The sequence below is a fragment of the Balaenoptera musculus genome, chromosome 8 (genome assembly GCF_009873245.2).
Source record: "Balaenoptera musculus isolate JJ_BM4_2016_0621 chromosome 8, mBalMus1.pri.v3, whole genome shotgun sequence".
In the NCBI taxonomy this organism is placed as follows: domain Eukaryota; kingdom Metazoa; phylum Chordata; class Mammalia; order Artiodactyla; family Balaenopteridae; genus Balaenoptera; species Balaenoptera musculus.
In genome coordinates this window covers 14,241,361-14,355,969 of record NC_045792.1, presented here as the reverse complement: position 1 = coordinate 14,355,969, position 114,609 = coordinate 14,241,361, and the positions used below count along the sequence as shown (strand labels likewise).

The following is a 114,609-nucleotide window of genomic DNA, read 5'->3' as shown; positions in this document are numbered from 1 at the left end:
TGAGAGAAAAAGAAGAGGAGTTCTGGAGTTTAAAAAGAAGAAAAGTGAAGTTTTCAGAGACATTACTTTCTCTCTAAACTTTTCCAGAGAAAAATTCTGATTGTCATTAAAATTCGTGGCATACTAAGTTTTGAAAGCACCTCATCTGTCCCTTCCCCTACACATTCCCTAAAAATATTTCTAATGGATACTGAGACCGTGGTCAGTAGGAAACTCACTGGGGGCTCAGAAGACAAAAAGGACAACTGGCTTGTATCAATATTTGTAAAAATTGTTGTCTTAGCATCCTAGGGAAAAATGTGTTTTTTTACCACAAGATGAAAATAGCATTCTGTGAAGCAAGGAAAACAAATAATTTAGCTCTTGGGGTGGTTCAAATAAAGTATTTAGTTACTCAAAACTTTTGGTCCATATGTCTTTCTTACTAGAAAAGCTTTATGAAATTTTTGTTATATGCTAGGCTAGAAATACAAAGTAGAATAAGAAGGACTTCTTAAATTAAATAAATAAATAAATTTTTTTTAAAAAAAAAAAAAGTAGAATAAGACATTTCTGCCTGGGGGGAAGAATCAGTCTAAAGAGGATTAGGAGGTGGGGTGTGTATGTAAGCAAGTAGTTACCATATTTGTGACTTTTGAACCAGTCCTAAAAGGCTGAATAGAGAGGAGAGAAGAGAAATGGATGGGTAGAATGTGGTATCCACAGGAACCTGCAAGCAATTCCTCAAATCTAGTGCATAGGGAGGAGTGGCAGTTCAGGAGGCTGGAGAGAGGTTGGGCCCAGATATTGAGGGTCCTCATTCGCCATCTGAAGGTGTATGGACTTGATCCTGACAAATATATCCGTTGGGAGTAGCTAACATGTGACCAGAGGAGAGAATTTGGTATTTCCCAGAACCATAAAAAATAACAAGGTAAAACTGAATCACTTTGCTGTACACTTGAACATTGTAAATTAACTATACTTGAATTTTTTTTTTAATAGTTAAAAAACAAATAAGGAGGGACTTCCCTGGTGGCACAGTGGTTAAGAATCCACCTGCCAATGCAGGGAACACGGGTTCAAGCCCTGGTCTGGGAAGATCCCACATGCCGTGGAGCAGCTAAGCCCATGCACCACAACTACCGAGCCTGTGCTCTAGAGCCTGTGAGCCACAACTACTGAGCCTGCATGCCACTATTACTGAAGCCCACGCACCTAGAGCCCATGCTCTGCAACAAGAGAAGCCACCGCAATGAGAAGCCCGCGCACCGAAATGAAGAGTAGCCCCCACTCGCCGCAACTAGAGAAAGCCTGCGCACAGCAACGAAGACCCAACACAGCCAAAAATAAATAAATAAAAACAAATAAGGAGGGAAGGCCTTGAGACATCAACCACCACATACTCAACCGTCTCATAAGGCCCCTGGCCTAGGAGCCAGAATGAAAATATAAACTTATTACGTGTTTTCAGAAGACTCAGACTCCTAGCCTTCCCTAACCAACAATTCCAATCTATAGCTCCTTTTTTTTTTTTTCTAACTTCTTCTGGTTTAGAGACCTTTTCAAAGATGAGAGAGAATGTCAGAGTCCTAGATGAGTGGTGGGTTCTCAGCCCAAGGAAGAGGTGTGTTCCCTTGGATCCTCCTCCTTGCCTCAAGGTTCCTACAGATAGTCCAGGGCAAGTCTGGATCTGAGACTGAGCTCTAATGGCTTAGTAAAACCATGGGCAGGAATGTCTTCTACCTCCCCACCTCTTGGCAGCTTATATGTACACTTCTCCAGTAAAGCCTCAGACTCCTTTCTTAATTATAGAGGAGAGGCATCATAATCTTATTAAACAGCCCAAGGAAGAGACTCTGAAGTTTAACCCTTCATATTCTAAAGAGAAGTTAGATGGATTTGCACAGGGTTGGAGAGATAGGGTGTCTTTAAAGATAAACTTGAAGAGTCTCCCAGGAGGATAAAGAGACCTTGACTGAGGCATTTGTCTATCTCCCTGTTTACCATATGCATTACATCTAAATACTGGGTGAGAATTTACATTTACATAGTGCTTATTGATGAATGTGGTATCTTTTGGTTACCATGACCAATTTTCATTCTTAGGAAATTATTTCATTTCCTGAGAAAAGAAATAGCCTCTTCTTATACTTCTTTTTCTTCTTCTTCTTTTTTTTTTTTTTTTTTGGCTAGTAAATATTAGGAAGCATGAGGCATAGGAACTGGAGTCCAACGTGCTTAGATCCAAATCCAAGCTTGGCCACTTACTAGCTGTGTGACCTTGGGCAGTTATTTAATTCTCTGTGCCTCAATTATCTTACATGTAAAATGAGAATAATATCTGCCTCATAGGTCTCCCCTGGTGGCACAGTGGTTAAGAATCTACCTGCCAATGCAAGGGACACGGGTTCGAGCCCTGGTCCGGGAAGATCCCACATGCCGCGGAGCAACTAAGCCCGTGGACCACAACTACTGAGCCTGCACTCTAGAGCCTGCAAGCCACAACTACTGAGCCCACGTGCCACAACTGCTGAAGCCTGTGCGCCTAGAGCCTGTGCTCCACAACAGGAGAAGCCACGATAATGAGAAGCCCACGCAATGCAACAAAGAGTAGCTCCCGCTCACCACTAGAGAAAACCCGCGCGCAGCAACAAAGACCCAACACAGCCATAAATTAATTAATTAATTAATTAATTAATACTATCTGCCCCATAGACTTAGTATAAGAATCAAGTGAAATGCTGTATTTAAGTAAAGCTCTATGTGCAGTGCCCATAGAAAACGCTCAGTAAATTTATTTGTTTGTGGTTATACTTAGTTAACATATTGAAAACTGTTCCCATGACCACTGGGAAAAGGTCTAGCAGTTTCTTGTAAAGCTAAGTTTCATATAAAGCTAACCACCTTAGCAATTTCACTCCTAGGTATTTATCCAAGAGAAATGAAGTTATATATCCACAAAATTACTTGTATGAGACTATTTGGAGAAGCTTTATTCATAGTACCCCAAATTGGAAACAGCCCAGGGGTCCATCAACAGAAAAATAGATAAACACTCCATAGAATACTCATACGATGGTTTACTACTCAGGAATAAAAAGGAACAAACTACTAATACATACAACCACATGCATGAATCTCAAATATATTATGTTGAACAAAAGTAGCCAGACATAAAGTAGTACTTACTCTTTTTTTTCAACTTTTCTGAAGATTTTTATTTATTTATTTATTTATTTTTGGCTACGCTGGGTCTTCGTTGCTGCGCATGGGCTTTCTCTAGTTGCATTGAGCGGGGACTAGTCTTCGATGCGGTGCACGGGCTTCTCATTGAAGTGGCTTCTCTTGTTGTGGAGCATGGGCTCTAGGTGCGCAGGCTTCAGTAGTTGTGACACGTGGGCTCAGTAGTTGTGGCTCACAGGCTCTAGAGCTCAGGCTCAGTAGTTGTGGTGCACGGGCTTAGTTGCTCCGTGGCATGTGGGATCTTCCCAGACCAGGGATCAAACCCGTGTCCCCTTCATTGGCAGGCGGATTCTTAACCACTGCGTCACCAGGGAAGTCCCAGTACTTACTCTTTGATTCCACTTATACGAAGTTCTAGAACAGGCAAAACTAATGTTTGGTGGGAAAAAATCATAACAGTGTTTGCCCTTGGGGGAGTGAGTGGGAGAAGGAATTGACTGGAGAGGCATGAGGGAAATTTCTGGAGTGATATTAATGTTCTGCATCTTGATATGGGTTTGGGTTATAGAGGCTTAGGCATTTGCCAAGTTCTTTGAATGGTATATGCTTAAGTCTTGTGTGTTTCATTGTATGCAAATTTTATTTCAATGTACTCTTAAAAGGAATTATAAATGAATATTGAACTCTCATTAATGCTGAAGTATGCAGGAGGATGTGTCCTGATGTCTGAAACTGTAAAATGCATACAAAAAATAAGATATTAATGGATAGGAGGATAAAGGGATGAAAAGAGAAATGAATAGATATATGATATAAATCATGTATTAATATATAGTAAAATGTTAGCTGAAGAACCTAAGCAGGGAATATAGGTGTTCACTGTAAAATCCTTTCAATTTTTCTGCATGTTTGAAACTTTTCATAATAAAATGTTGGCAAAAATCTGCTTCCTCATTTACCAAGTTTCCTTAGCATTAAGTAAATGACAACACCAAACTTAGAAATAAAATGTTTGAGAGTCATTATTTTACATCATTATAGTTTAGACATCATTCCTTAGAATATTGGTCAATTTTAACAAATAAAAATTACCATTAATTTAAAAATTACCATTTATCAAGTGCCTACTATGTTCCCAGCACCACCACAGGCATGTCACAGATATTATGTCTGATCCTCATAATAGAAAGATAAGCAGAGGTCTCCGTTTTATAGATGAGGAAATTGAGGCACAAAGAGACTCATTCATTCTAATACCCATCGAGCCCTTGTGGGTGGAGAGAAAAGGGGGAAAAGGAGAATGAATGACCAGAGATGAGGCTGAAAATCTCATCAGGGGCTAGACCCTAAAGGCCCTTGATAAGGGTTAAGGAGTTTGGACTTTATCTGGAGGGCAATGGGGAGACATTGAAAACTTTCCAGCAGAAAGTGATCTGATCAGATTTGTATATTTAAAAGATCACGTGGGACTTCCCTGGTGGTCCAGTGATTAAGAATCCTCCTTCCAATGCAGGGGACACAGGTTCGATCCCTGGTCAGGAAACTAAGATCCCACATGCCACAGAGCAACTAAGCCCCCCACACCACAACGAAGAGCCTGTGCGCCGCAACGAAGACCCAGCACAGCCAAAATTTTAAAAATAAATCAATAAATAAAAAATAAAAAAATAAAAGATCATGCGACTACAATTTGGAGAGAGACAATGGAGAGGAACAAGACCAAAAGCAAGAAGCTGCTTCTGGGAACAGTAATCAACAGGCAGATGATTTGACAGGAACTGAAACAATGGCAGAGGGAATGGAGAGAAGTAGGGATTTGAGAGCTATGAAGGAGGCAGAGTGGATGGAGATTCGTACATGATTGGAAGTGGAAGTGAGGGAAAGTGTTGAAGGACAATTCTCAAATTTTTAGCATAGGTAACTTGGTGGACAGTGGCTGCCCTTCTCTGAAATGGAGAGGATGAGGAGTTGTCAAGTTTGATGTTCCTGTGGGACAGCCAAGCAGAGATGTTCAGTACAAAATGGGATAAATGGATCCGAGCTCCAAAGAGAGCTCTGGGCTAGAGATGCCAGTTTGAGGTCTCCAGCCCTTCCAGAAGGCAATTGTGGGGCCACTGTAGAGTGAGAAAGGATGCGGTCCTAGGACAGAATCTACAGGCTGAACATCACCTAAGGAACAAGAGAAAAGGAGATCTCTGAAGAGAGTGGGTAAACGCAAGGGAGAGAGAAGAAAATAACTGGAGTGGTGTCCCAAAGCTAAAGGAAGAGGGGGGTTTCCAAAAAACAAAAAAAGACAAATATACAAAATATCAAGTGCTGCTGAGAGTCAAGTAAAATAAGGACTGAAAGTATTCACTAGATCACCCAACTGGTGACCTTGGTGAAAGCACTTTCACCCGAAAGGTAGTAAAGGTGGAGGTCGTTTTGCAGTCGATGGAGGGGTAAATGGGAGTGAGGAAGTGGTTTACTTATGGTCAGAGCTTATGAAGGGGAGCAGAAGAGGCGGTAGCTGGAAGAGAATGTGGTAGAAAAAAGTTTTTTAGCTTTTGGCTCATTTGTTGGTTTTAAGAAAGGAAAGTATTAGCATGTTAAAATGCTTCCAGGAATGAGCCAGCAAACAGGAGGAAGTGTACCTCCCTCATTGTTAACAAGAGGTTAAGAATGTTCAGAGACCTCCCTGGTGGTTAAGAATCTGCCTGCCAATGCAGGGGACACGGGTTCAAGCACTGGTCTGGGAAGATCCCACATGCCTTGGAGCAACTAAGCCTGTGCACCACAACTACTGAGCCTGCTCTCTAGGGCCCATGAGCCACAACTACTGAGCCCATGTGCCACAGCTACTGAAGCCCACGTGCCTAGAGCCCGTGCTCAGCAACAGGAGAAGCCACCACAATGAGAAGCCCATGCATCACAACGAAGACTAGCCCCTGCTCGCTACAACTAGAGAAAACCTGCGCACAACAACGGAGACCCAACGCAGCCAAAAAAAAGTAAAATTAAATAAATAAATAAATATTTTTTTTAAAAATGCTCAGGGGATGCTCAGGACAGTCCTGCTTTATACTTGTTGTCCTGCTATAATGGTTAATAGTACCCTTTTCGGGGAACTTCCCTGGTGGTCCAGTGGTTAAGACTCCACGCTTCCAATGCAGGGGACGCAGTTTCGATCCCTGGGTGGGAAACTAGGATCCCACATGCCATGCAGGGTGGCCAAAAAATAAAAAATTAAAATTAAAAATTAGTACCCCTTTCACACTGTGACAGTGTGGAAGATAATTTATATGGTCAACCTAGATAAGGGGGAAGCCCAGGCTGGGCACAGACTTGGCTAACTTTGAAAGTGAAAGTGTTGGGACCAAAAATTGAAGTTTTCATCCGTGTGTGTGAGTGTGTGTGTGTGTGTGTGTGTGTGTGTTTATAAAGATTTTTTCGCCTCCTGAGAGAATTCTCATCTAGTGGTTCCTACTTCATTTGTGTACTAGGGAAGAAAGGTCACTGTCCTAGGATGAGGAAAGGAGACGGAGGAGCAGAAGTCGGAAAGGGAGAGGAGGTCTGACACAGTTGGTGACAGGAATGAGAGGAGAAATTGGCCAAAGTCAAGTAGCATTCCCAAGGTCACCTACCTAGTGACATGGTCAGAATTCAAAACCAGGCCTGCCCAGCTCTCAAGTCAACTCCAGAGCCAATTTGAACTCTTCCTATAATACCAGTCACCTCTTCTCATTACAATGTATCAAATGGGACTTCCCTGGTGGTCCAGAGGTTAGGACTCGGTGCTTCTACTGTCAGAACCCGGGTTCAATCCCTGGTTGGGGAACCAAGATCCTGCAAGCTGCACAGCAAGGCCAAAAAAAAAATAGAATGTATCAAGCTTGTCTACAGTCAGCCCTCCATTGTATGTTCAGGCTACTCTCTGACCAGTGGTGCCTTCCTTCCCTCCCCATCACTACCACTGCCACCATTCTGGAAGACTTCTGAAGCACAAGTAAATGAAATAAACATTAGGCATCCTCTTCTCTGCATCTCTCCTAAAAGAAAAGATTTGATGAGAGAATATTTGGAGATTTTGTCAAAAATGAGGTTTGGATTATGCCAAAATCTCACTATGTTGTTCCTTCCATGTCCTATTACTCATTTTTTGTGTGTGTTATTTGTTTTTTGTTTTTTAATAGTTTTGAGCAACTACCAAGTATCAGGCACTGCCCTCAAGAATTCAAGGTATGGGACTTCCCTGGTGATCCAGGGGGTGAGACTCCACGCTTCCAATGCAGGGGGCACAGGTTTGATCCCTGCTCGGGGAACTAGATGCCACATGCATGCCACAACTAAGAAGCCCGTATGCCGCAACTAAACAAGCCTCAGTGAAGATCCCACGAGCCACAACTAAGACCAGGCACAGCCAAAATAAATAAATAAATATTTTTTAAAAAAAGAATTCAAGCGTAAAAAAAAAAGATAAGATCTTAGCCCTTAAGGCATGATCAGGCCAATAAAAACCAAAAAAGTAGTCACAATACAGGTTGATATGCAATATAAAAGTGCATACCAGTCACCAATGATAACACAAGAATACTGAAAGCCTTCCCGCTACATTCAGGAACAAGACCAGGATGCCCACTCTCACCACTTCTATTCAACATAATATTGGAAGTCTTAACCACAGCAATCAGACAAGAAAAAGAAATTAAAGTTTTCCAAATTGGAAGGGAAGAGGTAAAACTGTCACTATCTGCAGATGACATGATACTCTATATAGAGAACCCTAAAATCTCTACACAAAAACTATTAGAACTAATAAATGAATTCAGCAAGGTAGCAAGATACAAGATTAATATACAGAAATCTGTTGCATTTCTATACACTAGTAATGAAATATCAGAAAGAGAAAGTTTTAAAAATCCCATTTAAAATCACATTAAAAAAAAAAAAAACTAGGAATAAACTTAACCAAGGAGGTGAAAGACTCATATGCTGAAAACTATAAAACATTGATAAAGGAAACTGAAGATGATTCAAAGAAATGAAGAGATACCCTGTGCTCCTGGACTGGAAGAATGAATATTGTTAAAATGGCCATACTACCCAAAGCAATCTACAGATTTAATGATATCCTTATCAAATTACTCATGACATTTTTCACAGAATTAGAACAAATAATCCTAAAATGTATATGGAACCATAAAAGATCCAGAATTGCCAGAGCAATCCTGAGGAAAAAGAACAAAGTAGGAGGCATAACTCTCCCAGACTTCAGACAATACTACAAAGCTACAAAATACTATGGTATTGGCACAAAAACAGACAATATAGTTCAATGAAACAGAATAGAGAGCCCAGAAATAAACCTACACACCTACAGTCAATTAATCTTTGACAAAAGAGGCAAGAATATATAATGGAGAAGAGATAGTCTCTTCAGCAAATGGTTTTGGGAAAGCTGGACAGCCTCATGTAAACCAAGGAAGTTAGAATACTCCCTCACACCATCCAGAAAAATAAACTCAAAATGGCTTAAAGACTTAAATGTAAGACATGACACCATAAAACTCCTAGAAGAGAGCATGGGCAAAACCTTCTCTGACATAAATTGTAGCAATCTTTTCTCAGATAAGTCTTCCAAGACAAAAGAAATAAAAGCAAAAATAAACAAATGGGACCTAATTAAACTTATAAGCTTTTGCACAGCAAAGGAAACCATCAACAAAACAAAAAGACAACCTATGGACTGGGAGAAAGTATTTGCAAACAATGTGACCAACAAGGGTTTAATTTCCAAAATATATTAACAGCTCATACAACTCAATATCAAATAAATAAATAAACAACCCACCCAATCAAAAAATGGGCAGAAGACCTAAATAGATATTTCTCCAAAGACATACAGATGACCAACAGGCACATGAGAAGATGCTCAACATCACTAATTATTAGAGAAACGCAAAGCAAAAGCACAATGAGGTATCACCTCACACCAGACAGAACGGCCATCATCAAAAAGTCTACAAATAACAAATGCTGGAGAGGGTGTGGAGAAAAGGGAACCCTCTTGCACTGCTGGTGGGAATGTAAATTGGTGCAGCCACTATGGAGAACAGTAGAGAGGTTCCTTAAAAAACTAAAATAGAGTTATATGATTCAGCATCCCACTCCTGGGCATATATCTGGAAAAAACAAAAACTCTAATTCACAAAGACACATGTACCCCAATGTTCATAGCAGCACTATCTACAACAGCCACTACTTCGAAGCAACCTAAGTGTCCGTCAATAGATGAATGGATAAAGATGTGGGGTATATATATATATATATATATATATATATATATATATATATATATATATATATGAATATTACTCAACTATAAAAAAGTCAACTATTGCCATTTGCATCAACGTGGATGGACCTAGAGATTATCATACTAAGTGAAGTAACTCAGAGAAAGACAAGTATCATATGATATCACTTTTATGTGGAATCTAAAAAATAATACAAATGAATCTATATACAAAACAGAAACAGACTCACAGACATAGAAAACAAATTGATGGTTACCAAATGGGACACAGAGGTGGGGAGAGACAAATTAGGAGTATGGGGTTAACAGACACAAACTACTATACATAAAATAGATAAGCAACAAGGATTTACTGTATAGAACAGGGAGTTATACCCAATATCTTAATAAGTTAATAATAACCTATAATGGAATATAATCTGCAAAAACAAAAAACAAATCACTATGCTATACACCTAAAACTAAAACAATATTGTAAATCAAATACACTTCAATTAAAAAAAAAGTTTACCTGTTCCTTGGAAAAAATGCCCTGTCTCATTGATCAGACACAGTACTTAGCACACTGTAGGTGTTCAGTAAACACTGGTGATTGAGTAAGCTGATCTCAGGTTAGCAGAAACAAGTACTTTTTTTTTTTTTATTAAATTTATTGTTCATCTTAAAGCAAATCAAATACACAGTAACATGACAATTCCAAGTTGTTCACAAAAAGTGATAACTGAGTTCTACTGAGAAATAAGTACTTATAGGATAATGGGGAAAGCATAAGTTTTGACTAAAAATTCTTTCTTCTTCATAAAACCAAAGTCAACTCAAGGTGTTCTTTCCCCAAAAAAAGTCTACCATTTTGAGTTTTTCCCCTAATCTAGTTTATTTCTTTGGTATTTTTATATGAATGATTTGTAGTAATTTGTTTGTAACAGCCAAACAGAATTTAACCATAGTACTAGTAATAAACAGCAGATTACCAAAACTTTAATATTTATTCCTCTCTATTTTATCTTGAGAAGCAAAACCTTTATGAAAGAAAATGTAATTTAGCAGAATCACTGAAAAAGAGTTCTGCCATACTAAGTTCATTCTTATTTTCCTCTCTATACCTTTCTCAAACTGTTTCTTTCCTTTAACATTCTTTCTTTACTGCTCCCCACCTATTCACAGCCTTCCTTTTCTCTTAGGGTGGGGGTGGGTGACCATATAATTTACTGTCCAAACTGGAACAGTTGGTTTTTGTTTTTGTTTTTGTTTTTCATGGAAAGACATTTTATTTTAAATATAGTAGTATGTACAAGTCAATCCCAAACTCCCAATTTATCCCTCCCCCAGCCCACCCCCCCCATAACCATAAATTCATTCTCTAAGTCTGTGAGTCTGTTTCTGTTTTGTAAATTAAGTTCATTTGTATCTTTTTTTTTTTTTAGATTCTGCATGTAAGCAATAATATCATATGATATTTGTCTTTCTCTGACTTAGTTCACTGCAAACTGGAACTGTTTTGAGAGTGAAAGTGGCATTATTGATATTTACACTGGAAAAATAAAACAGGGCTTTCCCAGGGACACTGGGATGTAGGGTCACCCTACTTTAAACTCTCGGGTCCTCAGTTTCCACACTAATAAAGTGAGGGGGTTGGACCAACTGACTTCGAAGGACCCTTCTAGTCGTAACCATCGAAGATTTAACGTGCTTCATCCTCAAAATTCAGTCTTACTCAGAAAACCTCAGATGCCGCAAGGCCTCAGAACCACTCTTTTTCATCACAGGTCCATTGAATGCTGAGAAGCAGCAAAGGTGCTGAGTTAGCTAAGGCATTTCAGCCTCTCTGCGCTCCCCTCCATTTCCCATCGAGGCCTGTTGCCTGCAAGGGAACAAGCAGGTTGGACTTGTCGACTCAGAAGCATTTCTGGGTGGAAAGGGCAGCCCCGCTGCTTGTCCAGGCAAACAGGATGTGAGTCTTCCCTGGTGAGTCAGAGCCAGAGAGAGAAAGCACGCCTGCCCAGCCCCCCGGGGGTTCCCCTCCCCCTCCCCAGCTTCCAGCTTCTGAAAGGGGAAGACAGGGAAAAATTCTCGGCAACGTTGCTGTTTTCTTCCAGCCTGCCCCCGTGTTATACGCCCTCTGAGTGTCAGTGTCTGCTGGGCTACACTAGCAGTAAGCAGAGGAAATGAGGCTTTCAAAGACAGAGCAAAAAATGATCATTTAAAGCTGTCACCCTGAGTGCAAGCTCTTACTCTAATGATGCTGACATTATTCCAAACGTTTCTAGAAGGACTCTTCTGGAACTGCCTTAACAGCTTGAACTACAATTTTTTTTTTTTTTTTGAGATCCTTAACGATGACAAATCTTCACGCTTTTGAGAGCTAGTTTGATTCTCCAACACATCTAAAAGTCACATAGATCAAATCTGAAAAGTTGAGAAAGCGAGTAACCAAACGCCACTGATTATAAAATCAGGAGAATGAAGATCTTGTGTAGTGTGTACGTGCTCCCTGAGGAGCCTTTCAAAGACAAAAAACTAAAGAATTCTTTTGTGCGTAACTGTGTTGAGAGGATAATCCCTCCTAGAGCTTAAGATCGCTCCTGTGGTTACTCAGCTGGATGTAGACACGAACAGGGGAGCTTCCCTGCAGGTCCAGTGGTTAAGGCTCCACCCTTTAAATGCAGGGGGTGTGGGTTTGATGCCTGATCTGGGAACTAGGATCCCACATGCCGAGTGGCACGACCAAAAGAAAGAAGAAAACAAAAAACACTCAGAGGTTCTTCTCTTTTCATGGAATAAGGCCCTTCATGATCCGGCCCCACCAACTATCCAGCCCCACTTCCACGTTTTCCAGGCTCCTTGAAACTCACTCTTGGCCATGCCAAACGAACCACGTGTGTGTTCTTACCTTCACGTATATATCTGTACACGCTATTCTGTCTACTTTGTCCATCTGATGAATTCTTATTTGCCTTTCAAAATTAAGCTCACATTCTATGAAGGGTTCCCTGAGCCCTGGAGCCAGAGTTAATAGTTCCTTACACCTTGTAACACCTTTATTATGGCCCTTGCTGCACTATGCCATCATTACTTGTTTACACGTCTGTCTCCACTCTAGACTGGGTCCTTTGAGGGCAGGGTCCAGGTCTTTTCATCTCTGTATCCTCAGCACCTAAACGTGCTAGGCACACAGTAGAGGCTCAATGTACATTTGCTAAAGGAGTGACTGCATACCTACCAGATAGGCTCCTGTGGGCTCCATGCTGGGCTCCCACCTCAGCGAAGCCACGAGGTATGGAGCGCCCTCTGGTGGAACCCAAAAAAACTCCAAGGGTGAAGACCTAAAACCAAGTCCCAGCTTTAACTTTGCTTATTTTTATATCTCAGGAAAGATCCTCTCCATAACTGAAAAATCTACACTGAACAAGAGTTTTCCACCTTCCACTGTTTTCAGCCTAGTAGCCATCATGAAAGGAGGGGAGCAAATATAATCTATAATATATATAATAGATTCTATTTGAATATGTATAATGTAATGTATTAAATCATAATGGTCAGGATGTGTCTCCTACTTTTATTCATTTATTCTAGGTCTTAATTACTGAATGGATGATTCAACCTAGAGGTCTGAAACCTAGAATTTGGAATGTACTCATCCATTCATTAATTTAATAAATAATGATTTGATTGAATAAGAAAACTGAGGCTAGGGCTTCCCTGGTGGCGCAGTGGTTGAGAGTCTGCCTGCCAGTGCAGGGGACACGGGTTCGAGCCCTGGTCTGGGAAGATCCCACATGCCGTGGAGCAACTGGGCCCGTGAGCCACAATTGCTGAGCCTGCGTGTCTGGAGCCTGTGCTCCGCAACAGGAGAGGCCACGATAGTGAGAAGCCCACGCACCGCGATGAAGAGTGGCCCCCACTTGCCGCAGAGAAAGCCCTCGCACAGAGGCGAGGACCCAACACAGCCATAAATAAATAAATAAATAAATAAATAAATAAATAAATAAATAAATAAATAAATAAAATTTTAAAAAAAATCTGAGGCTAAACACTTAAGGAGCAACTGATATATGCCCCACACTGTGCTGAAGAAATATTAGAAGATGCCATACTGGGCTTTAAGGAATTCACAGATACTTGATACTAGAAGCTTCTATCTGCAAAGCTCTTTGCAAAGCATTTGAAGACATTAGATCCTTTAATTATGACTATTCTTTTTTACAGATGAAGGAAATGAGGATGATGTGAAGCGATTTGCCCAGCTATCCAGCTCACTCCCACTACAAAATAAATGGAAGAACTAGGGCCCATTCTGGGGAGTCTGTATTTAAAACCAAAGCTCTTCCCATGGGTTCTCACAAAGCCCCACAAAGTCAAAGGCAATTTTTTTTTTTTACCATTTTACTGTAGAGAATTTCAAACATATACAAAAGTATACAAAATGGTATTATGACCCCTAGGTACCTATCACTCAGCCCCGATTATCAGCAACTCACGGTCAACTTTTTTCCACTTATACCTTCACCTATCCATCCAACCTTATTTTGAACAAATGGAAAAAAATCATTTCACCCATAAATATAACTTCAATGCCATTGTCACACCTAACAAGAATTAACATTTCCTAAATATCAAATATACAGTGTTAAAATTTCCACTTATCTCATAAATGTTATTTTTTTACAGTAATATTTGTGTTTTATTATTGTTTTATTTTTTTAATTGGAGTAAAGTTGCTTTACAATGTTGTGTTAGTTTTTGCTGTACAATGAAGTGAATCAGCTATATGTATACCTATATCCCCTCCCTCTTGGACCTCCCTCCCACCCCCCCATCCCACCCATCTAGGTCATCACAGAGTACCGAGCTGAGCTCCCTGTGCTATACAGTAGGTTCCCCCTAGCTATGTATTTTACACATGGTAGTGTATTTATGTCAAACCTAATCTCCCAGTTCATCCCACCCTCCTCTTCCCTCCCTGTGCCCACATGTCCGTTCTCTACGTCTACGTCTCTATTCCTGCCCTACAAATAGGTTCATCTGTACCATTTTCCTAGATTCCACGTATATGTGTTAATATACGATATTTGTTTTTCTCTTTCTGGCTTACTTCACTCTGTGTGACAGACTCTAGGTGCATCCACATCTCTACAAATGACCCAATTTCATTCCTTTTTTATGGCTGAGTAATATTCTGGTGTATATATGTACCACATTTTCTCTATCCATTCATCTATTGTTGGACATTTAGGTTGTTTCCATGTCCTGGCTATTGTAAATAGTGCTGCAGTGCACATTGGGGTACATGTGTCCTGAGAAAACCGTAATTCAAAAGGATACAATTTACATATTTGAATTAGGGTCCAAATAAGGTGCAAAATTTGCAATTGGTCCGTATGTTTCCCAAGTCTCTTTTAATCTATAGCTTCCTCTTCATCACTTTTTCATTTCCTTGCAATTTACATTTAAAGAAACTGAGTCATTTGTCTCTGGATTTTTCCACAGTCTGGACTTTTTGCCTACATTATCATGTCATGTAATATGTTCCTCTGTATTTCCTATAAATTGGATTTAGAGCAGTGGTTCTCAATCTTTAGTGGTCATCAGAGTCTCTTCTGAATGGTTTATTGAAACAGATTGCAGGGCCCGACCTTCAGAGTTTCTGTTTCTGGTCCAAGGCAAGTCCTGAAATTTTGTATTTCTAACAAGTTGTCAGGTGATGATTGACCACACCTGAGAGTCATGCTGTAGACTTGACTGAGCCTCAGTCAGAATCAGAGTTGATTTTTTTGTGAGACTACCTCACATGTGGTATTGTATTCTTCCTTCAAGAGGTACATAATGTCATCTTTTTTGGTTCTGTTAGCAGTCTTCAATGCTCAGTGCCTAGAACCATTCATTAGGCATTATAAAACTATGATGTTCTAATTCTATCATTCCTGCTTCATTTACTAGCTAGGCTACTTCTAGGAAGAGAAACTTCCTCATCTGCTAAATGGTTACCCAGTGGGATAGTTTATACAGGAAAGACTAGTTTTGAACACAACAACCTGGTTCCCTAGTATCGTCCAATTGTTACCATTTAAAGATTTTTTTGTATGTTTGTTTGTTTGTAGTGTCATTATAAACTCATGGCATTAAACATATTTGATGCATTGCAAACATTACAGATATTATACTTATTGATTCTCAAATTATCCCATCATTAGCTGACGGGAGCCTCTTCAGATTGGCTCTTGAATCCTTGTAAGGTGTGTTTGCTATGTTATTTAGGAATATTCAGGTCTGGGAATTCCCTGGTGGCCCAGTGGTTAGGACTCGGTGCTTTCACTGTCTCACTGCCGGGGCCCAGCCGGGGTTCAATCCCTGATCGGAGAACTAAGCTTCTGCAAGCTGCACGGTGCGGCCAAAAAAAAGAAAAAAGAATAGTCAGGTCTGCTATGGAAAATAAGAGAAGGAAATAAATAAGGAGGATAGAAGAAATTAAGTGTAGAAGTGAGTAGTTTGTGAGGTAGAGCAGGCCTTAATGAATAAAGCAGATACCTGTTGATATAGGAAGCAATGGACAGACTAAGTAGGTGAATACTAATCTACACGAGGCACATGAAACACCAGATATTTCTGAGACACTCAATATTTGTAAAATCTTAATTCAGTCATTTGCTGTGACACCTGTTGTGGCACTCTGTGTACTCTGCCTGACACACGCAGGTAAAACCCATAACTGCCTATCACAGTAATTGACAAGCTACAGCTGTAGCCTGGAATTGTTGCCCTTGTGTTCCTACAACAGAGTACAGGAGAGGGGAAAGTTTTCCTTTACCTTCTTAGGGTCCCTGGCTGGGTCTGAAAATTAAACTGACAAAGAAAGATTAACAGGAGGAAAACCTACACATTGATTTAATGTAATTTTGCAGGACATGGGAGATTTCATAAGGAAATGAAGACTCAAAGAAACACACCTGAGTATTTTATGCTGGGTTTGCTGAAGAGTGGACCATGGTGGTGGAATAATAGTTTGAGGAGTATGAGGTCATTGTACTACACTGGGGGAAATTTAACAAGGACAGATTCTTCTCCGAGTTCCTCTGTCTTTGGAGATAAGAATGTTCCTTTCCTCCAGGCATAGGTAGGGCACCTATCACATGAGGATTTATGACCTACATGTTTCAGGGTAGAAGGGCAAGGGGGGAAGGAGAGAGTGAGCTTCCTGCTGCTGCTGTTTTCTCAAAGTCCTTCAGCTTAAAATATTCAATATGCCAAGGTGCCATCTTTTGGGGTAGTATGTCCTGAGCCCCTTGATGGGAGCAAGAGTGTTTGCAATCCAGCTACCATCATCTGCAGAGCCTCCCTGTTCATCCACACTCCCAGTCCTTGCAGCAGAGAGAAAGGTAGGGCTGATGAACATTATGTACACAGGATTCACATCCAGTGGGTCTTCCACCGGTTTATACCCTACCCCAGAGGGATTAACCTTCCACATCTCTTTCCCATTGCTACTCACTAAATGTTTTTAATTGATTTAATAAACCAAATGAATCAAGGGTATTAATTTTGTCTGTGAACCATTCTCCTCTGTGATCTCTGGGATTGTTTGTTATGTAGTATATTAAGAGGCCATCATAACATCAAGGTAATTTCTCACATGACAGTCTTTTTGACACATGTGACAAGATGTTGCAACCTCATCTTGTCTACTTCTTGCCCCAGATCTGAAATCATCCACAATCCTTCAGGTATCCATGATTACTTTTTTTTTTAATAAATTTATTTTTTTTTTATTTTTATTTTGGGCTGCGTTGGGTCTTTGTTGATGTGTGCAGGCTTTCTCTGGTTGCGGCGAGCGGGGACTACTCTTCATTGCGGTGCACGGACTTCTCATTGCGGTGGCTTCTCTTGTTGCGGAGCACAGGCTCTAGGCGTGCGGGCTTCAGCAGTTGTGGCACGCTGGCCCAGTAGTTGTGGCACGCAAACTCTAGAGCGCAGGCTCAGTAGTTGTGGCACATGGGCTTAGTTGCTCCACGTCATGTGGGATCTTCCTGGGCCAGGACTCGAACCCATATCCCCTGCATTGGCAAGTGGATTCTTAACCACTGAGCCACCAGGGAAGCCCTCCTTGATTACTTTTAATGGGAAATAGTATTTGAGGCCTACTTATCTGGGCTTTGGGGGTGCTCATTGCTACTGAATTGGTAAATTATTTTTTTAACTATGTACTGTTTTATGTTATATAGGCTTCTTAGTTCTTCCATTAAAATGAATAATTTAAAGTTAATATGCAAGCTCAGATCTGAATCTACTCTTTATACAATCAACTCTCAATTAGTCCAACTTTACAGATAAATGCATAAGTGGGAAAAGAAATAGAGATACCAGATTTGTTATGAAAAACTGAACACACACATGTTATTTATCCCCTTTCACTCCTGAAACCCTACTAAAATGGCACATACCCATAAAAGACAAGGAGAATGTGAAGATAACAGCAGATAGGAAATAGAACAAAAGTTTAGAAGCTGAAAAACCAGTGAATGAGTGGCAAATGAAATGAAAAAAAAAGTTAAATTCTTCCAGAGTATTGAAGAAATAAAATACTACTTAACTCATTCATTGAGGTCAGCATAACGCCAATGCAAAAATCAAAGATACTGTAACAAAGAAATTTCAAGCCTATTTCACTAATGAAAATAGGGGAAAAAATCAGAAAGAAAGAAAGGAAGGAAGCAAGCAAGGAAAGAAGGAAGGAAGGAAGGAAGAAAGAAAATACGGAGGGAGGGAGGATGGAAGGGACCACTACCAAACAGGATTTATCCAGTTGTATGGTCAGGCCATTCAAGATGGTTGTTCTCTTGCTCTCTGTACATCTCCTGCTCAACCAGTCGCTGCTTCACTCACATTACTATCCAATTAATCATAGGGCTTAATTAATCCCTGATAACTAGCCCAACTGACATCAATTCCCACCACCACGCCCCCCAGAGCAAAAGCCGCTATGTCCTTCCAGGCCATCTGCCACACACGGTGGGGTGTCGCTCCAGGACACTTTGTGGAAGATCCCCTGTCCAATATACCATTGATGTCTCTGTCCCTGTCTCCAGGCTCTTTCTTCGGTCACTAACTGGGCAACTACAAAGTGTGCAAGCCTGCAGGGTGCAGCCCAACACCAGTTATACAACAATGGTTTAATATTAGAAAATCTACAAATGTAATTTACCACATAAACAGATTCAGAGAAAAACTACGTGAGCAACTCAATAGAAGCAGAAAAAGTATTGAATAAAATCCCATGCCTATTCAGGATAAAAATTCTTTGTAAATTGGAACTAGAAGGGAATTCTTTAACCTGATAAACAGTAACTATTAAAATCCTTCAGCAAATATTATCCTAAATGGGGAAATAGCAGATTCATTTCCAAATTAAGAATTGAGAAGAGCGCCCAATGTCCCCACTTCTATTCCATGTTGTATCAGACAGAGCCCTGTCCAGTGCAGTACAATAAGGAAAACAAATTAGAGGATTACAGAACAAAAAAAGAGGAACTAAAGCTGTAATTGTTGGCAGATGACATGATTTTTCACAATACCATAACAAAAGAATATAAACAAATGATTAGGAATAATAGGAGAATTTAGCAATGAAACATATAAGATTAATATACATAATATTAATAAACATTTGTATCCCCAACAATTAACTAAAAACATAGCTTAAAAAAGACTTTAAATAGAGTATAATCTATAAAAATATTGAATTACTATGTTGTACACCTGAAGCTAACATATTACTGAAAATCAACTATACCTCAATTTAAAAAAAGATACCACCTAACATAGTATCAGAGTATATTCAACAAAAATCTAACCCCAATAAAATGTGACCTATATAGAGGAAATTATAAAACACTGAGACATTTAAAAATAAATAAATGGAGAGCTGGGACTTCCCTGGTGGTCCAGTGGGTAAGAGTCCATGTTCCCAATGCAGGGGGCCTGGGTTGGATCCCTGATCGGGGAACTAGATCCCACATGCATGCCGCAACTAAGAGTCCAGATGCCACAACTAAAGATCCCGCATGCCACAACTAAGACCTGGCTCAGCCAAAATAAATAAATATTTTTTTAAAAAAGGAATTCAAGAGACTATAGCCAATATTTTATTTTTTCTTTGTAAATTTATTTATTTATTTATTTATTTATTTATTTATTTATTTATTTATTTATTTTTGGCTGAGTTGGGTCTTTGTTGCGCGTGGGCTTTCTCTAGTTGCAGCAAACGGGGGCTACTCTTTGTTGCGGTGTGCAGGTTTCTCACTGTGGTGGCTTCTCTTGTTGCGAAGCACAGGCTCTAGGTGCGTGGGCTTCAGTAGTTGTGGCATGCAGGCTTCAGTAGTTGTGGAATATGGGCTTAGTTGCTCCGCAGCATATGAGATCTTCCCAGACCAGGGCTCGAACCCGTTTCCCCTGCATTGGCAGGTGGATTCTTAACCACTGCGCCACCAAGGAAGCCCTAGCCAATATTTTATAATAACTATAAATGGAGTATAATCTTTAAAAATTGTGAATCACTATGTTGCACACCTGAAATTTATATAATATTGTAAATCAACTATACTTCAATTTTTAAAAAGAGAGAAAAAAATAAAGATGATGTGGCATTGATGTAGGGATGGAAAAATTAACTGGTGAAACAATCATACCCCATTAGTTAGACGTTTACACATATGAAACTTTGGTATATAATACAGGGGGCATGTCAGAAGAGTGAGGAAAGGAAAGACTATTAAAAATGTGGAGCTTGGAAAAAATGTCATATAGAAAAGTGAAATTGAATCTCTTGTTTACATCATACACAAAACCTCAAAAGAAGAGGGGGAGAAAGCCAGAGGAGTGGACCTAGGAACTGGCAGTTTATTGGGGAATCGATCCTATCAAGCCAAAATGAGGGAGCTAGGGGAGTAAGAGAGGGAAGGAGAGAGCCAGTGAAGAGTGCAGTGTTAAGTTGAGTAACTGCTCTGGGCACCTGGGTCAATCTCTTTGGAGGCCCTCTGAGGAACCATGTAGAATGCATTTCAGAAATGAATCCTCTGACTGAAAGGCTGGGCCATGATCCACTAACTCCTCTCCCACTAGTAGAGGGTTGCCTCTGGGAGCATTCACTCCCTACCCTCTCCTACCCATTCAAAGTTGTTCCCACCTGCAAACTGAGGCAGAAAAGGCTGCAGGTGTCATAGCAGCAGGCTTTTGATGTGGGATGGCATCAATGTGCATCAGAAGTGACCACACAGCTGCAGCTGAAGCCATAGATGGACCAAGGGGATGTGACATAAGATGACAACAGCATCTCCACAAAGGTTTCGTGCAGGAGAGTGGAAACATAACAGGCTGGAAAAGGCAGTGAGGAACAAGGAAAATATTCAAACTTTCTCCCTCTCTCTTTTTTTTAAATTATTTATTTATTTATTTGGCTGTGCCGGCTCTTAGTTGCAGCACATGGGATATTTAGTTGCGGCATGCAGGGTCTTTAGTTGCAGCATGTGCAATCTAGTTCCCTGAGCAGGGGTTGAACCAGGTCCCCTGCACTGGGAGCGTGGAGTCTTAGCCAATGGACCACAGGGAAGTCCCTCAAATTTTTTCTCTTGATTCTTGTCCTATAAGGGGGTAGGGGCATTTGAAGAAAGAGCAAGAAAAGCAGTGTCTTGAGAAGGGAGGGAGAAGAGGAGCCAAGTTTCCTGTGTGAGGAGGTAGAGGATTTCAGGCAATCTCTTTACATTGGAATTTCAAATGGCACAAGAGAAAGGGCGAGAGAGGAACCACGGGGGTAGGGCAGAAGGTAGAGCAGTTATGGGATAAGAGCATGAGGCCAGCTAAGTGGCCTAAGGAAAACTATAGAGCTAAGACTCTCGGACAGAATTGACAGGTCTCAAGGTTCCCAGTTTAGGCATAAACTTACTTTGGGGCCAGAAATGTGATAAGCCCAGTCCCCTACAAGTGGTACTTTGTCATGAGTGGAATAAAATCTTCACCTCGGGGTGTGTCCAATGGTGAGAAGAAAGCAGCATCCAGCCTCCAGTTTGACTAATGTAACCAAGCAGGACCCAGGGGGGCCCTCCCAGGACAGAGCCTTCCATGTCCTCCACCCGCTTCTTGTTTGTAGAAAAACTTTAACCTCCCAGGCCTTCCCCAAGTTCCAAAGAATAAAATTAACTGGAGAAGTCAGAATATTTAGAAATAAAGGAAAATAGGAGATTGGTTCAAGATGTCAGAGTAGAAGGACGTGCGCTCACTCCCTCTTGTGAGAGCACCAGAATCACAACTAACTGCTGAACAATCATCGACAGGAAGACACTGGAACTCACCAAAAAAGATACCCTACATCCGAAGACAAAGGAGAAGCCACAATGAGACTGTAGGAGGGGCACAATCACAATAAAATCAAATCCCATAACTGCTGGGTGGGTGACTCACAAACTGGAGAACACTTATACCACAGAAGTCCACCCACTGGAGTGAAGGTTCTGAGCCCCACGTTAGGCTTCCCAACCTAGGGGTCTGGCAACGGAAGGAGGAATTCCCAGAGAATCAGACTTTGAAGGCTAGCAGGATGTGATTGCAGGACTTCAGCAGGACCTGGGGAAACAGAAACTCCACTTTTTTTTTTTGAATACATTTTTTTTAATTTTATTTATTTTTTTATATATCAGGCTCTTATTAGTTATCTATTTTATACATATTAGTGTATATATGTCAATCCCAATCTCCCAATTCATCCCACCACCACCCTCCCCCCCCCCCACTTTCCCCCCTTGGTGTCCATACGTTTGTTCTCTACATCTGTGTCTCTATTTCTGCGCTGCAAACCTGTTCATCTGTACCATTTTTCTAGGTTCCACATATATGCATTAATATACGATATTTGTTTTTCTCTTTCCGACTTACTTCACTCTGTATGACAGTGTCTAGATCCATCCACACAGAGACTCCACTCTTGGAGAGCACACACAAAGTAGTGTGCACATCGAGACCCAGGGGAAGGAGCAGTGACCCCATAGGAGACTGAACCAGACCTACGTGCTAGTATTGGATGGTCTCCTGCAGAGGCGGGGGGTGGCTGTGCCTCACTGTGGGGACAAGGACACTGGCAGCAGAAGTTCTGGGAAGTACTCCTTGGCGTGAGCCCTCCCAGAGTCTGCTATTAGCCCCACCAAAGAGCTGGGTAGGGCTTCCCTGGTGGCGCAGTGGTTGAGAATCTGCCTGCTAATGCAGGGGACACGGGTTCGAGCCCTGGTCTGGGAAGATCCCACATGCCGCGGAGTAGCTGGGCCCGTGAGCCACAACTACTGAGCCTGCGCGTCTGGAGCCTGTGCCCTGCAACGGGAGGGGCCGCGATAGTGAAAGGCCCGCGCACCGCGATGAAGAGCGGTCCCCGCACCGCGATGAAGAGTGGCCCCCACTTGCCGCAACTAGAGAAAGCCCTCGCACGAACCAAAGACCCAGCATAGCCAAAAATAAATAAATAAATAAAAATAAAAGTAGCTATAAAATTTAAAAAAAAAAAAAAAAGAAGCAACCATCACTCATATTGGCTGGGAGAGGGGGATGGCTGGTATTTTAAAAAAAAAAAAAAAAAAAAAAAGAGCTGGGTAGGCTCCAGTGCTGGGTCGCCTCAGGCCAAACAACCAACAGGGAGGGAACCCAGCCCCACCCATCAGCAGACAAGTGGATTAAAGTTTTACTGAGCTCTGCCCACCAGAGCAACAGCCAGCTCTACCCACCACCAGTCCCTCCCATCAGGAAGCATGCACAAGCCTCTTAGATAGCCCCATCCATCAGAGGGCAGACAGCAGAAGCAAGAAGAACTACAATCCTGCAGCCTGTGGAAGGAAAACCACATTCACAGAAAGACAGAGAAAATGAAAAGACAGAGGACTTTGCACCAGATCAAGGAACAAGATAAAACCCCAGAAAAACAACGAAATGAGGTGGAGATAGGGAACCTTCCAGAAAAAGAATTCAGAATAATGATAGTGAAGTTGAGCCAAGGCCTTGGAAAAAGAAAGGAGGCAAAGATCGAGAAGATGCAAGAAATGTTAACAAAGACCTAGAAGAATTAAGGAACAAACACCTAGAAGAATTAAAGAAAAAACAAACAGAGGTGAACAATGGAATAACTGAATGAAAAATACCCTAGAAGGAATCAGTAGCAGAATAACTGTGGCAGAAGAACGGATAAGTGACCTGGAAGACAGAAGGTGGAAATCACTGCCATGGAACAGAATAAAGAAAAGATGAAAATAAACGAAGACACCCCAAGAGTCCTCTGGACAACATTAAACGCAACAACATTCGCATTATAGGGGTCCCAGAAGGAGAAAGAGAGAGAGAAAGGACCCGAGAATATATTTGAAGAGATTATGGTCAAAAACTTCCCTAGCATGGGAAAGAAATAGCCACCCAAGTCCAGAAGCACAGAGTGTCCCAGGCAGGATAAACCAAAGGAGAAAAATGACAAGACACATAGTAATCAAATTGACAAAATTAACGACAAAGAAAAATGATTGAAAGCAGCAAGGGAAAAATGACAAATAACATACAAGGGAACTCCCATAAGGATAACAACTGATTTCTCAGCAGAAAATCTACAAGCCAGAAGGAAGTGGCATGATAAATTTAAAGTGATGAAAGGGAAGAACCTACAACCAAGAGTACTCCACCCTGCAAAGAGCTCATTCAGATTTGATGGAGAAATCAAAAGCCTTACAGACAAGCAAAAGCTAAGAGAATTCAGCACCACCGAGATCTACACCAAATGCTAAAGGAACTTCTCTAAGTGGGAAACACAAGAGAAGAAAAGGACCCACCAAGACAAACCCATAACAATTAAGAAAATAGTAGTAGGAACATACATATCGATAATTACCTTAAACGTGAATGCACTAAATGTTCCAACCAAAAGACACAGGCTCGCTGAATGGATACAAAAACAAGACCCATATATATGCTGTCTACAAGAGATCCATTTCAGACCTAGGGACACATACAGACTGAAAGTGAGGCGATGGAAAAATATATTCTATGCAAATGAAAATCAAAAGAAAGCTGGAGTAGCAATACTCATATCAGATAAAATAGACTTTAAAATAAAGAATGTTACAAGAGACAAGGAAAGACACTACATAATGGTCAGGGGATCAATCCAAGAAGAAGATATAACAATTATAAATATATATGTACCCAAAATAGGAGCACCTCAATGTATAAGGCAACTGCTAACAGCTATAAAAGAGGAAATCGACAGTAACACAATAATAGCGGGGGACTTTAACAGCTCACTTACACCAGTGGAGATCAGCCAGACAGAAAGTTAATAAGGAAACACAAGCTTTAAATGACACAATAGACCAGATAGAGTTAATTGATATTTCTAGGACATTCCATCCAAAAACAGCAGATTACACGTTCTTCTCAACTGCACACGGAACATTCTCCAGGATAGATCACATCTTGGGTCACAGATAAAGCCTCAGTAAATTTAAGAAAACTGAAATCATATCAAGCAGCTGTTCCGACCACAATGCTATGAGATTAGAAATCAATTACACGGAAAAAACCGTAAAAAACACAAACACATGGAGGCTAAACAATACGTTACTAAATAACCAAGAGATCACTGAAGAAATCAAAGAGGAATCAAAAACTGCCTAGAGACAAACGACAACAAAAACACGATGATCCAAAACCTATGGGATGCAGCAAAAGGAGTTCTAAGAGGGAAGTTTATAGCAATACAAGCCTACCTCAAGAAACAAGAAAAATCTCAAATAAACAATCTAACCTTACACCTAGAGGAACTAGAGAAAGAAGAACAAACCCAAAGTTAGTAGAAGGAAAGAAATCATAAAGATCAGAGCAGAAATAAATGAAATAGAAACAAAGAAAACGAAAGCAAGATCAATAAAACTAAAAGCTGGTTCTTTGAGAAGATAAGCAAAATGATCAACCTTTAGCCAGACTCCAGAAAAAGAGGAGAGGACGCAAATCAACAAATTAGAAGTGAAAAAGCAGAAGTTACACAGGACACCACAGGAATACAAAGCATCCTAAGAGACTACTACAAGCAACTCTAGGCCAATCAAATGGACAATCTGGAAGAAATGGACAAATTCTTAGAAAGGGATAACCTTCTAAGACTGAACCAGGAAGAAATAGAAAATATGAACAAACCTATCACAAGCAATGAAATTGAAACTGTGATTAAAAATCTTCCACCAAACAAAAGTCCAGAATCAGATGGCATCACAGGTGAATTCTATCAAACATTTAGAGAAGAGCTAACACCCCAACCTTCTCAAATTCTTCAAACAATTGCAAGGGGAAGGAACACTCTCAAACTCATTCTATGAGGCCACCATCACCCTGATACCAAAACCAGACAAAGATACTACAAAAAAAGAAAATTACAGACCAATATCACTGATGAATATATATGCAAAAATCCTCAACAAAATACTAGCAAACAGAATCCAACAACACATTAAAAGGATCATACACCATGATCAAGTGGGATTTATCCCAGGGATGCAAGGATTCTTCAATATACACAAATCAATCAATGTGATACACCATATTAACAAATTGAAGAAGAAAAACCATATGATCATCTCAATAGATACAGAAAAAGCTTTTGACAAAATTCAACACCCATTTATGATAAAAACTCTCTAGAACGTGGGCATAGAGGGAACCTACCTCAACATAATAAAGGCCATATATGACAAACCCACAGCAAATATCATTCTCAATGGTGAAAACCTGAAAACATTTCCTCTAAGATCAGGAACAAGACAAGGATGTCCAATCTCGCCACTATTTTTCAACATAGTTTTGGAAGTCCTAGCCACAGCAATCAGAGAAGAAAAAGAAATAAGAGGAATACAAATTGGAAAAGAAGAAGTAAAACTGTCAGTGTTTGCAGATGACATGATACTATACATAGAGAATCCTAAAGATGCCACCAGAAAACTACTAGAGCTAATCAATGAATTTGTAAAGTAGCAGGATACAAATTAAGCACAGAAATCTCTTGCATTCCTATACACTAACAACAAAAGATCAGAAAGAGAAATTAAGGAAACAATCCCATTCACCACTGCAACAAAAAGAATAAAATACCTAGGAATAAACCTACCTAAGGAGGTAAAAGACCTGTACTCAGAAAACTATAAGATGCTGATGAAAGAAATCAAAGATGACACAAACAGATGGAGAGATATACCACGTTCTTGGATTGGTAGAATCAGTATTGTGAAAATGACTATACTACCCAAAGCAATCTACAGATTCAATGCAATCCCTATGAAATTACCAGTGGCATTTTTCACAGAACTAGAACAAAAAATCTTAAAATTTCTATGGAGACACAAAAGACTCTGAATAGCAAAAGCAGGCTTGAGGGGAAAAAACGGAGCTGGAGGAATCAAACTCCCTGACTTCAGACTATACTACAAAGCTACAGTAATCAAGACAATATGATACTGGCACAAAAACAGAAATACAGATCAATGGAACAGGATAGAAAACCCAGAGATAAACCCACACACCTATGGTCAACTAATCTATGACAAAGGAGGCAAGGATATACAATGGAGAAAAGACAGTCTCTTCAATAAGTGGTGCTGGGAAAACTGGATAGCTACATGTAAAAGAATGAAATTAGAACACTCCCTAACACCATACACAAAAATAAACTCAAAATGGATTAGAGACCTAAATGTAAGACCAGACACTATAAAACTCTTAGAGGAAAACATAGGAAGAACAGTCTTTGACATAAGTCACAGCAAGATTTTTTTTGACCCACCTCCTAGAGAAATGGAAATAAAAACAAAAATAAACAAATGAGACCTAATGAAACTTAAAAGCTTTTGCAAAGCCAAGGAAACTACAAAGAAGACGAAAAGACAACCCTCAGAGTGGGAGAAAATATTTGCAAATGAATCAACAGACAAAGGATTAATCTCCAAAATATATAAACAGCTCATGCAGCTCAATATTAAAAAAACAAACAACCCAATCAAAAAATGGGCAGAAGACCTAAATAGACGTTTCTCCAAAGAGGACATACAGATGGCCAAGAAGCACGTGAAAAGCTGCTCAACATCACTAATTATTAGAGAAATGCAAATCAAAACTCCAATGAGGTATCACCTCACACCAGTTAGAATGGGCATCATCAGAAAATCTACAATCAACAAATGCTGGAGAGGGTGTGGAGAAAAGGGAACCCTCTTGCACTGTTGGTGGGAATGTAAATTGATACAGCCACTATGGAGAACAGTAAGGAGGTTCCTTAAAAAACTAAAAATAGAATTACCATATGACCCAGCAATCCCACTATTGGGCATATACCCAGAGAAAACCATAATTCAAAAAGACACATGCACCCCAATGTTCAGTGCAGCACTATTTACAATAGCCAGGTCATGGAAGCAACCTAAATGACCATCGACAGATGAATAGATAAAGAAGATGTGGTACATATATACAATGGAATATTACTCAGCCATAAAAAGGAACGAAATTGGGTCATTTGTAGAGACGTGGATGGATCTAGATACTGTCATACAGAGTGAAGTAAGTCAGAAAGAGAAAAACAAATATTGTATATTAATGCATACATGTGGAACCTAGAAAAATTGTAGAGATGAACCAGTTTGCAGGGCAGAAATAGAGACACAGATGTAGAGAACAAACATATGGACACCAAGGGGGGAAATTGGTGGTGGTGGGGGCATGGTGGTGGTGTGATGAATTGGGAGATTGGAATTGACATATATACACTAATATATATAAAATGGATAACTAATAAGAACCTGCTGTATAAAAAATAAATAAAATAAAATTCAAAATAAAATAAAATTCAAAAATTCAAAAAAAAAGGAAACAAAGGAAAATAGTCAAGCAAGACAAAATAGTAATAGTTTAGCCATTAAACCATGTCAAGGGCTTTTAGTTCCTCCTCAAGGGCTATAGATAATATTCTGAGCCATGTCCTTTGAGCTGTTTTGCAGATACTGAAACCCCCACCAGGTGGAAGAAGTTAACCGTATGCCACCCACAGCACATAGACCACAGACTGGTTGAAACCAAAAGGTTGATGATGTTGACTCCTGCTTACCTCACCACCAGCTAACCAGAAGAATATCCACGAGCTTATCACATACCCCACAATCTCCCTCCCTCACCCTGTCTTTTAAAACCTTTCCGTGAAAGCCATCAGGGAGTTCAGGTCTTTTAAGCACTAGCTGCCTGGATTCCTTGCTTGGTTCCATGCAATGAACACTGCACTTTCTTGCACCACAACCCAGTGTCAGTAGATTGGCTTTACTGTGCATGGGCGAGTAGACCCAAGTTTGGTTCAGTAACACTAAGACCTTTGTTATACACAGCCACCTACGTATTCCTTCAGCCAAGTGTTGGACGGAGAAACAATATTTTACAGGACACAGTGATCTAGATGGGGGAATACAAGTAAATGGCAGTTATAACAAGTTCTGTGTGGAGGAGTATTGCCTAACTTAACTTTTTGTTTGGGGTTTAGGGCAGGCTTCCCAGAGGCTGATACATCTAGTTAAAACCTGAAGCCTTAGTATGAGTTGACTAGATGAGGGTGAATCTTCTAGGCAGAAAAACCAAGTGTTTCTTAGAAGTAAGAAAAAGAAAAAGCATGAAGTGGTTAGCCAACTACTAATAATTTAGTATAGCAGAAGCATGGGAGAGGGGGAGGAAGGAATATAAGGCTAGATAAATCTGGAAAGAGAATCAGGGACAAGACTCCTTCCCCACCCCCACCACCATCCCTGGGCTTTATAATCATCCTGAGGATGATGTGTGAGTGTTTTAAGCTTCAAGCAGTAGAGTGACAAAATCACATTTTTGGTGTGTTTTAAGTTCACTCTCACTGTCTTATGGAGAATGGATTGGTGGGACCAAGCATGGAGGTGAAAAGACCACCACTGCAATAGCTAAGTGTGACTCAAAGGATTAATCCAATCCTCCTCCTCCTCCTCCTCCTCTTCCTCCTCCTCCTCCTCTTCCTCCTTCTCCTCCTCCTCCTCCTCTTCCACAGCCTGAAGGGTTCTCTAGGCTGGCAATAAAATGGGACCACTGCATGACACCAAAAGCATAGGTAATAAAAGTAAAAAATAGATAAACTGGACTACATCAAAATTTAAAGCTGTGCATCAAGTTTCACAATCAACAGCATGAAAAGGTAACCTATGAAATGGGAGAAAATATTTGCAAATCATATATCTGATAAGGGGTTAATACCTGGAATATATAAAGTATGACAGCTTTAAAAAAAAAAAGCCCAATTAAAAAATGAGCAAAGGACTTGAATGGACATTTCTCCCAATAAGATATAAAAGGGCCAACAAGCACATGAAAAGATACTTAACATCACTAATTATAAGGGAAATGTAAATCAAAACTACAATGAGATACCACATCACACCCATTAGGATGACTATTATCAAAAGACAGAAAAGTGTTGATAAAGATGTGGAGAAATCGGAAACTTGTGCACCGTTCGTGGGAATGTAAAATGGCGCGGCTGCTGTGGAAAATAGTGCACGAGTTCTTCAAAAAATTAAACACAGAATTACCATATGATCCAGCAATTCTACTTCCAGGTATATACACAAAAGAATTGAAGTGTATTGAAAAGATATGTGTACAACCATGTTCATAGCAGCATTATTCATAGTAGGCAAAAGGTGAAAGCAACCCAAGAGTCCATCAGCAGATGAATAGATAAACAAAATATGCTATATACATAGGATAAAATATTATTCAGTCTTAATCTTGAGGACACTATGCTAACGAAATAAGCTAGTTCCAAAAAGACAAATACCATATGATTCCACTTAAATGAAAGAGTCAAATTCATAGAAACAGAAAATAGAATGGTGGTTGCCAGGGGCTGAAGGGAGGGGGAAATGGGGAGTTGTTTTTCAATGAATATAGAGTTTCTGTTTTGCAAGATGAAAAGACTTCTGGGGATTGGCTACACAATACAAATGTATTTAACACTACTCAACTGTATACTTAAAAATGGTTAAGATGGTAAATTTTGGTATGTGTATTTTACCACAATTTTTTTTTTTAATCGATCTTCAAAAAAACAAAAAAAATGACTCCACTGCTTGGGGACTGTAAGCTTGCTAGGAACTGAGAGATGGGGACCATTTGGGAAGGCAGAGGGGAGAACATACCTAATAGACTCCCAGTGAACAGAGTGGGCTTCTGGGCTGGTCTAGTGGCTGTGGTGCAGGTTGAGTGAGGGCAAAGTTCAGAGGAGTAGAGACATTTCATACCAAGCATTTATGTGCCCATATTGCTGATTTCCTAATCAGTTGTTGCTTCCTTCTGTTCATTTTGAGAGGGAAATGGAGACTGGGTTCTATAAACCCAGGATGGAGGAAAGCTCTTGAATAGTAATTCTCAACTAAGATGGCACTGTTCTCTAGAGGGGTGTGGGGTTGTTTGTGTGGGATGCTAGAGGCCTATAGTCAACCAAATGCTGGCATCTTGCCATGCACAGAATAGGTCAGCAACACAAAAAATTATCCTACACCCCAAATGACTTTCAAATGGCCCAAGGGACATTTATGCACATAGCAGGTGGCAGAACCCTCCCTTCGCTTCCTCAACCTGTAAGAGCTGTTGTGTTAGGAAAAGCCAACAGAAGCCCTTGAAACTGTCCATGACTCCCAGCCAAGATTATAAATAAAAAATAATATGGCACCGTAAAGGGAATGGTAGAGATTAGTGTCACTTTGAAAGACTTAAAGGATGCAGGAACAATGATTCTATCATATCCCTATTTAATTCACTAATTTGGCTTTTGCAAAAAATGAGGAATCATTGTACATGAGAGTGAATTACTGAAAACCAAATAGTAACCCCAATTGCAGCAGCTGTGCCAAATGTAATACCTTTGTTAGAGCATTCACACACAGGAAACAGCCATAACAGACAAATACTTTCCTGGTCTTGCCTGGGGCTATGTTAATTTGTCCACTCTCTGTCATAACATAGTCTGAAGGGACCTGGATGATCTGGACATTCTTGAGAACATTATAGCAGTCTACTATATCAATAACATCAATGCTAGCCAAATCAAATAAGCAAGAAATGGCAAGTACTTTGAGGCTTTGGGGAATGGGAGATAAACCTTATGAAGATTCAGGGGACTGCCACCTATGTGGCCTTTTTAAGAGTCCAGGGTCTTGGGCCAGCCAGGCCATGCCTTCCAATGTAGAAGACATGTTATTGCACCTTGCACTGATCCTAACTTTAAGAAGGAAACACAGCACCTCATGCTTTGGAGGAGCATACTCCACACTTGATTATTTACCATGTGACCTGGAACTCTTCCAGGTTTGAGTGGAGCCCAGAGCAGTAAAGGGCTCTGCAGCAAGTCCAGGTTGCAGTGCAAGCAGTTCTTCAACCTGGGCCATATTTTGGCACACCTGATGGTAATTAGAAATATCTGCAGTGAGAAAAGTTGCCTTTTGGAGTTTATGGAAAGTTCTTTTTTTTTTTAATCTATTTATTTATTTTTGGCCACGTTGCATGGCATGTGGGATCTTAGTTCCCTGACCAGGGATCAAACCCACACCCACTGCAGTGGAAGCTCGGAGTCTTAACCACTGAACTGCCAGGGAAGTCCCTATGGCAAGTTCTAGTAGGAGGATCACAATGTTGACACATAGGGCTCTGGAGCAAGGCCATTCCATCTTCAGCAGAGAATTGTATACCATTGGAAAAACAGCTCCAGGCAAGCTACTAGAACAGACACACTGGTAGAGTTGAGTGACTGACTATGGGACATCAATTGGCCATTAAATCAGAACAGCCCATTATAAGTTAGGCACTTGTCAGATCCACCAAGTTGTAAAGTTGGGTGGATATAGCAACAATCCATCATAATATGTAAGGAATACAGTCTGGTTCAGGCATGAGTAGCTACAGAGGATACAAGCTGCAGGAGTACCTAGCCCACACTCCTATGTCCTCCACCACTGATAGTGGAGAATAAAGCCTGCTCTTTATTGACAGATGTCAGCTCAGCATGTGGATGCAAGCCAAAATGGACTGCTGTAGCCCTGCAGGCCACTCAGAAGTGGCCTTGAGGACTTCCCTGGTGGCGCAGTGGTTAAGAATCTGCCTGCCAATGCAGGGGACACGGGTTCAATCCCTGGTCCGGGAAGATCCCACATGCCGCAGAGCAACTAAGTCCGTGCGCCACAACTACTGAGCCCGCATGCTGCAATTACTGAAGCCCGCATGCCTAGAGCCTGTGCTCTGTAGCAAGAGAAGCCACCGCAATGAGAAGCCCGTGCATCTCAATGAAGAGTAGCCCCCACTCACTGCAACTAGAGAAAAGCCCGTGCACAGCAACGAAGACCCAACGCAGCCAAAAAAATTAAAATAAAAAGAAAAGAAGTAGCCTTGAAAGCCAGTAGTGAGGGGAGATCCTCCCAAAGGGCAGAGCTTCTGGCATCGTACCTGGTCATCCACTTTATGGATGTTTGAATATATAGAGATTCATGCACAGTGGTGGATGGCTTAATTTATTGATCAGGGGTTTTAAATAAGATTAGAAGATTGGGAGCAAGAAAGTATGGAGAAGAGGCATGTGTATGGACCAACGGGCATCATTATAAAGTGAGTAGGTCTTTGTGTCACAAGTTAACACCCACCAGAGAACATCCATCATGGAAGAGGCACTACAACACAAAGTAGAAGAAAATGACTTGGCCAGCTAACGTCAACTAGCCTCTGTCCTCAGCCATCCCAACACAGGGACAATGGGGTTATGAATGCAGTAACTATTGGTGGCAGTGATGGAGGCTATACCTGGGTACAATAGTGTGAGCTGCCACTCACCAAGGCTGATCTAGTTACTGCTGTTCCCGAAACAGAGTCCAGTGTTGAGGATGCAATTTGGGACCATCCTTGGGGGAAACCAACCAGCCACTTCCTGGCAAGATGATTACATCGGACCCTTCCAAACCAAACCTGGAAAGGACTCAATTCATTTGATAGGAATTGATAGATATTCTGGGTACGGGTTTGACTTTCTCGCCTGTAAGCTAGTCCTACTATCTAAGAGTTCACATACTGTCTGATCCATAAGCACTGGATCTTGCGTAACATCACAACAGACCATGGGACCCACTTTATAACAAAGGTATATAGACGTATGACAATGGGATCCACTGGGCCTATCATATACCACACCATCCTAAAGCTGCCAGCCAATGGACCAATGGAATAGCCTTTTGAAGACATAGCTAAGGTATCAACTTAAAGATGACACCCTGCAGCCTGGGGCACTATCCTTCAGGATGTGACATACATCTTAAATCAGTGACTATAATATGATACTGCATCCCCAAGACGTAGAATATATGCATCCAGGAAGCAAGGGTTGGAAGTAGGCGCATCCATATTTACCATTACTCCCAGTGAAGCATTTAGGAAATTTGTGTTTCCTGTCCCTGTAACTCTAGACTCTGAGTTTCTAGAGGCCATGGTTTCCAGAGGCAGAATGCTTCCACCATAATACACACCAAGAGTCCTATTAAACTAAACTACACCTGCTGCCTCCCCTGCCAAGAGACCAGTAGGCAAAAAAATAATTCACTGTTCCAGCAGAATGAATCTCTCCTTATCATCATGAGGAGTCAGGGCTGCAGGGAGCAGGGAGAATACAAATAGAACCCAAGGGTTCACGGCCTGAGAAGGCCATGCCGACCAGGGGCTCAGGCTCCCCAGGCTATGTCTTCTCTTAGGTCAGCAGAAGGGCTAGCTGAGGCTGGGAACGATCTAGAAGAGTAATAAAGGAAGGAGATGATGAGTATCAGATGGGACCCCCAGAAGAGCTGTAGTGGGACTATAATTTTCCTTTCACAAGCTTCTCCAGGAAAAGAGATCAACCAGAACCCTGAAAAGGCTGTTTAAAAAATGGTGTGAGGGCTTCCCTGGTGGCGCAGTGGTTAAGAATCCGCCTGCTAAGGCAGGGGACACGGGTTCGTGCCCCGGTCCGGGAAGATCCCACATGCCGCAGAGTGGCTGGGCTCGTGAGCCACAAGTACTGAGCCTGCGCGTCTGGAGCCTGTGCTCCGCAACGGGAGAGGCCGCGACAGTGAGAGGCCCGAGCACCACGATGAAGAGTGGACCCCGCTCTCCGCAACTGGAGAAAGCCCTCGCACAGAAATGAAGACCCAACACAGCCAAAAATAAATAAATAAATAAATCTATTTTTTTTAAAAAAAGAGCTTAGTGGAGAGACCTGGGTTCCGGGGCCCGCACCCCTGAATGTGGTTGTGTGACTAGACAATTTATTTAAAAAAAAAAAAAAATGGCATGAAATTATTATACAGCAAGTGGATCTGAGCAGTGCAAGGGGTGACCTGCGTGGGTACCGCCCAGGTTCCCCCTTGAGGACTGCTTACCCCCCTGGCTGCTGGGAGGGTGTCCTCTGAAAGCCCACAGCTGAGCCCTTTCACGGACATCGTTCTCAGTGGAAGCAGCTGTAACACCCAAGTTCACACCTCTCTGGAACCAGCTCATAAGCAAAACTAGATGATATACCTGTGGCCTCAATTCAGGACCACCCTGACCGGTCATCCTGTTACCGAGTCCAAGCTCATACTGCTTGCTGCACAACAGACCAATAAATAGAGAGAGGAGTTATTGGGGAAAGGAATGGCCACTTTATTCGAAAAGCCAGCAGATGGAAAAGATGGGGGACTAGTGCTCCAAAGAACCATCTTCCCAGATTCAGAATTCAGGCTTCTTTTATACTGAAAAGGGAGGGTATAAAGTCCTGGTTCCAGCCAGACTCCAGAGGGGTTGTGTTAATTTCTTCCTTCCCGCAGTCATTCACAGGTGGGCCTGGTCAGGATGGTCCCTGTGAGCTAAACAAAGGTATTTTAGCTTAACGCTCATTACCTCGGAGGCAGGGTTCCCAGAGATGGGCCATTATGTATAATTTAAGCTTATAGGTAACATCACTTCAGTGATTAACTTGTAATAGAATACAAGGTTCTTCCCTATTATAATCCTAGCCTGGGAACTCCCCGTGGGATTGGCTGAGCTCTCGTTGTAATTCCCCTTCTCCCTCTGCCAATCCCGCTTCCTTCCCTGACAGGTGCTGTTCCTGTGCTTCCCTCCATGAGCCACCTGCGCACAAATCTCCACGGCAAAGTTTGTTTCCCAGAGAACCCGAATGATGACAACGTACATTTAGAGATAAAAAGGTAACCACCAGAAAAAAAAAACAGTTTACAACGTTGAAAGTGGTTTTCTCTAGGGAGAGGAATAGGGCTGAGTCGAAGTGAGGTGAGAGGCTGTTGTATGTACCCTTCTGTGCTCTTCTTTGTTTGTAGCTTGCACGTATTACTTCCATAATTAATTTTTTCATTTAAAAATTTTAAAATGTTTAAAGAATTTGATGCTGTCATCCTCCTGTTTTAAACCCTTCCATCACTTCCCATTGCCCTTAAAATAATCCTTAGGAATCTTTAACAAGGCTTGCAAATCCCTCCCCATCTGGAACCTGCTGAGTTTCTGGTCCCATTTCTTACCTTCCTTCTCACTCTGTTACCTGCCTTTGTGGACTTCCAGTTTCTTGAATGCCTCTCTTCCTCACCTCCAGGCTCCAAACATGATGCTCCCTTTGACTGGAATACTTTACCTGCTCTCCCACCCCGCCCCGCACCTGGTTCACTCCTATTCCTCCATCAGGTTTCAGCTTAGATGTCACCCTGAGAAGGGTGAATTTCTCTACCCCCAGACTATATTAGGCCCCCCTTTATCACTCCCACAGCCCCTGTATTTCCTCTTTCTCAGCATCAATCTCCTGAAATAATCAGTTTAATGTCCACATTTCCTTTCATCCCCCACAAGGACTATCTTGTGACTGCTCTATTACTAGCACCCAGCACATACTACAGCGTAGTAGATATCAAATATTTACTAAATCAATGAATTTCGCCAAAAGGTTTTCCAGTGTCCCAGCTCTGTAATCTGTGACAACTTAAATAACCTGTCTGAACCTCAGTTTACTCAAGTATAAAATGGGGATGAAAATAATACCTACCTTAGAGGGTTGTTTTGAGGATTAAGTGAGATCTGTTGGTAAAGCCCTTAGCACGGTGCCTGGCACCCGGTAAGCATTTGATTGATGCATGCTCAAAAATTAAGAAAGGCTGTATCCGTTTGCACTCACATCAGCAGATTCTGAGACTGTCACTCTTTACACTTTCCAACATTGAATATTGTGTTTTTAAATATTTTTGCAGATATTATAGGCAAAAAAGAATGGCATCTCATGGTTTTAAGTCGACATGTCCTTTCAAGCCAACAGTTTTGCTAATAAAATGGCTGTGCCTTGCTGCCCCATGTCACATACGCCAGAAAGAAAGCAGCTCTTTGGTGCTCCGCTCTCTTCCTGTCACAGCTTGTTTGGCGGGCAGGGGTTTCTGAGAAGGGAGCCCCCGACATGGGGGTTACATTGTGCAAGGCCCAGACAACTAAACTGCAGGTATTTTTCACAGCACCTTCAGGTCTCGCTCGTCCAATGGGAGGACGTGGGGCCCAACTCTCCCCAGCCAACCCAGGTGGCTGCCTCCGCCTCGAACGTTTCCCCGTGACGTAGAACCCTGCAGGCCCAGAGGCCCCTCCACACTTCCTGTGTAGGCCTCAGAAACCCCCCTCCCCTCCCAGCCTTAGGTGCCTGCTTCGGAAAATGGTGAGTCTCCCTCTTACAAAGCCCCCTTCTTCATCCCAGCATCGGGAGCAATGGCCCCAGGGTCCTCATCTCCATCAGGGGTTTTGAAAAAGTCCTCTGGCTTCTTTTTCAGAAGTTATAAGCCAACTGGCCTCCGCCATCTTAGGTAGAGTGAGTGTCCGGTGAGGGAAGAATGCAGTCGGGGAATCTCTGGAGAGTTCTGGGACTCTGCCTCTTATCAGGTGAGTAGGATGGAATGAAAAGGGGGGTGTTTCTCCAGACCGTAGAAGGCTCACAGCCTAACCTGGTGCTGCCCGGTGGTACCAAGGAACCTCATTTACTAGAAAATATGAAGTGTTTGTGCAATGTTAGCATAGGGAACCAGGGCTGGAGGCTAGTGTGTGCCCAGGAGACCTTTTAGAGAACAGCCGAAGGAAAGCAGTTGGGATGATCATATCTACTGAAAGCAAGGCGGTCTTTGTGCCTCTGAGAACAAGCTCATTCTGTCAATGAACAACCGAGCCCTTAAGAACTAACACAGAAGAGATTAGAAGAGTTAACCTTCACTCTTTGTTGTGAGGAGACTAGACAGTTGCACCCAAACTCTGCACAGGGTATACAGCAAGCTTAGTATCTGAGACAATGAAACACCTCATAATTTTCAGTTTTCTTCAGTTGACCAAGAGCTTTCAATTACTTTAGTCCTTTTTGAAGCAAGGTGGAATATAAATTGATAAATAACCAAGAGCATTTCTATATCTCATGACAGACAAAGAAGATTCTTTTAAAGGTTTCCGTTTATTGAGTGTCAGATACCGTGTTAAAAAAATCTTTACACGTGTTAACTAATTTAATCCTTACCTCCACCTTGGAAGGTAAACGTTATATGTATCCCCTATTTTACAGATGAAGAAACTAATACTCAAAGAAGTTCAATAACTTGTTTAGAACCACACAGTTAGTAAGTGCTGAAGCTGATCTGGGAACTCAGGACTGCCTACAGGCCTGTGCTCTTAATGACAGCACGACATGAGGCCAGACAGCTCACAAGGGTTTTATTTCAGAGACCTAGAAACTGCTATCACAGCTGGGGCTCCCATCTCAGAGCTACAGCCATGGCTTCTCTACTTCCTGCTCCATCTTGGGTTTCTCAAGCTTGAATGTGCACACAAATCACGGGGGGAGCTTGTTAAATTGCAACTTCTGTTTCAGTGGGTCTGGAGTGGGACTGCGATTCTGCCTTTCTAATAAGCTCTCTGGCTTATTCGTCTGCTACTGGTCCAGGAGACACATTTGGAGTGTCAAGGGGCAGAGTGTGACTCCTTCAAGGAATTGGCTTAGAGGCCTATAGTGTAAACTATGCTCTGCAGAGTGAGAGAGAGAGAGAGAGAGAATACCAAAGACCCAAGCACCTCTAGAGATTTGGCATCATGACAATGTGCCCAGTCTGCTCTGGTTAGGCAGGTGCGGGCAGCAGGCAGTTGGGAGGGGTGTCTCACCCAATATAGAAGCTGTTGATAAAAGAGGTACACATAAAACTTTAAGGCAGGACTTCCCTGGTGGTGCAGTGGTTAAGAATCCTCCTGCCAGTGCAGGGGACATGGGTTCGATCCCTGGTCCGGGAGGATCCCACATTCAGCGGAGCAACTAAGCCCGCGAGCCACAGCTACTGAGCCTGCGTGCCACAACTACTGAAGCCTGCGTACCTAGAGCCCGTGCTCCGCAACAAGAGAAGGCACTGCAATGAGAAGCCCGCCCACCACAACAAAGGGTAGCCCCCGCTCGCCACAACTAGAGAACTCCCATGCACAGCAACGAAGACCCAACGCAGCCAAAAATAAAATTAATTAATTTTTTTAAAAAAACAAAAACTTTAAGGCAATGTTAGGGAAACTGGTTTTTATAAAGAATCCAAATTACTGCTAAGTGCGGGGACTCTGGAGGGCCCAGTGGAAATCTGATGGGACTCTTCAATGCACAGGCTCTAGTTGATAAATAATTGGTTTCAAATATTTCCATCTCTTTCTCAAGTAGGAAACAAATGGAAAAACCGAACCATCAGACAAGCAGGAGTCAGAGATGGAACAAGAATCTCAGTCTTTGTACCTAACCCAGAGCTTGTTTTTCTCCCACAGTCAGAGATTTCTTTTCAAAATTGTGGCTGGGCTGCAAACTTCTTTTGCTGTTTCTCCAATCTCCCCAGATGTACCCTCAACATTTTCTAACTTCTGTTTGCCAAGTGTTGTGTGTTCATGTTTAATGCTAGATGCTTTCTTCTTCTGTTTCATCCCAAATTGACCAGGAACCCGTGGTCAGTACGCAGCAGTCTTTGTCACTTATCTGGGGTATAGGAATAACTGTGATCCAGCAGTGAGTGGAAAGGACCTTAGATCTTCAGAGATGGGCAGACTAGGCTGTAGAACTTTTTCTGCTTGGAATCTCAGACACTCACAACATTTACTAACTCTTTTTTTCTTATTTATTTTCTAGTTGGCGCTTGGGCAGAAGAAGGTGAGATATGCTTTCTTTCCTCGTTATGAAATCAGCCCAGTGTGTTTTGTATTTATGAGTGGAGTTTTCACTAGACCTCCCACAGAGCTCCCACAGATACCAATAAAAGAGGTTTCTATCATCTTCTCCTTTGCCTTTTCTTCATAAGTCTAGAGATAGTTCTAGCCAAGAAGAGGAATGCAAAAGAGATCATAGGAAATAATGAGTCTTAACTATTCAAAAGAAAAAAATTGAGACAACTAAAAAAGTGCAAACAGTTTTCATTTGTTTGCATTTCATATCTGATGGGAGATTTTTGTAGAGGGTTTGTGGCTTGAATGCCTGCATGGAGATGCACTGAATAAGCCTCTGGGGCAGCATTTGAGTGCACATTCAGAATTACATGTCCAAATACTTTGAATGTATGTGCATATGTGTTCATGTGTGCACATACATATGAGTGTGCCTGCCCTGGACTTACTTTCTCAGTCATTGCAGAGTCAAGAATGTCCCAATATTGGAAGGCTTTCTATTCAGTCAGCTCCTCCAAATTGAGTGAACCAATTTTGTGTTTAAAGGCAGCCACTGGGCCAATCTCCATTCCATTACACTGCCTAATTTGTAGTGTCCTTTGGATACTCTTTTTAATATATCATGGAGAATGTGTTAATGTTACATTATTGACAGATGGGATATGTCAAAAGCACTGATATGCTTCAGAATAACTCACCTCTTCCACATGTTGTTGGCCATTTAGGGTTGATTTTGTTTATCATTTAATTTATGCCCAATACAGATCTTCTTCTTTCCCCAGCTTTATTGGAAGATAGTTGACATATTACATGGGGTGAGTTTAAGGCATACAATGTAATGATTTCATAAATATATTTTTTATATTTATATACCAAATATATATATTATATTCAAAATGATTACTTAGAACACTTTTTTATAAATAATTAGCTACCAGTTGTTTAATGTAGGATCCTAAACAGCTTTTCGTATACAGCCATGGGGAATTTGAATATCCATTGTTTTCTAAAGGTTGAGGGAAGAGTCCTAACCCATGGCAGCAAGATCTGATCTTAGTAGCTGATAGGAGTATTGCTAATAGTTTCTTATCATTTCCTTTTCAGATTTTCAAGAAACTGGTAAGAGGATTTTCACTCTGTACGACTTCCTTTCAAATGTGGAACAAAATGGTCATAGAAGACAATCATAGTAATAAATACTAAGAACCAGAACTATTAGAGGGAAAATACAATTATCTTTCAATGAGATGTGCCTAGGTTTGTTGCTAACTGTCAGGTCTGATTATGGCTGAGAGCGATGTGTATCCCTGAGCATCCATTCAGGAAAGAATACACATGTGGGTGTTGGAGCCACCATAAGTTTTTGTGTAAATCATGAATTCATTGAAAGCAGAGATGGCGTCTTATTTACCTGGCCCATTGCCTGGCACATAGTAGGTGCTCAACGAATATTTTTTGAATGAATAAATGATCATACACGTGAATGCATCACTAGTTCCTTCCCCTCAAGAAGCTGATGATCTTGGGAATTCCCTGGCAGTCCAGTGGTTAGGACTCCACGCTTTCACTGTGGAGGGCCCAGTTTCAATCCCTGGTTGGGGAACTAAGATCCCTCAAGACAGGTGGTATGGTCGTAAAAAAAAGCTGATGGTCTTATTTGAACGACAAATAATTGATAATATAGTGTATTGCATGTTATGGGTAGATACAGAATAAAATATAAAGAGAAGAGTGGTCAACTCTACAGAGGATGGTTGGGGAAAGCTCCCCAGAGGAGGTGATTCTTGAGCTGAGTTTTAAAGGGTGTGCTTATATTTTAAGGAAGAATATCTCAGGCAGAGGAGAAGGCCATGTAGTGTGAGGTTAAGAGTCTAACTCTGAATCTAGACAGTCATATCTGAATCCTGGCTCAACTTCTTATTTGCTGAGTGTTTTTGAATAATTTACTTAACTTCTCTGTGCCATAGCATCATTACATGCGAAGTGGAAATAATAATGATACCTAGCTTGTAGGGTTGTTATGAGGACTGAATGAGTAATTTACTTAGAACATTATCTGATGTATAGAAAGCAGGGGGTGGATTTTATCATTATATGGGAAGTATGCAGACTAATTAATATGCATTAAAGTTTATTGAGCATGTGTGTTCTATGTACTGCCCTTAATATTTTACCTGAATTTCCTCATATAGTTCTCCTAACATCCCTATTCTACAGGTAAGAAAACCAAGGCTTAGAAAATAAATATATAGTCCAATCAGAGAGAGAAATATAAATGCAGATTTAGCTGATGCTGAAGCTCATCTTTTTAATCACTATGAATGTGTATAAAATTTTTGTGAGCATAGACATCTAGGCCCTTGTATGAGAATGTGTTGGTCTGATCTCTACTACTGCATTTGTGCCAAAAGGAGTTGTGAGCAATTTCCTTTACATTGCTTTTCCAAACAAACACACCAATCAGAGTGAAACTTCTATTTACTTCTAAATTATTTTATTTATGATTTCTAGTTTAATATTTCTAAGAAATATCAGGGCTGAAAAATTATTCCCAAATCAAAATATTATAGACTATCTATTGTCATTATACTCAACTCCCAATTATTAGCAGATAGATACACCTGGAGAATGACTTGTTTACATTCCGTATGATCTCAGCTGGAGGGCTGACTGAGCAACTGGGGCAGAACTCTGTTCTGTTCTCCATTAGCAGGACCCCCAGAAGGAAAGGAAGAAAGTAACTAACACTTTTCTTGAGCATCTGCTATGAACCATCCATTTTCACCTTCATAATCCATTTAATTCTCACGAATACCCTGTGAAGTGGATGTTTTATCTCCATTTCCCAGATGAAGAAACTGAAGCTCAGAGAAGTTAAATGATTTTCCCTTGGTCACACAGCCTAAAGCAAATCTGGGATTCAAACACAGCGCTACTGACTCAGCCCAGTGCTCTGTCCCCAACAGCACACTGTAGCAAAACACCCCCAACAGAGAGAGGGCTGTCTCTGAGCACCACTCTCCACTCTTCCAGCTGTCATATACAGGCTCAAGCATAGCCTAGTGCCGCCCAGTGTCCCAGCCACAAGTTTTCCAGGAAATGAAGGTGCTCCCCAGCCCACTTCCCAGGGCAAAATTGCCTACTGTGGGGAATTTGGCTGGATCCCCAAATTATACTAGTGGATTTCAGTTGTCCACACCAATAGTTCTAACAAAAATAATTGAGAGTTGATTGCACTCAGATATAATTTAAAATAAAGTCACATTTTATTAGAATAACTATTTCCTTAAAATGTGCATAGTGCTTCACATAATTTAAGGGCAATAACAGAAAAGTGGGATGGAATAAGAAGAAAGATATTTGATCTCTGCTATGAGAGTTTCTGTTAGTTATAAGTAAGAACTTCTGAATAACGAAAAACAGGTAAGCCCAAGAATCAGTGATTCAAACATATGAAGGTCTTTAGCTCTGAGAGGACCCTTTCATATCTATCTGGAATATGATTCTTGCTAATGCAAGAGAATAAGCTTGAAGACGACTGGAATTTTTCAGCTTTAGGCTTTTAAGGCTTTCTGAGCTTTAGTGGATCTAAATCTAGAAGCACATGCTGGTATATTCTCAGTTTGATGTATCTGAGTTGTGTCTATGAGCATATCTCATAGGACAAGTACATACCTCACCTTCAAGACTTGGAGCTCCCTAAAGAACGGGCCCTCTTTGGGAATTCTTGGGGATAGTATCTAGTTCCACTTGAAATTTTTCACCTACAATTTAAACTTAAACCAAGGTTATTTTCTTACCACTCCTTCCTTTTTTCATTTTCAGATGAAGTTACACAACCACAAACACTGAAATGTAAGTTTATCAGTCTTTTATTCTGCCCTATCTGATGATGCAAGTCAGTGGTTGGGAAGAAGGAACTGATTGAGAGAGATTAACCCCAAGAACTGAGGTCCTCCCAACCTCATATTTCTAACTCCCATTTTAGAAACATTACAAATAAGGACTGCTGTAGATTTTCTTTACCTCCAAGTCCCCATGTCCATGCCTAAACTCTGAAGTCACCTTCAAAAGGTTCTCTAGGGCCCCTTCTCCTACATATCTCCTCTTTCATACCCCCTAGCCAGCAGAGTTCCCTTTTGACAAGAAAATCTAAGATCTAGGAGGTCAGAGGACTTTCCGCATTTGGTTGGTTCTTCTGCTACTAATTTGCCTTAAATATTGCTGGGTTCTCCCCTTAATTTCCCTTCTCTTTTCTCCCATTCCCCAGTATATAAAGTCTCCATCTCTGGAAACAGCGTAAAGCTGACATGCCCTGAGGATACTGTATCTGAGGAAATAACTTGGAAAAAAGATGGTATAAAAATTCCCCATTATGACAACACACTGTTACTGGAGGATTTTTCAGAAATAGAGAACAGCGGTTATTATACCTGCTCAAAGGACGAGAATCATAAGCTCTACCTGAAAGCAAGAGGTAATATAGATCTTCAGAGCAAGCACTATTAGACTCTTTAGGGAGGACCATTTCTAAAGGGCATTCTCAATATTTCCCCTAACCCAACTCACAGTCTCCTGGCATCTTTGTGCTTCTCCGACACTCAATCCGGGACTGTCTGGGGCCACACAGCATCAGTGTTTTCTGAAATATAGATTAAACACCAATATGGGGCTGTCTGGGTAACCTCAGTCAGCTCCAGATCTAAAACTACAATGTCCCAAGAGACAAGATTGGGTCCTTTGCATTATATCATGTCCAGAATTACGGGACACCAATATTAGTTTATCTGTTGCTTTATCCAGAGAGGAATTCTTCAGGATTTACAAAAAGGACTCAAAGCCACTCTACTAAAATGTCATAAACTAAGGCATAATAATAAGCAATAATGATAGCTAACAATCATTGAGTGCTTATTAAGTTTTAAGCACTATACCAAATACTTGCCAGGGCTTTTCACACAATCCTCTTAACCACCATATGGGTTGAGTGCTATCTTACTCCCATTTTATAGATGAGGAAACAGAGGTTTTGTGAGTTGAACACACATTTCACAACTTTCACAGCTAGTGAGTAGCATGGCTGGGACTTGAACCCAGGACTGTCTGACTGCAGAACCTCTACCCATACACACCACAGTTTGCTGGTTGTTATAAACGTGTTGAAAGGGGGCAGGGGGTGTCTGACCATGGCAGCCAGGTGAGTATTAAAGGGAGAACGACCTTCATTTTTTCCTTCCTCATCTCCAGTGTCCTGTGTCTTCCTTTCTGTGTGATTTCTCTTCTTCTCTCCACACTCCCTGCCCCACAGTGTGTGAGAACTGCGTGGAGGCAGATCTGATGGTGGTGGCCACAATCATCATAGTGGACGTCTGTGTCACTTTGGGCTTGCTGCTGCTGGTGTATTACTGGAGCAAGAGCAGAAAGGCCAAGGCCATGCCTGTGACGAGAGGAGCGGGTGCTGGCAGCAGGCCCAGGGGTAAGACCATGGAGGAGATTCCCGCCAAGGGGGGATGTCCAGCCCAGGCCAGGATGGGCTGGCAAGTCCAGGGCTAGGTCAAGACAGCTTCTCTAGAACATTCACCAGTGTGGCCAAAATCTTGACAGAGAGTGTCCCATTTCAGATCACTCCTGTCCTCTCCACCCTTGAAAAATGCAAAAACATTTACTACCAGGATGGGCTTCTTCAAGTACCTGTCAGTGTTCTGGAGTAATCAGACTCTACCCCTCAATCTTTGGGGAGACTTTGGGACTTTAGTTCCTGCCTTTTCCTTGCCCTCCCGACTCCAACCTGTGGGAAAGGAAACAGTGGAAGGACCTTTAGCTGAGGTCACAAATGATAAGGACAGTGTGGGGTCATTAGAGATGAAAGAAAGCAAAGAGAAAGGGCAGCTGAAATAGAAAAAAGAAGTAGAGGGGAGTTCGCTCTCCTTGATCTGGGTCTCATTCTCACAAGATTGGTGTTTCCTCATGGAAATGAGTCCTTTTCCCTTCCCTCCTCTGCAGGACAAAACAGGCAGAGGCCACCACCTGTACCCAACCCAGACTATGAGGTAACAAGGGATAAAGTGGGGGGAGGGGTCTTTCTAGGAGAGAAGGGGACAGATGGGACTGTGCATCTGGCCCATCAGACACTTCAAATCCCCTCCCTCAGGGCTCCAGGACAACCCACCACGTGCCCGCCTCTGCATCCATCATGGTAGAACGGGGCCATCTCAAAGGCTGCAGGGTTTCCACAACCACGGGTGGTGGGGGTGAGGTGCTGCTCCTATTTCTCTGGCTTATTCATTAGCTGGGCGACAGCCATGGGGAATACCATACACCCAGACTCTAGCATGATAAACTTATGACTGATGTTCCACCGGCATGCACCTACCAGTTGTTGGAATATGAAAATATTTCACTGGTGAATAGCCCCAAGCTTCCTCCATCCTCCATCCCCAGCACACACACTGCCAGACATCACAGCCCCTCCCCCACTGGACCACCTCTAGATTGGACAACTGAAGAGTTACTGCCTGGCATAGCAGAGAACCACCAGGATTGTTCTGATTGCTCGGTGTATGGGCACTACCAACTGTTGAATATTTTGAATATCACACCTGGACAAACTCAACAAATATTTATTGAGCACCAGTCAAGAGTGTGCTGTTCACTTTCGCAAGAGTGACTTCATTTAATTCTGAGAAAAGCCCTGAGAGTTGGGTCTTTAGTTTTCCATTTTTGAGATGGGAAAACTGAGGCTCACAGGAGGTGACCAGATCAAATCTCTTACCAGTTGAGCCTGCCTCCTGACCCCTGGTCTAAGGTTCTTCAGAGGCCCTTCTTTCTCAGGAGTGACCTCCTCCCACCCTGCTGACCACCCCTCTCTATTCCACCCCTAGCCCATCCGGAAAGGCCAGCGGGACCTGTATGCTGGCCTAAATCAGAGAGGCATCTGACAGCTCCTGAAGACACTGTCTCCCACTGACCCAGGTCTGGCTCCTCTCCAGGACTGCTACTCTCTGTTCCCTGGGCAAATCTTGGACACCACAGGAGAACTGTTCCTCTGCCTTGTGGGGAACTCACACCCTCAGCCTTGTCCCCAGCGGCCTCCTTCCTGCCTTCTCTCCTGGACCCCATCCAAGGATATTGCTGCCTCATTATCCTTTGAAACATCATCACTACTCACCCCTCACACCTGGCCTGCCCTCTTATCAGCATATTTATTTCTGTTCTTCACATACCCCCGTTCCTTCCTGCCCTGTTGGCTGTTACTTCTCCCTTTGGCTCCCTCCTTTTCCTGCATAGAAGTTGCCCCATCCCTAACTATTCCATCTACATTTCCTTGTTTCTAGCTCTCTTTGGCGACCCTCTGTGGGAATGGACTGGGTAAATGCTGGCAGAGGTCCTGCCCTGTTCACAGACCCTGGCCCAGATCTAGTCCTGTGCCCCTTCCCTCCCTGTCTCCACAGCAGGCCCCTAGACGGTCATTTGCAGCTCCATGAATGTGCTAGGCTCCTTTTCAGCTGAGAGAGAAAAGAAATAAAGTATATTTGGCTGAAAGAGTTGCTGTCCCTCTTTTCTGGGAGGCCCTCAGAGGCTGCCTCGTTTCCTAAGACAGTGCAGGTCCTCCCTTCCTCTGACTATATTCCCAGCTATGACCCCAAATGCCAGTACTACCTGTTTTCACAGCTGAAACAAGCATTATCTGAAGCTCTCTTTGGAAAGGGCATCAGGGAATAAATCAAAAGAGAGAGAGAGCGAAAGGGAGGGAGGGAGGGAAGGAGGGAGGAAGGAAAAGAAAGAAAGGAGAGAGAGAGAAAGAAAGAGAAAGAAAGAAATGATCGTTTGCCTAACGTCTTTTGGAGAAAAACATCAAGGATGGCAGAGAGTGCCTGATGGGTCCCTGATGGAGTGGTCAGCTCAGAAAATGGGTGAGACAGAAACAGAGGCCTTCAAAGGTAGGTGAAGGCAGCAGACAGAAGAGAGGAGGTGAAGGGGAGGCAGCAGACACACATTTCCTCGCTGCCTCGAAAAGGAAGCGCCTCCACGGAGCTGGGGCTGGGGAGGGGAGGGGAGGGGAGGAGGTGCTGCCCGGCAGGCCCCCCTCCCTCCACTGTGAGAGGCAGCAGCCTGCAGCCCGAGGCGGGCTGTGGTTTAGCGGCCAGGATGTGGGCTGCACTCTGAGCGAGGGACGGGGTGCGGCGCAGCAGAGACTCATGTTGTGGGAGGGTTTCTTTCCACTCTCCCAGGGCACACACTCAGCTTGCAGAGAGAAGACGCCAGAGCACTGAGGACCTCTCAGCCCAGCCCAAACCAGTGGGCTCTCCTTGCTCCCTCTCTGCACTCAGACCCCAGGACTACTGAAGAGTGTGACCACGACTCAGAAAAGCCCTTTGTCATTAGCAGTCTCCACATACTGGACACACTCGGCCCTGGTCTTGTGGCTACAGTTTCTATTTGTTGGTCCCTGCTGAAGCTGCTTCTCTCCCTGTAAGCACTCAGCACTCAGGCTCAAAAGGAATCTCTGTGACGTTGACCATCAATAGCTGCTGATCAGCAGGCTGGCCCAGGGGTGGCAGTTCTGTCCCAGGTATATTTGATGCTGCCCAGGCGAAGGAGGTGTGGCTCAGCGTAATGAAAGCAATAATAGCTAACACTTAGGAAGCATGTACTCTGCTCTAGAAATTGTGTTTAGCACTTTACAAGCGTTATCTCATTTCATCCTATGATGACCGACCGACAAGGTAGATGTCCTTATTTTACAGATGAGAATAGGGGGCTCAAAGAGGGGAAGTCATTCACTCAAGGTGCACAGTTAGTCAGGGACAGAGCTGGAATTAGCAGCCAAGGCTGTCCAACTCCAATGCTCTGAACAGCTACCCAATGCTGACTGTGATCATTAGAAATGCTCTCCATTTTCCTGACTTTAAAACTCTGTATTGAATTGCTTAGGTATTCCTTCCATGAGTGCTTTTCTAATCACTCGTGTGACAGACCAGCACTGTGCTAAGTACTAAAAGGATACAAACAGTTCCTGTCTTCAAGGAGCTTACAATTATATGAGTGGCCAAGTATGCAAAAAGTTAAACAGTGACAGAACCAATGTGAGTAAGCATAGAAGTGCTATAGACGGTGTTGTCAGTGTTCCCAGGAGGAACTGGAAGAGCTGAGGTGGTCGGCAAAAGCTCCATGGAGGAGGAGAGACTTGATCTGGGCCCTGAAGGGAAGGATGGAGAGAATTTGAAGACAAAGGAGAAGGCACTCCACTCACTGAAGATGAACTAGATAACCAAAATAGCCCTTTAGCTATTAAACTGAATTCAGAGTTGAAAACCTTTCCACAAAGAAAACTCCAGACCAAGATGGCTTCCCTGGTGAAATCTATCAAACATTTAAGGAAGAAATAATACCAATTCTATACAAACCCTTTCAGAAAATTGAAGAGAGAATACTTCCAACTCATTCTATGAAGACCAAACTTATCACGTGCAATGCTTAATATTATGTGTCAGATTGGCTGAGCCACAGTACTCAGATATTTGGTCAAACACATCTCATTGTGTTGTGAAGGTACTCTTTAGCTGAGATTAACATTTATATCAGTCGACTTTGAGTAAAGCAGATTACCTTCTATAATGTGGGAGAGCCTCATCCAATCAGTGAAGGCCTTAAGAAAAAGCAGACTGAGGTCCTCTGAGGAAGAGGGCGCTCTCTCTGTCTCTAGACCTTCCTTTGGGCTCAACGTGCAACATCAACTGCAACTCTGTTGCTCTGAAGAACCCTGACTAACATACCCTGATATCAAAACCAGACAAAGACATTACGAGAAAAGAAAGCTGCAGACCAATATCCCATATGAATAGATGCAGAAATGCTTCACGGGCTCCCCTGGTGGCGCAGTGGTTAAGAATCCACCTGCCAATGCAGGGGACACGGGTTCCAGCCCTGGTCCGGGAAGATCCCACATGCCGCAGAGCAACTAAGCCTGTGCGCCACAACTACTGAGCCTGCTCTCTAGAACCCGCGAGCCACAACTACTGAGCCCACGTGCCTAGAACCCGTGCTCCGCAACAAGAGAAGGCACCGCAATGAGAAGCCCGAGCACCGCAACGAAGAGCGGCCCCCACTCGCCGCAACTAGAGAAAGCCCGCGCGCAGCAACGAAGACCCATCGCAGCCAAAAAAAAAAAAGCTTCACAAAATTTTAGCAAATTTAATCTAATAATATACACACACACAAAAAATACATAATGACCAAGTACAGTTTATTTCAGGAATGCAGGATTGGTTTAACAGATCATGCCATCAATGTAATTTACCATATTAACAGACAAAAAAAGTAAAACCATATAATCATCTCAATGGATACAGAAGAAGCACTTGACAATCCTCAACAACTATTTTTGTTTAAAATTCTCAGCAAACTGGAAAGAGAAGGGAATGACCTCAACCTGTTAGAGGGCATCTAAGAAAAACGTACAGCCGACATCATATTTAATGATGAAAAACAGTGCTTTCCCCCTAAGATCACAAATAAGGCGGGACTTCCCTGGCGGTCCAGTGGTTAAGACTCCGTGCTCCCAATGCAGGGGGCCTGGGTTCAATCCCTGGTCAGGGAACTAGATCCCACATGCCGCAACTAAGAGTTCACATGCCGCAACTAAAGATCCCACGTGCTGCAACTAAGAGCCGGCACAGCAAAATAAATAAATATTTAGAATGGACCCAGAACTTAAAAACAACAAAAAAAAAAAACAAAAAACCACAAATAAGGCAAGGCTGTCCTCTCTCCACTTCTACTCAACTTTGTACTGGAGGTTCTAGCAGTGCAATGAGCCAAGAAACAGAAGTAAAACAGATCCAGATTGGAAATGGAAAAGCTGGAAATAAAAAACTGTCTTTATTCACAAACAACATGATCAAATATATGGAATATCCAATGGGATCTACAAAAAAAAAGGCTACTAGAATTAATAAATGGGTTTAGGAAGTTTTCAGGATAGAAGATCAATATATAAAAAGTAATTGTATTCCTATACAATTTCAAGGAACTACTGGAAATCAAAAATTTTTAAATAACATAAACAATCATCAAAAATATAGTAAAACACTTAGGGATAAATCTGACAAAAGACGAGTTCATGGACTGGAAAACTCAATATCATTAGGATGTCAGTTCTCTCCAAACTGATCTATAAATTCAATGCAATCCTGATCAAAATCTCAGCAGGCATTTTGTAGTAACTGAGACGGCAATTCATATGGGACTGCAAAGAACCTAGAATAGCCAGACTACTTTCTTTAAAAGTTATATCCCAGCCATTCCACTCCTGAGTATTTATCCAATAGAGATAAGAGTGTATGTCCTTGTATATGAGTGTATGACTTATATAATGATTTATGTATGAATGTTCATAGCAACTTAATTTGTAATAGCCAAAACCAGGAAACACTCAAAAGACAATCAAGGGGTGAATGGATAAACAACATGTGGTATATCCATACAATGGAGTACTACTGAACATTAGAAAGGAATGAACTGTTCATAGATGCAACAAGATGGATGAATCTCAAAACAATTATGCTAAGTGTAAGGAGCCAGACCAAAAAAGGGTACATATTATATTATTTCACTTATTTAAAACTCTAGAGAAACGGAAACTAATCTATAATGACAGAAAGCCTATCAGTGGTTGCCTAGAGGATGAGAGGATAAGGAAGAGATTGCATGCAAAGGGGCACAAGGAAACTGTTCAGGGTATTGAGTAAGTTCATACTTATCAATCTTGGTGATGTTTCACAAGTGTATATATATGCCAAAACTTATCAAATTTTACACGTTAAATATATGCAGTTTATTCGTGTCAGTTTACTTCAGTAAAGCTGTGTTTTTTTGTTTGTTTGTTTTGTTTTTTAAATTTATTTATTTATTTATGGCTGTGTTGGGTCTTCGTTTCTGTGCGAGGGCTTTTTCTAGTTGTGGCAAGCGGGGGCCACTCTTCATCGCGGTGTGTGGGCCTCTCACTATCGCGGCCTCTCTTGCTGCGGAGCACAGGTTCCAGACGCGCAGGCTCAGTAATTGTGGCTCATGGGCCCAGTTGCTCCGCGGCATGTGGGATCTTCCCAGATTGTCCGCGGCTCGAACCCGTGTCCCCTGCATTGGCAGGCAGATTCCCAACCACTGCGTCACCAGGGAAGCCCTAAAGCTGTGTTTTAAAAGCACACACAAAAAAAGAGAGAGCTGAAGGGACCCAAGTTTCCAGAAGGGCTCAGGTGAAGGTCAGTGTTTCTCATCCTTGGCTTCACATTAGAATCACCTTAGGCAGTTTGAAAAGTCCTGATGTTCCAACCCAGTATAATCAGCTCTCTGGGGGTGTCACCCAGGCATCAGTACTTTGAAAGCTCCCCAGGAGATTCCAATGTGCAGTGAATTTTGAGAACTGGTGAGCTGTAGAGGGGGACATAAGGGTATATGAGGAGCACAGGGTCAAAGGAAGTGTGCAGGGCATGGGAAGGACACAAGTATTGGTGCAATGCAAGCCGTGGAAGAGTTGCCCAAGGTGGAGGGATCCAGTGTGAAAATGGGATCTAGGGCTAGGAGGACTGCAGCAGTAGGGTATAAAGGGTAGGAATGAATCACAACCATGAATGAAGCATGTGTAAATTGGAAGTTCATTCTGTCTCTAACAAAGTTAGGGTCTGTGTGTATCTTGAGGAGATAGTGGGCAGAATCATCCAGATCTCTGGCTATGTGGTTGTTAATAATTTTCTCCTTTGGGAACCCTGGTCTAAGAAACTCCCACTCTTGGGGACTTCCCTGGTGGTCCAGTGGTTAAAATTTTGCCTTCCAATGCAGGGGGTGTGGGTTTGATCCCTGGTTGGGGAGCTAAGACCCCACATGCCTCACAGCCAAAAAACCAAAACATGAAACAGAAGCAATATTATAACAAATTCAATAAAGACTTTAAAAATGGTCCACATCAAAAAAATCTTTAAAAAGAAAACCACCCATCTCTCATTAAACTGTTCTGAAGTTTATTGAATTACTCTTATGCAGAGAAAAAAAAGAGGGATTCCCACACATGGTAGACAGGAATGGGCGTAAAGGACACAAAAGAATAAGTAGCTTTCATTGTAAGGCAATTATACTTCAATAAAGATGTTTAAAAAAAAAAAAAAAGAAAAAGTAGCTTCAATTATTCCTCTAAACCAGAGATTCTCTGAATTGAGGCTGCTTCAGAATCACCTGGGGACACAAGAGTGTCCCCAAGTGGGACCCAAGTGTGTATTTTTTAAATAAATCCCAAAGTTTCAGAACCACCACTAACCCAATGGCTAAAGATGACATCTATTGAAAATAACCTAATTCCCCACCCAGTCTCAGACTCCAGCTTTCCAAGTGGGTGGAGAAGGATAGTATGTTTTAATTGATGAAGAGTTTCTGATGTCAGTTTACTATGCAGAAGGCAGGGGTGGGGCAGGGACAGGTTCTGCAGAAAGAAAATAGAATGGTACCTTCTATACAGGGGAAAAGGGTACTGAAGGGGCCTTGGCTGAGACCTCCTTGTAGGTAGTGGCTACCACTCCACAGGGGTCATAAAGCCAAGGCCAGCCCCTTAGCAGAAATGGGACTTTGTCATACACACTCTCGGAGCCTTGATAAGAAGTGATCCTCAGGACCTTTGATGTCTCTGCCACCTCCGCTCATGATGTCATGGAAACTTCTGAGTGGCTGTGTCCCTAAACACAGCAGCCCGCCCTCCACTGTGGTGAGGAAGTCAAAGCCGTAGAAGGGTTATAATAGGGGACTGGAGCCAAGAGAGTGTGGTGGGGCCGATCCTGCACCCAGGGAGCCCACCAGGACAGAAACACCAGTGGGTCAAGATGTGGTGGGAGACTGTCCATCACATGGTCCATGTGGGGCAGAGGAGGGAACTGATGAAGGAAGGACACAGATGGGCAGGGAGAGCAAGGGCCCAGTCAAGTCAGGGCCACTCCCATGCCTTGTCCCGGAGACTTCACAAGTCCAGGCGCCTGCTGAGTGAAGGAGGACAGCTTTCTTGGCTGAGCAAGGAGAGAAGGTCCAGTCGATAACCAATGAGCCTAGAAGCCACCAGCCTCAGGTTCACTTGTTCCGAGCCCAGTTCTCACCAAGACGACTGTACTGAGCATCATTCCGATCTCGAAGGGGCTAAGAGATGAGAAGGAGAAACAGTGAGGCAGTGTCAGAACTCTCCCAGGGAGAACCCCAGCAGACCCCAGAAATGAGAGCTCATTCCTGGCCTTTCCAGACTCCCCAGTGATGAATTCCCCACTAGGACCTTCACACACATACACATTAAACCTAGTATCAGGCTCTCCATCCCCACTCACTCCTCCCCCCATTCTCATCCTTTTCCCCTCAGGGCTCACCTGATAGAGCTGGTCATTCCCCAACAAAGCTTGAGTGTCAGCAGCTAGAAGAACCAGGGAAAGAGAGTCAACAAGGGCCTAGGAGATGGGACAGTGAGACCCCATGAATGCTGCAGGGGGACTGCAGCTGGTCACACCCTTGGAAGTCTGCATGAGCCATATGGGCACCTAAGTTCTGTCAGCAACCAGTTGTAGGAGTCCTTAGGAGGTTGCAATAGTGACCCCCAGATGAGACACAACCCACCTCCAGCCCCATTCCTTAGCAGGTAGACACTCATACCCACATTCACAGCCACAACACACACATGTTCTGTCCCTTCCACTTACCCCTGGAGAGCCTTCCAGTCTCGTGTCCAGCAAAGCAGTAGACTCCCAAAGCAAGGAGCACAGTGGCAATGATGTCGGTGATGACGATGCCTGCCAGGGTGGCTGAGTCCAGCTCCACACAGTTCTGGCACACTGTGGGGGAGGGGAGGCCGAAGGAGAGGTGGAGGGTCTTCAAGATCAGGGAACCATCTCTGCCTCTTAGGGCAGCCCCAGGGTCTCTCATGCCAAGACCCAAACTAGGAAAAAGTCCTGCTGAGAGCCTTGCTACATCTACCTCTAACCTTCAACCCAAGAAATCCCTGAGGAGAGCCAAGAAGTTGTCTCAGCTTTGTAGGAACTTAAACAAGGCAGTAGGCCAACCACTCTCCCAACCAAGCCCCTACTGCTTGGGTCACAAGGTCCCTATTGTTCTTTTGCCATTAAGCTATTTCCCACTCAGGCTCCAAAATCTGGCTCATACCATTACGAGAGCAACCCAGTTTGTTGAGAGCACAGACTGGTACACCAGGGCTCCTACACCTAGAAAGTTCTCATATCCAGAGGCCCCATCCATTCCAACCCAAAGGGTTCTGGAAGCACATACTTCGATAGTATACTTGCAGAGTAGATGTTTTGCTGGTTTTTCCATCTGTCCCATTGCACACATACACTCCTCGTGGGTCCAGGTTGCGTTTTCCCAAGTCCATAGTTTTATTGCCTAAGGCCAGTTGTCCTACTGTTCCTTCTAGCCACGTGATACTGGTACTGCATCTCAAAAATACTCTGTCCTCAAGTTCCTCCACAGTGACATTTAAGGGGCTCACTAAGGGAAAAAATACCACAGTTGGAGCCAGCTCTTTGGTCTGCACCAGACTCCTTGTTCTGCTGAGGCTCATACTTAAGAAGGACCACTTTCCAAGTCTAGAATAGTGCATGGTTTCTAGTGAGAGAGACGGAAGTCACAAGAGAAGTGCTTCAATAGGCCCCCCACAAACTGCAGGGACCAAGAAGGACATGAGGATACAATCCAAACAGAGGACAGGCCCTGATGGACATGGAGCAAAAGAGGAAAACGTGGAGCTGGGTTGATCCAAGAACCTTCCTGGAAATGTGTTCAGACCACTGATTAGAAGTAGAAGGGGAGCCCAGACTGCTAAAACACCCAAGAGATATAGAAAGGCAGAAGAATGGTACTCAATTGGAGATGTCCACATTTTTTTCTCCAAGAAACCTTCTAATTCTACTTCCCAGCCGCCTGCAACACTCCCACGTCAACCTCTCATCTTCTGCCTCCTCGCCCCACCCTTGCCCCAACCACTACCAAGGGAATGGTACTACTAAAGCCTTTCCTATGGCCAGTGATGGCTGGGGGTAGGAGAGAAGCTAATATGAATTACCATCCCAGTGGTCCAAAAGGGGACCTAGGGCAAATCCCATGTAAAGATTTTTAGTTGTTCTACACTTGCTTAGGAGGAGAGGGACAGGAAAAAACTTTTTATTGAATCTGTTCTTGGGGCTCCACACAGATCAAGTCTTGTGGGGAGTTTAAGGGTTGGAGGTATGAACGGCACCTTTCTAGATCCACTGAACTGCTGTGACTGAGAGCATCTCCACAGCCCACAGAGGCACTGGAATCTATATCTCCAATCCCAGGAAAAAGTGGAATCTACATTCTTCCTGAGATTCATAGTCAGTTACCAATTTGGATAGAAGAGCATCCTCTAGAAAACCCCCTGAAGAGCCATTTCTCTTGCCTCTGTAGCAGGTCAGGAGAAAATGCATGTATTCTCAGGGAGATACATGTACATCAGATGCTCCACATCGCATAGTCATGTATTCCTTGGGGATCCGTTTCCAATGGAAATCCTGGATGTCCCAAAGAAGCTGACTACTAGGGTAACCATTCATCCCAGTTTGCCTGGGATTGAGAGAATACCTGGGACATGAGAGTATCAGTTTTAAAACCAGGCAAACGTGGATGAGTGGGTCATTCTACCAACCCAAATCTGCCCTCCCTCCTGCTCAGCCTCAATTTAACTTTTCTCTTAAAGCATTCCCCTGAGTGCTGGGCCATGGCCCCAGGTGGTGACATCATGATGGCCAAATGACCAAGAGTCCTGGATCCCAAAGGCTCTCTGCCCTAGAAGGAACAGTGCTCCCATTACCAGCCCTAGGCTAAGGCACGCACATACTGCAACACTTCCTACAGATCTCTGGCCTAAGGTCTTCAGGGAGACATTCAAGGCCAAGGTGCACCCCTAGCTGGAGTCAGTCAGAGCCAAGAGCCTGTGCTTCCCAGACCCTGTGCTACATCCCAACATGGCCCTCCTTGACAACGCTGCCTGGTGAATTGAAGCTAGCATTGAGAAGGACTTTCGAGTGGACCACATTCCAGGTGGTAATGTCCCCCTTAGGTCCCTTCTCCAAGATGCCCCCATCCACCCAGAGAAGCCTTACCTTGGGAGAGAAGGGCAGCCAGTATCAGGCCAGACAGAAAACTCCTGTGTTCCATCTTCCAGCAGAATTCATCCAGTAGACAGACCCAAGTCACAGAACTATCAGCCAAGGTGAAAGCCGCCTTCCCCCAACTGACTCATGTGTACCCGGAAAAAGTAAAGGGTAGCGGAGGCACTAGAAGACGCCTATTTCTCTGCTCTCCACTGTTGGTGATGGGAGGCTGCCAGGGTAGAGGTAGGCTGGGGGTGGGGTAGGAAGGAAGCAGGTGCAAATCGCTCTTTCTCAGAGCATGGAGGGTGGGGGAGGGGTAGAAGGGGGAAGCAGACGATATGGAAAAGGTTGCCTGGACTTCTAGGAAGTAAAAGGAGATTCAGGGTGTCCTTTCTTGAGTCACTGATGAAAAACAAGAAATTCTGAGTTCCTGTCAACAACATCACTACATTTACTCACCACCTAAAAACTGCCACCTCTCAAAACCCTTGAGACAAGCTGTGAACTCCATCCCATAAGCCATATCAGCTAGGTTCCTCCCTTTCCTGGTCTTTCTTGGGACCCTACCCGAGGTCCTCCTTGGGCCGCCTGGGACACCAGACTAAATAGCTTCTTAGCAGTGGGAGTTTGAGCTTTGGGAGGCCCCTAATGAGAGATTTACATCCTGGCTCCAATACTGTCTACCTGCTGGGTCTGAGCCAGTCACAGAATTCTTCAGAGCCTAATTCCCTCAGTATCATGAGAAGAATTCGAATGGAATGTTTCCATGGTGCCTGACACTTCATATGTTCTCAATAAGAGAGAGAGTTATTAATAACAATATGATTAACTCGCAGCACAATTGAGCCTCCCCAGGAGACAAATGGACTTTTTTCCTCTGGGCTATGGAAATCCCAAACTGTCTACACTGTTGCAGTTAGACTGTAATTTATCTGAGGGCAGAGAGCGTACATGTCTCGCTCACTTCTGTATCACCAGCACCTGGCCTGTGTGTGGCACATGACGAGAGCTCCGTACATTTTTGTCAATTCACTGGCTGACCGGCTGAGGGGCCTGAGATCTTGGGAACGCAGCTGACCCTAGTCCTTGGAAATGTATGGTCTGTCTTGGTGGAATTGTCCTACCTATTCCTTTCCAGGCAGGCACCACTTTGATGATCGCATCTCAAGAGAGCAGTGAAAAAAATCCCTGGACTGAGGTGGCTTTCTGTTCAGAGTTCCAGCCCCAAGCACCTAAGAGTTCCCACCTAAATTCACTAGTTCTAACAACAACAGCTAGCAACAGGCAACAACTGGCTGAGATCCAAGTAACAAGTGGTGGCAGAAACGTTTATCTTCCCCTCATAAAAAGAAAGGGGCCCAGGCCACCTCCTGCCCAGCACCCAAGGTGGCTTTCTGTACCAGCTGAGTCTCTGAGATGGGAATCCAGCACTCCCTCCTGCTCCCTCCCCTCCACCACCCACGCTCCTCTCCTTAACTGAAAATCCAGAGATATCTGCACCTGCAGCCCTCCTGAGCCCTGCCCCCACCCACTGCCCACACTTGAAGCAGAGGGTGGAGGCTCCGGGTTCTTGCCTTCTCACAGGGGCCCCAGCCCTAAGGATGCTGGGCGGAGCCAGGCTATATGCTAGCACAGGCTGTCTGGCTGGCTGCTAGGGGCTGCTCAGTGCTTCTGCGGGAGAAGAACAGAGGCTGCTATGGAGCAGAGGACGCGTCTGTCTGGCCTCATCCTGGCTATCACTCTTCTTCAAGGTAAGGGCCCGCTAGGGGGTCTGACAGTCTGGAGAAGGGCTCAAGGGAAGAAGCCATCACTGGGGGACAAGAATATTGGGATCCCCTAACCTCGAGCTGTCACCCTAAAGTTCAGAGAAGGAAGGGCAAAAATGAAGCTTCTTACTGCTCTCTGCTAAAGAGAAGCCGTGTTCCATGGGAAAGATGGAGTCCTTGTGTCTTAAGAAATCAAAACAGATGACTTTACTGGTTTGAGAGAGAATCCGGATGCCACCATCTTAGGTTTGAATGTAGCCCAAAGGGCACAGGCCAGGAATCTGAAGAGAAAAGGTATGTGTTCTTTAACTCAGAGCTGGGGTTAGAAGTAGACCTATGAAGCATTCGCTCACTCTGTTGGTCAGCTGGTCAACAAATATGTGTGAGATCCTATTACGTGTTAGGCTAGAAGGGTATAAAGGTGAATAAAAACCTTCTGCTCCAATTAGCTCGTAGTCTAATTGAAGAGATAAGTTTCAACGTTGCCAGATTGAGTGTAAGGTACAATATAGGTTGCCTGAACGAATATTCAGTTGGAAATACAATAGGAAGTGGATAAACTGGGCCGATGCCTGGAATCTGGACTAGAGATGATTCTCTCCACATTGAAAGTTGTTGAAATCATGCAAGAACTATGAGAGATGTGAGGAAGAGGAGGCTGAGGATAGAACTGTGAGGATACCACCTTTAAGGAATAGTTAGAGGACAAAGATGTCAGTAAAGAGATAAGGGAATGATCCAAGAGCTGAAATAATCAGACGAGTGCTATTCCATAGAAACCAAGGGAGTAGAGAGCTTCCAGACGGAGAAAATCACCATGAGTATGAAATGCTAAAGAGACGTCCACAGATATAAGAATATATTTAAAATTTTAAGTCTGTATATATACTACCAAATGTAAAATAGATAGCTAGTGGGAAGCAGCCGCATAGCACAGGGATATCAGCTCGGTGCTTTGTGACCACCTAGACGGGTGGGATAGGGAGGGTGGGAGGGAGACACAAGAGGGAGGAGATATGGGGAGTTTTGAATCAGAGTTAGAATGAGGGGACTCTTTGTTCCTCCCATGGTGATCAGGTGGATGGGGAGAAGAGCTAGTTAGAAATCTGCTTAACTCTTTGTCTTGCTTTTCTTTATCTTCATTTACTCATTTATTCACTCATACATTCATTCAAAATATATAAAGCTCCTACCATGTTCCAGGCACTGTTCCGGGTGAACTATTCATAAACAGTTCACCCCTGTATGAAGTTCTAAGACTGTTGACTCCTTCCAACTGTTTCCATCACACTTTGATCTATGCCCCCATCTCTCCCCATAACAAACTCTACCTCTAGCCAAACTACCTCTTTTGTCCTTTTCCAAGTCTGTATCTTTGTTCAGCTATTCTTTCTACCTGGAAACTCTTTCTCTGTCTGGTGAATTCTTACTCATTCTTCAAGGCAGAACCAAATGCCATCTTCTCTGTCAAGCTTTCCCTGTCCCCTCACCCTTGGTCAAAATCAATAGTTTCTACCCCTTTCCATATGCATTTATACAAATACTAAATGATAATTTATAAGTACTATTACATTTATTACATTTGTGTTTATTTTTTTTCCACTTCATTGTAAACTCTTCAGAAGCGACAACTAGTTATTTGTATCACCACCCGTTTCTTCCACACTCGTTACTCATGTCAGGCACATAATAGTGGTAAGTGTTTGGATTAAATCCAATTGAACTGAACTCCAGTGTTGGTTCTCTATAGTATGTCTACCATGCAACTCTACTACTCTGAGTTTTGAGACAGATTTGAGGGCTATTTAATAGCTAACTCCTTTGGGACGTTCAGGGTTTCCACAAAAAATGGATCACCAAGGCTGAAGATTTTAGAAGTAACTCAGCTCTGAAAGACTTTAGCTAGTGCACACCCAGTCTTTGCCAGGGCTTTAGCTGCTAAAGGAGCAGAGCATTCCACACTGTACAGGCAATACCCTTACGTATACTGCAATACAGTTCTGCAATACTAACTGTCCAGAGTTAGTGTCAGACCTCAAAGGTTAAGGGCTCACTCCCCAAAAAGACTGCCTTCACTTTAAAAGCTAGGCACAAGTTCAGGGCTCCCCAGACTACCCACACTTCTAACGAACTGCCTACAAATCAGGAGGGTTCTCAAGAACCCCCTTAGAATTTGCTAGAACAACTCACAGAACTCCGGAAAGCCCTATACTTACTACTACAGTTTTATTATAAAAAATAAAATCAGATCTAGCCAAATGAAGAGACACATAGGGTGAGGTCCTGGAGGGTCCTGAACACAGAGCTTCCATGCCCTCTCCTTCAGGAATTAAAATACATCACCCTCCTGGCACATTGATATATTCACCAACTAGGAAGTATGACTGAGTTTTTATTGGGGTTTCATTACATAAGCATGATTGATTGAATCATTAGTCATGTGACTGAACTCAATCTCCAGTCCTCCTCCCCCTCCTAGGGCTCAAAGCCCCAATTCTCCAATCACATGTTTGGTCTTGACCAGTCCCATCCTGAGTCATCTCATTAGCATAAACTCATGTGTGATCCAAGGGCCCACGAGGAATCACAAAGGCAATCCTGTCATTCATGAAATTCCAAGGGTTGAGAAACTCCCTCCCAGCAACCCAGGAGAAAGACCAGACAAACTCTTTGCTATACAACACCCTAAATTCGGTTTGGTGATTTAGGCTACAATCCAAGGAAATAGGTATAGATACTGTCACTCACATGAATTAGGCTCTCGCTCTCCATGTTGGCCTCAAATGACCGTGGAAATGATACATCAGGGGATCTGAATGACTCCATGCCCAGCTGATCCACTGTCTCTCTTCTGTCTCTACAGGTACTATGGCGCAGTTGAATGAAGGTAGGGGAAATGGCTTCTTTCTATCATCAACCTCTGAGGAAATTCATGGAAATATGGCTTCCCACAACAGTAGTCCTATAGGAGCAAGTGAAGCGCTAAGAAGGGATGGGATGATGAAGGATAGACAGCAAACCTCTCCAGTGTCAACCAAATCAGTGGCCAGTCTTGACCTCCCTGGCAACTTTCCTGTAGATAAACAATTAATTTTCTGGTTCTTGGAGGAGAAACAGGACCCTAGCAGCTAGGCACTACTCAAAGCACAACCTGTGAATCAACAGCATTGGCATCACCTGGGAGCATGTTAGAAATGCAGAATCTCAGTACCTCCCCAGAACTACTGAATAAAACCTGAAATTCTAATTAGACCCCATGTGATTCATGTGCACATTAAAGCTTAAGAAGCACTACTGTCATGGTCTTCTCCTGATGCCCTGGGACAGGGAGAATTTCAGAGGCAAGATCTTAACAGACATTTCCTTTTTCAGTAAAAGTGGATGACAATCGAGAAGATGGTTCAGTACTTCTGACTTGTGACATGAATGAAAAAGATATCAGATGGTTTAAAGATCAGGTGGAAATAAGTCCTGTAAACACAAGTAAAAAGACTTGGAATCTTGGAAGTAGTACCAAGGATCCTCGAGGGATATATTGGTGTCAAGGATCAAAGAACCGTTCAAAACCACTCCAAGTATATTATAGAAGTACGTAACCCCTTTGGTTTGCTTGTGTGAAATTAAGCAGTACTTGCTGTTCTGGTGAGCTTCTTGTCTGGGGTGAGTGTGGAAATAGATGCTAAACAGTGAAGTAAGAGCGAGTTTTCTTAATCTCAACGTACTTCTTCTTTTTTTTTTTTTTAATTTATTTATTTGGCTGCACCGGGTCTTAGTTGTGGCACGCGGGATCTTCATTGAGGCATGGGGGATCTTTAGTTGCGGCATGTGGGATCTTTTAGTTGCAGCATGCAGCATCTTTTTAGTTGCAGCATGCAGGATCTAATTCCCTGACCAGGGATCAAACTCTGGCCCCCTGCATTGGGAACGTGGAGACTTAACCACTGGACCACCAGGGAAGTCCCTCAACTTACTTCTTCTTTTTTTTTTTTTTTAACTTACTTCTTTTTCAATTTAACAAAGCAGTTCCCCCAAATTCTTGAAAAAGCATAGCCTGTGTTGTAAAGCCTGACTCACTTTCGGGTAGGCCCCACAGACTGGAGCAGTCAGCAGTTTATATAAAGTGAGTTAGAGCGGGTAAGGGAGACAGGGGAGACTACAAGGTAAGCAACAGAAATGTAGAAGGCAGTTGAGCATGGAGAATGGGATCTGGTCTTCCTTATATTTCAATAGTTGCTGGTAGTAAGACTACATGGGCTTCCCCAGGACTCCTGGGGGACAGAGGAACATCAAAAAGCATTGAGTTCTCAGTCCAAGGATCTTCCCAGGCAATTCCCTTGCCATACCACCCACAGAGAGAGCAGTCTGCTGCCCTAGACAGAGGTATTATCTCAGGAGAAAAAAATCCAGAACAACTTTCACACCTCGAAGGAGGCTTATCCTTCCCTTTCCCCACAGTGTGTCAGAACTGCATTGAGCTGAATTCAGCCACTGTGTCTGGCTTTATCTTCGCTGAAATCATCAGCATTTTCCTCCTTGCTGTTGGGGTCTACTACATTGCTGGACAGGAAGGAGTTCGCCAGTCAAGAGGTAAAAGAATGCTCTTAGATGAGAGGTGAGACCACCTGGGACCCTTAGCCTCCTTCCTACCAAAATAGAACCAATAGAAAAGACTGGGTTGGCACGTGTCACTGATGAGCATGGCTGGGTGGGGCTCTGGTTCTGTAGGCAGGAGAAAAGGACACTTGGTGTTTTCACAGCATATTTGCCTATCTCAAGATCCAACTCTCTCTGATTTGTCCTCTGTGCTTTTTAAAAAACTCTTTCTTGAAGTAAAACCTACATACAGAAAAGTGCATGAATCACATACACACAGCTCAAAAAAATTTTCTGACAAAGCAAACACACACATGAATCCAGCACCCAGTTTAAGAAAGAGAATTAACACTTGTGGTCACTTCCAGCCTCCACCTAGTCCCCAAAGCGACCACTATCCTGACTTCTAACAACATTGATTCATTTTGCCTGTTTTTGTTTCTTACGTAAATAGACTCATACAGTAAGTACTCTTGTGTGTGGCTTCTTTTACTCAACAATATGCTTGTGAGATCTATCCATAGTGTTATATGTAGATGTATTTCACTAATTCTTATTGCTATTCAGTACTCCATTGGGTGAATATATCCCAGTTTGTTATTCATTCTATCTTGTGTATATGTACATTTTGTTTATTTTTTGTGCAGCTTCAGACAAGCAGACACTGTTGTCCAATGATCAGCTCTATCAGGTAAGGGAATGTGAAATGAAAGAGACATTGCTAGTTAGTAGTGGTAAAATTTTGGAATTGGGGGACAAGTTATTTGGAAGAAACTGCTTAGGACATACCAGACGGTGGCATCGTTATCCCTTTGGGTACAATGGATGAAATAAAGAGAAGGGTTGAGAGAGACTGAGGTCAGGGTCTAGTGAGAAAAAGTTGAAGAACACACAGAGAAACTAGATACAGAGTCTCCATTCTTGTCCTCTCCCACCCCCAGGACCATAAAGAAACCACTCCAAAGCCTTGAACATAAAAAGCACTCAATAAGTATGCATCAATAGAAAACAAACTTATGGTTACCAGGGGGTAAGGGCAGGGAGGGATAAATAGGGAGATTGGGATTTGACATATACACACTACTATATATAAAATAGATAACTAATAAGAACTTGCTGTATAGCACAGGGAATTCTACTCAATACACTGTAATGATCTATACAGGAAAAGAGTCTTTAAAAAAGTTTTTTTTTAAAAAGAGTGGATATATGTATATGTATAATAGATTCACTTTGCTGTATACCTGAAACTAACACAACATTGTAAATCAACTATACTGCAATAAAAATTTTTAAAAAGTATATACATATGAAGAAAGGTGAAAAAAATAAAGACATTTAGAGTGAAAGCTAAAAATTTTTTTAATTAAAAAATAAATATGCATCAAATTAATTCATAGAGGATGATGGAAAATGATTATGACTGTACTATCCTTTTTAGCCCCTTAAGGAACGGGAAGATGACCAATACAGCCACCTTCAAGGAAACCATTTGAGGAAGAATTGAGCCCAGGACTCAGAGTAGGTGTGTCTCTCTACACCAATTCTAAGAAAGTGCCTTTGCACTACCTGCCTTCCCAACTACTGCCAAGTTTATCTCCTTTCCCCAAGCAGCTATAAGGATGGGGGGGTAGGAAGGATTGATTGATAATTCCTTGGGGGGAGGGGGATGACGCTGCTGTGCATTGTAGGATTTTTAGCAGCGTCCCTCGCCTCTGTCCACCAGATGCCAGTAGTACTCCCCAGCTGTGACAACAAAAATATCTCCAGATATTGCAAGTATCCCCACGGGAGGCAAAGTCGCCCTTAGTTAAGAATCACTGAACCTATATTAACCTTCCAATCACCCAAGCAATCAATCAGAAGTTCTAATTCAATCAACCAGAATTTTCAATCAGGAAAACAGGGCCCAAGCATTATTTGGTTTTCTGAACCAGTTGCAATTTTTCTTTTTCTAATCCAGGTGTTTTCCCTTCTATCCAGTTCTCAGAAACAAAGCAATACATTTTGGAGCAATCCTAGTAGAGATTTTCAACCCTAAATCTAGACTCAAGAGTCCCAAAGGTGACAAATGGAGAAGAAAGGCCATCAGAGCAAATTCGGGTTTTTCTCAAAAAAAAAAAAAAAAAAAAAAAGTAAAGTAAAACTTGTATGGTGTTTCAGGAGCACCACCTGTTGGAAGTAATTTTTCTGTAAAAGAAAAACGAAAAGGTCAGATAACCTCCTTTATTTGAATACCATTTTTTTAAGTTTTAATTTTTATTTACTTCCTTTATAAGTCATAATTCACATGGTTCAAATATGCAGTGAAAGGTCTCCCTCCGCCTCCCTCTGCAGCCACCCAGTTGCCTTCTACAGAGGCAAACAATAATACTAGTTTCTTATATAGCTTCACAAGATATTTAAAGTATTATATATCGGAGGTATTCTAGGCATACATAAGCAAATTCTTTTTTTTTTTATGGGTGATAAATGCATCGTGATTTTTTGTTTTGTTTGGTTTTGGCTGCGTTGGGTCTTCATTGCTGCGCGTGGGCTTTCTCTAGTTGCCGCAAGTGGGGGCTACTCTTCACTGCAATGCGTTGGCTTCTCATTGTGATAGCTTCTCTTGTTGTGAAGCATGGGCTCTAGGCGCACGGGCTTCAGTAGTTGTGGCACATGGGCTCAGCAGTTGTGGCACACAGGCTTAGTTGATCCGCTGCATGTGGAATCTTCCCAGATCAGGGATGGAACCCATGTTCCCTGCATTGGCAGGCAGATTCTTAACCACTGTGCCACCAGGGAAGTCCCCAAGCAAATTCTTAAGTACACATTTTTCTTCCTTCCCCTATTTTCCACACAAATGTTATCATACTCTACATCTTGCACTTCTCACCTAATAAAACCTGAAGATTACTTCATACCAATATATAAAGGAGCTCCTTTTTTTTTTAATGCAGCCACTTTGTACAGATCCCCTATAATTTATTTAACTAGTCCTCTATTGATGGACATTTAAGTTTGTTCTTTTGCTCTTAAAATGCCACAATGACTGTATAAATGTCATTTTTTTTAATTGTATTGAGGTATAATTTACATAAAATTCACTCATTTTAAGTGATTTCACCTGTTCTCGGTAATTTTTAGCAAATTTACCCAGTTGTACAACCATCACCATAATCCAGATTTAGAATATTTCCACCAGTCTCTTAAGATCTCTTGTGCTCTTTGCAGCCACTCCTTGTTCTCACCCTCAGCGCCAGGCAATCACTAATCTCTTTTCTATCTCTTTAGATTTGCCTTTTCTGGATAAATGGAGTCATACAATATGCTGCTCTGGACATCCTCATACAAGTCTTCGCATGGACATATGTTTTCATTTGTCTGGGTTGATATCTAGGAGTGAAGAATTGCTGGGTTGTATGGTAAATTTATGTATAACATTTTAAGAAACTGCCAGTTTGCCAAACTGGCTGTTCCATTTTACATTCCCACCAGCGATGGATGAATGAGGTTCCTGTTTCTCCACATCCTCACAAACATTTGTTACTATCTTTTTTAGTATAACCATTCTAGTAGATGTAAAATAGTATCTAATTGTGGCTTTAATTTGCATTCCCTAATGACTAACGATGTTGAACATCTTTTCATGTGCTTATTAGCTATTACTATCATATCTTTAGTGAAGCGTGTGTTCAAAACTTTTTTTTTAAATTGAGTTGTTTTTCTTCTTACTATTGAATTGTAAAAGTTCTTATATATTTTTGAATACAAGTCTTCTATCAGCTACATGATTTGCAAATATATCTACCAGTCTGTGACTTGTCTTTTCATTTTCTTAATGGTGTCTTTTGAAGTGCAAGAGTTTTTAATTTTGCTGAAGTCTGTTTTATCCTTTTTTTTTTTAATGGATTGTGCTTTTGGTGTCATGTCTAACAAATCCTTGCCAAACCCAAGGTCACAAAGATTTCTCATATGTCTTGTTTTTACAGTTTTATTTCTAACAATAAATGTCATTTTGAACATTAAGACTATTTGTAACAAATACAAATAAATGGAATTGCAGGACCATAATGTATTTGCACCTGTAATTTAATTAAATATTGCCAAATTGCACTTCATAGAGGTTGGACCGATACATAATCCTAACAAGAGTCCCTACTGTTCCATACACAATCTAACAGTGTACTATTAAATTTTTTTTAAGAAGTTTATTTATTTATTTATTTATTTATTTATTTTTATTTGGCTGTGTTGGGTCTTCGTTTCTGTGCGAGGGCTTTCTCCAGTTGCGGCGAGCGGGGACCACTCTTCATCGCAGTGCGCGAGCCTCTCTCTGTCGCGGCCTCTCTTGTTGCAGAGCACAAGATCCAGACGCGCAGGCTCAGTAATTGTGGCTCACGGGCCCAGCCGCTCCGCGGCATGTGGGATCTTCCCAGACCAGGGCTCAAACCCGTGTCCCCTGCATTGGCAGGCAGACTCTCAACCACTGCACCACCAGGGAAGCCCTTAACTTTTTTGAACTTTGCCAATCTGATAAGTTAAAAATGGCATCTCAGCTTAATTTTAATCTGCATTTTTCTAACCATTTGTTTTTCCTTCTCATGAAATACAGGCTCATATCCTTTGATTTTGTTTTGTTTTGTTTTTTTACTGTTACTCTTGATGTTTAGAATATAACCCCTTCTCTTAGTGTTATTTATTTATTGGCTGCGTTGGGTCTTCGTTGCCGCGCACGGGCTTTCTCTAGTTGCTCGAGCAGGGGCTACTCTTCGTTGCGGTGCACGGGCTTCTCATTGCAGTGGCTTCTCTTGTTGCGGAGCATAGGCTCTAGGTGCACGGGCTTCAGTAGTTGCAGCACGCGGGCTCAGTAGTTGCGGCATGTGGGCCCTAGAGCATGTGGGCTTCAGTAGTTGTGGCGAGTGGACTCCGTAGTTGTGCCGCACAGGCTCTAGGGCGCACGGGCTTCAGTAGTTGTGGTGCACAGGCTCAGTAGTTGTGGCACACGGACTTAGTTGCTCCGTGGCATGTGGGATCTTCCCAGACCAGGGATTGAACCCAGGTCCCCTGCATTGGCAGGCGGATTCTTAACCACTGTGCCACCAGGGAAGCCCCTGATCTTCTTCTTACTGACTTGCAACAACCCTTTACATATTTGGAAAAATAGATCTTTTGTTTGTGGCATTAGTTGCAAATATTTTTCCAGTGCTGTTATTTAGATTTGGACTTTACTTATGGTTGGTTTTCTATACACATTTTACAAATATTTGACTGTAGAAGAAGTCACTGTTCTTTTATGGCTTCTGGGTTGTTTCTTATTTAGAAAGGCCTTCTCCCATTCTTAGATTATTCTTTTACAAAACTTCTCCCATTAATTCTCTAGCATTTTCCTGGTTTCACTTTATATATTTAAATCTTTGATCCATCTTGAATTAATTTTAGTGTAAAGGTCTAATATCTTGACTAACGTTTAAATCCATAGCTACCCACTTATTCTGGAAGTATTTATTGAATAATCCACCTTGTGCACATTAATTTTAAATGCTACATTACCACTCCACTCTCACCAGATTGTAAGCTCCAGGAAAACTTGTATATTTTTTCCACTACTGTAGCTTCAGGAGCTAGAACAATGCTGGAACATAATAGGCACTCTAAGATTGCTCAACATTTGGTGTGTGTGTCTGTGTATGTTACAGTATACTATTCAGTGGCATTAAGTACATTCACAATGTTGTGCAACCATCACCACTCTCATTTTCAGAATTTTTTATTATCCTGAAGAAACACTCTACCCATTAAACAATAACTCCCCATTCCTCCCTCACCCCAGCCCCTGGTAACCTCTATTTTACTTTCTGTCTCTATGAATTTGCCTACTCTGGGTACCACATATAAGTGGAGTCATACAATATTTGTCCCTTTGTGTCTGGCTTATTTCACTTGGCATAATGTTCTCAAGGTTCATAGCAACTATCAAAATTTCCTTCCTTTTTAAGGCTTAATAATAATGTGTATGTATATGCCACATTTTGTTTGTCCATTTACCCGTCAATGGACATTCTGGGTTGTTTCCACCTTTCGCCTATTACAAATGATACTGTTATGAACAGTGGTGTACAAGTATCTGTTTGAGTCCCTGCTTTCAATTCTTTGGAGTATTTACCCAGAAGTGGAATTGCTGCATCATATGATAATTCCGTTTAACTTTTTGAGGAACCACCAAACTGTTTTCCCAAAGTGCTCCACTATTTTACATTCCCATCAGCAATGCACAATGGTTCCTATCTCTCCACATCCTCACCAAGACTTATCTTCTATTTTTTTTTCATAATCACCTTCCTAATGGGTATGAGGTGATATTTCATTGTGGTCTTAATTTGCACTTCCCTAATGATTAGTGACATTGAGCTTCTTTTCATGTGCTTATTGGCCATTTGTATATCTTCTATAGAGAAATGCTTATTCAAGCCCATTGTCCATTCTTTAATCAAGTTGTTTGGGTTTTTCGTTGTTGAGTTATAGGCTTTTTTATATAACTGGATATTAATTTTTTATCAGATATGTGATTTACAAATATTTTCTATCACTCTATGAATTGTCTTTTCACTTGCGTGCTTGAAAAGTATGCTGCTTCTTTTGCCTTTGTGTACCTCAAAGTAACCTTTAGGATGTACTCGTCTTCACTTTACAAATAAGAAAACTGCACTCCAATCAAAGCATATCTTAACACATTTCCGGGTACGTAATAACAGTTCACAACTTTCAGTTATTGTTAATGCTACTGTTATTGCTTCATAGATAATAATTATCTATGAAGAGTTACAGAAGCTGTTTCAAAAATGCCTAAGATCGGTGGGACAATTAGCGTTAAGTCCACAGAGGCCTTAGCAGTGCCAGGGTTCACCAAGTCATATCTGCTGCTGATACATGGGTTTCGGAGGGCCGCATAGCCCAGTGAGCTCCACCACAATCCACTCCCAACTCAACCTGACCCGCCCCCAATTCAACCCCAAATCCACTTCCGGCCACTTCCGCCCCGCCCAAGCCAGTTAGCGCATGCGCAGTGGGGATGTTTGCGCGCCCGATTCCAGCGTAGGGCGACACACCCAGCTTCCGGCGCCCAGATGAGATTCCACAAGGCCCGGCGCCTTATCATGACGTTAGCTCCGGTTGCCGTGCTGAGTCGGAAGTGGGAACCCTTCGGCCACTGAGACTCAGTCGTGTTCTCGCTGCTGGCCCTCAGGCTCTGGTAAGAGAGGATATAGCTGGAGGGGAGGGGATCGTTGAGTCTACAATGGGATTTTTTTTCTCCTAGTCGAATGCCAGTCCAAACCTCTGCTCTCTTACCTCCTCCAAATGCCTTCTCCTGTGCTTTCCTAAACACTGTCTCTCTCCTTCACGAACTTCGACCCTGTCTGCTTTGGGAACCCCTTACAGTGCTCCAGCTTCTGGCATCTCTGCCCCTCTTTGCCATTTCCCTCCTGGAAAAGGCCGAATCCTGGCCTTGCATTATCTTTGGTTTCCTTTCTCTAGAACGTGCGCCGAGTGGGTGGGTCTCCCTCCGTCCCGCAAATCCCTTATGGAACCTGGAGGGATAAAATATAAAGAGTAGACAACAAATAGCTAGGTGCCAAAGAAGAGAAAATTAAGCACGAGTCGCAGTAGTCAAACCAGCCGAATCCGTATAGCAAGGTGTTGATATTTCTTAAGGCAAGTGATCAGTTCACCACTCAAAACTCTCCTAGCACTCTGCTTCTTGCTCCCTCAGCAATTGGGTTTAGAAGACATTTCTAAAATTGAGTAACCAGAGCTCAGGAGCTTATACTTGATGGGTCTTCTCTTTGGATTCAGTTTTTCACTCCCAGAACAAGGATATGTTTAGCCTCACTGCCTTGGTCTGTTTTGGTCTCACATGGGAGCCGTCCTGAGATAAAATGGGACCCAGGAAGGAATGCTGTGTGCGTTGCGACTTGATGAGATCCTTCTAGCTTGCTGATGTGATGGAAGGATCTGTTGCCACAACAGAGGCCTGAATGTGTAACAATGAAAACATTTTTTTAATTCCTTTTTTGGTTTGATCTATGTATTACTCACCAGGAAAGAGATCTTATGGAGTATAATTTAATAAAGCTTGATTTTTAAAATAGATTTATTTCATTTTTGGCTGCATTGGGTCCTCGTTGCTGCACGTGGGCTTCCTCTAGTTGTGGCGAGTGGTGGCTACTCTTCGCTGCAGTGCGTGGGCCTCTCACTGCAGTGGCCTCGCCTGTTGTGGAGCACGGGCTCTAGGTGCACGGGCTCAGTAGTTGTGGCTCGTGGGCTCTAGAGTACAAACTCAGTAGTTGTAGCGCATGGGCTTAGTTGCTCCACGACAAGTGGGATCCTCCCAGACCAGGGCTCGAACCCGTGTCCCCTGCATTGACAGGCGGATTCTCAACCACTGCGCCACCAGGGAAACCCTAAAGCTTGATTTTGACAATCCTAGTTTTGTGAAGTATTCCAAGTATTTCTGTTTAAAAGCAATACCAAATCTGATGTTAAAACATTTATGTGCTCACCTCTTTAAAAGCTGACAGTGCCCCTTAAGGGATTAGCAGTACTCTTTATAAACAAAAGATTGAATCAGGGGAGGGTGAGAGGATTTTGTAGGACTGGAGATAGACAGCTTTTATAAATGTAGAGTCTTGCAGCATGTATATAAGAGGGAAACGTGGGCTCCCCTGGTGGCGCAGTGGTTGAGAGTCTGCCTGCCAATGCAGGGGACACGGGTTCGAGCCCTGGTCTGGGAAGATCCCACATGCCGCGGAGCAGCTGGGCCTGTGAGCCACAATTACTGAGCCTGCGTGTCTGGATCCTGTGCTCCGCAACAAGAGAGGCCGCGATAGTGAGAGGCCCGTGCACCGCGATGAAGAGTGGCCCCCGCTTGCTGCAACTAGAGAAAGCCCTCGCACAGAAACGAAGACCCAACACAGCCAGAAATAAATAAATAAACTAATAAATTTATTAAAAAAAAAAAAAAAAGAGGGAAACGTGTTTTTAAAGGGGACATATTTGAGGAATTCCCTGGCGGTCCAGTGGTTAGGACTACGGCACTTTCACTGCGGAGGGCTCAGGTTCAATCCCTGGTCGGGGAACTAAGATCCTGCAAGCCGTGCAGCCAAAAGTAAATAAATAAATAAAGAGGACGTCTTTTAAAAATCAAATCCAAAAACATCTAAGGATTGGTGGTTATATGGATTGGTTATTTGCCAAAGGCTGACAACAGGGTAGTACTTTATCTTTGTATGGCAGTTGAAAGTAGGAGATTATAAATTCCTGATGACATTGAATACTAAACAAAATATCAAGTTTCCATTTTATCAGACCTTTCTTTTGGAGTGGGTACTCTTTTTACATTTGTGTGATCATTGAACAAATCTAAACTGACATCTCCACAAAGGTTCCCATCAAGTGATCAGTCCTCCCTTTTCCTGTAAAATTTTCCTGGTTGCACAGTGTTAGCTATTTTTCTATGAAAATAGTTTTTGCACTATTACTTCAAATAGATTTGAAGTACATATGAGAAAGTTGAGCTTAGTGAGGTAGGCAAAGCCCTTTTTGTTTTTCAAAAAGACAGCATAGATGACAACAGAGATTTATTTCCATTCTCTATTCTACACGTTCTGAGATACCAAAGAGCCACAATTGTCTGGCCCAATAGTTTGACCTTCCACTGCAACCCAGGACAAACAGTAAAACCCTTACCTTGAAGTAGGATTATGGGTGCTGCTATTGATTACAAGAAGGTCAGGAGTAATTACATGTAAGATTGAATCATTCAATACATGTTTATTTGGGATTTTGTGATTACGGAATATGCCAGGTACAGAAGAAAAAAATAATCAGATATGAACCTGTATTCAAATTGCTTACCTTCTAGTAAGATAGAAGATCTACATTAGGAATACAGTGTAGAAAGTTATAAATCCTGTTAATATAGGTAAAATGTAGTGGGAAGCTAGCTTTATATACTGCAACAGTATATTATTGAAAGGAGGAAATAATGCCATTTGTGATGATAAATCCTCTTTATCTCTCTTGATAGTCTTAAGAGCCTGTGTCCTATGTTCTGATTCTTAGCTTTCAACTCACTTCCTTTCTGCATAGATGGTGCAGGTGATGCATTTCCTTTGTACTAATCTGAACTCTTTTCAGTTGTACTGGCTTCCACAATGTAGGGAAATCTACTGGCTTTTTTATAACTGAGAAGACTCTTTCCATCTCACATCTCTTTTCCTACATGTTGGCTTAGTTTTAGGCTAGGCCTTCTCTAGATGGTAGAAAGATGGCAACTCCAGTTTCCTATCTTACTAGCCTAACAACCCAAGCAGGAAAAAAGAGTCCCCTTTTCTGTAGATTTAGCCAAAGGCCTGTAGCTGGTGTTCATTGATTCTGTTAGGCCTTGCTAGGGTCTTGTGCCCACTCCTGAATCAGTCACTTTGGCCAGAGAATATTGTATTCTCTTTGGCCAGGCCAGATTCATATGCCCATTTCTAGAGCTAATGGGTAAGGTCATCCCCTTCTGTACACATGGACCGGGAATGGGTTGGATCCCCAAAGGAAAAGTGTGGGTGTCATGTTGAAAAAAAAAGGTTGATGTTTTGCAGACAGAAAAGTAACGAGAGCTCACTACACTTTTTGCATTCCTCTGGGTACCTCAGAATAGAGGTAGGGTGGTGGTCAGCTAACAGTGACACAATTCTTGGTGCCTCTACATGAATTAGGGGTAATAATTAAGCTTATGCAATGTTTAAATGGGAGGAAAGACCTCTCAAGGATTGTTAATTCCAACAGTAAATATGCTGTCTTTCTTTTCTGCATTATTAAGCTCAACTAAACTATACATAGTAAAAAGTAAAATACATAGAGCAACATCTAACAGTTCAGTTCCTTGAAGCAGTAAAGCCCAGCACCATGCTGAGATGAGACTAGACTGTCTGCCTGAGTCATTACAGCTCAGTAGCCATTAGCTCTTATGCAGAAAGCACGGCAGAGGAGCATGAAGCAACTAGTAGAGATGCCTCAAAAGTGTCAAAAAGTGTTAGTCTCTCTTCCTCCAAAAAATAAGGGGAACTTTTCCGACTTGCATTAGCTTTTGTTAATAGGATTGTGTAAGGAGTCTTAACTCAATTAATTAAAGGTAGACCGAACGTTCTTTTTTTTCTCCCACATTTGTGTCCCTGACCCCACTCCTTCTAAGGCCTCTGTCCTTGTAGCAATTCAGCATCCTTGTAAGCAGAGTATTCATACCCTTTGTCTCTTCTCACCCTTTTCAGGGTTGTATTTCTATGCTGTGGCCTTAAAATTTCAGAAAGGGGAGAAAGCCTTTCAGGGAGCTCTGCTCATCCCGTTGTGCCACTGAGTCCCCTTGGCGCTTGGATGAGGAAATGTAGTCAGAAGAGTGCAAATGCAGGCTCAGTCAGCTCCTTTAAATACCTTTGAGGTATATGTCTATTTCATATTGTACGTTAGGAATTTGTGTTTCTTCAGTATTGTAAAAAGTCAGATAAATAGGGAAAGTTAAATATAGAATTAAGCAAAGACCATTTAGTTTTTAGAGGAAAAAATATCTGTAGTCATAAGCCTAGAAGTAGAGATAGATTGCTTAATATAGATTTAAAACCCACGATATGCTGCTAATCTGATTCCTGTCCTGGTTTGCAATTCCACATCTGACATACAGACTTACATTTAGTTTCTGTGTAGCTGAGGAATTCCCAGCTCCAACTCTTAAGTCACAGAATCCTGTGCAAGCACCACCTTATGCTCATGGTGAGTGAGGACTAGTCGACCAGCCTAGGGATTTATGGGAAATCCATAGTTTTTGTCCTATTACTTTTAAGTGCCACATTGTTGTTGCAATTAGTAGCTGAGTTTCCTCTTTGACTTCAATAATTCTTTCTATGTAATCTATTTTTTAAAGGTATAGTAAATAGAAACATGTCAACAGATAAATGCATTCCAGCTGAACATTTATTAAGCTTTTTGGTTTTAGCCACCCCCAAATCAAGCCAACTTGTCCAGTTGGTAGGTTTGTAACCTTTTTGCCAAAAATTGTCTTGAATCTTGGAATAGGAGTTGGCAGGTCTTACCCAAACCCTTTTAAAATGTATTCAAGAAATGGGAGAAGAAACAACTATGATAATATTATAACTGTTGTGTTATCTGCCCTTCGGCGTCTAATACCTGTCCTTTCTATAGCCCCTCCCCCTAGGTCTGGATGGAGGATACTTTAAAGTGAAATGACAGACCAGGAGAATAACAACAACATCTCAAGTAACCCCTTTGCTGCTCTTTTTGGCTCCCTGGCTGATGCCAAGCAGTTTGCAGCAATCCAAAAAGAGCAGCTGAAGCAGCAATCTGGTAAGTGGATGAGCCAGTAGCGGCAGATGAGATGACCGAGAATGGGGTCTTCCCAAATTAAGTATTCTTTGGGTCCTTAATTGCAAATAGAATTTAAGTTTAGGGCAGAAGTGTTTTCTTTGTTCGTATTTGTTGTTTGTTTTGTTTTGGGTTCTTCTCCCTGTCCTATCCCCTGCATGAAAAAGAGACCAGATAACAGGTGGTTCCAGAGGAACAAATGCCAGTCATTATCCCAAAGCTGTCAAGCTCTTTTATTTTAAAAATCACCTAGTGAAAGATACTTAACAAAGATACTAATTTTTTTTCACATAGGAAACTGAGGTTATAGGCGTAGGTGCGGAAAGCAAGTCACATGCAGCTGTAGAAAGCAGATGTGTTGAAGGAAGAATTTTAAAAGCTTTTTGGCCTGTAGAGAAATAAATGAGATTTGTTCTTAAGCCAAGTGCTTCAGAGTCTATCTCAAGCAGAACGTTTCTTTCACTCCATAGAGTGGCCACTTTCATAACTTACTGCTTTCAGAACAGACATCTAGGAAAATCTGATCCTTAACCTTAATGTGAAGAAAATTAGGATAATATCTTACTAATCAGAACAATGATTTTCCTCATCTAGGACCAAAATTAAGATCAAGTCCAGCTCCCTCCTATAAGGTAACATATGGACTAGAAGTAGGGTGCTGTTTCTCAAATGTATTCGTCTTCTGAGGGTTTTCACGATCTTTCAAGCCAGAAATCGCTCCCCTTCTCCCTCCTCCAAAAAGGATAATAGTGTGATTGTTTTTAGGAAAGGAGAAATGTTTATATTTTCCCTTTATTTTGTTTATTTCTGAAGTATTCAGATACGTAGCTAAGTTGTGGCCTTACTCTCTGATTAGGATTGAATGAAAAGGAGGTCAGGGGACTTCCCTGGTGGCACAGTGGTTAAGAATCCACCTGCCAATGCAGGGGACGCTGGTTCAAGCCCTGGTCCAGGAAGATAACACGTGCCGCGGAGCAGCTAAGCCCGTGCGCCACAACTACTGAGCCTGTGCTCTAGAGTCCGTGAGCCACAACTACTGAGCCCGCGTGCTGCAACTACTGAAACCTGCACTCCTAGAGCCCATGCTGTGCAACAAGAGAAGCCACCACGATGAGAAGCCCACGCACCACAACGAAGAGTAGCCCCTGCTCACCACAGGTAGAGAAAGCCCACGCACAGCAACGAAGACCCAACACAGCCAAAAATAAATTTTAAAAATTTTTTAAAAAAAGAAAAAGGAGGTCAGGGGAAGACACATGAGTAGTAGACAAAGTGATGGATGAAACAAGGGAGAAAAACATGTAATGCTGACTTTTTTCATGTGATAGAAAGAGGCAGCTCTGAGTCTCCGCCTCTGAAAACTTTCCCAGATTTCTAATATATAGGATCAGAATGGGAAACCCTGGATTAAGAGATTGTAGGAGAGAATGGAGAGTGAGGAGTTAGAAAAATAAGGAAATGAGAAAATAAAGTTTTTAAGTATGTGGTTGAGGGAAATTTTGCTAATCAGCACCTATTACTCTTGGAATTCAGAAGGGAATAGAGTGGTATAGGAATAGAGTGACAGAATGTTCATCCTTCTGGCTATAAACAGACATAAGGCTGGCTAGGTTTGGGAGCACTGCAGGCACCAGGCAGTGGGGACAAGTCAGGTGCATGCCCTTCTGTTACTATTTTGGCACCTCATCGTCTTAGTTTGTTTACAGTGAGTTAGTCAGGCCAGCTGACCTAACCCGTTTTCCACCAGCAGTTAGTACTCTACCAAAACCTTTGGTCTCCTTTATTGAGCTTCACTTTTACTAAAGTCACCACAGTGAAGCAACTCTTGCTTCTTTTGTTTTTTAAGATATTTTATTTTATTTTTTATTTATTATTATTTTTTAAAAATAATTTATTTGGCTGCGTCGGGTCTTAGTTGCGGCATACAGGATCTTCATTGCGGTGTGAGGGCTTCTCTCTAGTTGTGGTACACAGGCTCCAGAGCGCGCAGACTCAGTAGTTGCAGCACACAGGCTCTCTAGTTGTGGGGCATGGGCTCTAGAGCACGGGCTTAGTTGCCCCACAGCATGTGAGATCTTAGTTCCCCAAACAGGGATCGAACCCATGTCCCCTGCATTCAAAGGAGGATTCTTTTTTTTTTTTTTTTTAATAAATTTATTTTATTTATTTATTTTTGGCTGCATTGGGTCTTCGTTGCTGCACACAGTCTTTCTCTAGTTGCGGCAAGTGGGGGCTACTCTTCATTGCGGTGCGCGGGCTTCTCATCGCAGTGGCTTCCCTTGTTGCAGAGCATGGGCTCTAGGCGCGTGAGCTTCAGTAGTTGCAGCTCAGTAGTTGTGGCTCACGGACTGTAGAGCACAGGCTCAGTAGTTGTGGAGCACGGGCTTAGTTGCTCCACAGCATGTGGGATCTTCCCGGACCAGGGCTCGAACCCGTGTCCCCTTCATTGGCAGGCAGATTCTCAACCACTGCGCCACCAGGGAAGCCCCTCGAAGACAGATTCTTAACCACTGGACCACCAGGGAAGTCCCACAACTCTTGCTTCTGCGAGTTTTGCCTGGACTTTTAGAGTTAACTGTTTTGTCAGTAGAGGTAAAAAGCACATGCAGACTTGTGTGTAGCTTTTAATGAACAACGTACTTATATACCCCTTTAGCGTGAGTGCCATTCTGAGAAGCTCTTGTAAGTTGCTTTATAAAAAATAAAAGGATACAATCAATAAGAAAAAAGTAACTCATTGGAAAAACAACAAAAGTTAGGAACAGGGACTTCCCTAGTGGTCCAGTGGTTAAGACTCCATGTGCTCCCAATGCAGGGGGCATGGGTTCAATGCCTGGTTGGGGAACTAAGATCCTGCATGCCATGCCACACAGTGCGGCCAAAAAAAAGTTAGAAATGATTTATATATGATAATCAAGTTACTTTAAAAATCCAGTCCCGGGCTTCTCAGGTGGTACAGTGGTTAAGTATCCGCCTGCCAATGCAGGGGACACAGGTTCGAGCCCTGGTCTGGGAAGATCCCACATGCTGCAGAGCAGCTAAGCCCGTGCGCCACGACTACTGAGCCTGTGCTCTAGAGCCCTCGAGCCACAACTACTGAAGCCCATGCGCCTAGAGCCCATGCTCCACAACAAGAGAAGCCACCACAGTGAGAAGCCTGCGCACCACAACGAAGAGTAGCCCCCGCTCGCCTTGACTAGAGAAAAGCCCACGTGCAGCAACAAAGACCCAGTGCAGCCAAAAAAAAAAATCCAGTCTCACTAATAATTAGAGAAATGCCCATTAAAAGAACCATTAGGATAGTTTTTAGTCTATGAAGTTTTGTTTTTTTGGTTTCATTTATTTATTTATTTATTTATGGCTGCGTTGGGTCTTCTTCGTTGCTGTGCGCAGGCTTTCTTTAGTTGCGGTGAGCGGGGACTACTCTTCATTGCAGTGCATGGGCTTCTCATTACGGTGGCTTCTCTTGTTGTAGAGCATGGGCTCTAGGCGCACAGGCTTCAGTAGCTGTGGCACACAGGCTCAGTAGTTGTGGCTTGTGGGCTCTAGAGCACAGGCTCAGTAGTTGTGGCGCACGGGCTTAGTTGCTCCGCGGCACGTGGGATCTTCCTGGACCAGGGCTCGAACCCGTGTCCCCTGCATTGGCAGGCGGATTCTTAACCACTGTGCTACCAGGGAAGCCCCAAGCCATATTTAATATAATTAAAGGCATACTGATCTATTGGGTAATTCTTTGCCCACTAGGATTCTGTAGGGAAGATAGTGTTGCTACTATTGGCATTTTGGAATACAATTAATTATGAGTATAAAGAATAAAACTTTTGGTTTTTAAAATGTAGATTTTATAACCAGGGATTTCAGAATTCTGTATTTAAAATGTTTCCTGATACAACTCAATAGCAAAACAAACCAACAGTCCAATTTAAAAATGGGCACAGGATCTGAATAAATATTTTTCCAAAGACGACATACAGATGGCCAACAGGTACATCAAAAGGTGCTCAACATCACTAATCGATGAAAAAAAAACTGTCACTAATTGGGGAAATGTAAATCAAAACCACCTCACACCTCTTAGAATGGCTATTATCAAAAAGACAAGAAATAACAAGTGTTGGCAAGGATGTGGAGAAAAGGGAATTCTTGTGCACTGTTGCTGGGATTGTAAATTGGTGCAGGCACTATGGAAAATAGAATGGAGGTTCCTAAAAAAAAATAAATATAGAACTACCATATGATCCAGCAATTCCACTTCTGGGTATTTATCCAAAGAAAACAAAAACACTAATTCAAGAAGATATATGCACCCCCATGTTCATTGCATCAGTATACAATAACCAAGATGTGAAAACATCCTAAAGGTCCATCCACGGATGAATAAAGAAAACGATGTAATTACATACACACACACACACACACACATACACGCACACACACACGCATATTATTCAGCCATAAATAAGAAAGAAATCTTGCCATTTGCAACAACAGGTGGACAGTGGTTGGACCTTGAGGGCGTTCTGCTGAGGGATATAAGTCAGAAAGACGAATACCATATGATCTCACTTATGTGGAATATTTAAAAAAAAAAAAACAAGCTGATAAATACAGAGAATAGATTGGTGGTTGCCAGAGGCAGGGCGGGGGGGGGTGGGGGGGGATGGGCAGAATAGGTGAAGGGTTTCAAAAGGTACAAATTTCCAGTTATAAAATAAAGAATCCATGGGGATGCAATGAACAGCATGGTGACTGTAGTTAACAATACTGTATTGTGTATTTCAAAGTTGTTAAAGTCGATCTTAATCCTTACCACAAGAAAAAAATTTGTAGCTATGTATGGTGACAGACATTAACTAGATTTATTGTAGTGATCATTTAACAATATATATAAATGTCGAATCATTATGTTGTGCAGCTGAAACTAATATGTCAATGATACCTTAATTTAAAAAACAAAAGATGTTGCCTGACTTGAGATGTTCACTAATTAGATAGTTAACTTGTTTAACACCCAAAATTATCCTCCTTTTGGTTACATTTATCATGTGTACTTGGTTTTCTCTTAAAGAGAGCATTGTAACTGTTAATGACTTACATTTTCTGGCAGATGAACTCCCAGCCAGCCCAGATGACTCAGATAATAGTGTGTCAGAGAGCCTGGATGAATTTGATTACTCTGTGGCTGAGATTAGCCGCTCATTCCGTTCACAGCAGGAAATATGTGAGCAACTCAACATCAATCACATGATCCAAAGGATCTTCCTCATCACTCTGGACAACAGTGAGTTACATATTTGCAGCCAGTGTATTTATTACTCTGCCCTTCCTGCTTGGGCTAGGGACTTGCTCCTAGAAACTTATTGTATCTGATGGTTAAACAAACCCATCATACTCCCTGGAACACAGGGTTTATATTTCAAGGAAGCTTTTAATGTGACCTAAAGCAGAATTTTGACACAGATACAACTTTCATTTCTATTTTGATACTGACTGGGCCATGTAGCTACTGCCTTTACTACCTTAAAAGGGAAATGGGAATGGTAGCTAAATCCATTTTCTTCTCAGAGGTGACCTAAACATTTAGATGAAAGCCCCAAGAAGGGTCAGATAGTGTTTCCCCTCTGTGCCCTATCTGTAGTTAAACCCCAGAATTAGTGCTGATGTCTGGGATTTACTCTTTAAATATCATGGTGTTAGGTTTATAACAAAGCACATACTCTTGAGGGGTAAAAAAGATTTAAATCTTTAGATACTGCTCTGTGTGTCAAGATCATTCTGATGTTACCTGAGTCAAACTTGGGGTTCAGGAGAAATGCCATCAAGATCAGTTGTCTGTATAAGACAGAAGCATTATCCTTAACCTACCAGATTAAAACCATTTCCCAGGTGACCCAAGCCTGAAAAGTGGGAATGGCATCCCCAGCCGTTGTGTGTATTTGGAAGAAATGGCAGTAGACCTGGAAGATCAAGACTGGCTTGATATGAACAACGTAGAGCAGGTACCATTCTTAACATTCCTTACATGTGCCTTCAGCAAAAATTAACCTTGCAGCTGAACTCTGCTTACCTTTCTCCAACCATGGCTTTGCTTAGCTCCATCTCTTACACTGTTTGTGGTGTTCCTCTTTTGGAATCTTCTCATCTACCATGGTCCCATGTCCAAATCTACCCATCCTTTAAGACCTAGTTAAAATGCCATCCTGTTTACAAAGTTTTGCCAAGTAGGAGTTATTTTCTCCTCTGGGCTCCGGCAGTAATCTCCATGCATCTCTTACGGGAATTGTCTCTTTTTGTCTCATGTCTTGGCTTCTTTATGAACCTGTCTTCTCTCTCCCGTAGACACTAATTTATCAAGGCCAAGGTCCATCTCTTTTTTTATATCTTTTCCAAAATCAAAACAATGCATTTTACCTTACAGGTGCCTAATTAACATTAAAGGAATAAAAGTTTGATAGGGAAGACTTGACAACTTGTAGTTTAACTTTATAGTTGGGTTGGCCAAAAAGTTCATTCGGGTTTTTCCGTACGATGGTATGGGAAAACCCAAACGAACTTTTTGGCCAACCCAGTACATTTAAACTGTGTTTATATAAGTCTGAGTGAGGTCAGCAGTGATGCAGAGTAGTAGATTTCACATACGAGTTTAATCTCCGATTCTCCACACCATTCAACAAATATTCTTTTAATGCTTACTCTGTGCTAGGGGCTATGCTAGACACTTAAGCTTGCTTTAGGATAACTACATAAACAACTAGATTTGTATATGTAATACTTTCTAAAGTAATGATACACTGAGCTCTTTTTTCCCCATTTGTTCTGTGTTCTGTGATTCTCATAATAACCTGTGTCAGAATTATCTTTTATATCTTGATGTTCTAAAATAAACTTTGCAGTGGTCAGGGGAGATAAATTAGGAGTTTGGGATTAAGAGATACACACTACTACATATAAAATAGATAAACAACAGGGACCAACTATATAGCACAGGGAACTATATTCAATATCTTATAATAACCTATAATGGAAAAGAATCTGAAAAAGAATATATATATATGTGTGTGTAACTGAATCACTTTGCTGAACACTTGAAACTAACACATTGTAAATCAACTATACTTCAATAAAAAATACATCAAAAAATTTAAAAATAAATTAACTTTGCAATGATTTAGTATTTTTGTTTATTTGTTTTTCTTAATAGGCCGTCTTCACTCGCTTATTACTTCAAGATCCAGGCAACCACTTGATTAACATGACCTCTTCTACAACGTTGAATCTCTCTGCTGATCGAGATGCAGGGGAGAGGCACATTTTTTGTTACCTTTATTCCTGTTTCCAAAGAGCCAAGGAAGAGGTAAAAGAATAATCCCTATTGAGTACTCAATTGTCCTCTTGGGTATGACTTTAACACATAAGCCAGAGAGTTGGATCAATGTCTTTTTTTTTTTTTTTGGCTGTGCCATGCAGCATGCGGGATCTTCCCCAACCAAGGATCGAACCCACACCCCCTGCAGTGGAAGCACAGAGTCTTAACCACTGGACCACCAGGGAAGTCCCAAGATCAGTGTCTATTATATCAATTTATATACATCATATTATATGTGGAACTGGATATCAGAGGCACTGTTAGTTTATCTTCTAAAGTTTTAGTCTCTCCTTTCTGTGGCTTGGGGTCTACCCCTTTCCCCAATTAACAAGTGCCTCCTATTATTCTCTCCACAAACGTCTTAATATATCACACCCTTATTAAAAAACGGTCTGATAAATTCATTTCCACTAAGGTGTATATAACAGAGTAGACTAAGCTTGATCACTTCCAGCATTAGAATTTCTAACAGGTGATTCCTTAAACCAAAGAATGAACTCTCATGGCTTTTCAAGCATCCACAGGAAAGCACTACTGTTTTGGGACACAGTGTCTTTTCCCTTCTATTTGCTATATCTGTCCTTGTGCCAGGTCACAGAGCTAGCCTCTTCCCTCTTTTCATTGCTGTTTCCAGATTACCAAAGTTCCAGAGAACCTGCTACCCTTTGCAGTGCAGTGCAGGAACCTCACTGTGTCCAATACGCGAACAGTTCTCCTCACCCCAGAGATCTATGTTGACCAAAACATCCACGAGCAACTGGTAGATTTGATGTTGGAAGCCATCCTAGGAGGCCGTGAGTACATAAGCAACATCTATGAGCTTCTACATTTGATTTCCAAGTGTAACATTCCTCTGATTGCATTAGAAAGCCTCAGAGCTGCTATGGTTCCAGCGTAAATTAAGGAAGAGAGCGCACACCTTGACCTTTGAGGTTGAATACCAATAAAATTATCAAAAGTATCAGAAGAGTAAAGAGCTGTGTGTAAAGGTGTCTAAAAATTCTTATGGCCTCCTCTCTCTCTCTTTTGTCTTCTGTCAGATTTTGAAGGTGTAGCTGAGTTTCTGGATGAGGTCATCGAAGCCTTGATACTGGATGAGGAAGTTCGAACATTTCCAGAAGTCATGATTCCAGTGTTTGATATTTTATTGGGCCGAATAAAAGATCTAGAACTCTGCCAGATCATGTTGTACGCATATCTGGACATTCTTCTGTATTTCACTAGGCAAAAGGATATGGCAAAGGTAGGTCTGAAAGCTCATATGTATTCAGTTGAGTTGGAAGCTTAATACTCTATGCTTCCCTATCCTGAGGGCAGTGTAATATTGCCTATGGAATAAGAGAAAGATACATTGGTTGTTGTATAGTCTTAACTCTTTGAGGCCCTCTCATCCCATCATTTATCTCATCATACAGACAAATAACTAGGCTTGTCTTCTCCTACAGGTTTTTGTAGAATACATTCAGCCCAAGGATCCTAGTAATGGGCAGATGTACCAGAAGACCTTGCTGGGAGTAATCCTGAATATCTCCTGCTTATTAAAGACTCCGGGTGTAGTAGAAAATCATGGCTACTTCCTGAATCCATCTCGTTCCAGTCCCCAGGAGATCAAAGTACAAGAGGCCAACATTCATCAGGTGGAGCTGTTTACCGGTGTATCCCAGCCCCCTGATCTTAGATTAAGTATTGTTTCCTCAGAAAGCAGATGCAGATAAGGCTGCTTGAGCCTCTTTGGGAAAGCAGATCAATCTGGTTGGCTCTCTACCATAATCATGTCCAGAAATGGCCCTCTTTTTAGCAGGCGCTAAGAGCAGGGGACAAACCTTTGTGTGGTTGAAGAGTAAGCTGCTGCTCTTCTTTGCCCTGTGCTGTAGCACAGCTACCTGCTCTCAATCCTCGTTTTTCTCACCAAGCTATTTCTTATAACTTTAGCTCCTAAAATCTTCTGATTGAACTCCAGCTTAAAAGCCAAATTGTTTTCCCTTTCCTCCTTCTACTTATGTCCTCTCTTTTTGGGCTTCTTAGCATAAATTATGGTAGAAGTCTGGCCAACATATGGCAATAAATGGTTGAATTGGGGGCAGTTTAAATCTCCCGTCATCACAATTTTCTAAAGCAGGGGTTGGCAAATTATACCAGTGGCCAAATCCAGCCTGCCGTCCGTTTTTGTAAATAGTTTTATTGAACCCAGCCATGCCCCTGTGTATATGTATTGTTTATGGCTTGATTTCATGCCACAGTGGTAGAGTTGAATAGTTGCTACAGAGACCATATGGCGTGCAAAGCCAAAAATATTTATCATCTGGCCCTCTGCAGAAGAAGTTTACCATCCCCTACTCTAAAGCTGTGTAAATGCTACCTGCAGTTGGACAGCTCATCAGGAAATCTCTTAAGAGTTCCCAGAAAAAAAAAAAAATTTTTTTTTTTTAATCAGAAATGGTGGCGTAAGGCACAGGGAGAGTGAGGGAGAAGATTAGGATTCGTGTATTTTTGGAAATTGCCAGTGGCTAAGATTTGAGAGTAACAAATATTAGGATTGTGAAACTGGAATGTTCTGTGGTTGTGTTTTCTGGTTAAACAGTTCATGGCTCGGTTCCATGAAAAGATCTACCAGATGTTGAAGAACTTACTCCAGCTCTCTCCAGAAACCAAGCACTGTATCTTGTCCTGGCTTGGAAACTGTTTGCATGCAAATGCAGGCCGCACCAAGATTTGGGCCAATCAGATGCCAGAAATCTTCTTCCAAATGTACGCCTCGGATGCCTTCTTTCTGAATCTGGGTGCTGCTCTCCTGAAGTTATGCCAGCCATTTTGCAAACCCAGATCTTCTCGGCTCCTCACCTTTAATCCCACTTACTGTGCCCTGAAGGAGTTGAATGATGAAGAACGAAAAATAAAAAATGTACACATGAGAGGTAAGGGGGAGCTGGTCTTCTCAAAACTGTGTGTGCGTAACATCTAAGCCATTCACTTCTATATCCTTTTTCACAGAGGTCCCTCTTTATCAAAGAAGATGAGGCAAAAAGAAAAGCTATTATGAGTTTTAAAAAGACAAACTTTTTAAAACTGTTATTTTTTAGATGTTGTCCTTTAATGAGACCTTCTGTCTGAATTTGGCAGACTTGGATATTCGCTCATTCATTCATTCTTTATGAAAATGAATAAAGTACAGTCCCTGTCCTTTTTGAACTCAAAGTCTCCACGGGAAGGCAGATATGTTAACAGATCATCATAATATGGTCTAGGGCTAATCTACAGGAGCACAGAGGAGGGAGTAAATGATTAATTCTACAGAAGCTGGAGGTCTTCATAGCTGAGTCCTGAAAAATGAGTTGGGTTTATCAAGCAAAGGAGCAAAGGAGGCCCTTTATATAGAGGGAAAAACAAGTATGAAGGTACACAGCTGTGTAATGTCTTAACTAAGGAACAGTGAGAAGCTCAATGTGGCTGGAACAAGGGGTAGGTGGGGGAAGGGGTATGGGAATTGGCAGGAAATATTAGCCTAGGGAGGAAGAATATTGGGGAAAACTCAAACAACACAGAGAAGTGAAAAGAAGAAGATAAATCACTCTTAATTCTACCACTCAAAATGAATCACTCAATCTTGATGTATTTCCTCCCAGTTTTATAACTCTTCTAATTATAAAAGTAACACATGCTCAAAAGCAAATAATCTTAAATACAGAAAAGCACAGAATAGATACAAATGATCTATTATCTATCCCCTGGAAAAATCTACAGTGCTATCATTCCTTTTAATTGTTGGTGATTTCATGATCAAGCTAAAGAGATTTAACTGTATTTCTATAAACTGAGAAGCCAAATTACATTTTTAGACAAGAGAGTAGGAATGTGAGAAGATTTGTTTTTAAGAAGGTATTACTTAATTCACTGATAGCAGGATGGAAGTTGAACTAGAATAAGGGGACACTGGAGCCAAGATAGATGTCTGTGGCAAGCCATTTACTCTTCCTTTTAATTTCTTTGAGGTTTGGACAAAGAAACCTGTTTGATCCCAGCTGTGCGGGAGCCAGAGTTTCCCCAGAACTACAACCTTGTAACAGAAAACCTTGTCCTGACAGAGTACACCTTGTACTTGGGATTTCACAGGTAACTGCTCTGATGTCATTAAGAAAGAACTGCTTGGTTGTGTTGATAACCAGAAGGTTGAAAGTGCATCTTACAGATAACAATCTCACTTTATTCTGAAGGCTGACATTAGGATCTAGTAGGAAAAGGGCATTATATGCATTTATTTGTGTCTACATGAAGCAGCTTTATCCATATAACTTGAATTTATTTTTAATTTTTGACCTGTTAAACTTTTTAAAATTAAAGATACACTAGTATTTTTCTCTAAACTCGCACATTTTTAAATCACCATCTTCCTTTTGTCATCTGCTAAAGTGGAATTGTTTTCATTTAACATTTCACATTCTGCTCTTGAATTTTCATTACTTATTACTCCTGATGAAAAAAGAGAAAGCTTTACGCTATGGTATAGAGACAAAATGGACAAAATTAAATGTGAATAAGGTATTTCAATAAGATCAGTAGGAACATAAAAATCTATGTATCAAAGATAAGGAGGATTCTGGAAGTGTGAAGATTTGAGAGCTAAAGTGTATGACTTCCAAAAATGGTCTGGTTCTGGCTAACCGTATGTTATTCTATGATTTTTTTTTCCCTCTGATTTAGCTGATTGTGACAAGTATAAATAAGGGGAGAAAATAGCTACTCACTCACAGTCTATAGGAAGGTATATTGAGGACAGCAATTTTTAATGCCTTTTCGGGATACTTAAACTGACACAGCATTTTTCAAAACTCAGCAAATTTTTGGAAAAATGAAATTATATCTTTATTAGAGACATTTTCTATCCCTATCATTGACATTTTAAGTGAGACAATAGATAACAATTTAGCATGTGTTTAACCTGTTCAACCACGTAGATTCAAACACAAAAATGAATGTCATCTAGTTTCCCAGTATTGACTAGCTAACCCTAGACGTTATCCACGAGGCCAAGAATGACTTTGGACTGTACACATAGACACAACTATCTATAACATTGAATTATGGGTCTTCCTTTCATTAGAGAACACTTGGCTGACCCTTCTGGAAGAATCATTTAATTTTATATTGAGCATCAGAGGACTGGAAGCTGCTCTTAGGCTGCATCATAGGTGGCTGCTGGTTGATATGTGGTCATTAGTAATCTAGACTCCTTTCTCACCAGCGTTAGTTCTCTACTAACCATGGAAAGACTGTCTTTATAACCACATCCAGGTACAATCATTGCACTTGTGTGGTGTCAAACTCTCCTGCTGGGCTTCTTGTACTTTGCCTGATCGTTATATATTGTACATAATAAAAGCCCAATCTACACCCTGCTCAACCGAGCCATTCTATGGATGGTGCATTTCAGCCGAAGACAACTAATCTATGTAATTAGATTCAATTCTTGAATACTTGGTAACATTTTCCCGGTGCTATGCCCCCACCTCTGTCCTGTCAATAACTTTTGTGATTGCCTTCTGTGTCATCACAACTGCAGCTCCCTACATCCTAAAAGGGAATAATAGAATAAATAAGTGAGGATTTGGTTTTCAAAAATGGTCTGTAAGGGAGGATGGGAGGGAGGTGCAAGAGGGAGGGGATATGGGGATATATGTATACGTATAGCTGATTCACTTTGCTATACAGCAGAAATTAACATTGTAGAGCAATTATACTCCAATAAAGATGTTAAAATTAAAAAAAAACGGTCTGTACTCAACTGTCCCTATATGAGCCTCCTGACCCAGCCTTTTCTGCTTTCTTGGGGGCAGGTTGCATGATCAGATGGTAAAAATCAACCAAAATCTGCATCGGCTGCAGGTAGCCTGGCGGGATGCTCAGCAAAGTTCTAGCCCTGCTGCTGACAACCTCCGTGAGCAGTTTGAACGACTGATGACCATCTATCTTTCTACTAAGACTGCCATGACTGAGCCGCAAATGCTGCAAAACTGCCTAAATTTGCAGGTGTCCATGGCTGTTCTCCTAGTTCAACTGGCCATAGGCAATGAGGGCTCACAGCCGATAGAGCTAACTTTTCCTTTGCCAGATGGCTACAGTTCTTTGGCTTACGTGCCAGGTAAGCAGACTCTCCCTTGGGAGCTTCCTATTTATAGCCATCTAAGTTTAACTGGGTCACGTTGGAAGTTTAATCCTCAAAATATCCTTCCTTAGTTATCATTCAGCTGTTTTTGGAGAAACAGCTCAAACTTGTAGGTAATGTCTGTTGGTTGAAGCCTGGGGGAACTGACAGCTTGTTCCTCAGCATTGTGTCGCCACTGCTGTGCAGATAAGAAAATAGTCTTCAAAGGATGAAGTGCGGTCAGGGTTTTCAGAACTGTTAGTTTCTATCATTACTATTGTTTGTCATTCAACTTACAAATTTATCTGTCTAACCCACCCCCCTGTGCTATTCTTTAGGAAAAAAAAAATCATCTCCTCTCGGTTAACCCAGAAGTGAGATTGTGTATGTATGTATGTATGTATGTTGGTGAGGGGTCGGCAGAAACTGTCCGTCAAAATCAGGTTACATGTTCTTGATCACTGTACCGGTCATCTATTGCTGAGTCACAAATCACCCCAAAACATAGCAACTTAACACAACAAACATTATCACACACAGTTTCCACGGGTCAGTGATCCAGGGGTAGCTTAGCTGCAAGGTTCTGACTCTGGCCTCTCGCGAGGTTGCAGCCAGTCTGCCCACCAGTGCCATGGGGATCTGAAGACTCCACCAGAGCTGGAGGATCTGCTTACGAGCCTAGTTGTGTGGTTGTTGGCAAACCTCAGTTGCTTGCTGGCTTCTTTTCCAGGCCACACAGGACTCTCCTTAGTACTGCTAACGGTATGGCAGGTGGCTTCCCTCAGAGCAAGGAACCAAAATGGAAGCTGTAAGCTTTTATAACCTAATTACGGAAATGACATGCCATCACTTCTGTGTGCCCCATAGTGTGTCTTCTACCCTGGAATAGTGTAGGAGGAGGTATACAAGGGCATAAATACTAGAAGGCAAGGACCAGTGGAGGACCCCGGAGAGTGAAGACCATAGTCATCTAACGTATTCATTTCTATTCAAGATTCTTTTTCATCTAAAGGGTTATTTTAACGCACAGTTAACCTTGAGTGTGGAAGTATAATGTCTATCAGTATACTTTCTTAAACTGCACTGGTGTGTTAACATTTTATGTCTCTACTATTCTGTTTACTTGGATAAAAATAAAAATTGACTTACATTCAAAGGAGATTCTATATTAATTTATCGTCATTTCTAGTACCTACAAGACATTCGGGGTTTTTTTAACCTTCACTGAGTAGAGTAAAAGGGAGGAATTTAAATATTGCATAATACAAAGAGTCAGATGTTTGGCTAATTCCAGTGTATATTTTCTTTCTCAGAATTTTTTGCAGATAACTTGGGTGATTTCCTCATTTTTCTCCGCCGCTTTGCCGACGACATCTTGGAGACATCAGCAGATTCCCTGGAACATGTCCTTCGTTTTATCACCATTTTCACTGGAAGCATAGAAAGGTGAAGTGCTGAAAGCGTGGCTCTGTCACAGTTTAGAGCTGCAAAACATTCAGAAGACTTCTAAACCAAGAAATAAACAAGCCTGAATCATAAGGGGTTGCCTTCAGAAGTTGTGTTAACATTAATGAATCACCTGACTATCCTTATGGGTAGCCCAAAATCCCACACTTGAGAGGCATAATAAACAAAGGACTTTGCCCACAGAGAATTTGAACCTGCATATAAGGTACCTGATGGGAATTTCATTGCTAGTCCCTGGTTAAAATAGTTACCTTAATGCCAGAGACCTTGCCAGGTGCTAATGATCTTCTAGTGTATGATAGCAAAGTTTGCTCTTAAAATTCTGAGTTGGATGAGCAGTAAACTTGGGTAAATGCTCTCTGATCTCAAGTCTTACCATTCATAGCTTCTAGTCCTCCTTCCCAAAGGAAGACGCTCATTGACCTGTGGAGTTGCTTCTCTGATTTTTTGGTGGTAGGCCAAAGGAAACAGTACGTACGTAAGTGAGAATTTGCTGCACAAAGAAGAGATCCACAATCCCCTGAGCCGTGTCAGTGAGACATAGGTAGAAGCCAGTCCTTCACTGAACTGAGCAGACCTAATGAAAAATCATAAGTCAGCAAGTGTTAGGCGCACATGGTATGCATTATAAGTAACGTGGAGTAATAATATCCTGGCCTTTAGCCTCAGAAAGCTTGGAAAGGCAAGTTTATCCCAGATGAAGCTGTCAGAGAATAGTAAATAGTAAGTCATGCATTGTTATGGAGAAGTAAACAGAATGGCGGAGCATTAAATAGAAACTTAAGTACTCACCCTCGTAATTGGTAAGCTGTGATGATCTTAAAGAGCTGAACGGTACACTCTGCATATCCCCCAGAAATTGACCGACTTAAAACTGCGGAGTCGTGTTTTCTCCTGTAACTCTCTGTACAGATGATATATGATGTTCTGACTCCTCGTATGGAGAGAATAGTTATAAATTTGGGAGTCAAATTTTCTGCCTGCTCAGTTTGCTTTCTCCCCTGTTCATAGGATGAAGAATCCCCACCTAAGGGCCAAACTCGCTGAGGTGCTGGAAGCAGTGATGCCCCACATGGATCAGACCCCAAATCCCTTGCTGTCCAGTGTGTTCCACCGGAAACGTGTGTTCTGCAACTTTCCCTACGCATCCCACCTCGCAGAAGCTCTAATCAAGGTCTTTGTGGACATTGAGTTTACAGGTAAAGCAGTCTAGAACCAAGAAACTGATACATCGCCGATCAGTTTTTAAATGTCAGGAAACTATCATAAGCCATCATTTATTGAATACCTACCATGTGCTACCCTTGATGCTAAGTGCTTTTTTCACGTTGTTTACTTAATCTGTTGCCATCTGGAAAGTTTTACTCTATTATCCCCATTTACCTATGAAGACATGGGTGCTCAAAAAGATTAAATTATTTGTTTATGTCATACAACTAAGTGGTAGAATCAGGTCTCTCTCACCTTAAAAAAGAAAAACGCATACTGTTAACAACTTTACTATAATTTTTGATAGAATCATACTCAAATAAATTAGTCTGTCCAGTTAAAACCCCGGGTCTTTATTTTTCTCTGCCTCAAAATTACAGAATGGTGGATAATGAGACAGTGTGCTGATTGAGATATTCTTTTGTCTTATCCAGACGGTCTAACTCTCGTACAGTTTAATTGTTAGATTAAGAATAACAGCAGGCAGCATTCCCTTTCTCTCATGCCCTTTTGAGCTGTAACCCTGAGATGCTATGTCTGAGTAAACAGTACCCCCTCTCAACCAGTAAACAAGATATGCAAAGCAGTTACTTAAGACCCCTTTTAAAGGGGATGTCCTACCAGCCAGTGATAAATACAGTTAACATTAAAGAGACATTTAACACTTGACTGACTGTTTTTCCATATTTGAATTTTGACTTTGTTACTTGCTTACCTCCGAGACTTAGTTTCCTCATTTGTAAAAGGGGTTGAAGTGATGGTTGAGGCAGTGTATGTAAATCTTTATAATATATAAGAAGTTGCACAATAAATCATTGCAGTTATCTCATTATACAGCCACTACGACCCTTTGGTTTTAATAATAGAGGGTGTATTATAATTCCTGTTTTGTTTTCTGAGGAAGTGGGAGTTGAGAAAGAGTAAGAGACTTGCATTAAGTGGAGCCAGAAGGAAAACCTAAGTCTCCTGACTCCAAATCCCATGCCCCTCCTTTATTACATGACCCAACCTGTAGAGCTCTGGTGGTACTTCTGGCATGTCAAAAGCAGTATAAGCCTCAGATTTTTAGCTCCTGGCCTGATTTTTCAGAGTAATCAAGAACCAGTTGGCCCCGCAGTTGGGATGTTATCCATGAAGAATGTGGGGATTACTTTTAGTAGCCCATTCTGCACATGGCTGGCACTGCCACAATGGCCAGCTCAGAGGCCTCATTCAAAGTCTGATAAGTAGTCTACGTTTGGATATGGAAGCATTTGTTTCCCTTGGCTTTTATTTTGCAGCTCAGTCCTTGTCCTTTTCTGAGTACTGTATCGTTTATATGTCTCCCTCTTGTTCTATCGGTAAGGAGATAAGCAAACACTTGGTTATGACTCTAGGCCTTCATAAACTCCCACGGCAGGTCTTGCCGGTAGCCTTGACAACATTCAGAATTTTTATAAAATGGCTACACATAAACATAAGCTCTTGCCTTTTCTCTAATAGCACCACCTTTGCTGATGTTTTGCTCTTACCTTACTGCAGGAGACCCCCATCAGTTTGAGCAGAAGTTTAATTACCGCCGCCCCATGTATCCCATCCTCAGGTACATGTGGGGGACAGATGCCTATCGAGAGAGCATTAAGGTGAGAATGTTTTTGGTGAAACCAAAGTTGAGTTATCTGAGTTTTGCTCCACATAAGCCCCAATGGGTTGTGATTCGGTACTAAAATGGTTTTTTCTTGGGCTGGGACTTACAGGATTTGGCTGACTATGCCTCTAAGAATTTAGAAGCCATGAATCCCCCACTTTTCCTCCGCTTTCTTAACCTGCTAATGAACGATGCCATCTTCCTTTTGGATGAAGCCATACAGGTAAACAAACAAACAAACAAACAAACAGATTTAACTGCCCTTATACTGTCATACATACTTTTTACCTCTTAGTCATAATAGAGCAATCCTTATGCTAGCAACCCCCTAGTACCAGTCTTGGACACCAAAAATTTGCAAGTAGTAATGTACCACCAACCTTGCCCTTGTAGAGTCTGATAGGTATTGTTCCATTAGAGACCAAGACCAAGGGCCTTATGAGCCTGGATGATATTTTGGCAGAGAGTGGAAAAGAAAGTGTGAAAGGCCAAACTAAGGTACACTGGCAGAACTAATCAGTCTAGCAAGCACTACAGAAAGAAATCACAGGATCTTCATTCAGTTAGTGACTTTCAACTTTCTTCCGTCCCAAGACATTAGTAACAATGACTGACCAAGGCAATGATCCTTAGCCCTCTTTCCTAAAAGCTGCTGACTTTTATACCACTATTTGAAAAAAAAATCTCTGGTTTGGGTTATTTTTTCACATAAAGACTCCGAGTCATCAGTACTCTTCATCTGTCCACTGCCTCCCAAATCTTTAGCTATATCTGAAACATGAGTTTTACAGAGTATACACGTGGGGGCCTCTCAGTTCCTTCAGCTTAACCATCCCTTGTGGAGCTGCTTATTGCTCCTATAAAAACTTCCCTTATCTGCGACAGGTGTAAGAAAGGGCAGTGACCCAAAGGGAGACAAAGCAGGTAAATCGTGAGGGTAGCCTATTGGATAGCCCACACATTCCTCGTATTGATTAGCAATCTCCCAGTAGCTCGTATTTAATTTGTGAGAAAATGTTCCTGCTTGTTCATAATCCCATACTTGAAGACTTTAGATCTGTTGCCTTAGAAAACAAGTCCTGTAATAAATAGACCTTTCTAAGCAAGAGCTATGTGACAGAATGACACAGATGGCGTTTTCATGGGACTGTAAGTTTAACATGCTTGCTACAACAGCAAGAGTGGTGAGAGGTAGAGGGTTTTAAATATTTATGGTTCTCCTTCCAGACATTTTTGCATATTTGATAGAGCTTTGTTTTTTGATAAGCAGTTTTGGGGGGTGGTTTTTTTTTTCCATCTTTCATCTTTTTTTTCCCTGTAGCCTGATTGCTTTTACCAATATTTCGTATACTATTTATCCTCGTTTCTATTTCATAGACTATAGTATTTCCAGGGGAATTACCCATAAGTCTACCCAGGCTGAAACAATTTTTCCCACAATTTCTTTTTTATCTTTTTTTGTCTTTTTTTTCGTCTTTTTTTTTAAGTCTGTGCCTTGCGGCATGCAGGATTCTTAGTTCCCCGACCAGGGATCGAACCCATGTCCCCTGCATTGGGAGCATGGAGTCTTAGCCACTGGACCGCCAGGGAAGTCTCCCCGCAATTTCTTTTTAAACTTCAGCCCTGTGCTGAGAAATAAAGCCTCATGTCTCTTAGATAGTCCGTGGTTTTCCCAGCTTAGTGGACTAGATTTTAAATAGGACCTCTTAAATATCATCTTCCCTTCAATACACTTTGTTCTCTGATACCTTCCACCTCTGGTTTCTGTAGTATTTGAGCAAGATAAAAATTCAACAAATTGAGAAGGACCGAGGTGAATGGGACAGTCTGACTCCAGAAGCCCGCCGAGAGAAGGAGGCTGGCCTACAGATGTTTGGACAGCTGGCACGTTTCCATAACATCATGTCCAATGAAACAATTGGTACCCTTGCCTTTCTGACATCAGGTAAGGATACAACACACTGCTTTCCCAAAACATGCAGTGGTTAAGATCTGCTTCATTTGAGGGATCAGCCCACTGAGGCTCTGGTGACAGTATCCTCCTCCACAGTCTGAGAGGAAGTGAATCACTAGAGAAGCTTCAAAAAGAATGATGTTGTCCATTGTTGACATGGGAATGAGGAAATGGCCGTCCTCACACAGCTGCCAGAAAGCATAAGTTAGTATCATTTTTCTTGAGGACAACTGAGCCATATCAGTGTATCTGGGGGTGTTTGTGTTACCTGAAAAAAAATATTCTTGAACTCTGGTTAAATGTGGTGGATCAAACAGAGATATTTATCTCTACTCCCTCTAGAGCTGCACTGTCCAGTTCAGTAGTCACCCGCCACATGTGGCTCTCAAGCATTTAAACTTTGGCTAGTCGGAATTGAGATGTGATATAAGTAGAAAATACACACTGCAAGACTTTGTATTTACAAACAAAGTAAAACCTTTCATTAATAATTTTTATATTGATTATATATGAAATGACAACCAAGGATCACCAGACATTTGAGGAAATCCTCTAATGTGAAACACAGATAACACATGAAAACTCTTTAAAACAGGGGTCCCCAACCCCCAGGCCACGGACGAGTATCGGTCCACAGCCTGTTAGGAACAGGGCCGCACAGCAGGAGGTGAACGGCGGGTGAGCGAGCGAAGCTTCATCTGCCGCTCCCCATCGCGCCCCATCACTCGCATTGCCGCCTGAACCATCACCCCACCCCCACCCCCACTCCGTGGAAAAATTGTCTTACACGAAACCGGTCCCTAGTGCCAAAAAGGTTGGGGACTGCTGCTTTAAAATATCTTTATAATCTCAGAGGTATGAGAGAAGATACAGCATACGTAAAACAGAAACAAAGAGGCAATACAAGGGATTATGCAAAGAACAAGAAGGAGCTCTTGGATATTGAAAATATAACTTCAGAAATTTTGAAAAGTCAGTAGAAGGTTTAGAAGATAAATTCAAGGAACTCTTCCATGAAAGCAGAACAGAAAAAGAGATGGAAATTAGAAGAGAAAACAAGAAAATTAAGGATCAATCTAGGACGTGTCAAAAGAGAAAAATGGAGGACGTTATCAAAGAAATAATACCCCCCAAATTCCCCAAAACTAAGAGAGTCTAAATTAAAAGGAGCCACCAAGTACCCAGCGCAGGGAATTTTTAAACCCCTGCACTAAGGTATATCATTGTGGCATTTCAGAATATCAGGGTAAAGAGAGCATCCTAAAAGGTTCCAGAGAAAAATCAGGTCATGTACAATGGTTTAAGCATCAAAACATCTTTGAATTTCACAGCACTGACGTTTGAAGCTGGAACACAGTCCTGATGGAAAATATCTTTTCAGCCTAGAATCTTATAGCCAACCAAACAATTTTACCCTGTTTGAGGGTAAAATGTAAGGACATCTTCAGATATGAAGGTATCAGATTTACTTCCGGTGTACCCTTTTTTGAGAAGCTACAAAAGGATAAATATACTCCATCAAAATGAAGGAAGAAAGTGGAATCCTGTAAGAGAGATGCAAAGGAAGTTCCCAGGCTGATGATAGAGGTAGCTTGTATGACCACACCATAGGCCTATAAAACAGGGAGTCCAGATTGGAGTGATGAATGGAAGCTTCCAGAAAGAACATCTCCAAAAACTATTTTTGAGAGTTTTACATTTCTGGTGGAGAGTTTAGAAAGATTTAATGATAGGTACTCTGAAAATAAGCGGGGGAAAAAAAGTATTAAAAAGTATTGGGACTTTCCTGGCGGCACAGTGGTTAAGAATCTGCCTGCCAGTGCAGGGGACACGGGTTCACGCCCTGGTCAGGGAAGATCCCACATGCTGTGGAGCAGCTAAGCCCGTGCGCCACAACTACTAAGCCTGCACTCTAGAGCCCGCAAGCCACAACTACTGAGCTCGCGTGCCACAACTACTGAAGCCCGCACACCTAGAGCCCATGCTCCGCAGCAAGAGAAGCCACTGCAATAAGAAGCCCATGCATCACAACGAAGAGTAACCCCTGCTTGCTGCAACTAGAGAAAGCCCGTGTGCAGCAACAAAGACCCATGCAGCCAAAAATAGTAATAAATAAAACAATTTTTTTAATTAAAAATTTTTTTTAAAAAGTAAAAATTAAAAAGTATATATATAATCATTAGAATACTTTGTGGCTCTGCTGTATATGATATTTACATAATCTTAATGACAAAATCTAAATTATTTCACGAAAGATTTGTTTATATATTAGGGCACTTTGTATTTGGGGAAGAGGGACAGCAATGAGAGCTAAACTCTCATCAGTAGTAGAGTCAACAGATAATGACTAAAATTGAAAAATTAAAAAAAAAAAAAAAAAAGAAAAATTAAGAGCCAGCAGTACTAAGCAAGCCTTATACTACTTGGTTTGTTGCAGTTGGTATTTATTTATTTATTTATTCATTCATTCATTCGTTCATTCATTCATGCTGTGACCTAGCAGTTCCTTACAAATTTGTTGTAGGAAGTAATGTCTACAAGATATGTACACAGTGAAGTTCATCAATTAGTGAAACGCTTATAATAGGAAAAAATTGAAAACAGTCATAATGTCCAGCAATAAAGATAGAGTAAATAAATAACTCATGGTGCAGTCGCACATTGGAAAACTATGTGGCCATTAAAAAGGGTATGAATTGTCACTATCCTGTAGAGCTTTATGTGATGGAAATGTTCTATAAATCTGGACTGTCCAATACTATAGATACTAGCCACATGTGGCCATTGAACACTTGAAATGTGGCTAGTGTATCTGAAAAACTGAATTTTTAATTTAATTTTAATTAATTTAAATAGTCACATGTGGCCAGCGGCTACCATGTTGGACAGCACAAGAACCAATATTTACTGAAATGGTAAGGTATTTACGATATCGTTAATGAAAAAAGTAAGTTACAGAATATGTACAATATGATAATCATTTTGTTTTATAAATGTATATGTATGTAAATATGGACAGAAAAACTAGAAGGATATATGAGCAAAATGTTAACAGTGTTTACATCTGAGTAGTAGTTTTTATATTTTGTTTGTTTGCTTTTCCTTGTCTAATATTTTCTAATATTACTGCAATGAAAATGTATTTTAAAAAATAGCAGTCCCCAGAGGTCTCCAAGTAAAACTCTAAGACATTGTAAGTTGAAGATTGCTAATGGCTTGAGTTTTCACAGACTTTGGTTTTTTTTCCAGAGATCAAATCCCTCTTTGTGCATCCTTTCCTGGCCGAGCGCATCATCTCCATGCTGAACTACTTCCTGCAGCACCTGGTTGGCCCCAAGATGGGGGCCTTAAAAGTCAAGGACTTCAGTGAATTTGACTTCAAACCCCAGCAGCTTGTTTCAGATATCTGCACCATCTACTTAAATCTTGGGTACCTGAGATTTAAATTGGGCAGGCCAGAGGCCTTGCTCATGTTTTAACTGGGGGTTTTGACAATGGAATGACTAGCTGGTAGTTATGTGGAAATAGAAAGGAAATGGTTTGTTTCTAGTTGGCTGATGAAGGAATCTTCTATAGTTTTAAATAATGAGATTTTGTATGACCTGTGGGACGTTATTTGGAATTTCCAACATTCTGCCTTGATCTGTGCAAAGATAAACTTTACTGATGGTTCCATTGTTTGGTAAAGCAGTATATTTTTAAGGCCATGGGATACTTGATAAGACTTCCTTCCTAAAAATTAGAAGAAATCATTCTATATCAAAAGAACATTCATGGTATATAAGTGATGGGGAACTTTGTTCCTCAACCCATCCGTTATTGCCCTCTTTGACCTATCCTCTGATGCTCAGTTTCTTTCTGGTGCTGACCTTCTAGGGATGAGGAGAATTTCTGTGCCACTGTGCCCAAGGATGGACGTTCCTATTCCCCAACTCTCTTTGCACAGACAGTCCGAGTCCTGAAGAAAATAAATAAGCCTGGGAATATGATTGTGGCTTTCAGCAACTTAGCAGAGAGAATCAAGGTAAGGAGGAGGATAATTTGCTTATTAACATGTTCAATAAAAATCATGTCAACTCAGCCGTTCTGCTTTTTTATCCAATTTGAGGGGGGAAAAGAGTATTGCATTGAGAAAATACATATAGCTGATTCTTCCTGATTAGTCAATAGCTAAACTACCATATTCTTTAATAGTACTACTCTTTTCAGTATGAGGGTGAGAACAGAAAAATAAGAAGCTTCTACTAAAAGAAAACAATTTACAGATTTTTAATAGGCTGTTTTTATGAAAACTTCTCTGTACAGTGTTACCAATAGATTTGAAAATCTACAATATTAATGCAGAACTTTTCAGAATACAATTCAAGATTAGTATCTTTTAGTCATTGATTTTTATTGATTTTTCTCTGTTCTCTCTATTTGTAGTTGGTAGTTGGCTTATATAGGAATGGCCATACATTTTAAAGATTAAAATACTGTATTGTACTCAGCTAATCCCTTTCGTTGGAGCAGCTTCATTTGCATTTATGAAGAAGGAAAAATTATGGTACAGAGTCTAATGGAGAACCTTCCTAATTGATAACAGTCTTCCCTTCATTGAGTTACTTATTTATTGAATTGGGCTTCATCTTTGCCTAGAGCTTAGGCAGATGGATTGCTGAGGAACTAAAGTTCAATCAGATGTTGAAGCCACTTTTAAATTCCCATACCTGTTTGTACCTAAAACCGGAAACTGCTTTTCATACACAGACTGCATGAGTAACTCTGTAATTATACAAATAATAACCCCCTCCAACCCCCACCCCTTACAGCCGGGCTGTTGTCAGAAGGATGGATGTTGTGCGTGGTGTGGTTTTTTTTTTCCCTGTTAACATTTAAATCCATTTCTGGTCATGGCTGCTAGCAGCTGAGCCAAACTGAAGATTCAGAGTTGGGGCTGAATGTTAAATTTGCTCCTATAGTATCCATATTGGCTTGTTTCGAACATAAAGCTGAGAATTGTTACTGTCGCCGTAAAGGGTTACTAACAATAACCCTTGAAGATTAAGGTATAGTCACTGAGCATTTTGAGTTCAGCTGCTTCTGTGATTTCCCCGTAACTACCCGGTATTTGTGCTCAGTCTCTAGCAGACCTCCAACAACAGGAAGAGGAGACCTATGCAGATGCCTGTGATGAGTTTCTGGATCCCATCATGAGCACACTGATGTCTGACCCTGTGGTGCTGCCGTCTTCCAGAGTCACTGTGGATAGATCCACCATTGCCAGACATTTGCTCAGGTAAGCCAGCCCCCAAAAGCAGCCTCAAGAGTACAGGTGTACATTTGTCTGCTATCATCTTTTTCTCCCAGTACAGTACTGTGCACCCAGTAGGTACTCCACATTGTTGATTTATTAACGTATTGTGTTGAGGAGGCATTTTGGTAGAAGTATATCACTTGATTGTTAAGGATTTCAACATCCAAAACAAGACACCTGTTGAGAAATGCTGGAGCTAACCTTACCTCTTCCTTCCTCAAGGAAATAATTTCTATCAATTATAAAATATGTCAACCTGGAGTATAAGTTGACATGAAATTGTTTTAATTTTACTTTAGTTGTAAAAATATAAAAGACAGATTTAAAAAAAAAAATTCAGGTTTTACACTCATCGTATGGGTTTACCCACATTCTGCTGCAGCTGTTGGACTCAGCCATGGTGACTACAAGTTTTCCCCAGCCTGCCTACTCTAAGTGCAGCATTAGAAAGAAATGGGTACTGAGAGACTCTGCCTATTTAAAATGAAGTTATATAAGTTGACCCAGATCTAGGGAAATAATGTTTTTTAAATATTGGAAAAAAGGATGTTCTACTTGATGGTATTTGGTATTAAGCACTCGCTATATGCATGATGCTGTGCTGGGTAGTATGTCTTTTCCAAAGTGTCAGTGAGAATTTATATTTTTATCGTGGCTTCAGAATACAGAGAGAAGGTATATCATCTTACCTATGAGGAAGCCATAATCTGCATTTACTTGAAGAGCAATCAGCTAGCTAAATCCAGTGTCAACCTACAAAGCTTTATCCCTTAACACCTTATACTGTTTCAAGAGTCTGTCACTAAAACTACAAACAGCTCTTTATGCTGACATGATTGTTATAGGGTCTCTGTCTTGGGGAAATGGAATCAAATACCATCTGAAGAGCAATGCTGAGATAAAGTTTGTTAAGCAGAGAGACAAAGTAGCTAAAAAATCTGCAAAAAAACCAAAAAACCTCCCAAATCACTCTCTCTCATCCCATTCTTTCTAACCTCAAGTCAGCACTTGATTCAGAATCATAATACACTCTAGCTTCAGTCTCAAGGTGAGATGCCTAGGTATTCTCTTTTTGGCTGAAGATGTTAGAACTTACGGAAATAACCCCATTTCTCTTTTTCTCTTTGTCTCAGTGACCAAACAGATCCCTTTAACCGTAGTCCCCTCACCATGGACCAGATCCGGCCAAACACAGAACTAAAAGAAAAAATCCAACGGTGGCTCGCAGAGAGGAAACAACAACAAAAGGAGCAACTTGAATAAATACTGTGACCTAAAGAAACCAAAAACCAACCCCAGAGTGTAGATATACAATTGTTTGTGGTTTCTCTCTTTCTGGTTCTGTTCCTTTCCTTTTTCTTGCTTTCTTTTTTTTTCTTCACCCTTTACTAAATTAGAGAACTGCGCTTTCTCATATTATGATAATTAAAATTCCTAAGAACTTTACAGTGCTGGCTTGCAGGAAATTATACTTATAGCATCACCACGTTTGGAAATCATCACTAATTTTTACCCTTTGTTATATCTCTTCCTGTTCTTTCTTCTTCCTTTTCTTACCTTAAATTACATTAACTTCAACTACTAAAACCTCCTGCCACCTTACTATTTCTCTTCCAAGAACTGCTCAAACATCTTTGGTGAGCACTGCTTTTAAGTGTATTATGTCACATATTTCAGTGACAGCTGATATCAGAATGTCCTGTGTTATCAAGGTATTTACTAGACTTTGTGACCCAGACTTCAGCCCTTTTCCTTGTTACAGCTCTGCAATGTTACAGAATAACATTTTGTATAAAAGCAGATACCTTGATGTTTGAGTAGATTTTTGAATAAGTTGAAAGATGACATGAAAAAAGGAATCTTATGCAACTTCAGTTGGTAGCTCTTAGTTTTGTGTTATCTTGTAACTCAGAGATACCTTGGAGGCTAAACACTCCCCCATGGAGTTGTCATTACCACAGAAAATTTAGCCCTATAATATTTTTAGGAGGATTGGTAGAACAAATTTGCAGTTTTGACACTTTATTCAGAAAATTCCGAGGTGAAAAAAGAAGGCTGTTGGGCCCTTTTCATCTACTGGAAATCAAGGACTAGGCTTGAGTAGAAAAGTTAGGCAACAAACATTGTAACTATGAAAAATGTCATTTTAAGACACTAATAGCAGCAGTATATCTCAGTATATATATATACACACCTACATACACACACCATGTACATTTTTATATTGGTCTAGTGTAAACAGAGTACCACTTTATATTGTCTCTTCCATGGTAAGATGTATGCAGTGTGTGGCCATGTTTACTAAAACTTATTCTAGACAAAGTTCTGAGACTGTAAAATGTATATAGTTAACGTTTGTTTGGGCTTATGACCTGACTTCTAAGAGCTGCTTCTAACTCAGCCTTAGGTCATCAATTAACAGAGCAGGAATTTGAGCACAACCTTGTCCACAAACCATTTTAAATACCCACTTAGCCCTATGCAGTTAGTAGATGGATGGGCCCCACTTTTACAAGTTGAGCTTGAGTTCCCTACTCAGTTGTGCAGCTTAACACGCTGAGTGAGGCACATTCCCCTAGGGACTGTCTATATCACTATCCCTCTAAGCCCGAAAATATAACTAACAAGAAAAGTGGTATGATCTAGAAACAGGGGTCATTGCTTCATTTAGAGGATATTATTGTTAACCACGGCCTCTTTCAAATAAGATGGTAGTTTTACGGTAATCCAACACAAGTTGTTATAAGCAGTCCTTGATGTGTTTTTGATGGTATCAGCTGGAAACCCTCAAGTCAGAGGGCATCCCACACTAGATATAAAGTAGATGTTGCCTATTGCTGTGCTTATAAATGAAAAAGGCAGTCTAGGACTCTCGCAAATGCCAGAATGTAAGATAGTAATTCAGTATGCTCCCTGGGCCTTTAAGGCATGGGTTGACAGGATTTGTTTATTTTCTTAAAATGAGCTTCATTTCATATTTATTATCCTCCTTTACTTCTCTGAGAATGAACTGTATAAAATAAGCTTCAATTTACTTGCATTTATCTTCCAAACCCAATGTAGTAGGATATTTTCATTTTTAAAAGAAGTGGGGAAAAGACCAGAGTTTTATAGGAGAAAATTGGAGGAAAAAACGGGCACAAAACCTCAGAAGGCAGCTGTTCCCAGCAGCTTTCTAGTTAACAACCTCTATGCTGCCTCTTGTATCTGTGTCTGTATTCTACTTCTGTATTAAGTCTTCAGATTGTAAGCCTTTTCTGGCAAGGTTTTTTGTTTTGTTTTGTTTTAAAAAAAAATATATCTTTTCCTGAAACTTTTTATGAATGGCTATGGCACCATTAATGCTGCTGAATATCTATAAACTCATCACAAAGACAAGTGCATAGCTTAAGGCCACTATTGGTAAGGAAACCAAGTGTCCTCTGTGCCTTTTTCCTTTCCTTGAAGTAATTTAAGACATCCCAAAAATGAGACTAAAAAATTATGATCGTGGGACAACATGGTGCATATGTGCACTCGGAAGCTTAAAGAGGGCTTGTGTTTTCTGGAACTCGGAAGCAAGCTCTAAATCTATTAGAGCAGACTTTCTGACATACCTAGTTTTATGTGTTGGCTTTGCTAACGTATGATAGGAAAGTGAAGACTCTTTAATCAGCTCTAGTATTGCTTACTAAGAGGGTAATACTAAACTTGGAAAATTAAGTAGGTTTTATCAAGCAATCTGGGTTTGTTTGTTTTTAATATAGTTTTTAATGGATATGTGAAAACAAAGAAATGTCAAAGGTTTTTTAATGGTGCAGGTGAAGGTGCCAGTTGCTATTTGGTATCACACTCTACAAAAGCTTCATTACTTTATTTGATGCTGGTTACTAAGCAGCCATTGCACAGAGCATAAGTCTACTGGGTGCCTTTACAAGCCAGAGGCTGATGCTGCACTGTTGATGTCATGTGAGGAAATAATGCACATGCTCTAACTGCTTGGAAAAGAAAAAGAACCTAGAAACAAAGAAAATGAAGAACAAAACAACAAAAAGTTTGATTGAAATAAAACTTGATCAACGTAACTGTATTTTGGAACATTCCAGGAAGGTTACTTCTTGTCATACTTGCCTGGGGGTGTTTGTTCAAAGCTTGTATTTAATAAATGAACATCTGACTTAACAACCTTTGTTATCACTGCCTTTATTACAGTATCAAAAGCTAGTGGCAGTTCCAGAAATCCCTCTGAAAACTTAGAAGGCTCTGAACTTGACTTTTTTTTAAAGGTCGTATCAAATGTGTGGCCTGACTGACCTAACCTGCCTTACCAGGCTTCTGGACCCTGGAGTTATCTTCAGATGAGTCTCAGGGCATGTTTCTTCCTAAGCAGTTCACTTTTGGCTTCACTTTTCTTCATCTGGCCTAAACTCCAGGTCTTTCATTTTAATCATTCACTATCAAGTTCCCCTTTCTTGCCCCTTGTTTCTGCACCTCTGCTATGCAAAACCTCAGCCCAGATTAACCCAACCATTTCCCTCTGCTCCAATATCCCAGCTACAGGTTACTGTTGGAGAAAAATGACACAAACTTTAGAGTGGTGCGACCAACAATCCTGTGTGTCCTTAACTTCAACAGCTATTCCAAACTTTAACTTCTTTCCTTAGATTTTCTCCCACCCTCCCACTTAACCCTCACACTCAGATGACCTTGCCTTCTACTTCATAGATTTCAGAATTTCCACTTTCAACCTTCTCTTCCATCATCCCATCTGTGGAAAAGGCCCCACAGTTTCAAGGCTCATCCCTCCAACCTTATTTCTAGCCTCATCAGGAATCTTGTCAATCCCGCTTCTTGATCTTCAATCTCTCCCTTGAGTTTCATATCTCATATTTGGTTTTCTGGCTGGTATTCCTTTATAGCCATATTTCTTCACTCATTCACTCTGGCTTCTATCCTAATTGAAACTGCTCTAGCTAATGTTTCTATATTGCTCCATTAACTTCCTCATCCTTAATTTTACTTCTCTGGAGTATCAGGCAACTGAATCACTCCTTCACTGAAGCGCTGTTCTTGACTCCTTGATATCACTCCTAATTTTTCATTCCACCTCTAACCATTCCATCAATCAGAGTTTTACTTCTACTCAGCTTCCCCGGGTCCATTATTTATTGTGTTTTTCTCATCAAATGCCACATCCCTACGTATATCTTTCCTTCCAGTCATGTTAACTATAAAGTTCAACTCGGTAGGACACAGCTGTTCTGTTATACATCAACCCAAGGATCTCCTTCTCTAGGAAGTCTTCCCAGATCAGCACCACGCCTAATCCGATACTAATGCCTCTTCTCTGTTTACATTGCAACCTCATCAGATCCCAACTCTGCCACTCACTAGCTACTGTGGCCATTTACCAATGCCAGTCTTAAATGGGCACACTACCTAACACACAGGCTTTCTTTAAATTCCAAAATGCCTGACAGACTGGAGGCCCTCAGTAAATGTGGTTTTGTTCCTTATATCCCCATAGTTCCTTGCGGCTGGTTAGGGAATTAGGGGAATTGGATTCCAATCCTAATACAGGATGCGGGGAAGACCAGGATTACAAAAGATCAACTAAAGGCAATGGGCTAAGTCAGCTGACAGGGTGTGTGGCGCCTGCTCCGCCCCTAACTTTCCGTGTTTGGCCTAGGACCCTCTCTGCCTTTGTAAGACGATCATGTTGGCCTAGAAAAATCGCAGCGGTGCCTTCCAGCCCTAACTTGCCTCGTTCTCTCTGAAAAGCTGCAAAAGCACCCTGCGCAAAAAAAAAGTGGAGGTCGGCGCCACCGCAGGGCGCATGCGCCTTCCCTTCTCGCGCCGGCCTTTCGAACTTCCCTGAGCGGCTGCCCCAAGAAATGCCTGTTTCTCTGCGGAATTCCGTTGTTTTTTACGTGCTCTCTGGTCTCATCTTCTCGTACCCACTTTCTCATCTGTGACTGAAGAAAATGAATTGGCCCACTGAATTCCGGAAAAATACTAGGACACCTAAATATCTTGGACCGGCGCGGAAAGGGGAGGCCTGACCTTGGAAGCGGAACGGGGTCCTGCGGCAGGTCCTTCCGGGAGGGTGACATTCAGCCGGCCAGTCGGGGCGACGGGCTTTCCGTCCTAGAACCATGGCCCAGTTTGTCCGTAACCTCGCGGAGAAGGCCCCGGCGCTGGTCAGCGGTGAGCGCGGCATCATCCCGCCGACGCGGGTACCCGGGCGGGCGGAGAGGCCTGCGAAGGCCCGAGGGGAGGACGCGGCCGGCGGTCACCGGAGCGGCCGGCGGGGGCCGCGGCGGGCACGGCCTGAACGTGGGTGGGGGGTGGGGGGCAGGAGGCGGATTGGCGGCTCTTCTCAAGCTTTCCGCGGGCCAGGCCTGCGGCTGCGGCTTGGGTTCTGTCTACAACCTAGAAATTCTGAATTCTGACCGCGACAGCGAGCGGAAGGAGTGTGCAGGCAGCCGGGGTCGCCCAGCAGCCGCCGCCATGACGCCCTTCGACCTCCACGAGGAGGAATAGAGAGGGGATGGCTCAGTTAGGAGAGCGTGGGAGACGGCAGGCAGAGACACTTGAAAGCACAGAAATGCGGCCGCATCAGCTTGTCTGCTTCTCAGTGGAGTATGTGGAAGTCTGCGGAATTTTTAAGGATGGGTGACCTTTGGAACGTTGCCTTTGCATTTTGTCCTGACTAGATTCTGAGATACTTCACCTTTAATCTAAGGGAATTTTTAGGTGAAATTGAGCTTTACGAACGAATATTCCTGCCCCGGTAAGCATAGGAAGGGATATTTGTAAGGAGCAATGTTTATTACCATAGGTTAGCGTTCGTGAGGATTTTCTGTTTGAAAAAGCTGGATGCAGCCTTACTGGTAGAACGCTGTTATTTCAGAACAACCCTGAGTAGTCACAGCCCAGGGTAGTAGTCTTATGTCAGTAAATATTTCATTTGTCTGCTGGGTAGCAAGCTATTCATTTTATCCCCGTAGTGAGATCAGTTAAGTAGACGGAAGCTTCTTCGCTAGATGTGCTATATTCTAGTAAGTGGTTGAAGCGCAGATCTCTGAACGGCTTTCGCTCAAATTTTCTTCGTTGTCTCCTCCCTTTTCTCCATCAGCAGTCGAACAATGAGTTACCGAATGCCTGACAGTGTCAGATACTATAAATACTTGATTCTCTTCTCCTACGGAACCCCACAGTCCACTGCTATTATCCGTTTACACACTTCACCAAAGAACTTAAGTTTACAACTTGACTAAGATAAAGCTCTACATTTTTACGTAATACAAGGAGAAGGAATAGTAGCTTGATTATTTGGACTTTGTGGATGATTTGAGGCAAATTTTTTTTAATTTCAAGTGGATTTTTCTTCTCCTCCCAGGGCTTTCACATCTTTTCGGTGGTGCATCTTGGGGAATTGCAAACTAATTTTAATGATAATTTACCAAAAAAAAGTAATATGAAAATAATTATGAAATATATCAACCATTTTCTCTATTACCATGAATAATTGAAAGATATAGGTTGTTATTCTTCCAGAAGTACTCAGAAAGGAGAACTCAACTGGGGCCAGAATGTTAAAGTGGAGCTGTATTTTGCTTCGTAACTTAGTGTATTAAGTGTTAATGTTAAATATCTAAAATGTTGCTAACTGTATCTGTTAATTCTCCTGGAGGACAAAGAAGCTTACAGAAATAAGTAATTTTTATTCATCAAACTTCCCCGGAAAGGTCATAGAGTCTGGGGTTTTTTTTTGGTTTTTGTTTTTTTTCCTATTAACTAAACTTGAGACTTTATTTGGATTTCACCAGCTTTTCCAGTTAATCTCTTTATGTTCCAGCAACCAGTCCAGGGTACCACAGTGCAATGAGTTGTCTATCTCTCTAGTCTCCTGTGTGACAGTTTCCCAACCTTTCCTTACCTTTCATGACCTTGACAGTCTCAGGATGTCTGTGTAGGTATCTGTCTAGGTATCCTTTAAAGATGTTCCCCATTTTGAATTTGTCTGGTGTCTTTGTCATGATTAGTCTGGAGCCATGGGGCTGTTGTTGTTTTTTTCTTTTTCTTTTTTTTTTTTCTTTGGCCACACCTCGCAGCATGTGGGTTTGAACCCGCGCCCCCTGCAGTGCAAGTGCAGGGTCTTAACTGCTGGACCGCCAGGGAAGTCCCTGGAGCTGTGGATTTTGAGAAAGAATACCACAAAAATGAAGTCCCCTAATCACATATCATGATGTAAGTGATATCCATATAACATCACTAGTGAAGTTAGCTTTCATCACTTGGTTAAGGTAGTTTCACTAGGTTTCTCCTAAAGTTACTGTTTTTTCCTTTCCATACTATATTCTTTAGAAGCAAGTAACTAAATTAGGGGAGGCAGGGACAGGATTCTATCTCCTGTAAGAGGGAATATTTACACACATTTAAATAGAATTCTTCTGTGAGAAAGATTTGTCTCTTCTTCCCCATTTTTTTATTCAGTCATTTATTGTATGGACTCACGTACATTTATTTCAAACTTTGTACCTCCAGTAGTACAGTAGTATGTTATTTATTTTGTTGCTCACATTGTTCCAGCTTTGGTCATTGAGAACTGTCACTTTGGCACCTCTGTCCCTTCGACATTCCCCTTTACTTTCTGGTACTACAAGATGCTTCAGACTTTTTTTTTTTTTTTCTTCCCCTGCCATGCCACATGGCTTGCAGGATCTTAGTTCCCTGACCAGCGATTGAACCCGGGCCCCGGCAGCGAAAACGCTGACTCCTAACCACTGGACCGCCAGGGAATTCCCCAGATTCATCTTATGTATCCCCTGCCCCAGCCTTAGAATTAGCCATTTCTCCAAGGAACCCTAGTTCCTTTTACTGGACAATTGTATTTTGAAACTAAGGTCTAGGTACTGGATATGTTCCTTGCCGCTAGACTATGCTAGTTACCCCTTATTCATGGAATGTAAGTTCCAAGACCTCCAGTGGATGCCTGAAACCACAGATAGTACTGAATCCTATATATGCTGTTTTTTCCTATACATACATACCTATGATAAAGTTTAATCTATAAATTAGGCACAGTAAAAGATTAACAACGATAACTAATAAAACAGAACAATTAAAATACTGCAATAAAAGTTATGTGAGGGGAGCTGTCTCTCAGAATATCTTATTGTACTGTACTCACCCTTCTGATGAGTGAGATGTTATAATGCCTACATGATAGGATGAGGTGGGGCAGATGATGTAGGCATTGTGACACAGCATTAGGATGGAACAGGGACAGCACGAAATTTCATCACACTACTCAGAAAGGCACACAACTTAAAACTTATGGATTGTCTATTTCTGGAATTTTTCATTTAATATTTTCAGACAGTGGTTGACTGAAACTATGGAAAGCAAAATCACAGATGTGGGGGGACTGTTGTACTAGAATATCATTGCCTCTAGGCCCTCTCAGTGGACAAGGAGGTGTGTGCATATAGATATTCCTCTACTTAGAATAAAGTTACGTACCAGTAAACCTATCACAAGTTGAGAATATTGTAAGTCGAAAAATGCATTTATTACACCTAACCTACCAAACATCATAACTTAGCCTAGCCTACCTTAATCGTGCTCAGAATACTTACATTAGCCTACGGTTGGGCAGAATCACCTACCACAAAGCCTATTTTATAAAACAGTGTTGAATATCTCACGTAATTTATTGAGTACTGTACTGAAAGTGAAAAACAGAATGGTTGTGTGTTGGTTGTTTACCCTCATATCACATGATAGACTAACTGCAGCTTGCCACCACTGCCCAGCATTACAAAAAAGTATGGTACCCACTATTGCTAGCCTGGGAAAAGATCAAAATTCAAAGTATCATTTTTACTGAACGTATATCACTTTCACACTGTAAAGTTGAAAAATGATAAGTTGAACCATCAAAAATTGGGGACCATCTGTATACTCACCCATGGGTGTGTGTACACACACACACACACACACACACACGACCATTGAACAATGTGGGGATTAGGGACGCTGACCCCCATGCAGTTGAAAATCCGACTTTAACTTTACAGTTGGCCCTCCATATCCACAGTTCCACATCCATGCATTCAACCAACCTCGGATCGTGAAGTACCGTAGTACATATTTATTGAAAAACATCCACATATAAGTGGACCTGTGCAGTTCAAAGGTCAACTATAATTGTTTCTTATTGATCAATCTGTATATAAAACTAAACATAGGTTCATAATGAATGTCTCCAACTCTAATCCAGTACCGCAAGGTTTGTTCTTTTTTTCCACATCTGTAACTTCCCTCTCTTACAGTGAGAAACCTGGCTCCCATCATCCACCATTAACTTACTTACATTTTGTTCATCCCTTGTATGCATGTAAAGCAGTTTCAAACTTTTTAACCTAAACTCCCTGAGAAACAAATTTACCAACTAAAGTACAGTGTTTGTGTACATTGTACTGATTTGTTTGTTTATAAAGAATATATCTGTATGTTGAAGATAATTTTAAAGACTGTTGACTGTTAAACAAGACTTTGTTCTCTTTGATAGCGCAGGTGTTGGCAGTTCTATTTAGAACTGTCTGTTAGAGCTTTGGGTCCGCTTAAAGATTTACCCATGGCCCTAAGCCAGAGGATGACGGAGATAGTAACTTTAAGAGTAGTGAAATAACCTAAATACAGGCAGTTAATAATAGGGAAAGTACCAGGAGCTTTGGGTTATCTGTCTTTAAACAGTAGACACTTTATGGATGTTCATGTATTTGTGCTATTTTTGTCATGCTGTCTTGTAATTTTTTATATAAAATACCTTTTCTTTTGCTGAAATCACTACCACAGTCTCACATCTACCCTGGTTGTTAAAAATTTTTTTTCCTGAAATAGTGAATACCTTGAGGAATTTCAGCTTAATAACAGAGTTAAGTTTTGGCTGCTCTTAACATTACATGTAGGCTTTATTTTTATTATTTGTCGTATTTTGAAGGAGGAGCAGCTGTGCCTTTGTTAATCCAGCACATATTGATGAGGATACCAAAAATGGGTACTAATTGGTATAATTCCATCTGGATTTGTGGCCAGTATAGTGACAAGTTTTAATCTTATTCTTAAGGATGCCATTCTACAGAGCTCCTTCCCTCCCCTTCTGCACCTCTTCCCTCCAAATTTTTTGATCTCTACAAGACAATATGGTTACATTGCTGCTGTTTTCTTGTTTTTGAACACAACTTCTAGTAACTTTATAGTTAACTAGATTTGCCATTCATAAATGAAGTACTAGTACTCTGGTACTGGCCACTAGTGAAGTCCTGGCATAATTGAATGTGCTTATAGCTTCCTGCCTGATTGAACTGCCCTGTGACACAGGTGTTCTGCATCTTTAAAAGCCTCTGGTTTCCAGGGAGCAGCTTTGACTTTTCACACCGGGTGCACATTTGGTACAAGCATTGAATGAATATGATGCATGAATAAATATTTGTGTCCAGCCCACACATCTGCTTCTTTCCGTCTCTAGTGAGTTCATCCTGGTTTTTTGTTTTGTTTTGTTTTCCAGCTGCTGTGACTTACTCGAAGCCTCGATTGGCCACATTTTGGCACTATGCCAAGGTTGAGCTGGTTCCTCCAACCCCTGCTGAGATCCCTACAGCTATTCAGAGCTTGAAAAAAATTATCAATAGTGCTCAAACTGGTAGCTTCAAACAGCTCACAGTTAAGGTAACTATGGGCTAAATGAAAACGTATGTGCGTAAAAGAAAATGTCTCCCCTTGGGATTTTTCTGATTGTTTTGATTAATATATGTATTTTTCAGTGAGGCTGAAACCAACATAATGAGAGATAATCTCTTTTTTGACTGCGAAGAAAGATACTTACCTTTGTAATTTTGTCATCTGGGTTGAAATAATTGGGCTGTTTTATGTCTTAGTTTCCTATTAATCTTGTAACAAAGAAGTGATCATTTTTACTGGGCAGCTTTTTTTTTTCCTTTCCTGTTTGTTTAGTGTACTAAATAGAATGGCTTGCTTTGCTGATTCTGTACTTTTTTTGTCTGTAGTCCTAAAACTATCCCCAATTTGGCCAAAAGATCTCTTGGTCTATATCACAGTCAAGCAGCTAAGACTCATGGAGGGTAAAAATACCAAAACCTAGAAGCATATAATATAATATGAAGGGTGGAGATAAAATCTAAAGACTTAAGAATTCTAAAGAATTGGAACTTGAGGACTTCCCTGGCGGTCCAGTGGTTAAGACTCCTCTGTGCTCCCAGTGCAGGGGGCACAGGTTCTGTCCCTGGTCAGGGAACTAAGATCCCACATGCTGCTCAGCACAGCCAAAAAAAAAAAAGAAAAAAGAGTTGGAACAAATTCACTTCCAGGTGCTGAAAGGAAAAGGCCCAGTTTTGTTGTGGAAAGGTATTTTTTTCAACTGGAGTTTCAAGATCCATATTTGTGCTTGTGTGAACTGCTGTTTTCTGGAACTGTGTGTGTGTACTTTTTCTCTTTAGGGCAATAAAACATCTGGGAAACTACTGAATACTTGGAAAGAATTAAACCAAATAATAAATGAATAAAAATTATGTCTAAAGGGGAAGATAGAGCCCTTCATCTTTCAACAGATTTTCTTTGGCCAGACAGAAATGTCTGTTCAGAGACTTGCCTTCCTATAGCCATCCTTTCATATGAATGCCCTGTCGTCTAAATGTGGCAGCTATTTCCAGGATGTGGGTTGTTTTAGGGCTCATAAAGTGTCTCATAAACTAATAATGAAAGGGTTAAGTCAGTTCAGGTCTTTAAAGAATGCTTTGAAAGAATTTATAAGCTCTGGCCTACTTACCTTACATAATTGAAAGTTCAGGGGTTCTCAGCAGTTAAAGTTAACATCAGTAATTCTTGACTTTGACTAAAACTGCCCTTTAATTTGAATAGCATCCTTATATTCTCTGTCACTTAATCCTGGAAAAGAATAGTTTTAAATATATAAGAAAAAAATGTACATTAAAATTTGTGCTTCTTTTTTCAGGAAGCTCTACTGAATGGTTTGGTGGCCACTGAGGTGTGGATGTGGTTTTATGTTGGCGAGATCATAGGCAAGCGTGGCATCATTGGCTATAATGTTTGAAGACCAATCTTTGCTTTGTTATTTGGGTGTTCTTGGACCATGTGTGAGCAGACTGCTATTTGAATAAAATAAGACAATGTGTCAAAATCAGTGTTTCTCTGTCAAGCACTACATGGAAGGTCACAGTTTCTCTTGATATTAAGTTGGGTTGTCTTTTGCTTTAATAAATTAATACAGCTCTAAATGCATGTCTTTGCTTAGCCTGCAATTGGAAAGGATAGATATGAATATACCAACCTGGTGCATGTATATATGAGGATAGCATTTTACTTTGAAGGCTTGATATAAATGATATTTAAGCTTAATTTTAGAAAAGTTGGGGAAAGGCTTTGAGAAAACAAGAACTTGTTCCAGTAGGAGAAAAATAATACCATGTGCCAAGCATGTTATATACTAGTTAAATCACCTAGTATAAAGAATACAATTTGGACTGTTTTTCTTTGCTAAAATCAGAGAAAGACCCCTTTGGCAACAGCTGTGTCTGTAAATGTAGGGGTACTTTTTGTCAACTTGAATATAGCTTCCCCAAAAGAGACCAGCCGGGTGATATTCTGTGTGTCTTTGTAACATCTTTAACACTAGGACAGAGAATGAAAGCAATGACCTATGTTTTTAATCTAATTTTGATATGTTATTAATCTGTCTTTTTTTTTTTTAAGGACCTATCTTTACAAAAATAAAATATCCTATAGATACTTAACAGGATTATAGTTTAGTATCGTCCATGGGTCAAAATAGTATATTATGTCCTGAAATA

At 41.6% G+C, this 114,609-nt stretch overlaps 5 protein-coding genes across 6 annotated transcripts; 4 read left to right on the top strand and 1 right to left on the bottom strand.

Annotated features, from left to right (window-relative positions):
- The first annotated feature begins 37,217 nt into the window (after window positions 1-37,217).
- Window positions 37,218-47,265, top strand: CD3E (CD3e molecule). The gene is made up of 9 exons (XM_036861502.1): window positions 37,218-37,265; window positions 37,378-37,486; window positions 39,735-39,755; window positions 40,871-40,885; window positions 43,592-43,621; window positions 44,037-44,243; window positions 45,075-45,242; window positions 45,770-45,816; window positions 46,648-47,265. The coding sequence occupies exons 2-9, from the start codon at window positions 37,438-37,440 to the stop codon at window positions 46,702-46,704; spliced, it is 594 nt and encodes a 197-aa protein (XP_036717397.1). The 5' UTR covers window positions 37,218-37,265; window positions 37,378-37,437; the 3' UTR covers window positions 46,705-47,265.
- A 5,674-nt stretch (window positions 47,266-52,939) lies between these two features.
- CD3D (CD3d molecule) lies at window positions 52,940-57,038 on the bottom strand. The gene is made up of 5 exons (XM_036861603.1): window positions 56,923-57,038; window positions 55,070-55,288; window positions 54,487-54,618; window positions 54,160-54,203; window positions 52,940-53,938 (listed from the first exon to the last, which is right to left on the bottom strand). The coding sequence occupies exons 1-5, from the start codon at window positions 56,975-56,977 to the stop codon at window positions 53,873-53,875; spliced, it is 516 nt and encodes a 171-aa protein (XP_036717498.1). The 5' UTR covers window positions 56,978-57,038; the 3' UTR covers window positions 52,940-53,872.
- Window positions 57,039-58,574: 1,536 nt separating this feature from the next.
- Window positions 58,575-67,376, top strand: CD3G (CD3g molecule). 2 transcript variants are annotated; one of them, XM_036861725.1, is made up of 7 exons: window positions 58,575-58,664; window positions 61,543-61,566; window positions 62,052-62,267; window positions 63,135-63,266; window positions 63,920-63,963; window positions 64,714-64,797; window positions 66,546-67,376. In XM_036861725.1, the coding sequence occupies exons 1-6, from the start codon at window positions 58,610-58,612 to the stop codon at window positions 64,777-64,779; spliced, it is 537 nt and encodes a 178-aa protein (XP_036717620.1). In that variant the 5' UTR covers window positions 58,575-58,609; the 3' UTR covers window positions 64,780-64,797; window positions 66,546-67,376. The 2 variants fall into 2 exon arrangements, with proteins under 2 accessions (XP_036717620.1, XP_036717621.1); XM_036861726.1 differs by having other exon boundaries at window positions 64,714-64,793; window positions 66,546-66,578.
- Window positions 67,377-70,381: 3,005 nt separating this feature from the next.
- On the top strand, window positions 70,382-104,893 carry UBE4A (ubiquitination factor E4A). Its single transcript, XM_036860552.1, has 20 exons — window positions 70,382-70,503; window positions 75,495-75,656; window positions 80,782-80,955; window positions 81,561-81,673; window positions 82,876-83,028; window positions 83,675-83,834; window positions 84,081-84,283; window positions 84,486-84,677; window positions 85,622-85,955; window positions 87,030-87,150; window positions 88,872-89,176; window positions 90,493-90,625; window positions 91,658-91,845; window positions 93,377-93,477; window positions 93,592-93,705; window positions 95,253-95,427; window positions 98,686-98,866; window positions 99,313-99,460; window positions 100,557-100,714; window positions 101,866-104,893. The coding sequence occupies exons 2-20, from the start codon at window positions 75,536-75,538 to the stop codon at window positions 101,993-101,995; spliced, it is 3,204 nt and encodes a 1,067-aa protein (XP_036716447.1). The 5' UTR covers window positions 70,382-70,503; window positions 75,495-75,535; the 3' UTR covers window positions 101,996-104,893.
- A 1,871-nt stretch (window positions 104,894-106,764) lies between these two features.
- On the top strand, window positions 106,765-113,963 carry ATP5MG (ATP synthase membrane subunit g). Its single transcript, XM_036861903.1, has 3 exons — window positions 106,765-106,918; window positions 112,290-112,450; window positions 113,754-113,963. Exons 1-3 carry the CDS (start codon window positions 106,867-106,869, stop codon window positions 113,850-113,852), a joined length of 312 nt encoding a protein of 103 aa, XP_036717798.1. The 5' UTR covers window positions 106,765-106,866; the 3' UTR covers window positions 113,853-113,963.
- Window positions 113,964-114,609: the final 646 nt, after the last annotated feature.

Coding starts and splice junctions, on each gene's coding strand:
- ATP5MG (XM_036861903.1), top strand. CDS start 106,867: ATGGCCCAGTTTGTCCGTAACCTCGCGGAGAAGGCCCCGGCGCTGGTC. Junction 106,919..112,289: donor GGCCCCGGCGCTGGTCAGCG/GTGAGCGCGGCA, acceptor TTTGTTTTCCAG/CTGCTGTGACTTACTCGAAG. Junction 112,451..113,753: donor TCAAACAGCTCACAGTTAAG/GTAACTATGGGC, acceptor TTCTTTTTTCAG/GAAGCTCTACTGAATGGTTT.
- CD3E (XM_036861502.1), top strand. CDS start 37,438: ATGCAGTCGGGGAATCTCTGGAGAGTTCTGGGACTCTGCCTCTTATCA. Junction 37,487..39,734: donor GGGACTCTGCCTCTTATCAG/GTGAGTAGGATG, acceptor TTTATTTTCTAG/TTGGCGCTTGGGCAGAAGAA. Junction 45,817..46,647: donor TACCCAACCCAGACTATGAG/GTAACAAGGGAT, acceptor TTCCACCCCTAG/CCCATCCGGAAAGGCCAGCG.
- CD3D (XM_036861603.1), bottom strand. CDS start 56,977: ATGGAACACAGGAGTTTTCTGTCTGGCCTGATACTGGCTGCCCTTCTC. Junction 55,289..56,922: donor GGCTGCCCTTCTCTCCCAAG/GTAAGGCTTCTC, acceptor TTTTTCCCTTAG/TGAGCCCCTTAAATGTCACT. Junction 53,939..54,159: donor GGAATGACCAGCTCTATCAG/GTGAGCCCTGAG, acceptor CTCATCTCTTAG/CCCCTTCGAGATCGGAATGA.
- CD3G (XM_036861725.1), top strand. CDS start 58,610: ATGGAGCAGAGGACGCGTCTGTCTGGCCTCATCCTGGCTATCACTCTT. Junction 61,567..62,051: donor TATGGCGCAGTTGAATGAAG/GTAGGGGAAATG, acceptor TTCCTTTTTCAG/TAAAAGTGGATGACAATCGA. Junction 63,964..64,713: donor CCAATGATCAGCTCTATCAG/GTAAGGGAATGT, acceptor TATCCTTTTTAG/CCCCTTAAGGAACGGGAAGA.
- UBE4A (XM_036860552.1), top strand. CDS start 75,536: ATGACAGACCAGGAGAATAACAACAACATCTCAAGTAACCCCTTTGCT. Junction 81,674..82,875: donor ATATGAACAACGTAGAGCAG/GTACCATTCTTA, acceptor TTTTCTTAATAG/GCCGTCTTCACTCGCTTATT. Junction 87,151..88,871: donor TTGTACTTGGGATTTCACAG/GTAACTGCTCTG, acceptor TCTTGGGGGCAG/GTTGCATGATCAGATGGTAA.